General features: G+C 44.2%; 3 protein-coding genes and 1 non-coding gene across 5 annotated transcripts; 1 reads left to right on the top strand and 3 right to left on the bottom strand.

The window, feature by feature from the left end:
• Positions 1 to 5840: 5840 nt before the first annotated feature.
• Hgd (homogentisate 1,2-dioxygenase) lies at positions 5841 to 56087 on the bottom strand. Its single transcript, XM_051149892.1, has 14 exons — positions 56043 to 56087; positions 48658 to 48729; positions 47422 to 47510; positions 42803 to 42908; positions 27517 to 27576; positions 25474 to 25565; positions 23831 to 23865; positions 22906 to 22985; positions 22380 to 22479; positions 20155 to 20279; positions 16763 to 16867; positions 14117 to 14243; positions 9438 to 9619; positions 5841 to 6183 (listed from the first exon to the last, which is right to left on the bottom strand). The coding sequence occupies exons 1-14, from the start codon at positions 56055 to 56057 to the stop codon at positions 6034 to 6036; spliced, it is 1338 nt and encodes a 445-aa protein (XP_051005849.1). The 5' UTR covers positions 56058 to 56087; the 3' UTR covers positions 5841 to 6033.
• Positions 56088 to 70444: 14357 nt separating this feature from the next.
• Rabl3 (RAB, member of RAS oncogene family like 3) lies at positions 70445 to 100296 on the bottom strand. The gene is made up of 8 exons (XM_051149891.1): positions 100179 to 100296; positions 96886 to 96977; positions 84083 to 84212; positions 82100 to 82214; positions 78456 to 78606; positions 74666 to 74737; positions 73484 to 73522; positions 70445 to 70863 (listed from the first exon to the last, which is right to left on the bottom strand). The coding sequence occupies exons 1-8, from the start codon at positions 100222 to 100224 to the stop codon at positions 70798 to 70800; spliced, it is 711 nt and encodes a 236-aa protein (XP_051005848.1). The 5' UTR covers positions 100225 to 100296; the 3' UTR covers positions 70445 to 70797.
• Positions 89294 to 89421, bottom strand: LOC127193545 (small Cajal body-specific RNA 4). Its single transcript, XR_007831179.1, has one exon. It is a non-coding gene; the product is annotated as a small Cajal body-specific RNA 4 (non-coding RNA).
• Positions 100297 to 100348: 52 nt separating the features above from the next.
• Gtf2e1 (general transcription factor IIE subunit 1) lies at positions 100349 to 128529 on the top strand. Of its 2 annotated transcripts, none has more exons than XM_051149890.1 (5): positions 100349 to 100486; positions 102732 to 103198; positions 115297 to 115498; positions 123894 to 124135; positions 127643 to 128529. In XM_051149890.1, the coding sequence occupies exons 2-5, from the start codon at positions 102751 to 102753 to the stop codon at positions 128065 to 128067; spliced, it is 1317 nt and encodes a 438-aa protein (XP_051005847.1). In that variant the 5' UTR covers positions 100349 to 100486; positions 102732 to 102750; the 3' UTR covers positions 128068 to 128529. The 2 variants fall into 2 exon arrangements, with proteins under 2 accessions (XP_051005847.1, XP_051005846.1); XM_051149889.1 differs by having other exon boundaries at positions 100349 to 100490.
• The last annotated feature ends 15125 nt before the right edge of the window (positions 128530 to 143654 follow it).

Raw genomic sequence — 143654 nt, 5'->3', positions numbered from 1 at the left:
TCAACCCCTTGTGATCACAAGTGACACCATCAGGGCTAGACAACTGCCAGCCAGTTTTCTGCCCTCACGCGAAGAGAGGTTTGAGAAGCAGCCACACGGGGAGCTGTCTGCTTGCTGCTGCTGTTGTTTGTGCAAAACCAGTGTCGACGGGTTCAGTTTTTCCTGGTGCTATGAGAATGGAGGAATTCAAACCCAACTCCTGACTGCCTTGCTGCCTTGTCACCTGAGGGAACCCACGGCAGGCTCTCACTGCAGCCTGCCAGTGCCCACACCCACTTCTGTTTCCTCAGATAGAAGCCTGATTCCACAGGACACTGCTGGACTGCCCTTCATACCAGGCAAGATGAGATAACACTTGCCCTGGATCAAGATTGCCGGAAGTTGGTATGGACATGTGCCTGTCCTCCTAGGAGACCAAAGGAGACGTGTGAAGGAGGACACTTCCCTTCCTGAAAAGAAAGACACTATTTCCCCAGGTAAGAGATTTATGGCCTCATACGCCTTTGTCTTCCTCTTTTCTGTGTCCCAAATGTCGGTGTAAAGTCCAAGAATGAAGTTGTCTTAGGTTTAAGGTGTTATTGCTCGGAATAGACGCTGTGACCACAGCAACTCTTGTAAAGGAAAGTGCTTCATTGGTGCTGGCTTAGGTTTAGTCCATTGGTGTCATTGCGGGGATGCATGGTGGCACACAGGCAGGCATGATGCTGGAGACACAGCTGATCCAAGGACAGTGGCAAGAGAGAATGAGCCACTCGGCCTGGCTCCAGCACACTTCCTCCAGCAAGGTCACACGTCCTAATAGTGCCACTCCCTGTGGGCCTATGGGGGGGGGGGTGCACTTTTATCCAAGCCACCACAGAAGATAACCAGGTGACATACCAAGAACAGGGAACAGAAGATCAGAAAGAATTTGATCCAGGGCTTCTCTGTGCTCTCCATCTTCAATCAGAGAAGACAATAGTAGCTAAACTAACGTTAGAGTTTCAGATACATAGAGTTGAATGAGCTCTTCTTAATCAGATCATAATGTTTTATTAAGAGAAATAGAGCAGACTTTGGATTTTAGTTTTATTCGCAGAATCTAAAATACACGCTATTGAAAGAACAAAATGTCTCCATTGATCAAATTTCCCTTCCTGAGGTGCCAAGGCGCCGAGGCGTTACATAGAGTTCACCCTCAATAAGGCGTTGCCACTAATGGTGCTGTCGTGGCTTGTAGTGAAGCTCTGATCCAATTTGAGGTTTTAAAAATCTGGATTAGCCTAAAGTCCCAAGGGCCTTGTGATTAGTCAAGACTCCTTGCGGGGCAGGGGGAGAGCTCTCAGACACTCACATGGGAACATTCCATCAAAATCACTTTAAATTCTGCCTTACCCTCCTCTTTATTTGAACTATTATTACGCATGGCTGAGTTCTTAAGTTAAACTATAAGATTTCTTTGCTCTCAGGCCTAAAGACAACAAGGCCTCAACACCCCCGTACTAGATAGATCTTTTTCTCACGGCATCAGAAGGGCGCACACCTTCCTCTTCGGCCACGTGCTGGTTTGTTCAGTCACGAGGACCTGTGCTCAGTCACTTCGGCAGCCTCTACAGCAGAGGGCGCCATAGTCTCCCTGAGACAGGAACCGAGTACACACGCGCCACAAGGGTCGCAACAAAGAGTGTGCAACAAAGAGTGTGCCACCTTCACAGCATCATCTCAGCTAACCCTCATACAATCCTGGTGAAACAACCCACTGGTTCCCTTTAAGTAAGAATTCGGGCTGAGGGAGGCTGTCACATGCTCAAGTACATTTGGCTATAAAAAGCGCCAACTGGATTTCGGAACCTGTATTTGTTAACGGCTATTCTGTCGCCAACTGAAATTCATACATAATGGTTACTAGTAACTACCTAATACTTATATTAAAACGAATATGGACTTGATAGCCTATGACCATAAAGTGGGGGAGGAGATCCCCCTCGGTCATAGACTTAGGGGAGGGGAATAGGGTGAAAGCAGGAGGGAGGGAGGAATTGGAGGATACAAGTGATGGGAGAACAACTGAGTTGTAATCTGAATAAATTTAATTAAATAAAAATTAAAAAAATAATTTAATGCAAAAACAAACCCCGAATATATTAAGATCACGTTTCCCCAGGCCCCGTCAGAGGTAATAGCTACCTGTTACACTTGCTTGCTTGCATTGTGATAGGGTTCACTGTGCCCTTACAGGGCTTTGTGAGTTGCTCCCAGGGTTGCTGGGAACCGAACTCTGGTCCTCTGGTAGAACAGTCGGTTCTCTTACCCACTGAGTCATCTCTCTAGTCTCTAAATAACTTATTTACCTGCCTTAACTTTCCCTAAGTTGCAGATGCTATCGTTAGTGTCTCTTACTTCCTGAGTAACCCTTCACTCGGTGCTACTACCTTCTTGTCCATTATGTTTGCTGGTAATGGAGCTTTAGGTTTGTTTGGTTGGGATTTTTGTTTTGTTTTGTTTTAATCTCCCCCTCCCAAACCCCTGTAACCCTGAAAACCTGGTACCAGGATCTCAGGTTGGAAATAGGCATCTACTACATTGCTGGTTTTTTGTTTGTTTGTTTGTTTTTAACTTTCTAAATCAGCGGTCTTTAGCCTGAGGCAGAAGTTACCGTAGTCTTGTTCCATCCCTGGCGTCTCTGACTCTTTGGTCTGAGGTATATCTTGGCACTGGCAGTTAAAGATGCTGTAAGCAACCAAATGTGCAATCGACGCCAAGAACCACTGTTTATTTACATTAGCATCAAAGAATTCTCTGTTAGGTAAGACTGCTTCTTTTTGTGTGTGTGTGTGTGTTGTTGTTGTTGTTGTTATTGTTGTTGTTGTTGTTTTTTCGAGACAGGCTTCTCTTGTAGTCCTGAACTCACTTTGTAGACCAGGCTGGCCTCGAACTCACAGCGATCTGCCTGCCTCTGTCTCCCGAGTGTTGGGATTAAAGGCGTGCGCCACCACGCCCGGCTGACCACAGCGTACTTATCAGTGGACCAGGTGCCAATAGTTCCCAATCCGTGTGGCAACCAAAAACTATCTCTCAGCCTTACCGGATGTGTTGTATTTGGGGGAAAGGAACAAGATGGCCCCTCTAAAGAGTCACTGGTCTAGGAACATTTCTGGTAGCCTGGCCTGTGAGAAGTCTTTTAGAAATAAAAATGAGAAGGGTGGCTGCTATTACACTCTCTTCTAAATGGTAAACTATACAGAGATGCCAAGGAGGTCTGGCAGGAAATCTTCCTGTCACCAGAAGAAACCTAATCAGGGTGCTTTTTGTTCTTTGAAGCTTTTCATTAAAGGAAAAAGATGGCTTTGTTTTTTTTTTGTTTTTTTTTTTTTTTTTTTTTTTTTTTAGGAGCATCTTGGAGAATTAAGGAAGTGACACAAAGTTTCCTAAATCATCTGAGAGACACAGAAGGAAACTAAATTTTTTTAGTTAGTGTGAACAGTCTGTCCTGGGTGAGATCTGGTCTCAGGGGAAGTCGCTGCTGTGAAGGGAGAGTCACAGGTGCTGAGTGCATGGGCACCCAGGCCACACATGCAGCCTTCGGAAAGGTTTGACACCCGACTGATGATAGAGTGACAGAAACGGGCCAGAACTGGGGTGCTATGTGCAGAGTAGGGTTAGGATGACGTCATGGAGGAAAGGCTGGGTCTTGTGAATAAAGTACTTTAGTGGTGGTCTTAGCTTGGGATGGAAATACCATAAAAATCGGAGAGTGAAGGGGGAGGAGGGGCGGGGATAAACTAGGGAGAAATTGATTTGTATGGAGCTTAACTGGTCCGAGAGTTGCAGGGAGCCAGAGCTCAGAGGTCCAGGCCAAGAGAGCCTACATCTTTGCCCACAAACTGCCATTTGTTGTCGCCTGAGTGCTATATCCAGACTTGGTCATTTCTCAGTACTTTTGCTGTGTTCTGACTTGACATCGGGAAGAGTGATGGGGAATGGTAGTTGAGAGCAGCCGGTCGGCCTGGACGCTGATTGGCCATGGGACTTAAGCTTCAGCCACAGAGGTTATTATTATTATTTTTTTTAATATCTGAATGTAGCTTTGCTAGATACCAATGATTAATTTTTAATAAAGATTCTATAAGGAACATTGGGAAAGAATACCAATGTGTTCTCTTCAGAGATACCTGCACCTCATTTATTCATTTGTTTATTTATTTGAGACCACAAAATACAACTGCCACCAACTGAGCAGCCATCTCAGGCCTGCTCTCCACTCCTCACTCCACATGTCCACTCAAAAACAAACCTTCTTCTCTCTCTGGTGCTATCTCCTTGGTGCAGGACAATCTCAGGGTTTGGGTGGTGTTCCTCTTCTTCCTTCTGTGGACATCTCACTACAGTTCTTCTCTAGGTTCCTTGAGCCCAAAAAGTGTTTTGTTTTCATCTTTCTCCTTTTCATCCCACCCCAGTCCATCTCTACCTCATGGCTTCCTTTTTCCTCTTCTTTAGGTCTGGCTAAGTGTCACTTCTTCATCGAAGACCTCACTTCCTAAAGAAAGGCTTCCCCAGTCGTCTTATCTGTTGTTATATTTCAACCTATTTGGTTTTGGCCTGGCATGCTTGTAATGACTGCTTGAAATTGTTTTGTGTTTTATTTCGTCTGTTCCTCTCACTAGAATACAACCTTTGCACAGGCCTGGATCTATGTCTCTGTCCTTGATATCTCCAATAAGGCTGCCAGACTTAGCAAAGGGAAATATTGGTTTCCTAGTTAACTTTGAAGACAAGATGAATCACGCATAATTTTTTAATACAAGGCTCTCCAAGAGTTGGATAAGATGTAGTTACCACTAAAATTATTCATAGTTCATCAAAAATTCAAATCTAACTGTGCATCTTGTACTACATCTGGCAGTCTAGTCCCTGGGTCCTAACATATGACTCTCACCACACATTACCAGAAGATAACTTGGTAACAGCAAATTTAAGTTGTTGCCATGGCAACAAACCACTGAGGATATGCTAGTCCTATAAAATAGAAGCCAGGACAGCTAATCACTTTCCATATTTCTGTTCTGCCTTGCATATCTTTTCACCCCAGGAGAACATAGTCAACATAATTCCAAAGTCTTGGACAGCCCCATACTGGGAGGGACTTAGACCTTATACAATCATACCTTGTTTTTAGTGTGGTTTTCTCCTTGGGTACCAATCTCTATTGGCTCCTCCAAGACTGGGGGGGTCCCCTAAGGAGGAGTCTATTCTTCCATTTCAACCATTCATTCATAGCACCCTGTTCTAGGGTTGATAGTAGGGACTGCACGCAGGATTACTAAATGGATTGATAAATAGATGGATAGAAAGGTGAACAGCTGTTCCAGCTCAAGGAGGCTGATGGGTTTCCTGGGATACAGGGACTTTTCCACAGAGATCAGAGCAACTCAGGTCTGGGCATCCCCACACAGTTGTTCCCCTGTGGTACTTCTTCTCCTTCTTCTTCCCCCTCCCCCTCCCACTCCTCCTCCTCCTTCCTCTATAATGTCACTGTGAACTACTACCAGAATTAGATGCTATGTTTCCTAGATATCCACGTGGTTTAGTCTAATGGCTGGTTGTTCAGAACTCTGCTGACCTCCTCAATTTCCCCATGCCTGGACTGAGCCTAAGGCTTAGCCATAGATTCTGCTTCAGCTCATAGTTCTAATGGACCCTTCTTGTTTCAGTCTCTCACAGATACTTGGAGTTGTGCTCTTACAGTAAAGCTACCAGGCCAGCACATAGAAAGGCTCCACTCCCAAAATGCCCCCCCAGCCATGGGCTTATCTGGCCCACCAGTGCTGGACACCAAGACCTCAAAATGACCATTTACAACGTCCACAGAACACATCTTTATTGAGTAATTAGAAAGCCATAGACATTTCTGAATGCATTTCCATAAACTATGAGTTACTGGACTATGAAAAGCAAGCTCTCATTTTAATCGCCGTCCCCATACCACCAGAGGGTGTGAGGCTCCCCAAGGAAACCATGTAAATCTATTTTCAATGACAGCAGCAGGCTTCCGTCTCACTTAGGTTCTGTTGGGTTCCTGGAATTGGGGGTGAAGTGGCTCTTGAGGGGCTCCCAGCACTTGTAGTAGTTCTCATCCAAACACGTACAGGTCTTGAGGCCCCACTTGGTGACCGCCAAACTTAAGGAAGATTCAAACATAAATGCCTGCAGGAAATAAGATGGAGATGAGAAAAGGAGAGGTAAGGTGACAATAAAGTATGATTTGTTAGATGCATTGAGGAGCTATGGGTAGACAAAACATCAGACTTATTATGCTTGTACGAACTGCCAAGAAGAAGAGAGAAAACCCCAGCCCTGGGTTATGAATCTAGTCTTGTCATGTATAAGCGGATGAAGCCGTATGCAAGGCCTATCTACTTAGGGCTTGAGTTTCATTCTACGGGATGGAATTGGGCAGGTAGGACTAGTGTTGCCCACAGCTTTATGGAGGCAATAGTACTTAATCCCAAGGGCAGGTGTGGGAGGAGCCTGGGATGATCTTCTTAGGGACCAGCACTTGTGGTGATGTCTTCGCATGTGTGTGAAAGGATCAGACTCAGCACAGGACACACCAAGGAGAAGGTCTCAGCACAAAGGAGGGGCAAAGGGCAGGGGATAAGAGACAAAGGCAGGAGCAGAAGATAGGAAAGAAGTGGAAAGTGGGGCTGGAGAGATGGCTCAGTGGTTAAGAGCACTGGCTGCTCTTCCAGAGGTCCTGAGTTCAATTCCCAGCAACCACATGGTGGCTCACAACCATCTGTAATCGAATCAGATTCCCTCTTCTGGTGTCTACAAAAACAGAGCATTCATATACATAAAATAAATAAATAAATCTTAAAAAAAAAAAAAATAAGAAGAAGAAGAAGAAGTGGAAAGGAACAAGGGGGAAGGGAAGGGGAGGGGAAGGGGTATTGCCTCAGAGGGACAAAGCCTCTGAATACAGGAGATGTGGTCCGTAGGCAAATGGCCATTTATAAAAGGAAGGAGGAAAACCCTGTGTTGGGATGAGTTGGTTAATTTTAACTGGGCATGTTAATTAGGTGAGCCAAAAGGGGGCTTTTGATTACTGGGATTCAATATTTTGATAGCTAGACCTTGGTGGTCAGCCTCAGGAGGAGGAAGTGGCCAAATAAGGGGACAGACTTTGGTGGCTAGCTTTAGGAATATAGCTAGGAATTTAATTACAGCTACGGAGTTAGCTAGGAGGAGAAAGGTAAAAGGCAAAACCTCTGGGTGCCGTGTCTGCCACGCTCGAGCCTGTTAGAGCTCTTCATGTGTGGCATCCTCTCTTTTTACAAAGGAAGAAACAAAGCTCAGAGCTGGGAAATAGCTTGTCGAAGGTGGTGAGTGATGGCTGAAGTGAGGTCTTGGCTTGCTTCTTTAGAAACCTGACCAGGAGTTCAGCTCAGAAAAAGGAAAAGGAAATGGTGCATAAAGAGCCCAATGCTACACATCTCACTGTGTTCTGGATGTTTCTGGTACAGAAGAAAGAAGCCAAAAAATATTCTGTATATTTCAGCATCTCAGCTGCTTATCAGTTGTTGATTTTTCTATATATAGTGTCTTGTATAAATTCATAGCCAACAACCCAAACTTTACAATTCTTTTTCGTTAGGAAATTCAAAACACTGCAGACAGGCTGAAGGAAAATTATATAATTCTCTCATGACATCACACAGAACACCTGCATTAATGTTTGGGGTCTCACATACATTAATTTCTTTCTTTCTTTTTTTTTTTTTTTTGTCTGTGTCAGTGGAGATGTGTGTCTTCCCCTGACTTCTGTGACAGGCTTTGAGGTAAGGCTTGGGATGAGATCTGAGGTATAAAGCCCTCTTCACACACGAGGGCAAATGTTACAGCCATTATTGTTGTCTTTTGCTGGCTGCTTCTTAAGAGCTTTGCTGTCAGGCTGAGCTGCGAAGGGTCACGTGACAATAACCACTTCACACTGGAATAAGGACAGGACAGATGGATCTGTGTCTAAGTTATATAATGGGGACACAAAGTTAGGGCTGGGTAAAGTTTCTATTTACATATATGTGTGTGTGTATGTCTGTGTGCAAGTATGCATACATTCAGGAAAGTGCCTATGGATGGAGTCCCCAGATACTCTGGCCCTCCAGATACCCAGTTTCCTCTCATCCTAATCGCTTTGCCAGGACAGCTTGATCCAGGTCTTGAGCATTACTCAAATTCTTACTGCGTATACAAGCAGCCCTATGCCTCACTATTGTGAACACTGCTCTGTGATAGCACGGCTTTCAAAGCTCATTTGCGGACTCCAGGGGTATTGAGGGACAATTCTAGGGTAGATGGTGTGCACTTTTAAGGGCTGTCAGAGGCAATAGCCTGAGATTGCTAAACTATGTCTCACAGAGATGTAAGTTCCTGTAGATACACCCAGGACATCCTTGAAATGGATGACACAGCCAAGGCTAAGGAAATAGAAAGGACTCCGTGCCCCTTCCTCCATAAAAGCTTCTCTGGCTTTGGACTTGGGACCAAAAGAGCAAAACCCCACAGGACAGGTGGACAGCCAATGCTAGGGGGTTCACAAGCTGGGCTTCGAGCCAAGCAGGTCTGTGCTATGGATTTTAAACTACGTAGCAGCAAGGGCACTTGCTTTGAAATGTGAAAGCAAGTTTGCATTATGGTTTATCATAAAATGATTCCTTGTGGTCCACTGAGTCTTTTTCCAAGGATGCAAAATAAAATAAGGTCAAATCAAGTACCGCAGCCAACTGCACTTGCGTTCTGCCTCAGCGTTTGCAGCCTGACATGGGAGGAATACAAAACAGGGTCTGAATCCCATCCGCTTCATCCCATGCCAAAGGAGAACAAAGAAAATGAGAAAAGCAGCTGAGAACCGCTGCGCACAAGCCCCTACTAAGGTGAGGCAAAGGCTGCTTGACCCTCTTTGGTTTTAGAAACTGGCTGAAGGTGACATCCCCCCCCCTCCTGTGATGCTGTTGTCCTCAGGATTACGTCCCACACAGGATACACAGAGACAGAACACACAGTGGGCTGCATTTAGATACAGCAAGACCCTCCAAAGTTTATCAATAACATTTCCTTGCATTTGAAGTCATTGAATGCTCCCTACGGTGTTATAACTCATAGGTGCCCTCTGGGTTGGATAGTGTACCCATTCTACAGATGGGAAAATAAAGCATAGAGAGGCTACGTAGGGACTGAGTTAGGATTTGAACTGGTCCGTCTCCCAGTTCAAACTCTTCCTACACTGTCAGCGCAGAAGTGCAAGATATGCATAAGGATGGATGTTTATAACACACATGCAGACACAAAATTCTCCTACCTCTACCTCTGTGATACTGGAGAGATAAAACAATAGCCTCTTTTCTGTACAGAAGTCTGTGGAGCCCAGAGGCAAGCCCCTGAAGCATTCACTTGCTTACCATGGTGCCATCAGCAATCCTCTCAGGTGCCAGTTTGGCCTTGCTGGCCTTCTCAAAGCAGTCCGCATCGGGGCCGTGAGGGGTCATGGCGCTGTGCAGGCTGCCTCCCCCTGGCAGGAACCCACCTTGCTTTGCCTCATAATGACCTTTGATGAGTCCCATGAATTCACTCATGCAGTTCCCTGGGAAGGTTGAATCAGTATTATTTCTATTACCCAAGGCAAGATCTGTAACAACATCAAGACCTTCCCAGCAGGGCTGCTGTTCCGGGTTCCAGCAGCAACCTTGGTTGAATAGCGGGTTTGCTGAGGTCCTGCTGACTACCCCAGGAGAATCGTTCCTCAGAACTGATATCCTTAAGGTTTCATTATTCTGTTCTTTAATCTCCTTTTCCTATTGTTTGGGTTAGTCGGGTTGTAAGTGAGGTATGCTCTGTTAGTGAGTTCATAATAAAGTATTATTGTTAAGAAAATTGAGCCTACAGGCTTTCCGCTCTCATATTCCAGATTTATCAGATAGTTCCACAACAGCACCTGGTTCCACCATGTTCCAGTTCCCAGTCTAGAAAGTGAAGTGTGTGTGTGTGTGTGTGTGTGTGTGTGTGTGTGTGTGTGTGTGTAGGTAATGATAATGATACAGGACAAACTCCAGACTTACAGTCCATTATTGAGTGATGCTCCACGAGACTATAAAACACAGTCCATAGATATTCTCTATCATAACAGAAAACTGAACCTGAACACGATAGAATCGTCCTCTTCTGGTCTCCTGGAAGCCTGCATCTGAGCATTGGAAACGGTCCTTATTTTTACTTCACACAAAAGACCTTTCTACCTGCTCCTTATGGGTTAACCCCTGGGATTGCTTGCATGCCTTCAGTGAAGTGTTTCACAGAGCAACCGACCATGTTAGTGTGCACCTCTCAGTGGTTGATATTTTTTTAATACATAGTAAATGAACGTTTTTACACAGCCTTCAAGAGTCACACCGAGTTTGACAAAGCCCACCATGCTTCAGTTCTTTCGGTATTTTTGTTTCTGCTGAAATAAAGCTCTTTATCAACATAGAAATACCTTAAGAGCAAGAATTAAAGAAATCGGATACCTGGGTAAATCAAGTTCCTTTCCTACTGTGTCTATCCATTCTTCTGTCTGTTTTCCACGCCTCATTTTCCCATCCATACATCTATCCACCCATATTCAAAATATCTAATTAGACACTATCATAACTGCTGTGGTATTCAGAGGAAACCACCTGCTTAGGCTGCATATCATCTGTCCTGTGGGAAGATGGAGCGTGCAGAGCAGGTAGCGATGCAATTGCAGCCCTTGCAAAGTCAAACGTTGATAGGCCTGTGCCAGGCCCTTCTTCCTTCCATGTGGAATATAAGTAGGTACCCTAATACTTCTGCAATCAACTCAAGGGTCACCCCTCACTGTCCCCAACACAGCACACTGCTCCAGACCCTCCAAAGTGAACAAGCCATAACCCGGAAGAGAGAATGAGGCCCCAATCACAGCCCGCATATGTCTTATGACACAGGTGAAAGAAAAAAATCAACCGGCAACCCTAAGAGTCTGTATTTTAAGAAGAATTCTGCACATAGCTTCAATCTACAGTCAGAATTTTTCCTGCACTACGTGTCGCCAGGGTCACCTTCACAGCTTGACTTTAAGAAGAGAGTAAGACAGGATTTGTTTTTGATCTGAATGTGAATTTAGTTAGCAATGAGTCTGGTGTGGATATTACACATCACTTCCCACATATCAAAGGACAGTGGGAAGGCCTGCCTTGCCTTTCTGATTAAACCTGGATCTTGTTGACTAAGGTGCATTAAAATGACTAGAGGCAACATTTCTACAGAAATAATCCCCCAAGTCCCCTTAAAGTCACATCAAAGTAACGAAAGATTTTTGAGTATTGCTGAAGCAATATTTTTTTAAATATCCCCAATAAAACTAATTTCTAACTTGGGGTTCTGTGCTGTTTTGCAAATCAACTCAGGGCACCATCATTTGGGGACAAGGCATTTAAAAAAAATCTTGGGAGGCAATTCAAAAGGGCCACAGTTTCAGGCAGTCTGCAGTAGAAACAGAGAGTAAGGAGTGGGCTGGGGGCCGGGAGCACAGCTGTGTGGCTGTTGTCCTCCTACCTAGGAGGGGAGACAAGCCATAGAGTCTGGAGACCTTCTGGGTCAGAAACCTCTGGCTTCCTAGTTCAAAGTGCAGACTCTTGAGTTTCTACTTTAAAGCCAATGAATTAAACTCTGGGAGAGGGAAGCTTGAAAATAAACTTTAAAGAGAAAGGGAGCTCTTGATGGTGACCTCAAAGGGCAGGCTGGCTGTCACCTGACTGTGAAGCGGCCTTCTTTCATCCTGGCGGCTCTAGGCTCTACATCCCCCTGCCTCACAGATGTTCAAATTGCCCATTCAGTGCAGCTGTGCACCATTAAGCTCTAGTACCTGGGAACCGTTACAGAGAGGAATCTTCTATAATCAGAAGGTTCTGTAGTCAACCATGGAAAATAATTTGTTTTCTAATGTGTTCCAGCTGAAAATGCACGTTAGCATCCTTCCAGAATTCCACGTTGAAAAAATATAAAATTTTTCCTGGAAGCGGAATTGCATCTTGACCTTGTTTAATTTGCACAACTAAAAATGTCAACCTCATTAAATACAGCTACAATGTACTTTAGTCATTCTTGGTAATGTATTCACTGACTGAATAGATATTTCTAGATGTGTATTATGTACAGGCCATGGCGCTAGCCACATCAATTAGTGGTCACATGTGTCTGCTTTGGCATCAGACAATCTGCAATTAAATCCTGACCCTGCCACTTAACTAACTGTGAGACCTTGAGAATTGCTTATTCCCCTGTGTCAGTCTCATCTTCAGGAAAACAGAAAAGGAGATAATTGATATTAGCTAGCTCTTGCTGCTGTTTTAAGAACCAGATATGTTAATGCTTTTAAACAACATATAATGGGGCCTTAGAAACTAACAAACAAGCATCAGTTGTTAGTCATACTAATACAAATAAAATAAAACTGGATTTGTTTGAACCACCTTCTGCGCTGTGCTAGTGGCTGGGGGAGAAAAGTTATCGAATGGTCTCACCTATCAATGATTCCCATCAATTCTACCAACTCTACAACATCAGCCTGTCAGCAAGATGTGCTTACATATGCAGTAGTGGCATAACTATCATGAGCTAACCAACTGCTCTCTAGATTTGAGGACCATGCCACAGAAGGGATGTTAAGCTTAATCTGGTCAAAACCCAAGCCTTGGGAGGTCATAGGCCCTACAAGGCAAATTACTACTGATATTTAGCTACATAAACATAATGTCAAATTTCCTTCTAAATATCCATACTCATTTCTTAGAAGCTACTCTCAATCTCACTCAAAGAAGCTTCTATTTGCAGTGGACACTAGTGAACCAGTCTTATGGCTGCCCAAGATGCTGAGAATATGTGACAAATGACAGCTCATCCCTGGGAATGCTGTGGAAAGGCACAATAAAATAACATAAAAGCTGGAAAATAGAAGGGCGGCAAACATTACCCAATATTTATAGCTAATGTAATTATAAATTCATAGAAATCTTCTTGACCAGGGGCTGCACAAGACAGGCTCTCTCAATGGTCAGTCATGAGTGGGGGAGGGGCCAATGGGAACTTTCCCTTACTGTTGAACTATAGGTCACTTATAGGGGATACAAAGAAAGGGAGCCAACTTTGTGATGGGCAGCCATTGGCTTCAGTTATGTACCAACTGATGCACCTTCCAGGCTCCAGTGAATAATTTCTATTACAAGGCCATAGAGAAGCTCTTGGTCAAACTCAGGTGAATACAAACTAAACAAAAAGAATGGAATGTGGGAAAGAGATCAATAGAGATGAGGGGGAATGTCAAGAGCGTGGGTGAAGATGAGGAAGGGTAGAGCGAGAGCAATCAGAATGGTGTGTGTGTGTGTGTGTGTGTGTGTGTACGGTGTGTGTGTGTACGGTGTGTATGTGTGTACGGTGTGTGTGTACGGTGTGTGTGTATGGTGTATGTGTATGGGTGTGTGTGTGTATAAGTGTGTGTGTGTGTGTGTGTGTGATATTGTCAAAGAATACATTTAATTAATAATACCTCCATCAGACTGATCTCTGTGAGTTCGAGGCCAGCTTGGACTACAGAGTGAGTCTAAGACAGCCAAAGCTACACAGAGAAACCCTGTCTCAAAAAGACATAACAACAAAAACAAAACAAAACAAAACAAAAACAAAAGCCAACCTCCATCATCCAAAATAGTCTATTTCCCAGTTTAGATTGTTATCTGCTTTGTTTTGCCAAAATTATTAAAGAAGGAACATTTTACTTGTTCTTGAACCAGATTTAAGTCATTTCTCCAAATTAAAATCACCACAACTCCCACCGTTAAAAAAGATCTGAAATGTGCTTTCCCCCTTTACACTCTACCACTCCTGTCTTTAGCCCAGAGAAACAGGAGCCAGGGTTAGGCAGTGTGTCCCCTGCACACTCCTAAAGCCCACTACAGCCAAAGAAGCAGCACTCTACACTCAAGGCAGGGCAGGGGGTCCAAGAACAACCTGGCCATTGTCCCCAGTGCCTCACTGCTTGGCTGGTTCTCATTTTCAGGTGTGTCCCGGTAAAAGAGAGTCTTACTGTGGTAATAAGGTGGTCTGAAGGTTTTATCTGCGACTCCCCAGCGAGGTGGGAAGATGACAAAGTCAGCAATGGCCACTCCAGGTCGCATAGACTTGGCAGTCAGCACTGTGAAAATGGAAGGGTCCTGTGAATACACAAGGAGAGGCTGGGTGTAAGATGGCATGGGATGTGACTGAACAGTGACAGCGTGTCACCTGCACAGGACGGTGTTTTCAAGTGACAGTTTCTGATTAAGTGAGCCAGGTCAGGCTGAGATATTTGGGCTCTGGTTGAGGTGCAGTCACTCATGTGACTGTCCTCTTGCTGTGATGGAAGAGAAATACAGTCACACCGGATAAGAAGCCTGCCGAGTCTACATCAGGGCACCCTATTACCCTAGAGCTCTGAGAGCCAGAGTGCTTCCTTGTTCTCCCAGGCTGAATGGCAGGGAGCTTGGTGATGCTCAGAGAATGCTGGGAAACAAAGTGAACAGTATCCATATCCTCATGTAGAGGTAGGTCTGCTTCTTGGCAGGCGGAGCATCAGAGGTGTCCACAGGCAAGAAATATCTGAGAGCCAGTTAACAAGGTCTGACTGTTGATGGACTCTCAGCGTTTGAGTGCTGCCTTTACCTGGTGGGCTGTAACAGGAGTAAGGAGGGGATATGGTGAGGGAGAGGATTATGCTTCTTCAAGAGCTTTAGACTCCTAGATGAAAACAAAACAAAACAGAACAGAACAGAACCAAACAAAACAAGATAGAGGGCTGGAGAGATGGCTCAGAGGTTAAGAGCACTGTCTGTTCTTCCAGAGGTCCTGAGTTCAATTGCCAGCACCCACATGGTGGCTCACAACCATCTATGGTGTGATCTGATGCCCTCTTCTAGCATGTAGGTGCATATGCAGATAGGGCACTCATTCATAAAATAAATAAATAAAATCTTAAACACACACACACACAACAAAACAAAACAAAAACCCCAAGATTCAATTGAACTGACAGCCGTGTCCAAGTTCAGACTCGGTGTTGGCATCCAGAGATTCATCAAAGATTGGGAATCCATTCTCTCCTCCTCTAATTCTAACTGGGAAAAGGAGAAAGTAGCTTTTTTTTTTTTTTTTTTTTCAAAATAACTCGGTCGAGTTTGTTTCTTGACAGTTTGTTATGTTTATGTAGTGCACTCTGCCTGCAGCACCCTCTCTTCTGGCTGCCACCCATTTTCATATCCTCCAACAGGACCAGGGAAAGAGTCAAAGACCTATGACCCAAGACAAATCTTTAAAAGTGAACAAAAGAAAGGAAGAGGAGGAAGGGCAGAAGAGAAAAGAGGAAGAAAGGGAAGGATTTTATAGAGCAATAGAGAAAAGATATGGAGGTACATAGTGCTTTTGTAAAGCAGGGGAAGGTTAAAGCCAGCAGCGCAGTGAAGGGTGGAGGAAGGGTGAGATGTGGTCCTGGAGCAGCGAGCCCAGGGCCAGATGGTGAAGAGTACCAAACCTCAGGCTGCAGAGCTCAGGCCTAATCCTAAGCCATGGAGAGCCCACAAAGGTTTTCTAAAGCAGTGGTAGGATGACCAGGTCTGAATTTGGGGGGAAATAACTACCTCAGCAGCACAGAGAAGATTAGATCTCTGTAAATTCAAATAAAAAAAAAAAAAAGTAAAATAAGACAAAACACAAAAAAGTCAACCCAACTCTTCTTGCTGGGAGATTACCAGTTTGGTTTGGGTTTTTTTTTTGAGGGGGTTATTTTTTTGGGTTTTTCCCCCCATTTGTCTTGGGAAATGGTCTGAAGCTATTAAAAGAAAGAAAAGGTGGGAAGGCTCAAATAGAGCTTTATCAAGGTCTCAGGATGCTTCTTCGTGGATGCTCTGGGCTTGGCATCTTGATTTTCTTTTTCCCCTTTGGTTTTATTAAGATTCACTGTTGTTCAGAAAGGTAGTTTTGTCCCCCTAGAGATAAGCTGAATTGGCACAGAGTAATCCCTCTCTCTCTGATCCTCTGGCTTCTGCCCCAATTATCCCTTAGCTTGTGGGTTAAGTTAATCTATTATGAAGTATATTGCAAAATGAACTTACCCTCGGGTCTCAGAACTAGCACTTTAGTGAGCATGTGGGCTCTTGGGAGTCTGTACCAGAGACCAGGGACCTATCTGTGGCCCCCTAATTGACTGAAAAATATGACCAAGTTCAAACATTAGGCTTAAAAAAAAAAAAAGAGCCCTCAAGCATTGAATCTTTGAGTAACTTTAGAAGGGGCCTGTCTTGCTCTTCACTGCCAACTGCAGCCACAAGCCCAGGCTGGTAAGCAGGTAGGCAGCCAGAGCCTACATGCCCCAGGTTGCAAGGTGGCCAGACCCTTCTGCAGAGCTGGAAATGATCTTTCCTCCTGACTTCGTTATTGTCATTAGTGGCTTTTCCCTTCCCCATCCATGCATGAGAGTTGTAATTACTCTGAGGAAAAGTAAATTAGGTTGAGCGTTCCTTGGCTTCCTCTTTTGCCATGTAATGTTTTCCTTCACCCAAGGACAAATAGTCTTGCTGAGGCTTTGCAAGGATGACCTTGAAAACTGTAGATCTATGTATGAATGCCACAGGCATAGTGTGGGTCCCTCCCATCCGAGGGCTGTCCCATCCTCAGGGTCCCCCGCCTGGCACAGACTTACCGCATGGTCAAAGGCCACTGCATTGATGACCATGAAGTTCTCTAGGTTGTACTTGTAGGGTGTATAGTTTCCATGCCAGGCCACAACGTTGAATGGAGAGACATCCTAAACACAAAAACCAGGAAGGCGGGGTCTTAGGACGGAAAGTTTTTGTAGCCATGATCTTAACCATACTCACGGGCATAACCCTTTTTCCTTGATGTTCTACATGTGATTCTATCATCCTTTGGCAGAATCGGAGCTCACAATCATTCCGTGGCTGGCTAGCACACCCTCGCCTGGGGCCTTGCGTTGCCACTAACCCCCTTTCCCAGTTCACAAGCTGCAGCTGTCAGTCTCACCACACGGACAGAAGCCTAGCACACTCATCAGGCAGTGCTTTTTCTTCTTCTTCTTCTTCTTCTTCTTCTTCTTCTTCTTCTTCTTCTTCTTCTTCTTCTTCTTCTTCTTCTTCTTCTTCTTCTTCTTCCTCTTCTTCGAAATTTTAACATAACTGCGGGAATCTGTAGATGCCAGCAACTCTCAGACAATCTGGGCTGCCCTCTGTTTCCTGGTGCAGCAGGCACCTGCTGTGATATTTCTCCAGGGTTTTGCAGCCTAAAGGAACTTCTCATAGACACACTGTCTGCTGTTGAGTTCAGGGAAGAAGACACTTCAAAGAGATCCAGCCCAAGCGTTTGAGATCTCAGAATGACATTAGCACTCTTTTCGGTTTTGTATTGGGTAGGAGGTCATGTCTGTGCTACACAGTATCATCACCTCCCTCACTGCTGCTGTGTGTCTTGTCAAGAAAGAGGATTCAAGGCAGAACATCCTAAAGTTCAGGATGCATGGCTAGTCAAAGCGCTTAGAATAAGAGCTTTGAGTGATCAGCCATGAACGGGATATGTATGTCAACCCCCACCCAGCCAGCCTAAGGCTCAAGGACCATTCTGAAGGAAGAGGCAGAAAGAATATAAGAGCCGGAGTGCGGGAAGGAATGCAGTGGAATGTTGCCTTCTAGCATGACTTGGCTATCAACCTAATGAACGCAAAGCAGCTGAGGGTACCAGCGCATGATGTGCACAAGGCCAAGCTAGCCTAAATTCTGGCATAAGTGCTATAGATGACCTCCAAGCCTCTGGGCATTGAAGATGTACCTCTGGTAAGATTCCTATGTTTCTGTGGATGGCCCTACACCTGTGTAATTATGGGATATAAACAATGAAAAATATTACAAGGTTAAAAATAATTAAATTAAAAATTAAAAGAGGAGAGTGGGGGTGGATATGATCATATGTCATTGTACTTATAACGTTATGATCTTCTCAAGAATAAAGGGAAAATGACTTTAGGGAAAAGACTGCTGCCAAAGGCACAGTTAGGGCTAAGTGGAAGAATTGAGGTATCCGTGTCTTGCAATAGTGGGAAGGCACTAGCATTCCTGGGCATGGGAAATAAAAATGGAAAATATTTCTCTAGGACTCCAGAAAGACATAGAACCATGAAGATGGTATGCTGGTTGGTATTTATAGCTCGTTCTCTGGAGAATCAAAGCTCTGATTTATCGTGTTTGATGGTATCTGGGGTATGGATACTCTCACTCTGATATTTTATTTTTCTCCCCAGCAATAATTTTTTTTTCTGGCGAAAAGTACATTGAATGCCTTTTCTCGTGATCTGGTTTTGAGGCCCATTGAGGCTGCTCTAGAAGAGCTGGTCAGGCCCTCAGCACTGTCTTACACAGGGAGGAAGCTGTGAAGAGATGTCCCACAATCCTCCCTCACACCGCCAACTTCCTTCCATCTGAACCCAACAAAAGACAGTAGAGTAAGGAGCCCAGGCTACTTTGTGGACAAATGCCAGCACCCCAGGGCACAGACCAATGCAGAGGAGAATGAACCAGTAAGACCACCCACTGTGGGAAGTGAAAAGCTTTCTATAGTCACTGCTGGCTACTGTCAAAATGGATGTTCTCTATCAGTTGTATTTAGGATAATAATCATCTGGGGAACGTACTTAAGTTTCATGTAGATTTCTACTTCTGGTCCCCCAGAAGGTGAGAGTATTAATGTAGGTATGAGCATTTTGTTTTTTATTATTTTTATTTTATTTATTTATTATGTATACAGTGTTCTGCCTACATTTATACCTGCAGGCCAGAAGAGGGCACCAGATCTCATTATAGGTGGTCGTGAGCCACCATGTGGTTGCTGGGAATTGAACTCAGGACCTCTGGAAGAGCAGCCAGTGCTCCCAACCTCTGAGCCATCTCTCCAGCCACGGTGTGAGCATTTTAAACAAGGCTCTCTGAGGGTTTCTAATACAAACGGTCCCTAAACAACTTTTGAAAATCTTGACCCAGAGAATATGAGAATGACACGTTGCTATTTGCTCCAGGACCTAAACTGAAATTTCAAATTGATTTGCCTTTGCTAGTTGGCATGGCCTTTTGGTACTATTCAAGGGGAAAAAAATATGTGCTAGGAAAATATAGATAGTAAATCAGAGAAATTAAAAAAATAAAGCAAACAAACAATAGTAATGGAAGGGCTATTTGGGTGCCTTTTATTATATGATTAATCTCTTCTAACATTGTGCGTTCAATATGTTAATGAAACGTAGTAATAGGCTGGCTGATGGTGCTCACCTGTAACCCTCTCTCTTGGGAGGTAGAGGCAGGAGGATCAGGAATTCAAGGTTATTCTCAGCTACAAAGCAAGTTCAAAGCCAACAGGGCTACATGAGACCTTGTCTCAAAACAAAACAAAACAAAACAAAAAAAAAAAAAAAAAAAAAAAAAAAAAAACAAAAACCAAACAAAACCCCCCCAAAAAAACCATCAAAGATCCATATAGTAGTATGGCATATAGTATATTGTCTTTTCCCTAGGGACAGTCTTACATAAGGGACAGAATGTTGTCATGTCTTAAAATTAATTTTACCTGATTGCCTTTGACGTCATGCCCTGAGTTTATTAGGCCTCTGGGTATAATTGAAGCCAATTAATTGTATTTGAAATAAGGTGGTCACTGAAGAATATCAATCTAGACTGGTCCTTATGGTGACTCGTTTTCTTTCTCAGAACATATTATGTGGTCCACATGTTATGTTTCCCCGTGTATTTTTAGAGACCCGTGCGCTGCAAAACGTCCGCTACAGATGAGTATAGAGTTCGTAACGTCTCGAATCAAACACTTGGGGGTTTTAACCCCGGTTCTGCCACTTCCGGGGACACTGGTGAATTATCGTCATCTGGCCCGGTCCCGTGGCTGTATAATTTTCAGTACCTTCGTGGTGTGATAAAGACTAAAGGACTCATGCATGGCAATGTACCCCATGCTGACCTTGCCTATTGACTGGTGCTCCCTAAGTCCACGTTCGCTCCCTGGCTACTGACGGCCTTACTGTACCTGTTTGGAAGCAAACAGCTTGCCCTGGTATTTATTAATCACAGTGTAGCCACCTGGCACTTGGCGATCTTCATACCAGGCAACAGGGATCAAGAAATCTCGAGGATTGGCCAGGCCGTTTGCTCCTGGAACACAGCAATGGGAACTCTATTTAGATGCTTCCTCAGAGTCAAAGGAAAGATGCCCAGAAAGGGGAAGGACTTCTAGGTCACGAGCCACTCCACAAATTACTTTCTTCACGCAAATCCTTGCTGGATTCCTAGCCGGGGCTATGGCTGAGCGCCTGCCCAGCATCTGTGAGGCCGTAGGTTCAATCCCAGGCAGCACAGAATCTGCTGGCTCCCAGGCTGGGAGATTTGTAGGAAGATCCAAGAGATTTGGTTGAGGGGAAAAAGAAAGAGAGAAAGAAAGAAAGAAAGAAAGAAAGAAAGAAAGAAAGAAAGAAAATGTCCAAAGTCTTCATAAGCAGAGTCCTCTCCTAGCCTTGTGGAGCAATTGTGGGTCCTTTGCTTTTTCTATGCATTACCTCATCACTCGTCACGTGCTACAGGTGAGGGAGAGGGCACGATCTGAGAGAGCTGCAGGTGTCTGTCCAAGGAAGCCCAGGGGACCCTGCAACCCATCCTTAGCCCTTGATCTCATATAAAAAGGTTATAAGCCTGGTAGGCCTCTGCCTGGTAGACAGAAGTCAAAAGCGAAGACTGTAAAGCTGCTGTCCAGCCTTAAAAATAATATCTGCCTGCCGTTCAGGGAGGAAGAATTAAAGACCTGCCTGCTTAGCTTTAGTTCAGGAGTGAGTGTTCCCTTCAGAGAAAGGAAATAAATCAAAAGACAAAATATGAAAAAGCATAAGTGCAAAAACATAATTTAACTTGGAGAGGAGAGGCCTGGGGAGTGTTTTATCATTTCCAGCTCCTGGGGTTTTAAAAAAAAAAAACAGCCCCCAGCTGGTTAGTAAATTATATATATTTTCCAGAGGGTACATGCTCCGTGGAACCTGGAGGCTCTGCTGCCTGTACAGCAGCAGGAAGCTAGACCAAAGCGGGAAGAGTGGGCGACAAACAGGATGACAGACCGCCCACCAGGGCTCCTGCTGCCTCTCTGCCGCCTCCCACCTTCCTCTGAATATTTGGATCCCCAGGAGAGTGACCAGAAGGCATAGGCTGGCCTGTCCTTGTTGCTCTGAAAAGCTGTTGACAAGGAACATGGAAGAACTGGGAGGAATGGCCCAAGGTGAAACCAGGGGACCAGTTTCTCCAGCCCTCTCCAGGAGAGGCTTGACAACGGTGGCTCCTAAGGTCTTGGCTTCCCTCCTGCCGCTCCTGCCTTCAGCTGTTGGAAGAATAGGGCCCTGGGAGAGCTTGTCTGGAAGTTTAAAACTATCTCGCAGGGGTGGTGTTTCTAGCTCCTTCATAGCACGGAGCTATACGAAGTGTGTGGCTTTTGTGAAGTGTTCTCAGAAGGAATGTGATGTTCCAAGGCCATGTGTCCCAGTCCATCTTTCCCTGGGAATAGAACCCAGGCCATTTTGTTTTTTTTTTAATTTTTTATTTTTTTATGGCTGGGAAACACACAGCTCATTGACTTAAAACATTATTCACAAAGCTTATTCTCATTTGCATACATTTGCTTAAGCTGTTCCCTTTCCTCTTTACTTCTCTTTAATATAACATCAACTATTAATCGAATCTCGGGGCTGCCAGGATGTGGCACAGTTGGTAAAGGGCTTGCTTAGCACGCATGATGCCCTGGCATCAGTGCTTTGCACTGCATGGGACTGGCCCCTGGTGAACATCTATAAAGCACCAGCACCCAGGAAGTACTGGCAGTAGGCTTAGAAGTCCAGGGCCATTCTCAATATAGAGAGTTAGAGGTGAGCCTGGACTATAAGAGAGCCTGACTTAAAAACTAAAAAAAAAAAAAAAAGAATTTAATCAAATTATCAAATTTCATCTTTGGTAAGAGCTATTTTAGTGATCCTTTTCTACGTTGCTTGTAAGACATGCATCTAACCAGAAAACCATCATATGCCTTTATCACCATCGTTTTTGGCCATGTCATTTTAGAGACACTTATAATAGATTGGCTCGGGTTGCTTTCTGTTGTTCCTGTATTTTATCGGAAGACACTGGGTCCAATGAAGTTGCCTGGAGAGAAAAGCTGAAGCCGGAAGGTGAGAGTGAGGAAGAGGTGGGAGGAGCTGGAGGCTTAGAACTGAGATTTACCGATGGGTCCCAGGTCAGGTAGCTCAAAGTGGACGCCGTAGACCTCCAGGATGTAGCCCCTGGTCTCCTCGAAGACATCGACGCTGAACCGCATCCCTCTCTGGAGGACAGGAACACAATATCGAGCCCTCCATAAATCACATTCTTGCAGTTGTATGCAGAAGTAAAGTGTTTCCACGTACGGTGTGCCAGGCGAACAGATCGGGAGATGGGTTACAAAGAAGAATCTAGGCCCTAATCATACCCATAATGAATGTCTCCCTGGGTCCAGAGAAATCGGCAGGCTCGCATTAGCTGTGCACCCTCCCCTATTTCCGATACAGCCTCAAGCAGGACTCCAGCCATTTCTTGCTTTGTGTGTGCTGTATAAAACAAAGCAGGCACTAAAGACTTCTGTGTAACACTCACTCCTTCCTGTTGCCCAGACGTGACAGAGACATTTCAGTGTTAGAAATAGCAGCAGCTGAAACATCTGATTGCTCTTAAATTAGGGAGAGGCAGTGGGGAGAGGGGGCTCATTACCAACCTGAATGACGCAGATCTCATTGGGCTGCAGGGCCAGCTTGCCAAACTCTGTGTATATGAGAAGCTTCCCTTTCTGGGGAACTGGCAAAAAAACAAAAACAAACAAACAAACAACAAACAGTGCGGTGGTGAGCAGCCCTGTTCAAGAGAGAACAGGAAAGCTTGAAGGGCTGTGTTTGATTGTCATTGCAAATGAGAAGACCTTTATTGTGCCCCTTGGGAGTAAATTATATTCTGACATCGTCAATTAGCTATTTTACTGCCTAGAAGATTCTGAAAATTCTTCCAAACCTCAATCTTCTCTCCCTACTTGGAGGAACTTGTATATACACACCGTTGTGAGTTGACCCAAAAGGGTCATAGAAATAGCATGGAAAATCACCCTTTTCTGACAGTTCACTGGGGAGGCTGGCATTTACATGGCTGCTGACTACATGAAAACGTTCACATCCAAATACTGATAACCCGCAGCGCCAAAGGGCTTTGGAAGACGAGACTGATCTCTCACAGGCCTTAGATTTTTACATGGGCTCATATCTCGTGGTCATCGGTGACAAATGGGCTTTCCTTGGGTGAGTTTAAAAGCAAATAGGATTTTCCTAATAAGCTAGTCACATGTTAGTAGCTTCATTTCATTTCAGCTGCCAAGATCTCCCACACCAGAGAGGTCCAGCAGAGACAGTCACGGGCAGAAAGCCCAGGACAGACATTAGACACTTTGAGGTATGCCAGAAATCTTTTCCAGACCACCAGTGCTGTCCAGACCTCACTGCTCTAGAAGGTACTTCATTTAATAAAACAGATGGGAGATGGCAGGCAAATAAAATGAAACAAAACAAAACAAAACAAGAAGACAAAACAGAAACAAAACCCGGAATGTAGCTCGGGGCTAGGGGATCAGTTAATCTCACCAATCAGGAACTTACCAATCAGGAAATCCCCATCTGAATTGTAAAAACATCTGAAACAGACAGAGTGATTTCTGTGATTTTCAGCTTTAACACACTCTGGACAAGTTTATTCATTCTACAAATTATTGTTTAGTGCCTACCACGGGCCATAAAGTGGCTAGCAGAAGCCGCGCCGCGGGGCTTAGAGTCTGGCGGACTCCAACAGGAAACACGCAACGGCAGGACTCCATCGCCGCCGCAAGGCACAGTGGTGCTGTTAAAGTCAAGTTCTGGGGCATGAAGGAATAGGGACCTGCACTGGTTTGGGGAGACACCAAAGGCCTTCTCCTTACAGATGACACAGCGGACAAGAGATCGGACGGCATCATCTAGGCAAGAGGAGAAGAAGCTCCAGGCAAAGAGGCAGACGCAGGGTCAGGGCAAGTTGCGAAAAGTACAGGGCGGTCAGTGCGGCATACACGGAGAGAAGGGAGGTGGCCCAATACAAGTCTGGGCTCAGAGGGAGTTCTCCCGTGCTTCTCATAGGGCTGTGATCTTGGCCTTGGTTCCTGACTCAGAAAACGGAATAGCTAAGGCAGGGGAAATAGGTCCCCAGTCAAGAGCACTTGTTTCTCAACTAGAAGAGCCCAGCCGTTTTCCTAGCACCCCTGTGATTGCTCAAACTGTCTGTCTTCAGTGCCAGAGGATCCAACACCCTCCACACAGGCACCAAGCACACAGGGCGCACAGATCCACGTCCAGGCAAAACATCAATACACACAGAGTAAAACATAAATAAAAACAACGTGTAAGAGCGGAATAGCTCTCACACGAGTTCACTAAGCAGCAAGCTCACAGTACAGCTTGCGGAACAACAGTGTGGTTCTCAGCCCTCCTAACGCTGCAGCCCTTTAATACAGTTCCTCATGCTGTGGTGACACCGCCCTTCCCCCCGCCCCAACCAGAACATCATTTCCGTTGCTTCTTTCTAACTCTAATTTTGCTGTTGCTATGAACTGTAATGCAGATGTCTGAGAAGCAGTATTTCTGATAGGTGGCCCACCCAAAGGGATCTCGACCCACAGGTTGAGAAATGCTGTCCTAGAGGTTCTTTGCGAAGCTGACATGATGATCTAACTCTCCAAAGAAAAGGCATAGATACCATTTACTTAAAAAAAAAAAAAAAAAAAAAATGGAGAATATAGGGACCAGTGATATAGCCCACCGAGGCTGAGGATGTGAGTTTGATCCCTGGGACCAGTGTGGTAGAAGGAAAAACGTGGCTCCCTCAAGTCATCCTCTGATTTCTAAACACATGTGCTGTGGCAATGCACCTCCTTTAAAAAAAAAAGTATATAAACTAATTAATGTACAAAATATTAAGCTTACATGACATTCTTGTCTTTCTCACAAGAGTCAGTTAAAAATAGAAAAAAAAATTTTTTGTTTGTTTGTTTTTTGAGACAGGGTTTCTCTATGTAGCCTTGGCTGTCCTGGACTGGCATTGTAGACCAGGCTGGCCTTGAACTGACAGTGATCTGCCTGGGATTAAAGGTGTGCGCCACCACGGCCCGCCTAGAAATTTTTGCATATCAACATTTTTCTGCCAAGGGAACAAGTAGGAAAGAACAGTGTTATTAAGTCTTTTCTCTCTGGCCAACAGGCACTGAGCTTCTCACCTGTTCTCCATGGAGGAGTTACACAGGAAAATGTGGACAGCAAGTCCATTGTTTGACTTGATGTCTCCGGCTCCGCATAAGGTGTGCAGGCCCTGGGAGAGGAAGGGGAGGGGCCAATGAGTAGTACGGAAGAGACTCAGCCCTCCCCGCGCACCTCCCCGAGAGTCACCAAGCAAGGTTTTAGTATTCGTCCCAGGGGCCATTTGGAATGTAGACTGCCTGGGATGTACTGACTTACACTTGGTAGGCTGGGTCCCATCCCTGCTGATAGCCGGGACCTTGTTTGAACTCCCTCAATGGCCACAGCAGATGAACTTACAGAGCGTGCACTAATTTCTTTAAATGAATCGGAGACTGACATTTTATTATGGTTAAGATAAACTCGGAGGAAGGGGGTAATATGTGTTAGAAGGATTCTGTGAGGAGAAAGCCTGGAACATCACTTCACAGCGCCCCTCAAGTTACCAGACCCTGGGAGCAGCTCTCTGTTGTGAAGAAGGCCAGCCTCCACCCCCCAACCTCCACCCCCACCCCCGCCACCCCGAGCAGAACAGAGGAGAGCAGAAGACTGCAAATCTTTCTGGTATGGACCAGATGACCCACAGTACCAAAAGCCCTGCCATAGGGCGGGGAGTGGGGGTGGGGTGCGTTGAGGGCTAGGGGAGTGAAGCCAAGACCTCTTACAACATAACTCTGCCCCAAATCCGCAGGCAGGGAGCCCAAACAGAGAAGGTTCTGTCCCTCAGGTAGCCACAGCTCACACAGGAAGGGGATTTATTTATTTATTTTTCTATTGTCACTTAGTGGATAAGTCTGAGGTCTACTAATTCACAAGGTCTGAGGACACTTGGAAGGATAAAGGCTTCAGGATGATGTAAACAGTCTGGGCCATAGCTGTGCGTCTGAGGGTGCCCTAAGCAAGCTGTGAGCCAAGTTGGCCCGCAGAACTCTACCCTGTCCTCTTGGAGCATTACTTCCTGACAGCTCTAGTCCCTTCTCCCACACACTTCCTGCTGCGGGCGCAGGTGTCCCAGGACTGCCGGTTCTGTCCTCACCAGGCTGCCACACTTGAGTTGGTGCATTCAAGCCCAGGTTATCTATTTCAGGGCTGTCAAGTTTTTGGATGGGAACATTTTTTAAATGTGTATGTATGTATGTATGTATGTATGTATGTATGTATGTATGTATGTATTTTTACTAATATAAGTGAGATTTACCACTTCCTTTAAGTGTTATGAATGCAGACAGCAAGCCACAGGAGCATACGAAGTGCTTGTAACTTTGTCAGTGACTGGGACAGTTTTTATATCTGTATATCACAGGTGTCTCAGAATACCATCTGGGCTCATACTACAGAGACTGGGTTTTCCCGTAGGTCTTATGGTCTAGTACGTTAACCAGGGGGCATGTTTATAACTGTAAAACAAAAGCTATTTTTAAAAAAATATTTTTATCATTGTATTTCAACATAATTGTTGGGGTAGTTTGATGCAATTTATTTTATCTAGTCAAAAATTCAGGTGATGCCAGGTGTGGTGCCTCATAGCCAGTAATCCCAGCATGTGGGACTGAGGCAAAAGGATTGTGGAGAGTTCAAGGCCAGCCTGAGCTGCAGGGGGAGATCCTGCCTGAACCAAACCAAACCAACCAACCAACCAACCAACCTCCCCTCAAGTAAATAAATAAATAACTAAATATGTAAATAAAAACAATTTTCACCAGACCATCAAAGGCAACATAGATCAGAAAGGTTAAGTGTGCCCAACCTAACCCAGGAAGGGGCACTTGAGGAAGGAAAGTTTTACTCTCATCGGCTTTTCTATGAGGTAAAAAGCTCCTGGGTGCCCTTTGATGTCAGGAGACATATGGTGCCTATAAAAAAAAAAGGCATCCCTCTGCCAGCCCCCATGCTACACACAGGTGGCTTTGTCTCGGCCGCCTCCGGTTTAGGCTGCTCTGCATGACATTCAGACTGCAGATGGCTAGATCACTCACCACAGGACAGAGGTGGGCAGTGGGAAAGCGTGGGGGATATTGACTTACACTCACAAAGTCCACCTTCTTCTGAGATGCTTTCGGAATCTCAAATGGTTTCCATCTCAGCTGGAAAAAGAAATAACCCGTTCAGGAAAATGACTTCGTAGGGGGAAGCCATAAGATTATTAAATAGATTCAATTACACAGAAGAAAAAGGACAACTGTTCCTCCTGCAAGGTTCTGGCCATTTGTGATTGTGTTATGTTAGAGCTAACCTCTCTCTCTCTCTCTCTCTCTCTCTCTCTCTCTCTCTCTCTCTCTCTCTCTCTCTCTCTCTCTCTCTCTCTCTCTCTCTGTGTGTGTGTGTGTGTGTGTGTGTGTGTGTGTGTAAATTCTGTAGCAGTATATGTCTCTGTGTGTATGTGCTATAGGAGTGTGTGTCTCTGTGTTTAGGGGTGTGCATGTTTGCATGCTCACTGTAGGGGTGTGTATTGTATATGCTATGGGGGGGTCTCTTTCTTTTCCTGTGCGCTGTAGGGGTGTGTATATTTGATATGAATGTAAAGTATCTTTATTCTTAGCCCTTTCAATTATAAAAACAAAGAGAAGCCATCGCTCCCTCTCCCTGAAGGTGTTTCTTTTAACATTTCGCTCTGGCACATCTGTGACTTTTGACTGATGCAGCTTTCATGCTATTTATAATCAGCTCCCTTTCCTAGCACGCCAGCATCTCTGTGTGGGCTCCTGACACTGCAGGGGAAGGCTCTACTTCTGCTACCAGCCCTTGGAGTTTTGAATTATTTCCTTAAGAAAGAGAAAAATGCATCCACGCTGAGATTGGATTTGGTAAATGCAGTGGCCCGCTAAATTTCTTCCCCAAACCTTGCGTTTGTCCAGGCTGCCCAATGGTCCCCCCCCCCCTTTAAATCGCCGTAATCTTTAATTCAATAATGAGCTGATCTAAGGAAGCGAGGAGAAAAGTCAGCAAGCGCAGGCCCTGCTCAAAGCATCAGCGCAGTGTTTGTTAATCAATGCAGCACAGGGCCTGATGCAGCCAGGCTGGGAGCACCGTCTGCTCCGCAGCCCAGAGCACGTTGTCTGGAGTGACCTGCATCCTGGGGCTAGCTCCATGGGCTCTTACACCTGGCCGGTGAAGGCTGAATGGCTAGGGGCTCCATCAAGGACCTGGACCCTGCTCATTCTGTACTTTGAGAAGGCAGCCAGGCGGAAAAGTGAGCGAGCAGCGAATGGAGAGGGTGCTGCCTGCCGGGATTATCCTGCCTCTGGCACACAGCAGTCAGGCAGCATCCATCATTTCTCAGAAGCGGAAGGGGATGATGACATTCTGAGAGCTCTACAAAATGATGCAAAACATGGCAGAGAGAGAGAGAGAGAGAGAGAGAGAGAGAGAGAGAGAGAGAGAGAGAGAGAGAGAGAGAGAGAGAGAGAGCGCCCTGAGATTGTGCAAGAGGATGCAGGAAGATAACCTCAGGCCTGCATATGGTCATGATGATACTTCTTGGGACACAGGAGACAGGGACCTAGAGTGGGCTTCTGCTCATTGCCATGCAGGTGGGACATTCTGTGCTGGCTAACTCTTTGTGGTCAGTCTGCCCGATGCATAGAGAGATGCTTAGCTCTGCCCCCTGGCTCTTGCCCATGAGATGCCAGTTGCATTCCTTCATGTAGCATCTCAAAACTGCCCCGCCCCACCCCGCCCCCCTGCAACCCCGTTTAAGTCAGTATCCTACTGAGAATTACAGACATAGAAGAAAATCCCCTTGACTGCAGAAGGCCCATAGCTAAGCACTGAGCACGCAGGATGATGGTGTGTGTGCTGGCGATAAAACTCAGAACTCTGTGCGTGCATAACACATGCTCTGCCACGGGGCGACATCCCCACTATAGCACCTCTGCAGCTTTAGGGGTGGCCATGGTCTACCCTGAACCACTGCCTAGTGCCTCTCTCTCTCTCTCTCTCTCTCTCTCTCTCAGCAGAGAAGGAAAATCACCTGAAAAAGAGTCATCATTGTAGATTTCCCAGAGGAAGATATTTAAGTACCAAATCAATCGTTGCCCTGGCAACCATTCAGTGCTAACCAGAGATTCTCAACCCTGGGTACCCATGAGACTCAACTGGACAGCCTTTGAAACCAAGACCAAATTAAATTGGAACCTCTGGAAATGGGACCTAGGCACCAGGATTTTTATAAATGTTTCTCTATGTGTCACTAACCAGCACTCAAAGCTTTGGTGACTACTGCATTGTAGAACCAAGCCACTGTGCTTAGAGATGTCTCCTCAGTCAATCACGCAATACACCACCTAGACAAAGCAAAACCTATTGCAACATCTCAAGCCAGATACGGCGGTGGCAATGCGAGATTTCAGATAGCAGTGGTGATTAAATAATCCAAGCTTAAGAGTTAGTGGATCGAGGCTGGAGAGATAGCTAAGAGAACTGGCTGCTCTTCCAGAGGACCCAGAGCTGGGTGGTGGTGGCGGCGGCGCACGCCTTTAATCCCAGCACTCAGAAGGCAGAGGCAGGTGGATCGATGTGAGTTTGAGACCACCCTGATCTACAAAGCAAGTCCAGGACAGCCAAGGCTACACAGCAAAACCCTGTCTCGAAAACAAAGAAACAGAAAACAAAACAGAGGACCCGGGTTCAAGTCTCAGCATCTACATGTCAGCTTACAATGGTCTGTGACTCCAGTTCCATGGGATCCAACACTCTCACACAAATAAACATGCAGACAAAACACCAGTGCACATGAAATAAAAATAAAACATAAAAACAACAACAACAACAAAAGACTTAGCAAATCAAAGGGAAAAAGAGAAGGACAAGGAGAAAGGGAGGAGAGAGAGATATTAGGGAAACTGCACCGTAGCAAGTGAATTGCTGCCGGCCTCCTGGTTATTACACTAGGACCCCTGTGCAATCTGCCTCAAGGTCAGCATCTGTTGTGGGTAGCCTTCCAAAGTCTCCCATAGCACTCTGGTTTTCAAGCCACAAAGACAGAGAGGCTGAGGCGGTGGGTGAAAACGCAGCTATGTGCTGCTGTAGGAAGCCTGCCATCAACAGGGCCCACATTCCAGATGAAGCAATGGCCCCCATGAGCCTTTCCTCAGCCATGCTAAAAATGATCGCCTTCAAATGACAGATGGCCCAGGGAGAAGAAGAATGCATCTGTTGGGTCTGATGGCCGTGGGCTGTGCAGAGCCCGCGTTCAGACGGTAAGGAGCCTATCTCGAGAGGAACAATAAAAATCCAGAAGTCGTTCTGAGAAGCTCTGGACCCACAAGAGGAATTCAACCTTGGATCATCAGGCTAGAGGTTTTAGTCAGGAGCCCCGATGCGATATTCTGATAAATATGAAGAGAGACAGACAGAAATTGGCCTTGCAGTGCTGAACAAAACATTCCCTGCCAAGGCCAGAAGCTCAGCCCAGTGCGTTTGCTGCAGAGAGGGCCTGGCTAGAGGCCGATGACGTATCATTACGGGTTGGTAACCTCATCCAGGAACCCTGAAGTCACTTGTGGGTGAAACCCTGACCACAACGCTTAAGCCAGGGCCAGCAGCAGCTGTGGTTGGAGGAGGTTCAGGGTAATCAGTAGTGCTGCCTTTTAGACCAAGGAGGGAAGTGGGGGTGGGGTGGGTAAAATAATGACTCACAGAAGTCTTCAGCAAAGCTAGCAATCTCTGGAGAAAAGGAACTATAGTCTATGTGGGGAGAAATTAGGCTTTGATGGATCCACCGGAGGTCTTTGGAGCAATGGGCAAGAGCATAGGGAAAGAGGATCCAAGTGGCAATAATTTATTTGACTTTGTAAAGTCTTTCATGGGACTCCCCGCCCCCCAGCCCTTGGCGCAAAAATATGTCATTGTGGATGGAACCCAGATTCCCAATATGACTTTGCCCCTGAATGCAAAGCTGAGGCTTTTAATATTTACTGTCCAGTGTTATGGTTTAAATGTGTTAGTCAGCCTTCCATTATGATAATGAAATACCTGAGTCACTTAACTTATAAAGAGAAAAGGTTTATTTTGGCTCATAGTTTTGGAGGTTCCAGTATAAGATTGAGAAGCCCCAGGCTTTGGGCCTCTGCTGTGGGTGGATATCATTGATGGAGGTAAATCATTCACTGCATGAGCCAGGTTGCAAAAGGGAGAAAGAAGAGAGTGAACTTCTGTAATACCCTTTGAGAATAGACCATCGCCCGTCCCCATTGACCTAAAAGCCCCACTGCCCATCAGTGCCGCTTTGGGAACCTAGCCATTTCATGTGCTCCTTATCCAAACCATAGAAAGTTTCATATGTGTAGCAAACTTAATCCTAAAATTCATAAGGCAGCGGAGTAGGGTTTTGGGTTAAGATGAAATGAAGTCATTCAAGTGTGTGTGTGTGTGTGTGTGTGAGAGAGAGAGAGAGAGAGAGAGAGGGAGAGAGAGAGAGAGAGAGAGAGAGAGAGAGAGAGAGAGAGAGAGAGAGAGAGAGAGAGAGAGAGAGAGAATGCTCCATGGTGGTATTAAAAGATGAAGAAAGAACCAGACACTCACAGCCTCTCTGTCTCACCATGAAGAGCCTTCACATTATGGTTCAAGGAGAAGGTCATCACCACATGCCCTCACCATGCTCTCAGACTTCCTCAGCTTCTATACCTCATACTAAATAACCCCCCTCCGTTCCTTATGAATTACCCCGACTCTGTTATTTTGTTAGAGTAATAGAAAATGGAACCAAGTGAACTCGAGTGTAACTCAGTTAGGAGAACATTTGGATAGCCTATATGAGGTTCTGGGTTCAATTCTTAGCACTAGAGAAATGGAATAAGACCTTTAGCACCTTGAATAAACCACCAGAACTCAATAGTCTCCCAATAAATACGTGTGGGTGGCTTAATTCTCACAGCTGTCTGAAATACTTGCAATTATAGTTGTCTTTGTTTTCTTTAGGTTAACACACAAAAATGGGTTCCAGTGTGAAATTTGCGCACATATCTACCATACTTACAGCCTTGGTATCACTCTTTATCACCCCCCTCCCCACCCTCCTTGGTGCTCGTCTCTTCTTAGGCATCAGAGCATGGACGGCTCAGTCTTTGCCACTTAAAGTGGCACTAACATGTCTTACTCCCTTTGTCAACTGTCGTCACCTTTAGTACTTCATCATCAGCCCGTTTGGATTTCCTTCCCTCCGTGGTCCTAACCCCAGGCCTCTTCCACTTAATCACCTTTCAAGCTGACTCTTATTTTCTGGTCCTCCGTTGCTGGGACACCCTGTCTTAGTCTGACTCCTGGGATCCCACCTGGGCTAAAGTCCCACAGTCTCCGCATCCCTGTCCAATCTCCCTGAAGTGAACCCACTCATACAATATTTATCAAACAAGATTTTATGTTGGGTTTGGAGGCCATGCTCTCTGTGCTCAGGGAGCACATTACAGAAGACCCCAGAGGGTGAGGATTCCCCAAGTAGGAAAAAACAAAAAAACAAAAAACACAACAGATTGTGGAAATGACTTTGAGAGAGGAGTAGAAGTAGAAGCAGTCCTTCAGGGGCACGTCCTGGCACAAGGCCTGTTTGACGTCCCAATACATGGAAATAAGAGATGCAAGCAATGGAATCATTTGGTTTGCAGACAGCTCCAATATCTTTACAAGGAGTGAAATATTAGCTGATAGAGATGAACCATACAAAAGAGCTAGCAAGATGTCCAAAAAGGGCTGCACGAGGCAATGTGCACTGCAGTGCTGGCCAGCGCCAGCAGATGCATTTAGGGAAATGCAATCCTGCCTATTTATAGGATGGTGAGATCTGAGTTACCAGGGAATACATTCAACAAACATTTGCAATTTTTGGAGATAGGTATGTGCTAGGTGCTGCCAGAGAGAGACCCTGGAGACAGGAGATCCTCTCAGGGACCCTGAGAAATGCTCAAGAGTTTACTGGAGGAACACAGTATTTATATTTAAGACCAGCTTTAAATATTTGTAGGATTTTGATGGATAGATGTTTATAAGAGAAGAGAAAATTCCAGGAAGACAAAAAGCATGAAACATCAAAGCAAAAAAGCTCATCATATTTTCCTGGAATGGTGATGGTCCAAGTGTAACTGTTAAGCGGGGATAAGACAGGAAGTAGAACATTGGTTCTCAACTTGTGGGGGGAGGGGAAGAGAGAGAGAGAGAGAGAGAGAGAGAGAGAGAGAGAAGCACACACACACACACACACACACACACACACCTTTTGGCAAGCTCCTATATCCAAAAATATCTACATTATGATTTATAACAATGGCAACCTGACAGTTATGAAGTAGCAACAAAAATAATGTTATGGTCGGGGGTGGAGGATGCCACAACATGAAGAACTGTATTAAGAGGCAGCAGTGTTAGGAAGGTTGAGAGCCACTGACGTAGAGGCCTTAAAAGCTCACGGCAGTGCATCATCAGGGCTCTTCCTCTCCTGTGCAGGCACCTGCCCTTGACATCCCGGGCAGTGTGGCTACAGAACGATTGCAGGATTTTAAGACGTTTGTATAGATGAGACTAAGCTGAATCAGGCATAGGATGAGGATGCCAATGGGTGGATTATGAGGCTGTTACAATAATCCAGGTAAAGGTAAAAAAATGAGGTCTGTATTCTCCAGAGTCAAGGAAAAGAAGGAGAAAAACCAGAGGTACCTCAGAAGATATTCTACAGATTTTCCTAAAGTGTGATTTGTGCTTCGATTTATTTTTTTAAAAATGAGCTAGAAAATGCCTCAGTTGCTCAAGAAATTCTTCCTATTGGCTCATCTCACTCAGACATTCTTCGCCCCTTTGTATGGCAAATAGAATCCAGCAAAAGGGGGGATTCACTAGTTAAGATTTGGAAGAAAAGAGTGTGGAAGAATATTATGGTCTGGATCGACCCCCCCATTCATATTTCCTTATCCCCAGACTGTGCTAGAAACATATTTATTTGTTTATTTGTGTATTTATTTATTATTTGTAGAGTCTCATGAGGCTGTCTTCAAATTCATGATCCTCCTGCCTCTGTCTCCTGACTGCTGGGATTATAGGCATGTACCACCAAGTCCAACTTAGGTAGAATCTTGACAGAATACCTAAGTGATAGTGAGGTTTGGGGTGGGGTCGGGGAGTTGGTAATTGGATATAATTTGAGCCCTTACAAGAACAGGCAGCGGGAGAGAACAGAAGGGCATAAGACAGATGTGAGAAGACAGAGGCATAAGACAGGCCCTTTGAGAAAGTGATACCTGTTCTGTTTCTGTTATGGCGTCCTTAGCAAGCTAATGCAGAGAGGGAAAGGAAGGCATGGAGAGAGAAGTGCCCAAATTCTAGGAGGGAGGTGGCCACAAGGGGGAGGTCATGGTCTGGCTCAGGACCTGGAGAGCATTTACTATGTGGGTTTTGAGTCACTGCAATGTCATGGTACTCAGGGAGGGACTGAGGTTCAGAAAGGAAAAAAAAAAAAAAAAAAAAAAAGCTGGGAAGACAAAGGGCTGAAATATCCACAGATTTTTTTAAACAGTAAAAATAGAGAGTGCCTAAATCTACGACAGTTGAACTCATTTACCAAGCCAGTTATAATGGCATTAAAATGACGGTAGAATTCCTTTACTGACATGGGTCATAGTACAGCATTAAAAGTGATCAACTCTGGGCTGCTGAGATGATTCACCAGGTAAAAGCGCTTGCCACCACCCTGATTCCTAACCACATCTGTGCTGTGGTTTGTGTATGTGGACATGCACATACAAGCACTTGTGTAAACACACACACACACACACACACACACACACACACCCCAAGTAAATTTTATTAAAAAACAAAACAAAACAAAACTATCTACCAACAGGGGTATAACACAAAGAAAAAGGTGCAAAATATTTAAAAACAAAAACAAACATGAAACTATCATATCATGAGCTAATTACAGGAGGCATACGCAAATAATGTTTTAAAATCATTACGAGTCACAGTTTCTTTGCCTGCTTTTCCCAGTTTGATGGAGAGTAATTCTGACTTGCACACTCGCACTGCATCCTTGAATTGCATCTTGCCATGGGGTGGGGAAGCTACATGATGAACGCCATTTTCTGGATGCAGGAGGTGGAGTGTAGAAAAGTTGAACCAAGATCCAGTGGGGGGTAAGGCAGACATCTAGGGGCAGGTGAGAGAAGGAGAGAGAAGATCCCAGCTCAGAAAGGATTGGATTCTGGGTAAAACCAAGGAAGGGGATTTTCCAAAGTGATGCTTTACGGCGTATATTAGATATCTATTAATGTTTTCAGGAGAATTAAGTAAGGGTTGACGTGGTTTTCAATTTGGGGGGGGGCGTCTCTGGTTGCATGAAACTCTAGAAAATTACCTATTCATACATATGTGCAAGGAATAAAATGAAAAGGAATAAAACGTTAGATGTGGTTAATTCAGCATTGGTGGAGCTCCTAGGCATTGATACTTTTATGAAAGCTTTGAATAAAAGCGCGCTGTTCATGGGGATAAGGCCCGTGGCACTATGGTGCCACCTACTCAAGAAATTGAGGAAGATGGGCAAACACAGTGGTATTTATCACCAGGATAAATGGGGGAATGGGGTCTATGTTTCTTGTCTTTCTCACCCTTTTCTTTTGATTTAGGGTCTCATTATATAGCCCAAGCTGGGCTTAAACCCATATCATCCTATCTCGCCCTCCTGAGTACAGGGGTAAACTTCCAAGAGCAGTCAGGGGAGGTGACTTATACAGGCTAGAGGTAATAGGGGATATGAGAGGTTAAATTCTTTTCTTAAGATTTAATTATTTGTTATGTATACAATGTTCTGCCTGCATGTACACCTACACACCAGAAGAGGGCACCAGATCTCATTACAGATGGTTGTGAGCCACCATGTAGTGGCTGGGAATCGAACTCAGGACCTTTGAAAGGGCAGCCACTGCTCTTCACCTCTGAGCCATCTCTCCAGCCCTAAATTATTTTCTTTAAATGTCTGTCAGGACTGGGGATAGAGTGAATGAGACTCAGGTTCGTTCTACAAGGAAGAGGAGGAGGAGGGACCGTGGTGGCATCTGATTATAATCAGAGAGTTGGATAAAAGAAGCAAGAAAGCCTAAGGTCTTTTTTAAGGAAAGGGACTGTCAATATGGCAAGATCTGGAGAGCTGGACACATTTGACAGCAAATATTCTGGAAGAGTGTATTATTTGGCAGTATTTTTGATAACTTGCAGGTTCTGGGACAGAAGGAATTCTATGATATGACCTTTAATTAAAAATAATGCCCACGTGGTCCAAATCATACTAGTCAAAAACCAAGTGGCAACGTCAATAGGCTAGGCTTTAACTGTGTCAAGGGTCTCATAGTCCAACCATTGAGAATTAGGAACCGGAATAAGAAAAATAAATGTTGAAAGACAGGCTTCTTACGTTTTTGGTTGTGAGCCTAGCCTTTAGTGGCTGAGCCATCTCTCCAGCCCAAAAGACAGGCTTCTAAAGAGGACCACTGACTCAGAATTCGAGTTGGAATCTGTCAACTTGAACTAGATTTAGATTTGCTCAATGAATTCTGGGATTTCACAATTAGGGGAACAGACACGTTAAACAAAATTAACGCATATTTCTTATATGAGATATTAATGGCCTGAACTAATGTCCGAGGGTTGAATTTTAAAATGCTCAAGAGTTCCCATTGATTCTCAGACACAGGATCAAGTATAAACTAAAGGAGGCGAAGGCTGTGGGGGGACAGCTCCCAGTCTTCTGGGAAGGTGTCAAGGATGACAGTAGTAACTGCCCATCCCATGGTGCTCTCTGCAGGACTGGAGGTTAGGTTGTGGGCGGTATTAGGCAATTCTTGAATCTTCAAAGTCTCAAATATCTTTAATGTGGGTAGCTGGTGACACTCCTGAAGTATTAAATTTGGGCTTTGACAGGTAAAGACACACCTCTCAAACAGGATCCAGCCAGGAAGGGCTGTCAGATAGGGAACCTAAATATAATTTTCTCAGACTTCCTTCAAGAGAGACCAGAGTACATATTTAGAAAAGGTTATGAAGGGGGAAGTGACGAATGCAGAATGCTGTGGTTAATTAATGAAGCATAAAATTGGAAAGAGATATTAACTTGTCAGGGAGTAGATGAAGACAAAAGGATAGATTGTACAAGAATAGTCCAGGTGTAGATCAGGCAGGGGAAACGGATGGCAGGTGACCCAGATGGCAGGTGACCCAAGAAGCTATGACACTGGTGTTACAGAGATACTGCGGAGCTTTGAGGCACATCTCTCCTAGTGTGTGAGCAGAGGAGACGCTAGAAGAGAAAGCTGTTTGGTCCCTGCCAGACAGGAAGTATTCAAGGAATGCAAAGCAAGGGTCAGGTAACAAGTTCAAGAAGAAAAAACACAGTGGCAAGGCAGGTGTGGTGGCACATGCCTTTAATCCCAGCACTGGAGAGGCAGGGGCAGGCAGATCTTTGAGTTCGAGGTCAGCCTGGGTCTATTGAGCAAGTTCCAGGACAGCTACGGGTACACAGAGAAACTTGTCTTGAAAAACAAAACAAAACAAAGAAGAAAAAGAAAACACACACACACACACACACACACACACACACACACACACACACACAAAATGAGATGTTAGAATGAAAAACACAGGAAAATTAGGGGTCTAGTAGAAAGCGGCTGTTGAGTTCCAACAGGGCTGTTCTGGTTTCTTGCCATTGACTCAAGCTTTTAAACACAGTGCCAGGAGTGTCTTCGTCAAATGTGTGTTAACTAGTTATGAAATAATGATTTAGCACTTGCAGCAGAAATCCATGTGATTCTTGCTTAGGACGAGAGGTCTCCATTTTCTATTTTATTAACTCTTACATCAGTTTAGGGGTTAAGCACTTGCGCAGTAAGACAAGACCGGGTCTGGTGGCGCCTGTGTACACGCTTAGCGCTTGAGAGCCAGGGCAATAGGATCAGGAGTGTGAAGCCTGAGAAACACACACACACACACACACACACACACACACACACACACACACACACACACGCACTTTCTTGTTCAGTGTCATATTTGACCCTTACCTATCTATAGCCAGTGTAGAGCACCTCTTCTCCCATGTTTATTAAGATGTCTGGTTTGACAGACATCTGCTAACTACCACCCTGGCTGTAGGTGAGTGATTGTGGGAACTTGTCCCAGAACCCTGTCTCCTTTTATGCCTAGCACCTGTTACAGAACAGTAAGCATTTTCTCACAGAGATCTGTTAGTCTCTCCAGTTGTGGTTTCACAGACTCTATGACACGTAACCCGTGCCTCAAAATAACCTTAAGAAGGGATGTAATCACACGAAACCAAGTGCAGCACGGTAGTCATGGAAACAACAGGTAAGAAAAGTCTGTTCCCAAGTATTTTATACCTCATACTTGCCGAGGAGTTGCATTATATATTTTTCTTAAATGTCAGATTTAAAACCTACCCCTAACAAACTCATATGAAAGAGGTAACCGGCTCCACCGTTGCCCACACAACTACAGACAAGACTAAGGCGATGCAGCGAAGTTTGGATGGGGAAGCTGCTGCCGGGTATGATGTGCGCAGGCGCGGACCCTAGCTCTTCCGGACTACCCCATTTTCCACGAGTTTGCGGGAAAGTGCTTCACAGACACATTCCTCCAATCGGCCTCGAAAACTTGCCTCATCAGCCTTCATTTCGTCTAGCACAGTGGTTCTCAATTTAGTTTACAAAGGAGTTTCTTCTGGTGGGTAGTACACACAGGACCATATATCCTATACCTTATGGGCGATTAAAGAGATTTTCAGAGATAATTTAGTTTGTGCTTAATTTTCTTCGTATTTGGTCATTTCACAGCCTCTTTGTTCCTCTGCGTGATAGGCGAATTGGTTTATTAAACCTGTCGGAGACATAATTGAGGATTTCCTGTGCTACCTGAATAAAAAACTGGAAAACCCTCTGTGGTCCAAAAACCCTCCCAATCCTCCCACGCTGGCGTATAACAAGGACCACATTGGTGTTTGTGAAACCCATAGGTACCATGCTTCCTATTTTTCTGGTGAAAACAGAGTCCTGTTGCTAAGAAGATGGGCAACTTGGGGAGGGAACTTAAAGATTCTGAAATTTAATTCTAGGGGCTCAGAAAGAGAAACCCCTAAAGTGACACTTGGGCATGCTGAGGTTAAGAAGCTGTCACAGAATCAAGGTCACACTTATTCCTGCTGCTTCCTCTCACAGGGAGGGGTGGGAACGCCCTTATCTGACAGGGAAACCATCAGCTTCAAGCGATGCTTAGAGGAAAGGTTAACAGTGGAGAAAGCCAAGCAGCTTCAAGTCATCGCTGAGACAAAATCCACAAAACCCAAACAGAGCCTATTGTTCTGCGTGCAGCACCCTGAGGTTACCTGGGAGAGTTTGCCCACAGGATAGAATCTTTGTCCACAATGAAGTTCCTCACCTCAAGTTTCTGACAACTTGTGATGACCGTTTCTAAGCACTAGAACCTGTTGGTGGTTAGGTAATGGCTCTAGCGTGACTCCGCCCTTCCACACTCATGCTAACAGAGGGCCACCTTCCCTTCCTCCTGACCTCTGTCTGTTGCCAGCCCAGGCTTTCACTTTGCCCATGTCACACATTTAGAGGTGGAGCAAGATTCAGAGAACGAGCACAGGTTTTATGGCCCTTTGTGAGATGTGGGAAGATGGTAAAGCGAGGCTGCTCCACCATGTTAATTCCCAAATATTAGAGACAAGAATGAGGTAAGGAGGGCCAAGTTAATGCTCTTGCTCTTGCGCTCTCTCTCTCTCTCTCTCTCTCTCTCTCTCTCTCTCTCTCTCTCTCTCTGTGTGTGTGTGTGTGTGTGTGTATACTTCACAAGAGTCTGTTTTTTTTTAAAAAGATTTATTTACTTATTATGTATACAATATTCTGCCTCTGTGTACACTTGCACACCAGAAGAGGGTACCAGATCTCATTATAGATGGTTGTGAGCGACCAAATATGTGGTTATTGGGACTTGAACTCAGGACCTCTGGAAGAGCAGCCAGTATTCTTAACCACTGAGCCATCTCTCTAGCCCGAGTCTGTCTGTCTTTCTTTCTTTCTTTTTTTATTTTTTCTTTTTTTTTTAAAGATTTATTTATTATGTATACAGTGTTCTGCCTGCAAGCCAGAAGAGGGCACCTGATCTCATTACAGATGGTTGTGAGCCACCATGTGGTTGCTGGGAATTGAACTCATGACCTTTGGAAGAGCAGTCAGTGCTCTTAACCTCTAAGCCATCTCTCCAGCCCGAGTCTGCTTTTTTTAAAGAGAATGGGGCAGGGACTAAAAGCCAAAGGTCCTCGTTTGTGTGTGTGTGTGTGGGGGGCCTGAATCTGTGGAGTCTGGGTTAGAGCTGGAACAGGGGCTGCTGAATGAGATGCACAGTAGGGGGCCAGGGAGGGCATTTGCTAGACCACTAAACTTCACAAACAGCCAGGCTTGTGGCACAGGCCCTCAGTTCTACTCGACAGGCTGATGTGGGAAAATTCCAAGTTCAAGATATGCCCAGGCTACAGAGTGAGTTCGAGGCCACCCTAGGCAACTTAGTAAGACCGGCACAATAGAAAGAGTAAAAAGAAGGCTAAGGCAATAGCTTAGTGTCAGAGTCCTTGCCTACAACATGTGTAATCCTAGTTTCAGTCCTCAGGACCAAAAGGAAAGTCACACAAGATTAAAAGTCAATTATTTAAAGAGAGGAAAAAAAATCCCAGTTTAAAAATGACTGAAGTAGATAATATTTTAAGATACATGTTGACCACTCTGATTGCATTTCTGCCTCCATTTCTGTCCCTGGAGGAGAGGGTACGTAGCCTTCAACTGTTCTTAGTCCTCTGAGGCCCTGTAATCAGGGGAAGATGTGAGACAAGGCAGGAAACAAAATGACAGAAAATGTTTGATTTTTTTGTCTTAGGAAACCACACCCTCCCAAAAACAACCTAAGCATGTAGGGGAAATAACTTTGCAGATATTTTCAGGAATAGACTAAATATCACAAGTCAGGCTGGAGAGGTGGCTCAGAGGTTAAGAGCACTGGCTGCTCTTCCAGAGGTCCTGAGTTCAATTCCCAGCAACTGTCTACAATGAAATCTGGGGCCCTCTTCTGGTGTGCAGATATACATGCAAGCAGAACACTGTATACATAATGCTAAATAAATAAATAAATCTTAGCCGGGCGTGGTAGTGCATGCCTTTAATCCCAGCACTCGAGAGGCAGAGGCAGGCGGATCGCTGTAGGTTCAAGGCCAGCCTGGTCTACAAAGTGAGTCCAGGACAGTCAAGGCTACACAGAGAAACCCTGTCTCGAAAAACAAACAAAACAAAACAAAACAAAAAAACAAATAAATCTTTCAAAAAAAATCACAAGTCAAAAAGGAGAAACAAGAGATTCCCTTAGACTTCGGAGAGAAATGAGACAGAGGTGTAGACAGAGTCCTCAGAATAGGGAATATATATGTAAAACTAGGAGCTCAATTTACCTGACTGTAAGGTCTGAGGCTCACAGGGCCTGCCACAGCCTGTAAATGACTGCATCAGGATGGCGTAGCAGAGTCGTGGTCTGTGCAGTTACCTGTCAGGCACTGTGCAAACACATTCACACCTACTCTCTCGTGTAACCTTCCCCACAGCGCTGCAGGGCCAGTGCTGTCATCACATTTTATAAGTGAGGCATCATGGCTCAAGGGCAGCTGGTAAGTAGCAGGAGCTGGGGATTCAAACCCTGTTTTCTCTCTGCAGGATATCACACCTGGGAGCAGAGACAAAGGAAGTACCCCGGGTTCTCAGATTTCTTTTCCTTTAAAGAGAGTTCTGTCCATCATTGTATTGGGTCATTGTTACAAATCAGAGTTTGAATAATGCTGATGACCAGGGGAACTTTCTGGATTTACCTGAGACAGAAGAGAATGTAGCCTGTCACCATGAAACTTAGAGAGTCCTTTGTAGACAATTCTCTTACCCCTACACTAGTATTGAAGGTGTTTTCTCCGTTCTGTGATGAGTGTAGGTTAACAATAAATACCGAAGTGCATACAGGTGGTTTGACCAGCCTATCGCTAGGTCTGAACCGCACCCTTGCCCATCTACACGGTGGGGTTAAACCACAAAGATACGCTTTCCTTTCCCTGCCATCCACACGCACTCACAATCAATCAATGCGCTTCAAGATCCCCCTACTCAACTGTGAGTCACGAACGCACGCGCCAGCCTAAGTTTTCAAAGACTCTGGCCCCAGCTGGCGCATTTCTGTTGAAGGCTTTGAGTACACGGCGCGGTTCCGTTTAGGGGGCCAGGTTACCTGGTTAGGATCCGGGCCAACTTCGTCCCAGTTGTGCGTGACGTGGCCTTGGTCAATGGACTCAAAGGGCTTGTGAGAAACTGAAGGGAGAATCCTGTACAGCCAGCTAGGGGGAACAAGAAAACCGGAAAGACACAGCTTTAGGCAATGTTATGAGGGACACAGGCTGGCTCTGGAGGTGCCATCAGGGTGCCACAACCCATCTGTGGGCTTTGACATGAGAGGCAACGATATGTCCCTTATCAATAACCATACCCTGCCTGGAACTCTGGTCTCTTTGCTCCTTCCATGACACCCATCACTCTTAGGTTGGCTCTGAGTCCTACCTATTCACATACTGCCAAAACAAAACACATCGCCAGAGGGATGCCTTTCCCAACAACTGTTAAGGGGTAAGGAAGTGCCAGGGGGAATATGTACGCAGAAATCCATAGAAAAGCACCATAGGGTGCTAATTCTTGCTTTCCACAGCAGGACAACAAATCCTGGGTGGCCTGAGAGAATACAAGGAGTGCCTTCATTATTTTTTTAAAAACTATAAATCAACCTTGTCGTTTAAAATGACAGAATGGGGGCTGGAGAGATGGCTCAGTGGCTATGAGCACGGTTTGCTCTTCCAAAGGACCCAGGTTCAATTCCCAGCACCCACATGGTGGCTCACAGCTGTCTGTAATTCCAGTTCCAAGGGATCTGACACCTTCATAGTAATGCACATAAAAGAAAATTAAACAAGTTATTTAAAAATGACAGAATGATGAATGACAATGGTGAACTAATTCTATAAATGTAAAAATTCCTGGGGGTGGTCAGCTCTTCTACAACATTTCCATGGCCATTCCTTAGAGGTTTAGAGCTTAACACTGTTCTCGTATGTTTCCTTGGATATCTCCAATGCATATATAAGTAAAATTGGCAAATTCTAGGTCTACTGTCTTCTCACATCGATGATGAAGGAGAGAACTTGTCCACCACATCTTCCCTAATTATAAATATTTTTATAATCTCACTTTTTAGAAATATATTTACTTAATTTTGATTAGTGAGTGTGGTCTTTACGTGTGATGTGTGGCAGTGTGTGTGTGTGTGTGTGTGTGTGTGTGTGTGTGTGTGCACAGATACATATACTTGTGTGCATTCAGAGGCTAGGAAAGAAACTGGTGTCTTGTTCTATTAGCATCTGTATTATTCCCCTGAGACAGGCTCTCTCACTGAACCTGGAGCGGAGCTGGTAGCCAGCAAGCTCTGGCAATCCCCCTGTCTCTGTGCCCCACAGGTGCATATAGCCATTCTGGCTTTTTTATGTAGGTGACTGGGATTTGAACTCAGGTCCTCCTACTTACACAGCAAATGCTTCTTCCCACTGAGTCATTTCTCCAACTCCAATTACTTTATATATAATATATATGTGCGTATATATATACATACATACATATATATATATATATATATATATATATATATATATATATATATATATATATATATATTTCTTTATTTGTTTTTTCGAGACAGGGTTTCTCTGTGTAGCCTTGGCTGTCCTGGACTCACTTTGTAGACCAGGCTGGCATCAAACTCACATTGATCCACCTGCCTCTGCCTTCATGAGTGCTGGGATTACAGGATTACAGAGATTACACCATACCTGCCTTTACTTTACTTTTAAGAGTGAAAAATAGCATCTAATTCTTTATTTTAAATAAGGTTAAATAAGTTATGCTTATTTGTTAGACTTTGTAATTTTTCTATAAATTACTTGTATAGTCTCATATTGATTTCAGTTGGGTTTTATTTGATGTTCTTGGCATCAATTGTGAGAAGTTTTAGAATTCTCGCTTCTCCACTACGTTAGTTATAAGGTAAACTGTCATGCTTTAATGTCGAATATTTATGGGTTGCTCCAGCCTTTCTTTTCCTTGTTAAGCTTTGCTGTCTGTATACATCAAGGCCTGAGCCAAAGGTCTCTTTTCCAGGCGCAGCTCTGCCTCAAGGACGGGGAAAGATCCTGCTGAGGGAGTCTTGAAGCTGAGAGGGACACTGCGTCTCACTGAGTCTTTCCAGGGGTTGCCGCAGTAAGGAGGGAGAAGGCCCTTCTGTGACAGTGGCAGACCTGTTGTGCTCAGCAGCCTCCAAGGCAGTCCAAACTCAAGAGTGAAGTTTGCTTGCCTGGACGCAGAGCATCAGATCAATAAATGGGCTAGATCTGTTCCTCTCCCGTCCAGACCCTTTACCTCTTTTTCTTTTCTTTCTTTCTTTCTTTCTTTTTTATTTATGTATTTATTATTTTGTATACAGTGCTCTGCTCGCATTGTACACCTGCAGGCCAGAAGAGGGCATCAGACCGCATTATAGATCGTTGTGAGCCACCATGTGATTGCTGGGAACTGAACTCAGGACCTCTGGAGGAACAGTCAGTGACCTTAACCTCTGAGCCATCTCTCCAGTGCCCCAATCCCTTTACCTCTTAATGTGATGACTTCAGACTCTGGACTCACTAAGCCCTTCCAACCCCCAGGAGTCTGTGGGTTAAGCACATATGTACGTCTTAGCACTGGCTATATGAGTCAGCTCCCCCATCCTATTCTCTTCCTCTTTATCCCTAAGGCTGTGGTAAGGACTTCGAGTTCACTTACCTAAAACACCTGGCATGCAGTAGGCACTTGCTTACTGGACAATGATTGAATTGCTCCCCCTTAATCCTCTGGGCTTTTTTTTTTTTTTTTAAATCACAATTTAAACTTTCTACATTTGATGTCTCGAGAGAGAGCTGGGACCTCTAATGGCTTTGGTGTTCCTTGTGCTTTGAGGTTTAAGTGTGTGGTGACTAGCTGATGGAGTCAGGCTGACCCACCCATAAATGGGGTGGGGCATACTTTCCTGCTGGAGGTTTGAGCTTTTTTATAGTTTCATTTTTTGTTGTTGTTGTTGTTTTTGTTTTATAAAACTCTCGTGCATACCTCCAGGGGCTTCTGAGTAGATGAGTGAGCCATGCCTAGTGTCCCTCACTTTTCAGCTGAGTTTATAAAACTCCCCAGGCTACACTCCATTGCCCTGGACAGAGATTTAATTCTGATGCAGGGAATGCTGCCAGCGCCTTAATGAAATGCCAACAGCTCCCTTTCAGCCTCCTGGAGCAGAGCTCTCAGCTCCTGCTGGCTGAAGATATTGCTGAATAACAGGGGGCAGGCGGCAGATTCCCGAGACCAGGTGGCCTGTGTGTACACGGAGTCAAGAACACAGTCATGGCGGCCAGGCTGGCGTGAATTAGAACAGACAGGGATCGTTTGTGGGTTGCCTTATCCTGTCTGGAGGGAGGGACAGTTAAATAGCAATAGAAAAGACCTCGGATTGCTTGTCTGATTTTGTTTTGTGTCTTGTTGGCTTGGTTGGTTTGGGTGTTTTGAGACCGGGTACATAGTCTAGGTTGGTTGGTCTCAGATTCTTGATTCTCTCTCTTCAGCCTTCCAAGTACTGGGATTACAGGCATTGACCACACAGATGCCCAGCTTAGTCTTTGTTGTTGTTTTGGTTGTTGTTGTTGTTGTTTTTAACAAATATAAGAGATTCTATCTCTTCCTTTCCCTTCACCTACATTATCCCTTAGGAGCCAACTTACAAATGAAGAGGATCTGAGGGGATAGACAACTTGTTCAATACCACACAACTATCGAGGCACAAGGACTTACCCATAGGAGGCTTGCCTGCCTGCAGAGCCAACACGATCCCTCGTGAAGGGAACCAATAGTTAGCATCTATGTGGCTCTTTGTGCTGCTGGGCTCACTGGCCCATCTGCTTCTCAGGAGGACTCAGTCAGTGGAGAGTCACCCACTTCCTCCTTCGACTTAGGCAGTATAAGACCCATTCTGACCCTCCTTCAAATCTCCAAAGCCACCGGCTTATTCTTTATACGTACGTGGCCTGACATCCCTACAGTTAGTGGCCTGACATCCCTACAGTTAGTGGCCTGACATCCCTACAGTTAGTGGCCTGACATCCCTACAGTTAGATATGAGTTATCCAAGTAACAGCACTTCACTGCCCCCTGGTCTTCAGCATCTGTATCTGACCCACTTTATAGCAGTTGATTAGAGTGAGAGTTCATGAGCTAGCTTGTAGGATTAGAGTGAGCACAGAACATGCCATCCTGTGCTAATCAGTGTTCTGGTTTCCAGGAAAGGCTAAGTCCAAAGAGGAAAAACAACAACAACTTATCAGTTCAAACCACAAGGGGCCTAACTACATGACCCTTCAAGCATTTCAGCTTGGATTAGCAGCTTTCAAGCAAAGAACATAATGCTTTCTTCCCAGTCAGCGAGAAAGATGTCTGAATCTTCTCTGTCTGTAATTTGAAAGCCTACAATCCTTAGAGGAAAGTGCGAGCGCGGTGAGAAACGCGTCCGGTGGGGTTCTGGTGAGCCTCAGTCATGGAACTGGACTCGTGTGTGCTTTTTGCCTCTGTATAGCTGTTCCCTAGCTTTCCTCTGCCAATCCCTCGCTGGGAACAAGTCTGGATGTGATCCAGAAGGCAGCCCACCAGGAGGACCTTGGGGGAGACTGTGGCTGGGATGCAGTTCCCACAGACTGGAAGTCAGAACCCATATGGTCAGATACGGTCACATACCTTCTCTTATTGGTGCTCCGAGGACACGTGAAGGCGGATCCCGAGAGCTGCTCAGCGTAGAGATTGTAGGGGCAGACCTGAGGATTGTTCTAAAACAAAGGAGGCAGCACATTCCAGTACCCAAGGCATCCTACCTTCCCACCAACCAGATCAGTGTATGTGTCTGTGTGGAGAGGATAAGGATGGAAGCTAGAGGGTTGCGGGGGGGGGGGGGGGGGGGGGGGGGGGGGGGGGGGGGGGGGGGAGGCGGTAGATCCTGAACTGAATGGGGAGGTTCCGGGCCACTGTATGCTACTCTCCCCAATCCATGTTTACTTGGAATACCCTTGGGACTTCCCCCAATTAGAGGAGTGATACAGGTTTATTGTGGAAAATTCATAATTACCTCACCAACCAAAGTAACCCAATATTAATGTTTGAATATTTCTTTCCATTCTTACCACAAAATGAGGGTCCTAGAGATATATAAGCCTATAATAACCGGTCGTTTTTCTTTTGAGAAGGACAATAGGTCATGAGCGTTTCTTTTTTTTTTTTAAGATTGATTGGGTATACCCTGCTCTGCCCGTATGTGTGCCTGCACACCAGAAGAGGGCGCCAGATCTCATCATAGATGGTTGTGAACCACCATGTGGTTGCTGGGAATTGAACTCAGGACCTCTGGAAGAGCAGCCAGTCCTGTTAACCTCTGAGCCATCTCTCCAGCCACGTTTCTTTTATTTTGTTTTGAGACAGGTCTTGGTATATAGCCCAGCCCGCTCTCAGATTTTGACATCCCCCTGTCCCAGTGTATGGTCCTTTTCATGCCATGAAATAGCCAACAAAACCAGTTTTGAAAATAACCTGTTTGCTGGAGTTTTTGCTACTGTATCCGTTTGCTACTGTAACCGTGCACATATTTCTCAAGCAACTTATTTTCTCGTCATAGTCATTATCTGATGCCGCTCAAAGGAACATCCAGAAAGTTGCTCCAATCCTGGACCTTGAGGTGTATCCTAGAAGCCCTGTAGTTAATCTCCCTAATTTGGTTAGGGTCCTTGCTGTAGCGAACCACCAATTCAAGTCCAGTTTTAATGCTTTTATTGCTGTTTTGCTGTAATTGCCTTGTCCCGATGATTTTGGAAACCAGACAGTTCGCCTGCTAACTTAGAAGCTTGGAGTTGAGAGGAGCTCCTGGGCTTTCTTGTCTTCCAGGCCTAGGGTATGGAGCTGTCCCAGCGTCCCTTTCCTTCTTACCTGTCCTTCTGGCAGGGAGCCTGGACAGCGAGGGTCCTCGGAAGCACACTCGTTCCCAAATCCAGAAATGTACTACAAGGGACAAAGACACGATTGTCATGGCTGCCGGGACACATTTGTTTGTGTGTTCGTGCACATGCTTACATGTTGCCTTACAAACCGAGGCTCCGGGACCCGCCCACTCCACCTCTCACAAGCGGATGCAGTCTGAGGACTCACACTCTGGTCCCTCACCCTTGCAAGTGATGGACCCGGCTGAGCCATATACCCACTCCTTAATATGGACTTAAAGAGCATGTTTACAGCCCTGTCATTTTACAAGTGCAAGAACAGCTGTGAGGGAGGGCATGTGTTTATCTATGATGCTCTCCGTATGTAGCGTGTGCCCCATCTTGGCTGGTGAACCAATTAGGAAATAAGTATGTGTTTGTGTATGTTTTAAGTATTTACAGTTAACCAGAGGAGTGCTGGGCATTTCACAGACTTTTTTCTTCTTCTTCTGCTCTTAACCATTCCTGACTGGTTTTAGAAGCTTGCTTTTAATGATCCCATTTCAAGAGCAAGCACTTCGATTTTGGTTCTATCTGCAAGTTCCTGGGAGGGAGATAGCTCCAAATCATCAGGAACTTGCTGGCTCTACCTTGCAACTCCTTCCCCTGCACACCCTAGAACAGAGAAATAAGCAAGAAGCCAAAACTCCAAACTGGGAAGAGGTGTGTGGATTTAAAGTGACAGGAAGACGTTGGTTAGAAAACTACTTCTGGGGCGGGAGAGACGGCTCAGTGGTCAAGAGCTCTTTCAGAGGACCCTGGTTCGATTCCCAGCACCCACGTGGCAGCTCACAACTGTCTGTGACTCCAGCTCCCTGGGATCTGACACTCTTCACACCTACGCACATAAAAGAAAATTAATTATTTTTTAAAAAGCCCTGTTTTCACAAGAGCCAACATCACCTGGGTTATCTATAGTGTGTGTGTGTGTGTGTGTGTGTGTGTGTGTGTGTGTGATGTGTATTGGCATCTGTGTGGATACAAGAAAAAGAGGAGTTTAAAGACAGACGGCATGGCTTTCAGGAGCGGTTCCAGCTCAGGATATTTTCAGAACAAGTCAATGTAGCCTACCATGATCGCCATCTCTTAGATTCATAACACAGTGGGCAAAATTAAGTCTCTCAACAGGTAACTTAACAGGTAGCCCCTGAAGTTGGTATCCCCCCCCCCCATTGCATGGTAAAGACTGCTTTATTGGTGGTAATTGGTAAAGCCAGTTAAATACTAATTGTCAAAGATGTCAGTTATCAGGCTGATGGTCCTCAGACAGCTGAACTAGGAGCATATAACTTCTTATGCTGTCGCATGTTGCTGTCGCATGTTGTATGTTTCCTGTTTCTTGGAAAATGCGTGCACAGCATTTTCTCTTCAGGAGGTCAGCAGCTGCCCCATTAGCTCCCTGAAACATCTTTGTTGCTGTTGTTGTTTGCTTGCTTGCTTTTTGAGACAGGGTTTCTCTGTGTAGCCTTGACTATCCTGGACTCGCTCTGTAGACCAGGCTGGCCTCGAACTCATAGGGATCCACCTGCTTCTGCCTCCTGAGTGCTAGCATTAAAGGCATGGGCCACCACACCCAGCCCTGAAACATCTTCATTCTCTCTGGAAATGTATTTACAAAATGGTTGCATGAAATGTCACTTTTCATCCTTCCCTGGGGATTTGAGGACTGAGGCAGCAAATTCTGCAACATTGTGGCTCAGTTACTACTCACCCTCTGTGCCCCAAGGCTTGCTTACTTTTGTACCACTTAGCACACCTAACTGTTACCAGCTTCTTTGTTCTATGTTTCCTGAAGGTTGGGATTATACCAATTTTATTTACCTCTGTGTACCTTGTGTCTCTGCCCACGGGAAACTATTCAGTGAGCATCTGTTTCTCCCTCAGGGCTAGTCCTCACAGTGTGGGATTGCCACAGTGAGTGGGATTTGACCTCCCTTTGCTCTCACTTAACCGCCAGTTGATTTTAATCTAGGATAAGGAGAGCGCAGCCTTACTGGGTGAGTGAAATGCCACCATCTGAACACAGTTCTTTTAGAGATATAAGAAGGTTGGGTGTGGGCGGAGGGTAGGCCCTTCAAACTTCTCGGCAGCGCCTGGAAGAATAAGCTAAATCTAACAGGCCAGGATGTGTGAGCGACGATCAGGCCGGCAGTGTCTATATTTGGAAGGAATATGAAATGTGAAATGTTATGACCTAGAAAGCAATGGAGTGAAATTATTCATTTGCCATCAGACACAGGTTTTTTTTTTTTGTCGGATGAGGGTGTTGCCGGGAGTTGAACTTGAGGCCTCAGGTATGTGCGCTTCGACACTGAGCTAAACCTCTCAACCCCCGCATTTATTTATTTATTTATTTTAAATCGCTCTGAAAATTTATCAGAATCCACCACCACCACCACCACCTCCAACCAAGTTCTATTATAATGAGATTTGTTCCAAGCCTCATGCAGTTTGGAATTATAGCTTAAGGGTAATGACAGAAGCAATCCACTACCCTGAGCCTCGGAGGAGTACAATTTTCTCTTCTCAAAATGAGCCTGGCGCTCACCACCAACAAGACTGAATCCGAGCTGCCGAGAGAATCAGTAATGACCTCAAATTATCTTCAGTTCTGTGAAACAGAATTGTAGATCAGCCTGCGACCAAAGCCAGTGAGGATGATAGAGGCTCTCTCTTTGTCGGGCTGCGGGGAGGAAGTGGGGCTCTGAGAGGCGGTCCTGGCCAGCGGAGCTTTCTGGCAGGCAGCGATGGGTTTACTGATTAACCTTCCAGGGCTTTGTAACCCGCTGCCCTCAGAACAGAGGTTAGAAGTGTGTTCCGAGCAAGGGAGACTAGAGTTAGTGATTTTGAAGCATTTGATGCAGGCTGTGCTCTAAGGAAAAAGAGAAAAGAGACAGAAAGAAAGACCAACTGCTGGTTGGGAAGGCAGCCTCCCAGACCTCTAAGGGAAGGAGGGAGGGAGGGCAGGCGGGAAGGAGCGATTCTGTGTCTTTTTTATTCCACCTCATGGAAGTGCGCTAGCTTAAATAGCGGGTGGAAGCTGCTGAGTCACCATTAGCTGCCTGGTCGGCCTAAACCCTCCCGGAGCAAAATTATAGAGGGGGTTGTTAGAGCCTTAAGATGGGGCTTGGTTGTTTTGGTCCCCCCCCCCCCCCCGCCCGCCCGCCCAAGGCTTCGCAGTAAAGAGCGCTGCTTTGTTTTGCAGCTGCTGTCTCAAGGCTTAGAGTCCAAGGACACAAGCTGAACTCTGCTTTTATTAGCTGTGAAAAACCTAAGCGTTGCAACTCCCGCTGCTGCCCGGGATTATGTAAAGACGCACCTTCTGCAGAAAACGAAATAAAAACCTGACGTTAAGCGAACGTGTTTATGTTTCCTTCAGCTCGGATTTCTGAATAATTTGATGCTATATAAAAATGCGGTCTTCTTTCTTTCCAAGAGAATCATATGCATACTTGTTAAATGAAAGAATACATTTCTGAGGCTCACGTGACTTGGGTACAGTCCCTTTTTTTGGCTGGCCCCTAACATCCAGCTTTTCAATTCTCGCCTGGTCCCCAGGATATGATTTACTTGTCAGAGTCATTTTAAGAGGTACTTTCTTCTGAGTCAGGTTTGGGATAACACCTGAAGGGGGAGCAGATGGTGCACCTCATTCCTTTTACTGGGTGCTATGGAAATAGAGACAAGTCTGGGGAGAGAGACAGAGACCTAGCCCGCCCCCCCTCTCCCCTCTCCCAACACCCCAAAGGGTCCAAAATCTAGGTGGTTAGAGAAACTTACAGGTTGCTGTTGCAGGTTGAATAATAGTCTGAAATGGCTGCTGTGTCTTATCTTTCTTTCTTTCCTTCTTTTTCTTTTCTTTTCTTTTTTGTTTTTGTTTGTTTGTTTTTCCAGACAGGGTTTCTCTGTCCTGGCCTCACTTACGTAAACCAGGCTGGCCTTGAACTCACAGTTATGATCCACCTGCCTCCCAAGTGCTGGGAGTAAAGGCGTGCACCACCACACCCCAGCCCCGAGTCTTATTTCTTAATGCCTGAACCTAAGAGGCAGGCTTTTTAAATAGCTTAGAACCTTGAAAACCCAACCTTCTGGCAAACATTCCTCAAAGTGCTTGTTGCTGCTTGGTTTAAAATGAACCAGGAGCCACGTGTGTGGTGGCTCAGCCTGCGATCTCTGTACTGTGGGAGGTATATGAAGAAAAATTCAAGGTCACTCTGTTTAGTGAGCCTAAAGCTATCCTGGGCCACCCAAGACCTTGTCCAGAAGAAACAAAAGACAAAGATGAAATAAAACAGACAAAAGAACCAGCGAAGCAACTTGGGGCTCACAACTTGATGGAACCAATGCAGTGCTTACACTGGCCATAAAGCCAAGAGGTGAATTAGTGACGGTAAATGTAAGTACCTGCTCCCTGTCCCAAAGCAAACAAAAGCTCAAATACCTTCCCTGAGTTTGGGGCTGCACGGAACAGCCTTTGACTACAAAGTTAAAAAATAAAAGCATCCTACCATGGCTATTTCTGTCTTTCTGGGTTGGCCTGAGGAGGAAGAGTGGATGTTTTTCACTGGAAGTTCAAATCATGGGGTTGGGGGTGGGGAGCAAATTACAATTTTCATGACCATTTTCAATAAAACCCCTGCTAGAGGCAGCAAGTTCTTCACTCTGGTCTCTGTCTCCCTAACATCTGGCTGCCTCACCCAAGACCCAGGTAAATTTCCAGCTGCTCTAAAGAAACTTGGAATGAAGTTGCTGATGTGACTAGGTGAACAGCTTCGGGGATGGGAGATTGGCGATTACTTGAATTGTTCTTTAAGTGTAATCGTAGGTGTTCTGTTAGGACTGAGGCAGAGGGTTATTTGGCTGAAGATGGGCGTGGGTGGGATGGGGTTTCGAACCAAGGATTGTCAGCTCTCTAAAAACTTCAAACAGAGAAGCAGCCTCCTTCAGGACCTCCAGGCAAGCTCAACCATGCTGATACTTTGATGTTGGCCCAGTGGGACTGACTTCCGCTCTCCGGAAGTGCAGGAGAAGGCTGGTGTTGCTTTAACCTGCAAGTTAAGGTAACTTGGTATAGGCCAGCAGGAAGCTATACACCAGCGGGTCCTCTCACCGGAAGAATCATTTGGGACCTAAAGGTAGAGAGCCGAGTCAAGTGTTTGTGGGTGGGGCCCCAAGTCTGCATGTGAAACCAGCTCTCCGTGTGGCAAACGGGAGACCGTTGTTAAGTCCGGAACGTAGCGAGTCCACCTTAAACTAGACACAACCATTCCAGCTTCTGAATTTGCTTCCTGTAGTTGTCCTTGTAGGTCAGTGTGATTTCGTTGACCGTAGCCATTGGAATGGTGGAGGGAACGCAAAGTTTGTAATGTTTCTTGGTTGGGATGGGTGCGCTTTCATTTGGTTCTCCGTGTTCAGATTCCTGACCTCTGGAAACGATCTTTCCTTCTGGAGATGGTTAGACAGGAGGCTGGGCCAGCCTTTGAAGCTGAGAACTAAGGCCAGCATGCCATTTGCATGTGGTGGCCGGTTTTTTTTTCCCCCCATAATAAGTTGTTTAGACGTTTTGGCAGGACAAGATTTTAGATATGATTTATTTATAAATGGTAAGAAACGCTTTCTCCCTGGATAAGCTTCCTCGTCCGATTTCCGTCAGAGAACAAACCTCTGTTGAGTTCGCTTTCTTCCACATCTTCAACTGCACCGCTGGCATAATGGTGCCTGTTAGCCGTGCCCACTCCCGCCCCCCTTCTGCGCCCCCCCAAGATTCAGATCTACACATTGGTCCCCTCCTGGGCACCTCCTTTCATGCAGCAGCCCCAAGTTAGCTGGAATACTAGGTTCCTGGGATGCACAGATCTTTCTGTGCACTTCGCACCTTCACCCACGGCCTTCGCTCTGGCCCAATCCTCGGTCCCTTCACCTCGGAACAGCTTCCTTTGAGAAGTTTCTCCATGTCCGTGTTGCATTAAGTGCTGTGTCATGCACTGGCAAATCTGGTGTGAAGGTAAAGGAGAAAAACTCCTTCCTGCGATGCTAAGCACCTTCAAGGTGTCTAGTAATTAGGGGCCTGCTGGATTTGCCATCCCAGCTTTGATCGAAAAGCTTCTGGGTAACGTTCAAGCCCTGCATTCCAGGAACAGGTGTAGGAAGGCTGTCCTGCTCAGCTGGAGCCAATATGCCAGGATGTTGTAGGTGGCACACAGTGAGCTGAGAGCAGCAGGCAGGGCTTTAGACACTGGGAACACACTTCTTTACCCTGGCCCAAAGGCACCAGCCTACCAGGTGCCACCAAACCTCTTTTGGGGGCCTGAAATTTTCGTGCTTGACAAACCCAAGTTCTATCACGGTTTCCGTCATTTGCCAGTGGGGACCTTGGATGAGTCCCTTCATCCCTATGACACTTATTTTCTTTATTGGGTTAAAATAGAAAAAAGCCAAAAACAAAAAAAAACAACAAAACAAAACAACAACAACAAAACCAAAAAACACCCACACCCCAGGCTTACTGTGAAGAGCGCTGACGCAGAGTTAAAACACCTACCACATGTTGCACATGACCCCGTCACTCTTCTCAGTGACACGCTAAACAAAACGTGCTGTCCAAAGCAGAGTCCGAACTAGCAACCGATTAAGTAGGTTAAGCACCCCGAGCTGGCTGACCTGAAGCGGTCCAGGAAGGCTCAGCCATAAGGACGGCAGAGCCGTGGAGAAGGAGAGAAACAGCGAGGAAATAGGCGTGCTCGTTCAGAAGATCTCTTAACATGTCCACAGAGCCACAAGACAATATTAGAAGTTAACAAAGGCAGGGGTGCTGTCGCTTCTTTTTGTCACATCTTCTCTGTCAACGCAGCTCAATCATACCTACTAACTCAGTGGCACAGCGTCTGAACACAAGGGTTAGGGCCAGCCCCTTCAGGTGTGTGTGTGTGTGTGTGTGTGTGTGTGTGTGTGTGTGTACATATGCACAGGAGCTTACAGAGGCCACCAGGCTAGAAGAGGGTGTCAGAGCCCCTGGCGCTAAAGCTAAGAGCCACTGAGTCCGTTCTGGGAACTGAACCCAGGTCCTCTGGAAGACCAGGGAGTACTCTTAACTACCAAGCCATCTCTACAGCCTTGACCCACAAGTCTTTTACAACTCTGACACAGTAAACTTGTTAGCTATGTCTTCACTCTTGCTCTCCCACCCTCTCTTCTATCCTCACCATTCCCTTTCCCCATTCTTTCTTTATCTAGTTTTTGGGGGCTTGACACGTGCTAAGGGTACTCGGTCTGGTTTAAGCGGCAGCCCCAGACACTGCCTGATTGTAAGCTAAGTCCAGCTAGCTGGTTTCTTACCTTTAACTCTGTCATTTCCCGTCTACTGGAAGGAAACCCACGGCGAGGAACTTTGGCGATACCAATCCTTCTGTGTCTCTTTAAAACTAGTCTTTGGACGATCTTGGCTTCATCAGCTCCCTGTCCCCGTGGTCAGCAGGTCACTCAAGGCAGAGTTGCTTAACTGACACACTGGTCAGAAAGTCCAACATGTTTACATCTAAAATTCTTGCACAACTTTTTTTTTTCTTTTTTCTTTCTTTCTTTCTTTCTTTCTTTTTTTTTTTTTTTTGTACTGTTAACCCCAGGTCATTTCTGAGAGCACACGCAGTGAACTGGTTCCTTTCACCTGAGGTAAATATTGACCAATTATTTTTTTCCACTTTTTAAAGAAGGTCCCCCCCTCCTTCCAACCCCCAAGGCAGAGAATGAAAACTACCTAAGAAGGGAGTTAGTTAGCACCTGCCTGATGTGACAGAGAATTCTCTTTCAGTCCTGACTCAGGCCAGGGAGGAACAAAGTCAGTACCCAGTGCTCATGGAAAAAAACCACAACGTGCTTTGACCCGGGTGCAAGAGCTGTGGGAAGAACGGGACAAGGACCGGACACCCCCAGCCACTGTCCCCCTTGGATGAGCTCAGCCCCCTAGCGTGAACTGTTGAGACCCTCAAAGTGCTGTGCTTAAAGCAAATTGGGACGTTTACTGTCATTGGTCTTGATTTCTTAGAATACAGTTAGTACTCTCAAGATTTTGTTTTCTTTTAACCCTCAAGATTCTGTAGCCATTTGTTTCCTAGAACCTGTATTCCTGTGAGATCAGACTGCTTCCCAGCTGCCCTCTCCCTGCCTCTCTGGTCTCTCCTCTCAGCAATCCCCTGCAGCCACTGAAAGGTAGCAACTTCGTGACAGGGGATGTTAAGGAAGAAAATAAATACAGAGGCTGGTCTGTGCCAGATTTTCCCCATAGGCATTACTTCATTTAATTTCACAAAGACAATTTTTGCAAAGTAGGCTTTATTGTTACAAACTCAGATGCAATAGGAAGCAAATAACAGCTGATTCGATCAGGCTAGGTGATTTTCCAGAAGTTAAATGCTAATTTTTAAACGTTGGCAAAAAAAAAAAAAAAAAAAAAAAAAAAAAAAAAAAAAAAAAAGACAAGAGTGATAAATCAAACTTCTGTAACTAGAGGTTTCTGACAGGAAAGGGTTTATTGAGCTGTGTAGACACAAGCTGAAAGGTAAAGGACCCAATACATGGATGACACTACCAGACAGCAGCTAGAACATGTCCACCCAACCTAAGGAGTTGGTGTACTTTATAATTAAACTTGGGAGAAAAGAAATACAAAGCATTTATATTTTACCCATATTGGCTATAGATAAAGAAGGGCAGGACACACAAGGCCAAAGAGGCCTATGTCAGTGCACAAAGAGAAGCTGTGCTACTATACTTGTGCCTCCCCATGTCTGATTTCCCCTTAGGGTAGCCTGGCCCATCTCTGGACTGGAGGAGAGAAGCTTAGCCTGGCCCAGGTGAGGGCAATACAGAATATCAGTAGGTAATGAGTGTGCAGGCAATGGACACATCTGGGAATGGCTTCAGAGAACTGACTCCGTTTATTGGGGAGTAGCGGGGAGGGGTCTTTATGCCTCTGGGGAGGTGGCCAGGGTCTCTGGGCTGTAAGGTTTGTATGGCTGTGTACCATCCGCCAGGGTAGGGGTGTTGGAAGATGCTTCGTCTGCATATTCAGGAGCTGGGGGTGGGGTGGGGGCTCTTATAGGGGTCAAACAAGGAAGACTGATAACTCTTAGGGTAATAAGTTCTTACTAGGGTCGATGGTGGAGGTGGGGGGAGCTGGCTTTGTGACGCCAGGTTGGAAGGGGAGTAAGTGACCAACTCCTGCTGTCTTCGTGTTTGAGGTATCCGGGCTTGAAGATCCCTCAACCCTTCCTTGTAACCCTGGGCCATTACGGTCCCACATACTTGCTTGGTTGGTTCCAAAATGACAAATCAGTTTGGCATCGGAGGATGATCTTTGGCACGCAGAAGAGGAATACAAAAGTGTTTTTCTTTTCTTTTTTCTTAATGATTAACCTTGAAATGTGAGTTTAAATGGCATTCTTTTACCTCTTTATTCCTCTATTCCTTGGCATATAATATAGGACATTTCAGAATGGAGGAAAGGCAGGGAGGGAGGGAGGAAGAAAAGAAGGAAGGAGGGAGTGAAAAAAAGAAAACATTACTGTAAATTGAAAACATAGCCTAGATTCTCCTCGTTTCTGTGTGCCCTTTCAACATGACTTCATTGTTCCATCAGCCAATAGCATCTTTAGCTGGGCATAGTGGCATATGCCTGCTACCACAGCACTTGGGAGGCTAAGGCAAGAGGATTTTTGAGTTCAAGGTCAAGTTAGACAACACAGTGAGAATATATATATATATAAAATAAGCACCAGATGAAGTCTTTTTCTCTGGATCTTGGTAAATATGATGTTAGAAAACATGACACAGCGGCTTGAAAAACTCTGCCCCATCACATGTATATATATTCCCTGCTGTCTCAAACTAATGTATAAAGAGGTGGAACTCGCTCCTGGGGGCCAGGCAGCAGCTCTGTCGGCCACACTAACTGCCACAGGTGTGGATGAGGCAATCTGTGAGCCAGATGGCTGCAGGTGTGTGAATGATCCCAGGTAAGACCAAAAGACCCTTAGTAAGCCCATCCCAGGCTTGTGAGAAAACAGAATGGCGTGTTTCATACTATTAAGTTTGGGAGTGGCTGGTTAACAGTGGAGATAGAGAATTTAGCCATAGAGCTAAAAAAAATCATGTGTTTAGGTCTGAAACGGGCCCAGGTTGCCTGAGGCCCTGAGTAAGGGACTGAGCACCTTCAGAGCTCAGGACTGTGGCGTACTGTAGTTTCAGTAGAACGATCTGCCTGTGTATGCGGTGTTCCAGGTGGAGGGCCAGCCCTATGCACCACGTTACTAGAAATAAGGGATGTTGGTACAAACTCATGGACTAATTTCTGGCAGGCAGCTTACGGGGAACCTCAGCACATAGACACATGACATATCTTGTGCAAACTCTGATATTTATATACAGACTTGGAAGGAAGTATACGGAGATATAGGCTAACCATCCAGCATGCAGACTTGAAACAGTAAATTCAAGGAAGGTGTCTCTCACATGTCTTGAGTTTATGAGTACCTGGGAGCTTCATTACTGACTGCTAACTTGGCTTTGCTGGTTAAAAAAACAATACATGGGAGCCAGTAAGAGATGAAGAAAACCCTTCACTGCTTCACTTTTCTGTGGAGGCAGCTTCCAAGGCAGGTTTAAGTGTTTCACAGCTGCATATTGGAGGCACACACCTTTAATCCCAGCGCTTGGGAGGCAGAGGCAGGTGGATCTTTGTGAGTCTCAGGCCAGCCTGGTTTACATAAAGTTCCAGGACAGCCAGGAGTATAGAGAGAGACATTATAAGTGTTTTTCAGTGAGAATTTTGGTTTCTTTAAAAACACAGAAATATTATAAGAATATGTTTTTGTTTTAATTCCAGGTGTAGGATTATGGCGCTGTCTTGGCAGCAGCTGCCTATGATTTACCTCCAGCTCTGGTGGGCGTGTGATTTTGCCAGCTGCAGATAAGTTTCTGTATTTGCATGGCATTTGGAATTCTGGGAATTTTTCAGAGGGTAGATAAGTGCTAGAGCCTCACTGGGGGGTGGGGGGGGGTCTGGCTGTTGGTTGAGTATAAGTAGTTAAGTGCAAAGAAGAAACAAGAAGAAATTAGGTACCGTGACAGCAAAGAGAAAACTTGCCCCAAGGAACTTGAGGCCCGTAATTAGCAGGAACTAGTCTAATGGTAACCTTTGCCCCCTTTCCAATCCCGGACTTGATTCAGTGTGACCTCCCAGGAACTGGAGCCTTCTGGCAAACTTTGGAAGCAGAGGAAACACAAGTGACTTGGCTAGGAGAGCCACATTTAAATGCTCACCCAGCAGAAGGGTGAGACTGTCAGGGTAAGCCAAAGGCATGCTGGACAAGAGCGGGGTGACAACCCCTAAGTCACGGGCAACAAAATCAAAGTTAACAAAACCTTTGATGAGCCAGTATTGGGGATGTGTGGAACAGTGAACAGAGCCACAAGATTGGAAGCCTGCTGGTGTTGCTGCCTTCTAGAGCTGGCAGATAGGAACCTCACTCTCTGTGGAAGCTCCTCAGACAAGGTCTAAACTCTCAGCTACCAGCAGGTTGGGGGCAACGATAAAAACAAAACAAAACAAAACAAAACAAAAAAACCCAAACACAACAACAACAAAAAAATCAAGTGCTGTAAATGGTGATGAGCCTCCAGGTACTTGGGAGGTTAAAGCAGATGCTGAGGTTCACTTTAGCTTAGGCAGGGGGTGGTGTGGTGGTGGGAAGTGGCTTGGGCAATATGGTGTGACCCCCCTGATTCAGAAGAAAAACAACAAAAACCAACCCCCAAGCCCTCGGCCTTCCCTTCTACCCCCCCCCCCCACTACATTTTTAGGATCGTCACAGTATGTATTGCACTCTAAAGATCTTAAGTTGGAAGAAGATTCTCTGGGTCAGTGGATAACTTATTAAATTATGGGATACACAATTTCTGAAAATGCTCAATGTGTGTTTTGTTTTTTGTTTTTTGTTTTTTTTGGTCGGGGAGGGTTGCACATGTCTCAGCGCATCTGTGGAAATCTAATGACAACTCAAAGAAATGGTTCTCAACCTGTGGGTAGTAACCCATTGGGGGTGGCAAACAACCTTTTCACTGGGATCGAATATCAGATACTTCCCTTACAATTCACAGTAGCAAAGGTACAGTGAAATAGCAGCGAGATAATTTTATGGTTGGGGGTCACCACATGAGGTATATTAAAAGGTTGCAGCGAAGGTTAAGGACCACTGGGAGAATGGGGAAATGAAAGGACCCAGAGAGTGCTAGAAATGTACAAGAAGAACATTCGGATGGGCGGATCTGGGCCCAGGGGTCCTGCTCAACCTATGACACCAGCCAAGGACTATACGTGCAGTAAACATCAAACCCCGGCCCAGGTCTAGCCAATGGGCAGGGCATTCTCCACCGTTGAGTGGAAAGTGGGGACTGACTTTCACACGAACTCTGGTGCCCCATTTTTGACCATGTCCCCTTGATGGGGAGGCCTGGTGGCACTCAGAGGAAGGATAGCAGGCTACCAAGAAGAGACTTGATACCCTATGAGCATATACAGAGGGAGGAGGTCCCCCTCAGTCACAGCCATAGGGGAGGGTAGTAGGGGGAAAATGGGAGGGAGGGAGGAATGGGAGGATACAAGGGATGAGCTAACAATTGAGATGTAATATGAATAAATTAATAAAATATTAAAAAAAAAAAGAACCACTGACTTGAGGGATTGGGTCTCTCCTCCCACCATGTGGGTCCTGGGATCAAACTCCACTGTCAGGCTTGACAGCAAAAGCCTTTACCTGTTGAGCCATCCTACCAGTCCTAAAAATATTTCTTTCCTTTTCATCCTATGTCTATTTATGAATGAATAACCCTTACATCTGAAATGGCAAGATTGTATCCTTTAATCCTGCTTTTTTTTTTTTGTGGCTATACATGGTAGAAAATTTGTTCGCATAAAAATAGATATGAATGCATTAATTTTTGAATTAAAAAAATCACAGTCATTTACCATTAAGTATTACTTGTAATGATCTATAATTCATCACCTTACTTAGGTTTTTTTTGTGTTGAAAGGGGATAATTGGAAGCCTGACTGAAAAAGGCTTCATTTCCCAGCTACCAGAACCATGCATGTTAATTGACTATTACACTTTGTCTAACTGGCTTACTCAGAAAAGGCTGGGGAAATAAAAATGTTAATTTTTATAACCCTTTAAAATACTTTTACGCTTTGATAGACTACAGAGAAGCTTTGTCATGAAAGAATGTGACAAAGCCTTGGCTATTTTTCTTTGTATTAACATATATTAATTATACATAAAATGGGCCTCATTACATCATCATCCTAGATATCCATGGCGTATCCCAATCATATGCACCCCTTACCTTTACCCGCTTGTCCCCCTCTCCGCTTTGTCTTCCTCTCAACTGGCCCCTTTTCCGCTGTCATGGCTCTTGCTTTTTGGTGCTCCACTGAGCACGGCAGAGTTGCCTAAAGGAACATGGATGGTGAGCATCTGTGTAAGTTCAGGGGCACTTTACTAGTGGTGCTGTTACTGTCTAAGAGTCCTGGGTCAGGCTTGTTTTCTCTGCTAAGTAAAGATCTAAAAGGCAGGAAATAAGCCACACACAGCAAGCAAACACGTTTTATTAAATACAAAGAGAATGTGTCAACTAAAGAGACAGACTGCTTGCCACAGGTAGGAACAGGAACCAGAAGTTGAAACCTATATATATATATATATTTAATCTTGGAGGGCTGGGGGCTTTAAAAGTGGACTTGGAGGGTCTTGCAGCCCTTACTTTGGATTGGTCATCATAGACAGATTAGAGTGGGCTGTCTGGCACATAGCCCAGGTCTGGACCTGTCTAGGACACAGCGAGTTTGGACTGGTCAGTTGAAAAGAGTTTCCAAAGGTGAGGTGAAGCCTGTCAAATCTTTGCCCTGGGTGAAGAAGCCAGAGTAAGCCATCTTTTTCATTTATGCTCTCTCTGTCTGTCTGTCAGAGTGCTTCCTCCCCTTTCCCACCATCAACCGTTAACTGTCCTTTGTGTGGACATGGATTCTTCTTCTGTCCTCCAGTCAAGACAGGGCGCTGATGGCTCCAGTCTTTTTTTTTTTTTTTTTTTTTTTTTGGTTTTTCGAGACAGGGTTTCTGTGTGTAGCCTTGGATGTCCTGGACTTGCTTTGTAGACCAGGCTGCTCTCGAACTACCTGTGCCTCCCAAGTGCTGGGATTAAAGGCGTGCCCCACCGCCACCGCCCGGCGATGGCTTCAGTCTTGTGCAGGTCTTGTGTAGGCAATCATAGCAGTTGAGTTCAAGAGTGCAACAGCCATGTGAAGCCTAGAAGCCAGCACCCATCACCAACCCTTTCCCCTTTCTTTCTAGTCCTTCTACAATGTTCCATGAGCCTTGGAGGGGATGATATATAGACATTTCATTTATGGCTGAACATCCAATTGTCATTTATTCTCAGTACTTTGAACAGTTATGAGTCCCTGCAGTAACTGCAGACCACTATCGAAAAGTTCTCTGACCAAAGCTAAGAACAGCATTAATCTACTGGCCTAAACGCAGCTATTTAGAAGGCAGTTTGATGGGCATATCATGGCTATTCAGCAAACAACAGCAATGGCTTCCCCACTAGAGCCTGTAATCCGAGAGATAGAGATCTTAAAGTACTAAATAAGAATTCCCTCCTATGCAGTGGGCATTAATTCCAGTCAGATTAATTCCAATCAGATTGCCACTGGTTGCCCAGGAGCAGACTTGGTATTGCTGCACTGTGGGGCTCATGTTACTTATCTAGCTAGTTGACATTGTTGCATACATGGTCCAAAGCTGATAAAGACTGTTGATGGCCATCTCCCCCAGCAGTCTGCATAGCATCTTCAGGCGCTGTGAGGGCTAGCCATCACGGAACAAGGACCTAGCCCATTTCCAGCTTGATTCCTCTGTCTTATGACCAAGGCGTGCGACATTTTCAGAAATAGGTTATGGAGAGGGGTAAGCAGCAATTGGTTGTATGCTTCTTACTAAAGCTTTCTTTGCCTTTTCCCCAGGAATTAAACATGTCTCTCTCTCTCTCTCTCTCTCTCTCTCTCTCTCTCTCTCTCTCTCTCTCTCTCTCACACACACACACACACACTGTTGTTTTAACTTCATTGCTGTATTGTTTTCAAGAATTCTAAATTTAGAAAATTATTATTTTAAAGAAACTGTAGATAGTTAATTAACATTTTCAAATCTTTGGTTGTCTTTCACTTTCATTATCATGCGTCAATTGTACAATAGAATGGGTTTCAGTGTGACATTTTCACACATACAGACTAGGTGGTATGGTGGTTTAAATGAGATGGCCCCATAGGCTCTTATTTTCAATGCTTAGTCACGAGGGAGTGGAACCCTTTGATAGGGTTAAAAGGATTAGGAGGTGTGGCCTTGTGGGGGAAGAGTGTCACTGGGGATGAGTGGGCTTTGAGGTCACAAAAGCTGATGGTATGCCCAAGTTCTCCTCCTTCCTGAGGATCAGGATGTAGCTCTTGGCTACATGTCCAGCACGGTGCCTACCAGGCCTGCCACCATGTTCCCCACGTGCTAATAAGGAACTAAGCCTCTGGGACTGTAAGCAAGTCCCAGGTAAAATGCTTTCTTTTATAGGAGTTGCCTTGGTCGTGGTGTCTCTTCACGGCAATAGAACAGTGACCAAGTCACCTAACCAAGACATATTTAAAAATAATATCCCCGTATTATTGGTACAGGTAAAGTTTTTTCCCCCACAAGACAGGGTTTCTCTGTGTAGCCTTGGCTGTCCTGGACTTGCTTTGTAGACCAGGCTGGCCTTGAACTCACAGAGATCCACCTGCCTCTGCCTCCCGAGTGCTGGGATTAAAGGCGTGCGCCACCACGCTCAGCTGGTTCTATTACATCTTGGCTAGAGTCTACAGGCTACATGTTGTACCACTGTGTGGGAAAGCTTAGTGGTTAGTTAGTTGAGAAAACAAAACATTGTCAAAGGAAGTGGTGTGTTATGACAGCCCGCAGAGCACTGATTAAAAACAGCAGTACATGGACTGGAAACAGACATGTCTAAGAAATTAGCATCACCAAGAATGCTGGCAATACACCAAAGACAAATATCTCCTGGTTGCCAGCAGGTGGCATGGCTTTGAGAGGTAAAGAAATGGGCCCGATCATTAATGTGAGATTAAAGTTGAATGAATGTTGGTGTAATTTGTTATGATGGTGCTCATAAAGGACTCAGCTTACACTCTGTGTATTCTGTTGTTTTTAGTTCACTTGCCTTTCTGAAATGCTAGATCCTCACTACCTGCATTGGGATCCATTGGTCTATTAAATATATAACAGCAATTAAGAACACCCATATTGGAGCTGGAGAGATGGCTCAGTGATTAACAGCACTGTCTGCTCTTCCAGAGGTCCTGCGTTCAATTCCCAGCAACCACATGGTGGCTCACAACCATCTATAATTGATGTGATGCCCTCTTCTGGCCTGCAGGTGTACATGCAGATAGAAACTCATATACATAAACTAACTAACTAAATCTTAAAAAACAAAACAAAACAAAAAAAAACCACTCATATCAGGCAGCTTACAATTGATTGACTATAACACCAGCTCCAGTGTGTGCAATGCTTTCTCCTGGCCTCTGCAGGAATACTCTCTCTCTCTCTCTCTCTCTCTCTCTCTCTCTCTCTCTCTCTCTCTCTCTCTCTCTCTCACACACACACACACACACACAAATTAAAAACATCAAAATAAAACAGGTAACTTGTTATATACATATAGAATTAAGGGATGCGAAGGAAGACAGACAAAACTCTGGAATCTGAATTTAGATCCAGTATTGAAGGAGATTTTTTTTTATATACTTCTGAGTTTGAATACAGCTGATTGGCATCCTGCAGCAGAGGTGTTGATTAATTGTAACTGGAAACCATATAGCCTTCCTTTTAATCCCATGGAACAGCCCTGGCCAGCCCTGTCTCCACATGCTCTACACAGGCAAGCATACACTGGAATGTTGAGACTTCTTGGGACCCTCATTTCTCCTGTGAGGGGATTTAGCTGTCTTTCTCCTATGAAGACAGGCACATTTAATTCCTCGTACTCTTTTTTTCCCAGTGTCCTCTGAAGTTAAAGCTGTCGAATCAATGCAGACATCCCATTGAAACCATCAGATTTCTTCGATCCAGTGAAACCACTATCTATTAAATATCTATACAAAGTTCCACCTATGTCAGGTGCAATTATTCAAACCATTGAAATGAAGATAATGGCTCATGGCCTAGTACGTCAGTTCCAAGAAGGCCGTTTTCAAAGTGGACAGAAAACAATAGTGACTACATACATGAATGCCCCAGATAAAGGATGACAGCTTGTTTTCTCACTAATGGTAGAGGCACCAACAACAGGTAGATTAGCAAGAGAAAAGCATACTGATGGTGTGAACCTCAAACAAGCGGGCGTGTCTGTGGTAAGGCACATTTAGAGATCCTACTTGGTGTCCTCATCCTTCTGGGGTGTGGAATAAAGATTTTATATATACACACACACACACACACACACATATATATTAAAGATAATATATATGTATATATTTTATTATGTATACAGTGCTGTCTGCATGTACACCTGCAGGCCAGAAGAGGACATTAGATGACATCATAGATGGTTGTGAGCCACCATGTGGTCGCTGGGAACTGAACTCATGACCCCTGGAAGAGCAGTCAGTGCTCTTAACCTCTGAGCTCTCTCTCCAGCCTGGAATAAAGATTTTTGTGATCAAGTCCAGGGAAAAGGCAGTCAGGATCTACAACCTGCTTTGTGGGAGAAGGAATAAGGAGGGAGTGATGGTATCCTCACGTTTTCTTGCCATTTTCTAAAATGCCAAGGTACTGTACTATAGTGTGTTTGCATCCCAGTGGTATTGGGGTGGTGAGAGCATCTGAATCCTCACTTGTAGTGGATGTAAAGGTTTTTGATTTGATCCCAAGTGTGGGATTTGAAACAGACTTGTGAAGAGCACGTGGTGTTTGTCCACTAGAAGAGGAACTGTCTCTTGCTAGGGGCGTAGTCTTCGCCAACTGATAAACACCCTAGTACAGACTCTGAGAGGGGACGCACGCACGCCCCCAAACAAGTGGTTTGGGCCTTTTGGTTTTGGCGTTGCTTCCTGTCACTCGGCTGTTCATTACTCTGAGACATACCTAGAGCGAACCGCTCCAGAGAATGCTTCAAGGTCCCGGGTTCCAGCTGCTGCTCTGAGCTCTGGCTTTGCTGAATTGCTGGTTGGCTGTTTAATGGGCCTGCTGAAATCCTGACAACAAAAGTGGAATTGCTCCAAGGAATGGAGTCTTAAAAGTCTGCTTCTTCTGTTCCCATTAGTCTCTCTTCTCTCCTGTTTAGGGTAGGTGGGTTGGAGAGGTATAAGCATTAAAGAACCCCCAAAAAAGTAGGCTTGAAAAAGTACAAAGCCTACACTCAATTAGGTTCCAAGCAAGAGTCCTGTCCACCAGAGAGACAGATGACTGTTGCCATGCTCTTACATCTGGGTGCTTCTACACTGAGGGAGAATATTGGTCAAGAACTCTAAATTATACAGGGAGAAAAAAAAAAAAAAGGGTAACAGCTATTACTAGCAACTTGTGCCATCAAGAAGGTAAGATAATTAAGATTAAATACATTAAACAATTCTGGCAGTTATAATAATTTATTTTTGCATTATTTCAAATTATTATTTACAAGTAGTATATATGACTAAGTCTTTAAAAGCCACAGTTCAGGAATATTCTTCTGAGGATGTTTGGCAGATAACCCTCACTTGGTAAACAGCTTTGTCTGCTTCTATGTACACTTGCAACAAACTTACTTCAGATGATCAGATTAAAATTTATTTTTTCTTAGCAAACTATTGCTCAAAAATAAGTCCAGTGTAAAGCTCCACAGCTTCAGAACGGTAGCTCTAACGGCACAGGAGCCCGCGAAGATGGACAGACTTGGGGTTGAATTAATTTGGGTGTATGATGTTTGTTTTCTCCATGAGCTTTTAAAAAAATCCTTTGTTTATTTACTTACTTTACATCTCCATCGGGGCCCCTCCCCCCTCTCAGTCCCACCCTCCCTGCCTCCATCCCTCTCCCCCCTCAGAAAAGGGGAGCCACTCCTACCCTTCCACTGCAGCCCATCAAGTTGCATCAGAGCTGAGCTTGTCCTCTTCCATGGCCTGGTGAGGCAGCCCCATTGGTGTGGGTGGGGGTGGGGTGGGGAGGGCGGGGGGGGGGGCGGGATCAAATAGCAGGCAATAGAGTCCATGTCAGAGACAGCCCCTGCTCCTCTTACTAGAAGATCCACAGGAACCCTGAGCTGCCCACCAGCTACATCTGTGTAGGGGACCTGTGTAGGTCCAGGTCCAGTGCATGCATGGTCCTTGGTTGATACAAGCTTTTTTTTTTTTTTTTTTTAAATGAAGTTTATAATATTTTTTTCTTTCTTTCTTTTCTTTTCTTTTTCTTTTTTTTTCGAGACAGGGTTTCTCTGTGTAACAGCTCTGGCTGTCCTTGACTCACTTTGTAGACTAGGCTGGCCTCGAACTCACAGCAATCCGCCTGCCTCTGCCTCCCGAGTGCTGGGATTAAAGGCATGCACCACCACACCCAGCTTTAACATTTATATATTTTAAAGTACCCCTATAGTTCAAGGAATCGTGCTGGTAGAAAAAAATGGAATTGAGGAATATTATTACTTTATGCATGAAAAGTGCACTGTGTATATGCGTAGTGCTCACGGAGGTCCGAAGAGGGTGCTGGGATCCTCGGGAGCAGAGTTCCTGGTGGCTGTAAGCTGTCCATGTCAGTGCTGGGAACCCAACCCAGGTTCTTTGCAAGAGCATCAAGTGCTCTTAACTACTAACCTTTTGCTCCAGCCATCTTCCTACCCTCCTTCCTTCCTTTTTTCCCTTCTTTGATTCTACATTTTTTTTTTTTTTTTTGGTTTTTCAAGACAGGGTTTCTCTGTTTAGCGTTGGCTGTCCTGGACTTTGTAGACCAGGCTGGCCTTGAACTCACAGTGATCCACCTGCCTCTGCCTCCCGAGTTCATTCTACATTCTGTTTTTCAAGACAGGGTTTCTGTGTGTAGCCCTGGCTATTCTGGAACTCACTCCAGTAGACCAGGCTGGCCTAGAACTCAGAGATCTGCCTGCCTCTTCCTCCCCAGTGCTGGGGTTAAAGGTATGTGCCATCCCCCCTCCACCCTTTTATTTCTTAATAAGAAAGAAGTGATAAAAATTGGGATGGGTTTCCTAATTAAGAAGAAGAAGAAGAAGAAGAAAAAAAGAAATGGTTTTAACTATTTTATTTGTTAAATTTTTTGATGTTGGGAATCAAATCTAGTACTTTCACATGCTAGGTAGGGGTTCTACCATTGACTCCCAGTCCATGCCCTGTGATTTAAGTTTTAAAAGAGAAATATGAAGAGTTTCAGACAATACAGATAGGGCTTTGTGAGGCATCTGGTTTGTACTTTCCCAACTTCAAGGCCTCTGCCACAACACACAGATAATGATTTGCATAACACCAATTACACCAGAGAACAAACAAATCAGCAAGCGCTCAAACGCTCAAATGGCTTGGGCCTTGTCAGTAAAGGTGAGAACAGCTCAGCTCAGGGCAAGTGCTTTTCTAACCCCCAGGCTGCCTTTCTGAGTTCCTAACGTTCTCTTCTGGCATACCTTGACTTCCAGAGTCCTTGTGAAATTTAATTAAAATGAAACAGAAAGTGAGCATTGTAGTTTTTACCTGGCTTGAAAAGAAATGAAACTGTATATTTATACTATTATTTTTTAATTTGGTGCAAAACCAGGGAGCAGAGAGCTGTCGTGGAGACAGAAGCATTTGGGTAATATGGTGTTGAACACAGCAGCCACTCAGTATTTTTTTTTTTTTTTTTCAACCAATTTTATAAACTAAGGAAGAACTGGGCCGAGAGAATTAGACTGGCAAAAAAGATGGGCTAAGAATGATGAGCAGTTTTGCAAACACATACACACCACCGCCAAAAAGCTGCGGGGTGATTATGGAGCCCTGGACCCTGGTTCACCGTTGATGTGAATTGCTTCACTCAGGAGCCTAGCTGACTTCGTCATACACACATTGTTAACACAAGAAGAATATTCATAGTTTAGTGTTCATCATATTAAGGGGCATTTCAAGAGTTGAATTTCCTTACCAAGAAAACAGCATCAGCAACAACAACAACAACAACAACAAAACCTAGAACAATTAACAACCAAACAGAAAAAACAAACCAAACAAACCAACCACCAGAGAAGTGCTGTATCTCTTCCTGCCCTGGCGCGAGGCTCAGATTTCACCCAGTTTCCAAACAGAAAGCAGGAAGAGACTCAGAAGAGCGAGAGAGCTGTCCGTGCCTGCAGAACCCTCTTTCCTGTCCTATTCTCCATGTATTATTAATTTGTATTTCTATTTAACACCAGCTATTAGTTCATCTCTGCCGGACACTAAGCCTTTTCCCAGTGGGAGGAGAGGAGATGGGGTTGCTATTCGTAGGCACCCCTGTGTGTAATGAGGGTGGAGAAAATGAAATAACACCATTCGGCTTCTTTAAAAATGACAGCAATGGTTTGGGGTGGATAACTCAGGCCTGGTTAACATGACCCTCAAGAAGACAAAACCACACAGATAGGTTTCTGGAGTGCTTCATTAAGCCTTCAGCAGTGAGTGTGGGAAAATTGCACAATCAAGAGTCAGTTTTCTCTGCAGTCCTTGTCACACTCGTTTACTGCACTGGTTTGACAATATCTCATATTGTCTTGATGCTTTTACGTAAGTGATAAGCAGGACAGGAGGTGAGGAATACAGAACAGGGCACAGGAGGACCGTCCACATCGTTGCTTTCTTTTCCATTTCCTTGAGGGTGAGGTAGCATTTTGAGATGTTGTTATCAGAGCCTGAGAAGTTGATAACCCGACACAGCAAGAGGAGAGCTGTGGAGAGGGCCGCGGCCCGCTCGCTCACGTAAAGCGTGAGTGCAACTCAGTCATAATGGAAGTTCTTTAATGTTCCTCCTCCAAACCGCTTCCGATCAGAAAAGCCTGGGATCTGTAGGCAAGAAAGAATCCTGTTACGCTGGAGGCAGGAAGACACAGACGCTAAAACTAAACTGTTCCCGGCCTCAGGTTCTTGTGCTCCAGCCGGTTGCTCATTGTGGAACCAGCTCCCTGGGCTTCCACTCAGAAACCCACAGAATGACATATAATAAAAAAGAAGCTCTACAAACATGGAAAACAGGTACCAACAAACAGGTGGCAGCATCATCTGGAGTCTGAAAAAGGATTGATCTCCTAAAATCACCAACTGGACTTTTTATCAGTTGTCTGAATTATGGAAGACTGTAGACAAAAACTGTTGAAGACTGAAATAAATTTTATCCTATCTTCTGCACTTAGGTCACAGTGCCACCTCACCCCTGCATCCTTCTGCACTTAGGTTACAGTGCCACCTCACCCCTGCATCCTTCTGCACTTAGGTTACTGTGCCACCTCACCCCTGCATCCTTCTGCACTTAGGTTACAGTGCCACCTCACCCCTGCATCCTTCTGCACTTAGGTTACAGTGCCACCTCACCCCTGCATCCTTCTGCACTTAGGTTACTGTGCCACCTCACCCCTGCATCCTTCTGCACTTAGGTTACAGTGCCACCTCACCCCTGCATCCTTCTGCACTTAGGTTACAGTGCCACCTCACCCCTGCATCCTTTTGCACTTAAGTTACAGTGCCACCTCACCCCTGCATCCTTCTGCACTTAGGTTACAGTGCCACCTCACCCCTGCATCCTTCTGCACTTAGGTTACAGTGCCACTTCACCCCTGCATCCTTCTGCACTTAGGTTACTGTGCCACCTCACCCCTGCATCCTTCTGCACTTAGGTTACAGTGCCACCTCGCCCCTGCATCCTTCTGCACTTAGGTTACAGTGCCACCTCACCCCTGCATCCTTCTGCACTTAGGTTATTGTGCCACCTCATCCCTGCATCCTTCTGCACTTAGGTTACAGTGCCACCTCACCCCTGCATCCTTTTGCACTTAAGTTACAGTGCCACCTCACCCCTGCATCCTTCTGCACTTAGGTTACAGTGCCACCTCACCCCTGCATCCTTCTGCATTTAGGTTACAGTGCCACCTCACCCCTGCATCCTTCTGCACTTAGGTTACAGTGCCACCTCGCCCCTGCATCCTTCTGCACTTAGGTTACAGTGCCACCTCGCCCCTGCATCCTTCTGCACTTAGGCTATGGTGCCACCTCGCCCCTGCATCCTTCTGCACTTAGGTTACAGTGCCACCTCGCCCCTGCATCCTTCTGCACTTAGGTTACAGTGCCACCTCGCCCCTGCATCCTTCTGCACTTAGGTTACTGTGCCACCTCACCCCTGCATCCTTCTGCACTTAGGCTATGGTGCCACCTCACCCCTGCATCCTTCTGCACTTAGGTTACTGTGCCACCTCGCCCCTGCATCCTTCTGCACTTAGGTTACAGTGCCACCTCACCCCTGCATCCTTCTGCACTTAGGTTACAGTGCCACCTCACCCCTGCATCCTTCTGCACTTAGGTTACTGTGCCACCTCAGCCCTTCATCCTTCTGCACTTAGGCTATGGTGCCACTTCGCCCCTGCATCCTTCTGCACTTAGGCTATGGTGCCACCTCGCCCCTGCATCCTTCTGCATTTAGGTTACAGTGCCACCTCGCCCCTGCATCCTTCTGCACTTAGGTTACAGTGCCACCTCGCCCCTGCATCCTTCTGCACTTAGGCTATGGTGCCACCTCGCCCCTGCATCCTTCTGCACTTAGGTTACAGTGCCACCTCACCCCTGCATCCTTCTGCACTTAGGTTATTGTGCCACCTCATCCCTGCATCCTTCTGCACTTAGGTTACAGTGCCACCTCACCCCTGCATCCTTTTGCACTTAAGTTACAGTGCCACCTCACCCCTGCATCCTTCTGCACTTAGGTTACAGTGCCACCTCACCCCTGCATCCTTCTGCACTTAGGTTACAGTGCCACCTCACCCCTGCATCCTTCTGCACTTAGGTTACTGTGCCACCTCACCCCTGCATCCTTCTGCACTTAGGTTACAGTGCCACCTCGCCCCTGCATCCTTCTGCACTTAGGTTACAGTGCCACCTCGCCCCTGCATCCTTCTGCACTTAGGTTACAGTGCCACCTCGCCCCTGCATCCTTCTGCACTTAGGCTATGGTGCCACCTCACCCCTGCATCCTTCTGCACTTAGGTTACAGTGCCACCTCGCCCCTGCATCCTTCTGCACTTAGGTTACTGTGCCACCTCACCCCTGCATCCTTCTGCACTTAGGTTACAGTGCCACCTCACCCCTGCATCCTTCTGCACTTAGGTTACAGTGCCACCTCACCCCTGCATCCTTCTGCACTTAGGTTACAGTGCCACCTCACCCCTGCATCCTTCTGCACTTAGGTTACAGTGCCACCTCACCCCTGCATCCTTCTGCTACTGCAGACCCTCATTTTGCCTGTTTGGGCTTCTCCTTTTGTATTCAAGTGGACAAGAGAAAGTAAGTTGCCTGTGCCTAGAAAGAGGTTTTCCTAACTTAAAAAAACAAACAAAAAAACCTCTGGGGGGGGGCGGGGATGGGAACCTCTCTTTCAAAACTTAAGGAGTCATTTTACCAAGAAAAGATAGATACCAACCTGATTACCTTCCCTAAAAAAATATCTCTTCTCTATGACCTGCAAGAAACAAAGATTTTAGTGCTTAGCATATTTTACCTGGGATAAGTGACAGGTTACAATGTTCATTAATTCAACTATAGGAAATACTGCCAAATTAAAAGTCTATGGACAGTAAAAGCTATGGACATTTAATACACTGAATTAAAAATCTGGTGCTGAGGCTTGAGAGGTGGCTCGGCAGCTGAGCACTTGTGGCTTTTTATGGGTGCCCAGCACCCACACTGGGCAGCCTACAACCATCCGCAAGCAGCTCTAGGGATCCCAGACCATCTTCTGGCTTCTGCAGGTACCTGCACACATGGGATAATCACAAAAACACATACAGACACACACACACACACTCTCTCTCTCTCTCTCTCTCTCTCTCTCTCTCTCTCTTTTTAAAATCTGGTGCTAATGAGATTGAAACTAATGCCTACTCATTCCACAAGGAAGGAGGGCTACACTAGACATGGGCAGGACGTGGTGCTACTCTGTGACTGTGAGACTCTGTAATCAACTCCAGTCCTCAGGAAGCAGGAGGATCAGGAGTTCAAGGCAAGCCTGGGTAATTCAGTGAGTTTCAGACCAGTCTGGTTTATGTAATAAGACTTTGCCTTAAATGGAAACAAAACTCACAAATAAATAACACATGAAAACTAAATAGCACAGAATAACGTCCCAACAGGTTCCTAGAGTTTTCCAGAAATGAGACAATGCAAATCACTTATTCCCTATGGAGGGGCTGCTATCCTCAAGATGGTGTGCATGCAGCAGCGAGCAACATTTACACGGAAAATATTAATAGCTGAGTGCATAAAGGGCTTTAATCTCTGTTCAGCGCCTTTTGGGAGACAGAGTAGTGAATAATTATATAAAACGCTAAAAAATGGACAAGTATAAATTGTTTTAAGGGGTGGCTCACATATCTTCTTCACAGCCCTAACTGAATTCAATAGCCTTTACTCTTTGCTTAGAGGACGCTAGTGATGGAGTGAGTACGTCAGCAGGTCTTGAGCAATTATTTCAACAGATAAGAGAGATCAAAAGAGGTATTCAGGCTGTGGGGTTTTGGACAAAGGAACAAAAGGACACAGCATTCTACAAAGACTTTAAGCTATCATATGTTAAGTTTAAAAATAACTTAATTGAAGCCATTACCTTATCAAAAAATCTACTGAGCTTGACAGCATTGGAGGAGCCTGCGGCTGAGGACCTTGGGTTTGTGCAATCCTGGAACACAAAGATGCACACAGAAAAGTCAGGAAGGAGGTTCCAGTGCATGCTTCCCTGTGGTGCCTCTCTGTGCTAAATCACTGGAGCTCTCATAAAACACACAGCAATATTCAGATTATGATGTGTGAACAGAAGGCACGAAAGTAAAGCCATTTCATCCTTGCCATTTGGGCGATGTTGGAGGATATGGAGTCAACGCACCCACAGAATTATTAGCAGTTTGTTAGCAAAACTAAGGGACTGATTAGGAGTCACACAAACAGGACACACTTATTTAAGACCAGGAACTAAGTGTTCAAGTATTTAAGTACTATGTGGTCTGCATAATAGTTGGAAGATAAAAATAAGATTTAGGCAAAGTAAGATTTAGTTAAAGAACAAACAGCTGCTAAGGATTTCTCCATTACTTCAATACCACAGACACACTTGTTTTGATAATAATAATAATCAAGAGATATATTGTTATTATTTAGTATGATTCTTTACTTAGGAAAGCACATAGCTCAGAGGAGGTGGCACAATCTGGGACACTAAGTCACCACAACGGCTTGTGAATGTCACTGCTACATCATCTTTGCTTGTCACCAGTGCTGGCCTTCTCAGGAGATGGAGTCGGCTTTGATGTTTACCTCAAATGCCATCCAGTCCAAACTGTGCAGACACCATTCAGGCTCTTTGGGGAAGATAAATGTCTTGTATGCATCTGTGGGCTCTCTGTGCCCCTTGAGGAATTTCTGAGGTGACTCTTGCTGTATTTAATAATGCTGCTTGGCAACAGCCAGGCCCACAGATTTCCTTCTAATACATTTAGAAACAACTTCTTCTTTGGTTCAGACACAGCATTTCAAGAATCAAACATTAAACAACAGCCAGAAATGACAATAGCTCCCTATCCCCCACCCTACCCGGGGACAGGGAGGAGGGGAAGCTGACTGACTGTAATTACAATAGTTTCCAAAGATCATAAACTACTAGGGAAAGCAGGAACCCTGGAAGCTAGTAACTGTGTTCAAATGCCTGTGCCAACACTTCAGATTGCGTAACCTGCTTAAGTCATTATGGCTCTAACATTGGCCTTATGCATTTGTGAAATGGGGATGACTCCACTCAGAGGTCTGTGAAAATCAAAGAAGTACTGCCTGCCAGTCACGTAGCAGACACTGGAACATCAGCTCTCCTCTTCATTGTAAGAAAATGCTATCAGATTGAATTTTTAAGTACAAAAATATTCACTATAAACATAAAGATTAAGTACCCTGGCACATCACTGTGCACACTGCTGTATTTGCAGTAATGTTTGGATGTTTAGACACATGTCTGCACTTGTTCAGACAGACAAGAAATCAGCCTTAGACCTAAAAACTAGATGTTTTTGTAAAATGGGTATTGATCATCTCATCATCAGAATGTTAAATAATGACTGAGTTAAAATTACTAAAAAAAAAAAACAACAACAAAAAAACCCAACTAAATCAAACAGTGAACAAATAAGTTTCCATCTCCCCCATCAAAATTAACTACTGGGCTCCACGATTCAAGTTGAGCAGAAAATCTGAAACTGGATGTCATTTTAGGATGACAGTGTGGGAGCTGAAGGAGGCACCTGCCATCCATCACGGCTGAGGGAAAGCCTGAGAGTTAGCAGCTCTGGATAGCTTGTCTGGATGTGGAAAATCACTAAACAGACACGCATGGGAAAAGTACTGCACACGCTAACCGTAGGCTAGGTGCATTCAAGTAACTTGCACTTACATAGACAGAAACATGTAATATATGCATGTTAGGTTTAAGTAAATTCATACAAGCAAGAGTGAGCTAGCACTAATGTATAGCACTCGGACTAGCCTCAGTCTGAGGTTTTATATTTACTTGTTGACTATTTTAAATTCCCGTGATCACTGTAGTTCTGTGCATCCTCATTACCCACTTCTATCATTGTTTGCTGTGTTCTTGAAGGCTACACTGACAAACCAAACACATGTTGTATGTAAACTCTTGGGAGATTCTCAGTGCTTAAGTCCTACTGCTTACCTTTTTAATTTTATTTTTCTAACAACTGAAGTTGCCCTAGCCTCTGTAAGCTCAGGAGGAGGAGTATGTGTCTAGCTGGTTGTCACAGACACCAGTAGGCACTGGACAAAGATACATTTAGAAACATGCTAAAGTTACTACTGGAACTAATTATGTGTATTTAATGGCAAATTACCCTTTGAAAACAATGTGCAAATAAAGTAACATCAGCATTAATTCTACAGAGATAACATCTTTATATAAGCTATATGGTAGGAATCCTCTGGAATACTATGGTCCAATACTGACTACCCAGGGTGTTTACATTGAGCATTCCACGGTGACAGCTGCAAAAAGGAGACACATTCCACTGCACAATAAAATATAAAAAAAAAAAATGATGGCAGGCAGAGGCTGAGTCAGACATGGGGGTAGAGGCAGTGTTTATAGATGTTGATTCATCAAGCAAAAAAATAATCAGACTCACTAGAATAGTCCAAAATAAAAGTACTGGCAAAGGCTGTAAGACAGTGATGAAGTATTTTTCTCATGTATTAGGTCCAACAGCACATTAAAAAAAACAAACAAACCAAAAAACAAGTAATTAACAGAGTACTGGTGCTCCTGCCAGCATTATGAACACAAAGCTTTAACTTGAAGACTAGTCATTAAAAAAATGTTCATAGGTGATATTTGTTATATAAATATGCCGGGAGCTTTGGATAACTTGGAATAGATGATTTCAAACATTTCACACTGCCAGCATTTTACATTTTAGTTGAAGGATAATCAAGTGGGAAACAGGCTTAACTGAACAACCCAGGCTCTACAGTAGGAACACCTTATTTGGCTGTGATGACATGCCTCTCTGTCTTCATCTTTAAGATGGAGGTAAGAGTGCCTACGTTCAAAGGTTGCTGAGAGGATGGTGCGTGGGGCATGGCCATCGGTACTATTGACAGCCGGCACTGCACAGCTGGAGTGACGTGTGCTCACGGTGTGGCAATCCTGCTTGTGAATGATGATAACATGTCTATCTCTGAGGCTGGGGGCAAGGACTTCTTTTGGGTGACGTAGCCTGTTTTTATGAGCTCTGTGTCCTAGCCTCATTGTTCTAATTAAACTAGCCATCACAGAGAGGGTCTATGTGCAAAACTCACCAGTCCTTTTGATGCACTCCTCATTTACAGTTTGTAACTTGCTCATATCTGTGTGTGCCCTTCAAGATGAACTGTGTTGTAAGAAGTTAACAGGCTCTTTCTTCCTATTTATTTTATAATTAAGTAAGGGTCTCTCTGTGTAGCCCTGGCTCTCCTGTAAATCACTCTGTAGACCAGACTAGCCTCAAACTCAGAGATCTACCTACCTCTACCTCCAAAGTGCTGTGACTAAGAGGTTTTTTTCCTTTCAAAAATAACAACAATAACCAATGTATAGTATCACCTTAATTGATATGATTATTTTGAATTTGGTATCCTTTTAAAGTTTTCTCAAAAAAGAGTCTATGAATTGTTCTATTCACAGACTATAGTCTGAGGGTTCCAATAGCTCAGTGTGCAAGTTCATAGTGAAAGAGAGCCTCATGTGACAGGCCAGGTATGCTGGCTTTGATCTGTTTTGTATTTGGATTGGTGAGCCTCTGCTTTGAGTATAAAGCTTCTTTGCCTGGGATATAACCCAGACACACATCAGTGAGAATACATACCAAGTTAATCTCTTCAGCATTGAAGTCCTCAGCCAAGAAAGCAGTTCTAATTAAAACTTCATGGCGCTTGGCTTCATGGATCTGGTCCAGTTTAGTCCCTATTACCAACAGTGGGATTTGGTTATCAGCAAACTGTTCTCGGTCATAATCCCTGTGATAAATAACCGTGAAGAGGTGAATAGAATTTACCTTTCCAATGCAGATGTGTAATATGTAAATCTAAGATGCTTACACAATTTTAGTGATAATTAACTGACTGCTGCTCATCATCACCTGTAAATCTTTTTTTTTTCTCCTAATTTCTTCCACGTACCTATTCACTATCAACCCATCATCTACTGAAATCCCAACTACTCATCTTGTTATTCAAAGTCTGTTCCTGTGTGTCTTCATAACTGATAACTCGGGTCATTGAGGGCCTACCAAATACACTGTGAACATGTGACTTCACTGTCCACAATGCACTGTCTTCAACAAGTAGCAGCTTTAAAAATTTTCAGTGTAAAAGCAGAAAGTAGATTTAAAGCTCAGTGTATGGAAAGCCCAGGAGCCTAGCATGCAATGTAGGCACTTCACAAGTTCTCTAACTTGAGTATGTATGACCAAGCTATGAGCAGTTAAAAGGCAAGAAACCGAGTACCAAATCATCATCCTAACATGACAGTCATGAGAGACAGGATCGACCATCAGATGCTCTTAGGGTTAGAAAGGGGTCTGTTAATTCATTTTCTTTCCAGTTCTACCCAAAGGATTGAGTAGCAATACACATGAGAGTTCTCATTACCGAAAGGAACATAAAGTCCATTGTTGTTAATTAATTGAAATTCGATTTGCCTATCAGAAGCAAAGTAGATCTGGAATTCTGACACGTTGTAAGCTCAATTTACAGCAGTCAGCAAAATCTGCTTTGGAGCAATCAATACTGTATAATCCAGTCAATAACCCACTTGAACACAGCTACTTTTTGGTCTGAGCACTTTTCTTTCTTTCTGAGTAATCTAAACTGGGATAGGAGGAGAGCGTCACATACCCCATCTCTCCACCCTCCACGAGATCTTGCAGAGCCTCGGCACCCTTCCGTCTCAGAACACAGCTGTTTTAAACTACGTAACCCATCTCATACAAATATCACCATCTGTTTTATCTGCACTGAAGCCAATAACAGCTCAAGTTCAAGGCCCTGAACCAGCACCTTCCTACCTACACACTCCTGACTTAGGAGACATGGTTTGGACTGAAATTTAAATTACTAGAGAATGAGATTTTCAGGATTATTTCTTTTTCTTCTATTCACAAATTCTCTCGCGAAGTTTAGTGTTTTCTATCAAATAACATCTTTGACACACATACTTTCTGCTATTTAAATTCTTATATAATCTCCCATAGACTACTGTGTAAGTATATCTATGTTGCACTCTCATTTTTCTTTTTAGCTTTTCATTTTTTAAAGAATTATATTCGTTGAACCACAAATCTATACAATGACTCACCACTTAAATATTAATTTTAAAGAAAATTATACCACATTGACTTTGGTTTTCCTTATCACCCTTTTTCATAAAAGCTATACACACGTGACATTAGATCTTGAAATCATTTTAAAATCATTATGTGAAAAACCGATGAAGAATTTTATTATAGACAGATACAGCCAATAATCCCATAAAGTAAAAAAAGAATTATTTTATATGCACAATAACCCTTTGAGAAACAAAAGCAAAAACTGTTCATCTTTTCAATACTATAACTGAAAATAAGATTTAAGATTCAAGGAATAAAACTTACAAGATACAATAGCACTTTCGATTTGCTGTTTCATTCTTTAAAGTGGTGCTAAGGATTGATCCGAGGGCCTCATGCACTCTAGGGCAACGCTCTACTGAGCTACAGCTACAGCCCTTTTAACGGGTTCTGTATGCACACACGAGCACGCACCATTACCCTCTCCCTTACACAGCATAAGGCCTTGTTTTAATCCTTTGTAAATCCCTCTATTTCCTACACAGAAGCATTCCTGATTTTTTTCTCATTTAGCAAAGTCCTGATGCTTTTTCAAATAGCTGAGTAGTCCAGTATATGCTAGACCGTTATTTATTTAACGAATTTTCTTTTGGACCTCAGAGTTGCTTCCAGATCGTTTGCTGTTACAAATAACGCAGCAACGAAGCACCCATGCACTACTGTCTAACACATGTGCAGGTGCACCTCTCGGACAAACGGAAGCTGCAGTGTCAAAATGCAGCTCAGTTACACATCTGTAATTGTTACTGTCACCTTTAATTCCTTAACACCGATGCAGATACAGTCTGGTATAAACAGTCTCCTACTTGTGGCTTAAGAATAAATTTCTTAAAAAAATTTCTAAAAGAAAAAAAAAATCAATGAAACTAAAAAAAATTTTGAAAAGACTAGAAATCATCAAACTAGTAGCAGGTCTAAAGGGAAACAAAAGAAAGCACAATGAAAAAACACAGCCATTGCAGACTACAAAAAGATAATGAATAGTATTATAAACAACCCTGCTCACAGATGTTCAGTAACTTAACGGAAATGCATGAATCCTTTAAAGCTCAAATTAGCCAAGTCCACTTGAGACAAAACAAAGTACATGTACCATCCATTAACTATTAAAAAAAAAAATTGAATCTGAAGTTGAAAACCTATCCAAATGAAATAGCCAAAGTCTCATTGGTAAGAAGAAATAACATCAAATAAATACAATATTTTCCCAAAAATAGGAAAGGAAGAAGCTTTGAGTTTAACATTATTCTCAAATCAAATAGGCCAAAGACATTATAAGAACAGAAAGTGTAACCAATATTCCACATGAACACAGAACAAAAAAACTGGAAGAAAACATTAAATCAAGCTCAGCAACATATACAAGGAAAGAAGGAACACATTGTGACCATGGAATGACAGGGTGGTTCATATCTAAACTCAGACAAGTTCTACCACACTAGCAATGTGTAGAAGAAATCTGATGGTCATAAACACACACACACACACACACACACACACACACACACACACACACACACACACACACACACACACACACACCCCTTCATTACTTTTGGGTTATTGTGACCAAGTACCTGACAGGAGGAAAATCTTTTGTGTTGGCTCATGGTTTCAAAGGAAGTAGACACATAGATCAACAGGACAGAGGACAGAGGTTGACCTGTACAAATATGGTCAACTGACTTTGTCAGAGGACGAAGGCAACTCAATGGAGATAGAATAGTCTTTTCAACAAAGGATGTGGGGACAAGTAAACATTCAAATTTAAAATTAAGCCCAAATCACACTTATATAAAATTAAAGCAGACTATAAATCTAATATAAGTCCCATATTATAAAACATATAGAAGAAACACAGGAGAAAATCTGTATGATCTGAGATTAAGCAAAGAGTTCTTAGATGTGATACCAAGAGCAAAATCCAGAGTAGAAAAACTAAGTAATTAGGTTTCATCAAAATAAAAACCACCGCCATGAAAGATGCCAGTCAAATAATGGAAAGACCCTGTAGAGGCTAAAACAGAACTAATCACACTTCTTACAAAGGATAATTTGCGAAGCACATTCCCAGGATTGCAATCACACTTAAAACCAACTGTAAAGTAATTTTCCGGGCTTACCCATTCGTCACCAGGACTCCAGTTGGAACCGAATCCCTATTGAGAACTTCCAGTGACCAGCGGTATAAGTTTTGAGATGACTTCTTATTTGTTAAGTCGTGTACTAAAATAATGCCTGAAATAATCAGGTAACACGATGTCAGTACCCATCAGTCCCTCTTACTTTACAGTCAACAAAGGCAAGTAAGTACAGATCATAAGTGGCTTAGCGATCTAGAATTCAACTATGGCAACACAAGCAGACACTGATTTCAAAATGTCCTTTACAAACACAAATAACTAACTAGAAAGTGTTGCCACTAATATACTAATATACCTTAAAATGTCTTTCTTTTTCCTTCCAAAGGCTTACAGAATGTCATGAAATATTCAGATTGCATTTTTACTCTTCATCCCGCAGCCCCGGAGTGCCTACTTCAGGCTTGGAACTGCTTATACAGGCACTTTACCAATAAAGAACATTATTTATTAACAGATTACATTATTCAAAAGTCACATTGCTTCTGGACTGGTAAAATACATTAAAATGGCTCACTTTAGTTTTTTATAACTGTTATTTTTCCTTAAAAAGACAAAAACAAAAACAAGCCGGAAGCGACAGCAGACAAAGTAGGTAATTATTATAATAAAATGGAGCTAAAAGAAAAACTTCAATGCCTGTTGGAATTTAGAACATCATCTTGAAATACACGAACCATAGACTTTCAAATTCTTTTTTAAGTTAAAACAATTTTTTAAGAATTTCATGAGTATAACATTTACATAATCTCACCGTTTCTGCCCTCCCCTCCAACTTTTCCTGTGTCCTCCTATTCCCTCTCATGTGCATGCCCCTTCTTCAGCCACTGCTGCATATATAGGCGCTTGCAATACAGCATGCAATACAGTGTGCGGAGTCTCCTGGTGTTGCTTGGGTGTGTACATGCTCAGGGCTGCGCACGTGAAGCTGAACAACCTATCAGCGAACCATCCCTGGAGAAGACTGGGTCTCTTTCAGCGGCCATTAATTGCCTTGTTGCTTTTCAGCTAGGGCTGGGGCCTTGTGAGATTTATTCCATCCACAGTGGCAAGTTACCTGATGTCACTGCGCAGGTCTTGTTCAGGTGAATATATTTTTGAGGTAGCAAGAATTTGCAGTCAAGTGTTCTGACAGTAAAATGTGAGAGGAATGTAGCAGAGTAAGATCTCACAGGGCAAAAGAACGAGAGACTCTCACGCACGCTAACTAGTAGATGGGTAATAAACACCTTTAATGTTATCTCTTGAAAATCTTTAGGGAAGGCTTTTGAGCGCTTAAGGGTGTTTGAACACCCTTTTAAAACTCTTTTCTTCATTTATGCTGAAGTGATGTTTTATAGAACATGAGCTAGAAAAGTTAAGACTATACTCTAGTGAGACTATATTCTAATTTAAGGAGCCAGAGACACTTCTTGGGCTTTCTGCTGAGACCAGCAGGCTAGGTGGTCAGAGTGGGGAGTAGGAGAGGGAACTTACTTCCAGGTATGTTTCATCTGGGGTGCTTACAGAGGCCGCGGAACTACTAAGGGGTCATGAGGAGGCAGTTAAAGGGAGGTGAGAGAGAATGGGCTGGTATTAAGGGTTAAAGAGAATACGGGGACAGGAAGGGCTAAGCTTGGGTTGGAGTGGAAGAGCAGGGTTGAGGTAGGAGTACGGAGAGGGATGACTATCACTAAAGACCTTTGGAAAGGATACATGGGTACCTACTACTGTTGAGCTTCTAAGATGGATATATATTACACACATATACCTAAGGAGTAAAACGAAGGGACCTTGTAACAAGGCGACGAGGCCCTGGCTAGACACCAGAGGCTAACAAGATAGAATGTGAAATACACATTTAAACCAAGAGTTGTAAGCGCATCAGGGCTCTCACAATAAGATTAGCCCGGCATGTCATGGCACTTCATATCAAACGATCAATACTTCTAGGCCACTAAGACAGGAGAAATGAAAATCTTTTACCATTTACAGAGTTGTAGAACACTGCTCGTGTGCTTTTCACACTGCTGGCACTGCCCACAGAGCCTCCAACATCCCATAGTTCTATATAGTAGGTCTTCTCTTCAGGGGTTCCTTCTTTGTAGTCATGAACCTAATAGATTGATTAAAATAATTATTAAAGCCACCGAACATTGTGGTGAGCGCCCTCTCCCAGTGTGGAGCAATGGCCTGCCTACCAGCATCCTGCTCGGACTGTGTCACCTCTGTCTGTCTTTGCACTTTCCTCTCTTTACTATTCCAACTCCCCCCATGCTTAACAAGAACATCTTTTTACAACTCCCCCCCTACTTCCCAGCACAGCACAGGTCCCACGACCCATCCTGACACTTTCCATCATGCTCCACCTCCCTCACCATGGCATCCATCTGACAAAACTCCAGTCTTGGCAATAGCCTCTTCTTCCTCTATTCTGAACCCAAAATGCAGCTTCCTGAATGCAGAGCTCAGAAAACTACATCCTGGCAGACTGAATTCAAGTATGCCCCGGAGCATCCTTTTATCAGTTCTGCTGCCCACTTTCCTTTCTCTGATAATAATTTCATACCTTCTTATTCCTTTTGAAATTTCCAGGATCTCTTTTCTGGACCAAATAATAATAAAAATAAAAAAAGAACTTCCTCCACCCGCTCTTTCTATCTCCCTGACTGAACGTCCATAGGATTACTTTCCTCCTGCTGTTACCTTGGGCTGCCTGGGCCTCTAGGGTTAAATTTGGCTTCTCTGTGCTGTAAATCCCCTTCCATTTCATCATGCAGAGATGCAGTTATACCAGTTATCCCCAATTTCCAGCACGGCATTTCCTCCTCTGCAGGACCATTCTCGGCAACATACAAATATGTCTTGTCTTCCCACTACTACCGGGCTGTTTCTCTGTTCATTTTCACAGAAAAGACCCCTCCAAAGTGATCTATCTCCAGCTCTATTTTGTCCTCACTTTTTTCACTGTAAATGTGTTTTTGAGAATACATGAGCAGCACATTTACAACATTTCCATCCTTCCCTCTCCTCCTCTGCAGTTCCTACTGTGTCCGCCCCGAACTCCTTCTCAAATTCATGACTTCAGTTCCATGCACACACACGCATGTGTGTGTGTGTGTGTGTGTGTACATACAGCCTACTGAGTCAGTTTACTGTTCTTGTATGCAGATTTGTTTAGAGTTGCCCCCTTGGGATTGCCTAGCCTAGTGGGGGTTCTCCCTTTCTTAGCAGTCATCCAGGGCTGGGACCTTGTCAAACTTCCTCCATCGACACTGGCACACCAACTGGTAGCATAATGTAGGTCTGATTTAGGTATAAATACTGTTGAGATTTCATGGGTGTAGTTTATGATTTTTTCATACATGTGTATATAGTAACTATTATTATTTGAGAGGCACAGACCATGATGTACGTGTGGCGGCCAGGGCACAACTTGTGCACGTCAGTTCTCTGCTTCTACAGGGTGGGTGCCAGTGATCAGACTCAGGTGGTCAGGCTCAGCAGAAAGCACCTTTATATGCTGTGCAATCTTATTGGCCCTCACATTCTCTTTTTCAAATATTTGTTTATTTTTATTTTACGTGCCTAAGTGTTTTGCCTCCATGTATGTATATGTGTCACGCACATTCCGGGTACCCACAGAGGTCGGAAGAGGGCATCAGATCCCCTGGAATCACAATCTCTTTACATCTTTCTTGATGACCTTTGCACAATCTGTTAAACTATTTCTGATCAAGATCACCAATTATTTCCACATCACGAATGCCAATAGCTGAGTGAGTTTTCACTCTATTCCGTCATTTATTCACCTCTGTGCTTTGCAGTGTTTCTTCACTTAGCTTCTGTGACACCCACTTTGGGGGTTCCTTCCATTCCACTGACTAGTCTTTTTCACTGTCACTTAGGCTCTTCTTACTTCTGTCATTTTTATTGTTGGGGCGCCCTACTAGTTCTTCTCTATCAATTCCTGCTCTTTGGACATTTCATCTACTCTTCTGATTGTAAATGTCTTCTGTGTGTTGTGAATCTACAATTTATACAAATCCTGGGAATTTTAGACTACTGTATTAACCGGGCTACCACCAGGAATTTTAGACTACCGTATTAACAGGGCTACCACCAGGAATGTCTAAAAAAGATATCCTGTCTTCTTCCCAACCATTCCTCTCCCAGCTTTCCCAGTCTTAATGGAAGGCAATCCTTTTGTTGAGATATCACAGCTGGGTGTGGTGGCGCACGCCTTTAATCCCAGCACTCAGGAGGCGGAGGCAGGCCGATTGTTGTGAGTTCAAGACCAGCCTGGTCTACAAAGTGAGTCCAGGACAGCCAAGGCTACACAGAGAGACCTTGCCTCAAAACACAAACAAACAAAACAAACAAACAAACAAACAACCAGAGAGAGAGAGAGAGAGAGAGAGAGAGAGAGAGAGAGAGAGAGAGAGAGAGATCACTGATATCTTCCCAATAACTTGGGTCAAAAACTTAGGAGTGACTGACTCCTTCCCAATTCCCCACCTAGTCCATCCACAAATTCTGTTCCTTTGATCTTAAAAATGTGCCCAGGCTTTAATCTGTCACCATCTCAATTCTTACCATTTAGGTCGATGCCTCTGTTTACTCCTTTGCCTGGATTGACTAACATATGGTTTCCCTACTAGAAGCATTCCCCACATAGTAGAGGGATTATCTTAAATCCAAATGAATTCATCTTTACCTTCTGCCCAAACCATCCAATGGCTTTCTCAGTCATAACCCCTTTCACGGCCTCTGTTTACCCCTCAGGACCTAGGCTTCATTGCCTGTTTAACTACTCAAATATTTACTGTTTAGGAACACATTCTGATATACAATAACCAAATATATGATGGTTCAAGGGTTGACACCAGACTTTTCGAAGGAACTTAAAAATAAATATATAGAGCCAGGTGAGTTGTACTTACTTGTAACCTCTAAAGATATTGAGGCCCTAAAGGTTTGTTTGTTTGTTTGTTTGTTTTTTGAGACAGGGTTTCTCTGTGTAGGCTTGGCTGTCCTGGACTCCCTTTGTAGATCACGCTGGCCTTGAACTCACAGTGACCCACCTGCCTCTGCCTCCCTAGTACTGGGATTAAAGGCGTGCATCATCATGCCCGGCCCGGCACTAAACATATTGATGTAGGAGGATTATGCATTTGAAGTCGGCCTTGTCTGGACTGTGGGACCGTTAGTCACCACACCTCAGTACTCTCTCCTTCCCCCAAATGAAAAATACACATGGCAAGCCAGCAGAACTAGGTTCTTAGGAGTGAGCCCTAGGCATCTAAATCTCCAAATGATTCTGCTGTAACTGGGCTGGAGATCTGCTGGTTCTACAGAAGGGAACTCTGCTGGTGGCAGGCTTATACACAATTGCCACGAACCAGCCCTCGTGTTGCCGAGCCTCTGATGCACTATGTATCTCTAAAACATCTACTGCCTTTAAAAGAAAAATGATGAAAAAGACAACGCAACTGTTAAAAAGATGTCATAAAATCCACTAACCCTCACATATTACGCTCCAAAAAGTGCTTTGTATTTTGCTGTATTCATTTGTTTAGCTCTAAAGCCTTTTGCCAGGAAACCAGGTTTTTTTTTTTTTTTTTTTTTTTTTTTTTTTTTTTTTTTTTTTTTTAAGATGGTTTCTCTGTGTGGCCCTGGCTGTCCTGGACTCGCTTTATAGACCACACAGGCCTCAAACTCACAGAGATCCACCAGCCTCTGCCTCCCTGGGTGCTGAGATGCGCCACTGCGCCTGGCTCAGGAAAACATTTAAATACATGTGTGGCACTCTCTAGATACTCACACTGACATTAAGAAGATAAAACAAAGACAACAAGATAGAAAATGATACGAGCAAGTTACAGACCCTGAACCTTCTTTTAGAGAATGGAAGTTAACATTGTACACTGCAACAAAAAGCACTGCTATTTTGCTACATGACGTAAGTGACTGACATCACGTGACTACGCCAAATCACCAAAGTAAAACAGGCTACCCTACATGATGTCTGTTAAGAACCCGTGGAAATACATGTCCTATTTTATAAAGACTCTAAGCAAAACTATTTAAATAGAAAGAAAGTGATCTGTTATGAACAAGCTTCGCCTCTTCCACAAACCCCTCCTGATCTTGCCCTTCTCTCACACGCAAGTCAGGGCATGTTACGTCTTCTTTCTACATGTTTCTATAACTCTCTACTTTGCTGTCATCTTACTGTCTGCACCGTCTTAGCCAACACCCAGCATCTCCTTTATCACACTCTGTGCCCGAGAGAGCAGGGGTCAAGTACTCTTCTTCTCCAAATCCCTAGAAAATAGTGCGACCCTTAAAACATGTTTGTCAAATTAATATATTTATATTATGTTATCCCTCAATGTTTTATTATATTTAGTTTACTTATAATTTTCTCTTTTTCTTAGGTAGAGCTATGAAATGAAGTAAATCAGAGTAAGAACTTTGTAAAAACAAAAACAAAAACCAAAAAACAAAACAGAGACTCCTGGGCCATCCCTGAAGCTTCTCAGACAGGATCAAACACCTGTATTTTTGTAGCCCTGCGATGCCTGCTGGCCAGCACACTCATACTCACAAGCCGCTGTGATGAGTCATCTATACTTTCCTCTACCAGGGAATACCTTCTCAATCCAAAGTTTTTCAAATTTCCTTCTAGAATTAGAAGAAAAGGTATTTTTTTTCCTTCCCAACTGGCTTAATTAATACTCAAAAAATGAATCCATATGCAATGAGTCCTAAGAATGGAAAGTACAGTTTACAAGAAAATTAACACTATACTAAGCAAGGCTCTTGACACAGTCTGTGGCATCGGCTACTACATTAAGAGTCTATTATACCTAACGGAAAGAAGAAGTTATTTGATTTGCTTTTGTTGTTTGTTTTTAAACTTAGATCAAGTCACCAAGGATCTGGGAGTTAAAGACAATCAGGGCTTCATGGCAATGTAGACTGGCTTTCTCAATAGGAAGCAGGAATATATTTGTGAATCATCGAATGGAGAACAGAAATCCTCCCCAGTTGGGCGTCCCTCTTACGTTCCTACTGAGCAACACACCTCAGTGACATATGGGCTCATTTCACTTCAGTATGTCAGTGGAACTTTTTTCCCCCTCTTCTATTCTTGTTCAATTAATTTTAAATAATAGCAAAGACAGTGCTGGAAGATGTTGGGTAGTACAGTCAGCCCTATGGTTCTCTCCAATTAGGGCAGCTCTCTCCACCCCTTAGTCTAGGAGGAGTGTATCAGCAAAGTCTTGCTTCATCAGACTTAGCCTTCTTGGTCCTCCAGTGTCAGTGGAACTTTTAAAAGGAAATAAAGTCCATAAAGATAATAATACACAGCGAAAAGGAAAAGACTCTAACAAGTTCAAATCAGTAAGTGCCTGTAGAGTTCCTTCTACAAAGAAAGGGACAGTAGGGAGACTTAGGAGAGAGTTGGAAGAAAAAGAGAGGCAGGAGAAACAGTAACTAAGAGATGCGACAAGCCAGGTGTGGTGGCGCACGCCTTTAAACCCGGCACTCAGGAGGCTGAGGCAGGTTGATCTCTGAGTTCGAGGCCAGCCTGGTCTACAAAGCAAGTCCAGAACAGCCAAGGCTACACGGAGAAACCCTGTCTTGAAGAAACCAACCAACCAACCAACCAACCAAAGAGATGCGACAGGTGTCCTGGGCATTTGAATTGATGTCATTGCTTTTTTGCTAGTGACTTCTCACTTGCCTTCAGTCAAGCAAGCCCTTCCCCTATACCCTACACCCATTCTCTCCTTTTAAAAAAAAATTCTAACCTTCATAAAAGACTGATTTAAACCTGTGCTGCCCAGTCACTCCATTTGGTTTTGCCACTAATATCACTCATCCAAAGGTTAGTGCTAACCTCACTAAAACCCAATGTGTTTTTCTTTTCCACCTCATATCTCAGGCATTTTCTAGCAAAGCCCAACCCCCCACGCCCTACCCCCTACCCGCTCAGGAGCTCGCTGCGTGTGCTCTGTAGTAGCTCATCCTTTTGCCTCCACTCTTCCTTGACCAATCTTTCTCTGACTCTCTTTGGAACTGCAACTCTTTAACCCCCCCCCCCCCCCCGCCACCCCAAAGTTTCCCTTTTTGCCTTTAATTCTTTTCTAACTGACGGGCTGTGTGGTTTAGGGCGACCTCTATACACATGACTGCACTTCCCAACGATCTCAAACGTTAGCGCCTCGTTACTAAAGGCTTCTGGTCAAGTTCAGTTAGATAGCCATGTTTAGAACTGAGTTTCTTATGATTTCCTTCTCTTTTTCTCTCCGCTGGAGCACCCGGGAGGAGGGGCAGGTCTGTCTATGCGGTAACCCAGGCTACCCCGGCAGCCCCTGGGAGGAGGGGCAGGTCTGTCTATTCGTAGCCCCATTTCCACATGCAGCTCACTTTTAAACTGCTACCACCTTGCTCCCTAGAGCCGTCCTGCCCTACCTCCCCCAGGGCGTGGCCAGGACTAACTGCTAGCTGCAGATACCTACTAAAGCTCATTCAGCCGCTGAGCTAATTTTTTCTTTTAATAAACTCAAATTGGTTGCCACGTGAAACTAGTTGTTACCAGATTACGCCCCATCAGAATGCTCGTTCCCTCTCGTTGTTCTGGAATAAGAGGCAGTAGCAGCGTGACTAAGAACCACTGGCTTCTGAGTCAGGCTGTCTGGACCTCAATTCCAATTCTGCCACCTGCTAGCAACATGATCTGGACAAAATCACATAGCACCTCTGTGCCTCCGGAGCTGAAGAGGGCCACCAACACCCACCTCACAGAGGCCTTGTGGGAAATCACTGAATTACTGTGTACATGGGGTCCTAGCCAGAGCAAGCACTAAAGAAGCATTAGCTGTGCTTACTATTGTCACTTTAAAGGCCACTATATCCAGACCTTATCCTTCCAAGTAAATCCACTTCATATCCCTAGCGAGGATAAAAACGATGCCCTTTTATTTTTCCCCAGTGCCTGCGCATTGTTTCGTTACCCAAACAGAAATTCAATAAGTATTGATTGCATGCAATGTACAAGTTGGAGAGTTAGAATCCCATTAAAGTGAACTAGAAATGACAAATCAATTTCCTTATTTATAATCTGTGAAAAGATTAGGCTCTAACACTGTGTTGTCATTATTAGGAGTAGCCATGTGCTCATCAGTCCATTAGCTTTAGGGTAACAAAGTCAGAAGCCAGGAGTGAAGAATACCACAAAATAAAACTCCCTACTCAACTCAGTTATGGGCCTCTGCACAGAATAAATGGATCCAGAATGTTCTAATTACTGAGTAAAGTCATTAACTTCAGGCAGGGCTTGAAACAGTCACATTATCATCTCTGTGAGCTCTATTTTTAGTTGGTTCTTACCATGTCTAAAATGAGCTTCAACAGGGCACCTGTGTCCAAAAGTTCTGTAGAGAAGGCACTCAGGTGTCCACGTCAGCACTAGAGATCTCTCCCTCGCAGGCTCCCTCACACAGACACCGTGGCTGTGCTCCCAAAGCTGCTTCAGAGGTCAGAGCTCCCCTGAGACACGCTTTAATCATTTTGCTATAGGGAAGAACCGCTCCTTTGGTTATAATAGTAGTGATTTGTGTTTCTATGACAACTGTAGATTATACTTTCAAAATGCCCCTTGTTTATGTTACCACTTCAGAAACACAGCCTTGTCGGGGAAGGCAGACAGAGCTCACCAGTGAGCAGCAGTACTAGCTAGGCCCCTTTCGGCCCCGCTGAGCTTCAAGAACGTAATGATCAGCTGGCCACATGGTCCCAACGAGCTCAGAGATCTTAGAACTATGTAGTGGACTAAAAACAAGATGAAATGAGACAAAACAAAACAGAACCTCTATGGCCCAGCATGCCTTTAAGGGAACTCTGAACTTGGTAATGCCCCCAAGCAAAGATTTCTCAGGGAACTGCTGTTTCTTGAGTAAGTCAGAGCTCTGGGAAGGAGCTGGTATGGCTGGTGTGCTCTCCAGGACTTGCACAAAAGCCCTGGCTGCAGAGATCAACAGGCCTCCTTCACATCGCGGGCCCTGCAGAGACAGACTGTTCTGGAATCTTTACTGCCAGTTGTATTGTTTTCCTCATTGAGAACACATGTGGGGCGGGGCTTTGTTGGGACTCTTTCATTCTTGTCCTCAAACTGCTTATTAGTCAACCTCAATTTTATCTCCTTCCTCTAAGAATTTCTACTTTTCCTCCTGGAGTCTTCTTACTCGGTGATTGCAACAAGCCTGTTCCCTCTTAGCCTCAGTTTTTGTATGAACAGTAACGATCTCTATCCAGAAGAAACAGCTTTGTGTGCCCTGTTAGATGCTGTTTAGTCTTGAATGCTCTATTTTTGTGTTGAAAAAATAGGAAATGCTTTGCTTATCCCCAAAGCGCCTCTCGGCTAATTACTTTACCACTACCTGAGAAACTCGTGCTCGTTGAACTCTGGAGTGTCATTTATATTCCTAACAGTTTTCCGTGAGCATTCAGGCTCGCCACTGACCACCTCTACATTCATCTGGAAACCTTACTCAGCATCCCATTTATCTCTAGTTAAAACGCCGTAGATATTTCATAAAATGCAGATTCCTGGGTACCACGTATATCTATCTCTAAATTAGAATATCTGGAGCAAGACCCATACACCAAATAAAGGACAGAATCTATCAGACTGATAATTAAAATAAAATGTGTCTATATCCTACTTACTAAGAGACACACCAGAAGGGCAGGACACGTGAAGTGTTAGGTGGAAAATGGAATTAGAGACACATACAGAAACACTAAGAATAATTAGTTTAAACCATTTCAGGATCGGAGAAGATAAACCTCACGACACAAAACATCACCAGACAGAAAAGGGACAGTACAGCAATAAAGCTTTAAATCTAGAGGCTTGTCAGACTGCCCAGTGTGCTTGCTGAACTGGTCTGAAAGCCTGAGTTCAAGTCCCAGAAATCCTTCAGGCAATTTAAACAATATCAAACTAGTATATAATCTTAAAACAGGCAGAATTAAACATCAACAACAAAAACAAAAAAACAAATTTCCATAAATAGTTTAGGATTATACCATATATTCCTTATAAACGATGAAGTGGATGAGGAAAAGCAATCCAGCGGGGACAAAAAAAAAAAAAGTTCAGTAACCTTGACCTAGTAAACAGAGCACCACACACAGCAATGGCAGCATCTTTCTGACTTATAGATAAAATACTTAACAAGTGATTAAGAAAACTGACAATAAAACAGGACAAGGAAGTCTCCATCAGCTTAGAAGGATGAAGGATAGAGAACATGTTCTCTGAGCACAATAAAAGTAACCTAGAAGCCGGGCAGTGGTGGCGCACGCCTTTAATCCCAGCACTCTGGGAGGCAGAGGCAGGTGGATTGCTGCGAGTTCGAGGCCAGCCTGGTCTACAAAGTGAGTCCAGGACAGCCAAGGCTACACAGAGAGACCTTGTCTCAAAAAACTAAAAAAAGAAAACAAAACAACAACAAAAAAACCAAGAAAGTAACCAACAACTAAAGGTCATCCACACTGTCAAATGTTTGGAAACTAAGACACACATTTCAAATAGCAAATGAGCCAAAGGAGAAACCACAGTGGAAACTAGACAGTGTACAGACTCCATGATAACAAGGCAGCTAAAGCTGTGGTAGACAGAAAACTCGGCGTCTCTGAGCTCTGTAAGAAGCCTGAAAGCAATCAACGAAGAAGCAACTACTCATTTCAAAGAGAAGCTTGAAAGAAAAGAGCAAATTAAACCCAAAGAGGTAGGGACAGCCCAGTGAAATGCAGGGCAAACACAGGGACTGGGAGGTTGCTCGGCTGGTTAAGTCCTTGGTGGGCGGGCACGAGGGCCTGAGCTCCCTTCTGCAGCACCCATGGTTTTAAAGGCTGGGTGTGGCAGCATCTGAGCATAATCTCAAAGCTGGGAAGGCAGTGACTGACAGGTGGGTGGAACCCCAGGGCTTGCCGGCCAGCCATCCTGGCCACTTCCTGAGCTCCAGGCCATTGAAGGACCCTATCTCAAAAGACAAGGTGGATGGTTCCTGAGGAATGACACTCCAAGTTGACTTCTGGTGTCTGCATGTACCCACACCCAACTGCACATACACACATGTGCACATATGCCCCACCTCCTCTTTTTGCATCTGAGGGCACTGCAAATATGTGTACATAGCTATAACATACAGGCAAAATGCCCATACCAAAAAAAAAAAAAAAAAAAAAAAGACTATGAGAGACAGAGTCAGAGACAGAAACACACAAAGACCTGCTGGGCTCTGGGTGGGGACAGGAATGAAGGGTGGGCTACGGATAAAAGAAGAGGCAGAAAATTGTGCAAAAGTTAGGTACCAGGTAATTTTCTTTTCTCATATAAATGACATAACTAGCCCTTGGGAGGTATATTGATTAGTTTAAGGCAACTCTTTAAGTAGAAAGGCAATTGATCCAGGATCTAAGTTTCTTTTTAATGTGCTGTGATCTTTCTCAGGAAGGGAGTTAGAAAAAGTTAAAAGGAATTTTTTTTTGTCTTGAATATGTTGCTGAGTCTCCCAAACCTAAACAAAATTGCTTTTGAATTCATCACTTAAAGCTGGTTTTCTTATGTAGTTAAGATTATAAGAGCATATTAAGCTGAAATGAGGGTCTGCAAACTCAAAGAAGTGCTATAAAAATATGTTGAGAGGAAGGAAAGAGAGAGGGAAAGAGAGAGAACATAACTAGCGAGAGAGGAAGAGAAAGGACAGGGCAGCTCTAGATGCTGGGAGTGAAGACGAGCCTTAAGCTTGACCTAGTGGGAAATAGCAGAGAGCTGCGAGGGTGGCGGGTGCCTGCAGTCACTGCTGGCCCAGGAAGAGGAGACTCCGTTTGCAGCTTGTACGGGACAGTATGAGTGGGTGAGGGGTAAGGACTACACGCCATTCCCACCCTGAGATGGTCAGGGAGGAAGTGGCTATGAAAACGCTGTCCGTAGAGCAGGGTGTCCTGCCAGGGACACTGGGAGGAGGGCTGCTGTAGAAGAGGCATTTATGAAATGGAACCGTCAGGCCTGCACCACAATCAGACTGCGGGGGAATCTATGATACTTAAGTGGCACAGAAATGCTAAGTTAGAAATTCTGAGCAGTGCTGAAATTGCTAAGTCCCTGGTAACAACGGAAACAAGTCAAAAGAAAGATACTTGCACAACATGCATACAGGGCTGCCATAAAGAGGTGTGTGGGTTTTTTTTTTTTTCCTTTTTCTTTCTTTCTTTCTTTTTTTTTTTTTTTAAAGAAAAATGTGGACATAGAACTGAAAAAATGGCTACTGGTTAAAAGCACTGGCTGCTCTTTCTGAGGACCTAGGTTCTACTTAGCACCCATATGACAGCTTACAACTAACTATCTGTAACTCCAGACCCAGGAGATGCAATATTTTCTTCTGGTCTCTGTAGGCACTGCACACACGGTACATAGGCACATATTTGGGCAAATACTGATGCACGTGAAAAAGAAATTCCAAAAAGATAACATTTTCCAAGAATTACAAATCATACAAGATATATTTCTGTAAAGTAGAATCTCAAGTAAAATCTTCACCTAACCATTAAAAAAAAGATAATCGAAAAGAAACTACAATGTGACTATGTGAAAAATAAGTCAATTAAAAGTAAAATCCACTGTGAAAAGATAAGATTTTGAAAAACTTGACATTTAAAAATGATTAGATATTTTGAGAAGTTAAAAATTGTATTACTCACCAGGCGTGGTGGCACATGCCTTTAATCCCAGCACTCGGGGGGTGGGGAAGTGGGGGGGTAGGGGAGGGGGGAAGACAGGCAGATCTCTGTGAGGTCGAGGCCAGCCTGGTCTACAAAGGCAGTCCAGGACAGCCAAGGCTAACACAGAAGAGACCCTGTTTCGAAAAACCAAAAACCAAAAAAACAAAAAACAAAAAACAAACAACAACAACAAAAAAAAAACCACAAACAAAACAAAACAAAACCCCACAACAAAAACAAAAACACATTGTCTTGTGGAACAGAAGAGAATAGCTGTTGATGTATCTTTTCTTCCTTGCTTGTTTCCACTTTCTTTTATGTTTATTTATTTACTGTCTGTATGTCTGTGGGCATGTTTGTGCCAGGGCATACATGTGGAGGCCAGTGTGAGTTAGTGGGAACTGAACCTGGGTCCTTAGCCTTGATGGCAAGGGCCTTGGCCTGCTGTGCTGCTCTAACCAGGCCCTGTCTTTGTTCTTAATGCAGTGGTGAGAAGCCACGCCAGCAGATGCCAGACTTGCCAGAATTAGACTTTAACACCCAACTCAGTGGGCAGTGCGCTGAATACCTAAATGTGACACAGAGCTGCTAACCCACACGAGGCTCTGGAAGCTTTTACCTCTACACCAAAGCCCAAGTTTGTAGTCTTAGAGTTACAGACTTTGGCAGAATTATTTATGAAGGATTAGCTGAATTCTCAAAATATAGAAATTAAAATAACAGCCTGTGCAATCAGACAGATGGGTTCACCCGCTGGTTGGCTTCCTGTGAGTTGAACCAACTTGGTTGTTCTTTACTTCCCCATGACTTAGTTTCTGTGCTTGTGATTCACAGTTCAAGAAAGATTAAATAGGAGTGACAGTAAAGCATTGGAGCACAGCAGGAGCTAAATCAATCCTAGTTATCACTGTTAATTTAATTGAGGCCTGTGCTTTAATCGCGTGCTTTGGAGGACTTCTGTGGAGAACGAAAAGGAGAAAGCATACTCTGATATCCACTGAGCAGCCCACAGTCCACGATGGATTTCCCAGCACTTGATGGCGGCACAGAAGATGGACGAGTGACGACTTCCCAACACCTGTGGACGATACAAGGTCTCTAGTCAGCTGGATCCACAACCCTGAATGGGACAGCTATACCACTTCCTCCAAGCCAGGGAATATCCCACAAACTTGTCTGAATTCTGTCAGTGATAGGACTCAGGATGTCACGACTCCATACTAAAAGGACTCTAGTGCTCCCACAGAGGCTTTAAAAAAGCAGCTAACCACTGGGCCCCATACTTGTTCTCTGGATGATGATGATGATGATGGTCTACTCTCTTTTCTTCATCATGGTCTTTTATTTTGAAGCAGTACTTCCTCTCATGCTGGATCTCTTGGGCTCAGGTAATCTTGTCCCTAACAGTAATCACTTCCTGAACACCTAGGTGGAGAGGAAAGGGATGAGCCCTCTATCTGCATCCTGGTGTGGAGTCACTCATTCACTTAACTGCATGTGGACTGTTCTTAGGAAATCAACTTTGTGTGCAATATTATACATGGACCTATTACTTGTGTTTACTTTTTATTATAGAAGCTATATTTCTAACAAGTGAAAAATGTAAGAAGGAAAAATCACCTTAGATCACTACTGCCAAGCATAGGGAGTTTTCTATCAGCATGTTGTAACTGTGGTCGCACACACAGTGTACTTAAAAGCAATAAAAACTGGCTGCGGCTCAGTGCCTGTCTTACAAACACAAGAACCTGAGTGGCATCCAGAGAAATGACACAGCAACCAGGCACAGAGGAGCATGCTTGTAATGCCAGTGCTGGGGAGGCGGAGACAGGCAACCCCTCATGTTTGCTGGTCTGACAGCCTTGAACAAGAGGCTCCAGGCCAAGGGAGACCTTGTCTTAAAAAGAAGGTTGGGGGTAGAGGCAGGTGAATGTCTATGAGTTCTAGGCCTGTCTGGTTTGCATAGTGAGTTCTAGGCCACCCTGGTCTACATAGCAAGTTCTACGGTAGCCAGGGCTACAAAGTGAGGCTATGTCTCAAACACTTCCACACCCTAAACAACAAAAACAAAACAAAACAACAACGCAAGGTGAAAGAGTTGGAGAGATAGTTCAGCCATTAAAATCAAGAATTTGTTGTTCTTGCAGAAAACTAGTAATTAAAAATAAAACCCACAATGATACACATTATGATCATCTTTGCAACTCAGTTTTCTTACTGTTCTTATGAATTTTCTACTGATGTGTTCTGCCTATTTAACTAATAAAGGATTTTAGTGTTATTAACTTCTATGACGGCTTGTGTCATACTGTGGTATTGAGTAATGAATTCAAGTTCTTGCACATGCTTGGCAAGTACTCTAACATGAAGAAACATCCCAGCCCTGTATGACCTCTTTACATATTAAATGATATTAAACACCTCACGTAATTGAAGTAAGCATCCATTAGCAATGTTTCCATTATATTCTTTTAGATATAGACTTTAAAATTTCAGGGCATTCAATCAGTCTTGTCATCACACTTACTGCACAGTGTCTGTCATCCATGTCTTTAGAGTATATTGTTGATTTTTGAGTTTATATATAGGTTTATGTTGGAGATGGATCCAGGGATTTAGTTCTCAGCTTGACACATGTTTGAGCCCAAAGCAGGCTTAACTGTGTCAGGACAAACATCTCTGTTGCTAACAGTCTATAAGCATTTGTGCTTATACCCACAAATAAGTAGTCTCCACCCCTCTGTCAAGGAAACTTCACTTGGAGACAGAAACTACTCCAGAAAACCACAACCAATCAAAATGCAGAGATGTGGAGCCTCATCCCACTGGCAACATCTACAAAACATTCCTGCAACTGAGGCTCAGGGAGCACATTACAGAAGAGGACGAGGAAAGACCTGTAAGAGCCGGAGGATCCGGGAGTTCGCTGTGTCCTAGTGATTAGCTACCAAAAGCTACACCCATGAAGTCTTAACCCACATCACTGCCCAATCATGTGCTGAACAAGAATGACACCAGTGAGCAAACACACCACACTGGATAGGGAAAATCCCATGGGGCCTCAGTCCTACAGAGAACTACAGGCGACTGAGTAAAGGCAGGAGTGGGACAGGTGGTCCTCCCCAAGGAAGAACATAGCAGTTGGCTGTCCAGTGCCAAGCAGTCAGTCTTGGAAACATAGATACAAGTAGCATTATACGCACTTCATAGGCCGTACTTAAGAAGAATACATACGTATATGCAAATACACATATGCATGTAGCAACAGTTAATGAAAACAGAGGCCGTGAATTTGAAGGAAAGGGCGAGCATATTCAAAGATTTGGAGGAAAGAAAGGGTAGGGAGAAACAATCTAATTGAATTATGATGTCAAAATAAACACGATTTAAAAAAAAGAATAAAGGGTGAAATGTTAAAAAAAAAATTGGGGAAGTTAAGACTGTTTTAGAATTAAATAGTGTTCTCTCTACTTCCAAGCATCCAGAAGAATGTCTCTTTAGAGTACAAAAGGTCCTTTCCAGAAAAACCCATCTATAAAACGCATGGCTAGTGTGCCTTCACGTTCTTGAGAGCTGGAAACGGGCAAGAAAAGGATGATGAGATGGGAGAGGTAAATAAAGACTTCAATAATAGTCATAAAATGTTCAAGGCGTAAATAAGATTTTAACACTACAATTAAAACTGTGCTCGGCCCTTATCAAATTTCTTTATTCTGTACATCTCAAAACTGAACAGGTATTCAACTATTAGATGTGAACAAGGAAGTTAAAAAGGAAACAGTCACTACCATATATTGTCTCCTCGCATGACACAGCTCACAACACTGGGTTTGAACCAGTTCGCCTCAGTTTTATCATCTGTAGAATGGAGTTAAAAGCCTGATTTTAGAATTAAAGGAGTTACTACACGCCAGTGTATTCTTAGTGTACACTCGACTTAGTGAACAAAGTTTCCTGAAGGCGCGATCTTACCCACATCTCTATGTCCAACAAGAGCAATAAAGGAACTGACAATATACGCTCGTCTGGGGTCGCCTAGGAGACCGACGTAATGAAAAGCAAAGGCAGAGAAAAGACCCAGGCTCAGCGCCCCCCACCTCCCGCCACGCCACGTCGTCAAAAGGAGCAAAGTCCTCTGGGAAGTGTAGTCTTAAGGGCTTGAAAGGGACTTCACGCATGGACCCACGAGCTAGGCAGTTGCGGGTGAAACAGCGAAGAGTGGGCAGTATCGAGTAGCTCGGGTGTATCAGGAATCCCAGACGTGGGTTAAGCGGCTCACCTGAGTCTCCCAACACCAGAACCTTCACCCGATCCAAGGACGCCATCTTGCCACGGTCTCCTTAAGGTTAACGCCCTTTCCTGGATTCTCAGCCAATGAGAGCAGGGTTTGGGGGCAGGTCCTACCATCTCATTGGTCGGCAAGAGTGACTGGTTTGATTGAAAGCTTCGCTGTGTGGATTAACGGGTGGTTTCCAAACTGGTCGCAGGAATTAGGCGTTTGTCGGTGTCTGGCAAGTGGCGTGGGCTGGCTGAAGCCGGTAGTTGAGTTGCTGAGGGCGGCTGTAGTGGGAGTGTTCGAGCATCCGCGTGGGTAAACCTTATTCCTTGATCCTTGCTCCCGGTTTCTGACCCGGTGTGGTATTTCATGGTTTCTCCCGTCCGCCCCTTCCTTGTCTAGTCTCTTTTCCTCTTCTTAGTCTTCCAAAGAACCGTTGCCCCGGAGCGGCCCGTGTGCGACCTCGGGTAGGACGGGCTTGGCGGCGTCGAGTGTGGCCCGGGAGCCCCCTGGGCGCGTCTGAGGGACTGTGGGGTCTGAACACTTTGAGCCCAGCTGGTAGAGGGCACCTGGGTCCGGAGCGTCCTCCGTCGTGGGGCCCCTTGAAGAACGAAGGGATGGAGAGTTCGTAAAATACAGTAACAGGAAACTGCGGAGGTTGTGTAGAGTCCGAGTCCTAACAGAACTTGGGAAGCACTAATTTGAAATAGTCTAACTAGCTGGGCTTCCTGCCCCCACTTTGTTCCTTTATCCCTCACTCTTTATCCAATATAGTCTGGGTTTTTTTGTTTTTTTTGTTTGTTTTGTTTGTTGTTGTTTTGTTTTGTTTTTTCTTTCGAGACAGGGTTTCTCTGTGTAGCCTTGGCTGTCCTGGACTCGCTTTGTAGACCAGGCTGGCCTCGAACTCACAGCGATCCGCCTGCCTCTGCCTCCCGAGTGCTGGGATTAAAGGCGTGCGCCACCACCACGCCCGGCTTAGTCTGTTTTGTTTTGTTTTTTTGTTTTTGTTTTTGTTTTTTTAAATCCCAAGTTTAATCTAGTAACTCCTTGTTTAAAGCAATTACAAGTTAAAAAAAAAAAAAAAAGGGATGGCTTATAGCTGCCATTGGAATGCAAGTGTGAAACAAGTGAATTGTGTGACTGCTGGCGGGATGGCAGTGCTACAAGAACACGTGCCCAGAAGATGTACTGCAGGTACTTGAGTAGCTTGTGCTAGGCGCTGGCACTGGTGAGCAAGTCCCTGGTCTTAAGAGATAGAGGTAGAAACCGTACAACATATGAGGGAACGTGAAGTAGAGCATTATTAGATGCTACTGTTGGGAGTTTGGGAAGGCCAGGAAACTTTACCCAAGGCAAAGAAGAACGTTAGGAACAAGATTTGTGGGCGGAGGGGAACGAACAGTATGTGGTGAGGCTGGCTGTGCTAAGAGCAGAGTGATTTAACTTTGTTTCTCCTAACTCTACACCTGGGGCCGCAGTCATCCTTAACTGTTCGTACAATTAGAACATGGGTCTGCCTGGCTAGGCTGAAGTTGGAAGGTGCCTGATTAGTGAAGAGAGAAAGAAAATGAAGGTAGCGAGCAATCACACCAAGAAGCCTCCATAGACCAGAGACGTTCCTTTCTTTAATGTCAGCTTAGCTACAGAAACTAGCTAATGAAGGAATGCGGCCTCACTTTTTCCACTTATTTCCAATTTTCAAGAGGAGTGGGAAGTTGAGATTTTTAGGCACCTAAGCTTTTGAAATGTTGACAACTGATTTATAAAGTGTTCAGAGCACTCTGTATGGGCTGCCAATTGCAGAACTTGAGCTAAGTAGCTTTAAGAAATGCAGCGATTGACTGATCCTGATTCATCCTGATGGGGAAGTGGTGAAGGAGCGAAGGCCCTGGTGAGGAAGGACGGTTTAACATTTGAGATTTTTGGACTAGCTAGCCTACCTGGGCGCCAGTGGATTTTTGTTTTGTTTTGTTTTATTTTGTTTTTAAATACAGCTGCCTTGTGTGTCTTCAAAGGAATATGGTATTTCATCAAAGACAGGCTTCCAAAAGCCCCTGCCTTGAGTCTGTAAGACTTAGTCCTCTTCAGATGCTGCCTTTTTCTCGTGCACTTTTCCTTCTTACAATGGCTCAAAGCAGTTGCTTGTGATTTTTCCGCAAGGATATTGTTGGAACCTTTTGATTTCATTTCTGTAATATTTTTCGTTTATCTTGTCCTTGCAATTCCTCCCTTCCTAAGCTTAGGTTTTATAACTACACCTCCTGATAGAACCGCGGTGCTACCACCTTCATATCGGCTCCTTGGCATAAACATCAGTTAGATGGGGGTTTGTTCTGAAGGCCAGTACTTGAGTTGGACTCATACGCCGGCCCAAAAGCAGAATGTGTTATGTTCATTATCTGATTTAATTTATACACTAACTGTGTGAGAAAGGCACTTTAATCATTTTATATGTGGAGAAAAATAACAATAGCTCTCAGTAAGAGTGTGTTATAGATTTAACATGATTAGTGTGTCCTCATGCCTCCTAATTCCACTCCCCTTGATCCATTATAGCTGAAGTTCGCTGCTGAAGATGGCTGACCCCGATGTCCTGACTGAGGTCCCAGCAGCACTGAAGCGGTTAGCCAAGTATGTCATCCGGGGCTTTTATGGCATTGAGCACGTGTTGGCCTTGGACATCTTGATCCGGAACCCCTGTGTGAAAGAGGAGGACATGCTGGAGCTGCTTAAGTTTGACCGGAAGCAACTTCGGTCCGTTTTGAATAATTTAAAGGGAGACAAGTTCATCAAATGCAGAATGAGGGTAGAGACTGCGGCCGACGGGAAGACCACACGCCACAACTACTACTTCATCAACTACCGCACTCTTGTTAACGTCGTAAAATACAAGCTGGACCACATGAGGAGGAGGATTGAAACCGATGAGAGAAATTCCACCAACCGGGCCTCCTTCAAATGTCCCGTCTGTTGCAGTACTTTCACTGACCTGGAAGCTAATCAGCTGTTTGACCCCATGACAGGTGAGACCTACCCAGTTTATGAATCAAGTGAAATAAGATGTGGACTCTTCTCTCTCTCTCTCTCTCTCTCTCTCTCTCTCTCTCTCTCTCTCCAGTTATTCTAAATTGCAAGCCAATCACAGACTGACATACGGCTTTGAGAAGTGTTGCGTTGCGTCTTCCTTCACAGGCAAGTGTGCTTATCCACGGGACTTTCCTACGAACAGCTCTCCTAAATCCCCTCCCCAGCCTTATTTACTGCTGCAGCCTAATCCCAGGGATTGATTTCTCTACCACTTTGAGGCTACTCTGACTTTCTGGTGACCTCACTCTTCAGCAAATTATCCCAGTGTCTGTCTGTGTCAATCACGGGCAGATAAGCTTATGAGCATATACCATAATATGCTGAAGAGCTTGGCTGGTGGGCGGACGTTGTGCCAATAGGGGTGTGTAAGTAGGACATGTGATCTGCATTTGGGAAAGGTCTCTAGAAGGACAAGCTGAGACCTGAAAGATTATATGACAATTAGCCAGACCAAATAAGAGGGGAGCCCTTTAAATTTAACAAATGGATCAATAATTTAGGTGGGTTAATGGAAGAGAATTCCCCCCCCCCCCAACACACACACAGGGTTTCTCTGTGTAGCCTTGGCTGTCCTGGATTCACTTTGTAGACCAGGCTGGCCTCGAACTCACAGAGATCCACCTGCCTCTGCCTCCCGAGTGCTGGGATTAAAGGCGTGCGCCACCACGCCGGCTGGAAGAGAAATCTTAACAGCATATGATTTGCCTCATTTAATCACATACTTTAGTTTTAAGAATTTTCAATGAACTGTTTTCCTAAAATACAGTATAGCCGTCATTAACATGGGAAACATTGGTGTGTTAGGTTAAATGCTTAATTTTAAACTAAGCATGAGAGAAGTTTTGTCAAATGCTTGGTGAAACAGTTTTGTCTTGTTGCTTTGCACTAAACCTATTTTACTTAGCAGAGGCTTTTAGGTTTTGGCTGTTCCTGGTTTTCTGAGGCAAGATCTCCTTGTATAGCTCAGACTGGAACTCAGTATGTTCACCTTGACCTTGTATTGATCCTTCCGCTTCAGTCTCCAGAGTGCTCTGATCATAGACCACCTGCACCTCCCTGCCTTGTGCATTACTTTTCTTACTGTGATAAAGCAGCATGCCCCAAACTGACTACAGAGGAAAGGGGTTGTTTTGGTTTACAGTTCCGTGCTGGAGAAGGCGTGAGCAGTGAGCTAAGATGTTATGTCTTCATTAACATGCAGGAAGCAGGGGGAGCCAGCGGAATGTGGGCTGATGTTCTGAACACTGGAAGACTGGTCCCAGTGACATACTTCCCCTGGCAAGGTTCCACCTCTTAAAGGTGACTTTGACCTCCCTTTTTTTTTCTTCTTCTTTTTTTCTTTTTCTTTTGGTTTTTCGAGACTGGATTTCTCTGTGTAGCCTTGACTGTCCTGGACTCACTTTATAGACCAGGCTGGCCTCGAACTCACAGCAGTATGTGGGCTGATGTTATGAACACTGGAAGACTGGCCCCAGTGACATGCTTCCTCTGGCAAAGATCCACCTCTTAAAGGTTACTTCCCAAATAGTACCATCAGCAAGAAATCAAATATTCAAATACTTGAGCCCATCGGAGACATTTCTCATTCAAAAGCCCACATCTAACTAGGAGGAATCTTATTTGTTTATTTATCTATTGTTTTTCAGGACAGAGTCTACCCTGTAGCCAAAGGCTACCAGGAGCTGACTGTGTTACTCAGGCTGACCTTGAACTCCTTTTTCTTTCTTTTTTTTTCTTGTTTTTCAAGACTGGGTCTCTCTGTGTAGCCTTGACTGTCCTGGACTCGCTTTGTAGACCAAGACCAGGCTGGCCTTGAACTCACAGCTATCCGCCTGCCTTTGCCTCCCTAGTGCTTGGATTAAAGGCATATGCCACCACACCCGGCCTCTGACCTTGAACTCTTGATAAGCGTGCCTCAGGCTCCCAATACTGGGATTATAGGTGTCAGGTATCATGCTTGGCTGTGAAATTGTGACCATAAGAACAATCTTAGTTACCATGTTGGGTGTAAGCATTGTTTGACTATAACAGAGGGATTTCTAGAATTTATCTGGGGCTCTTTCAAAATAGACTAGCTAAGTCTTAGGGGTTTTTGTCATTTACTCTAACTGGTTTCTTAAAGAATCTTGGGTTCTGGTTTTGTGGAGGTTTTGTTCATATTACAGTGGTCTTGTCTTTGTCATACTCGATGGCAGTGAAATCTGTTATCTAGTTAGTTCCTCAGAAAGACAATCTGTAGTAGGGTGCTTCTACATTTATTCATCATTTGAGACCTATTTAATTTCATGGTTAATGTGAACAAAGCTAGTTGTCATCAACAGATAGCCTTTGGAAACAGAAGCTGCTGTGGTTCACAAGGAGAGCTAGTTATTAGGATCAATCAGTGAGATGAGAGAGGGTAAAGGCATGAAAAGATTTTTTTTTCCTAAAAGGAAACTAAAGCTGAAGCGAGTGTGTTGTAGCCGGTATGTACTTTCAGTACAAGGTTGATAATCCACACGAGTGTGGGAAGAGGGGTGTAGGAGAGAAAAAAGCCACTTAGCTGTTGCTGCCTCCCAGGACAGGGCACTCAGAAGCCTGTAGGGAAGCTCAATTGGTGGGTTTTTGCTCATAGTGCAACCTGGCTTAGCATAGCTGGAAACCTGTAATCAATTAAGCACTCTTGTTCTTGAATGTGCGTGCCATCTGGTGCTAATGTGGCGTTTATGGACAGATGTGCTGATTGGTTGGTATTAGGCCCCATTCTACATGTTAATTCACAGATAATAAAAATTCTTAAACTGCTAAGATCTTGATATTTTTCTTTATCTGTATGTCCTCTTTAGAGCTTTTTGTGGCTCCTCCCACCTTTGCTTCCATCCTGTTTTGCTTAGTTTTCTCTCCTTTTGGAGAGAAATTATAGAGAAATCATTATGGAAAAGAATAGGAAGTAGACACACATGAAGCAACTATGTATGCACTATTTGAATTTACACACAGTAGGTTCCATTCTAACCTTGGTCCTCTGCACACCTCAAATGTATCCTGTTTTCGTTTGATTCTGGAGATTAATGATGTCCCTGGTCTGATGATGGAGATAGCTGGAGGGCGACTTTTACTTGATTGCTTGGTTTTTGAGAAAGGCACTCAGGTAGCCCAGGCTGGCTTTGAACTTGCTATGTAGCTGAGGATGACCTTGGATTCCTGATCCTTCTGCCTCTGCGTTCTAGGTTAGCTGTTCTCCATCTTCCTAAGGCTGCAACCCTTTAATGCAGTTCCTCGTGCTGTGGTGACCCCCAGCCATAAAATTAATTTCATTGCTATTTTATAACTGCAATTTTGTGACTGTTATAAATCATAATATAAGTATCTGGTATTCAGGATATCTGGTTTGCTACCCCTGTAGGGGTTGTGACCCACAAGTTGAGAACCACTGTTTTAGGCATTAGGCGTATCGACCTGTGTCATTAGCTAGCTAAGTGATGGACACGGTGAGTTTCTATTTCTGTTTCTTCTTCAGCACTTCTTAGGTTGAATTGTGGTTTATTTTAGCCATCTGCGAATATTCAGGAATTGGGTTTGGAGCCTGCCATACTTTGCTACTTTTGATAAAAAGTTTTTAACTCAAATGGTATGGGCAACTCTTTGCCAGTGAACAAAAGGACGTAACTCCTAGAAGAATCCCCAGGAGCATGGGGGGTTCTGGGCTCGATGTGGGCAATGATTATTTTATTGTCATCGCATGTATAGGCCAGTGATTTCCTACTCCAGTCCAGTTTTTCTCTACCCTGCTCTTTTTCCTACAGGTTGGTAGATTTTCTCCATTATTGCCGTTTGTGTTTTGTCTTTGGTCTTCCTGGGTCCAACTGTAGATATTTGGTAAATGTAGATCCTTTTTTCTAAAATTTCATTTGGAGTAGCTTTCAGTGTGGCCAACATTTAACAAGCAACACAACTTGGTCATCTGCATGGTTCATGTTTGAGAACTGTGTAATGTAGTTGAAAAAAAAAAACCCTAAAGATGCTTTAAGTAAATCTATGATTTTGTATTGGACAGCGTTCATAGTTAGCATATGGCTAGTGGGTGCAGTCTTGGTAGTCTTTGCCCACCAGTTCTGGGTTTCAGAAGTTTAATCAGACAAAAATAGCTGTTTTGGTTCCAGAAATATGGGGAGGTTATATAATTAAAACAGACATGACATGAAAGCCCTCAGACAGTAGAATAGCATCTTTTGGTTCCTAAGTGCATGTTTCTGACTTAGCAAGCTTTCTAACAATGTAAATAGACTTAGTATTTCCATCCTAACACTCTCAGCCACATGTGAGGTAGTTAATGGCACTTCTGAGTTAAGTTTAGCAACGTGTGTTATTCTTTTTTTATGTTAGGGTTAGATGAAATGGAAATAGCTTTTTGTTTTCCATTATAGTTTAAAAATATGCATCCATAATTTCAGAAAGAAATTGAAGAAGACAAAAAGAAATCACTAAAGCCACTGGCCTTTTTATTGTTACCTATATTTATAATTGTAGCCTAGGATATTGTTGGTCTCTTGGTTCCTTAATATACCAAATTCTTCTTTTTATAGTGTTCAGGATATAGTTAATAGGTCTCATTTTCCCTGCCATAGCATGAGTTCTTTGTTTTTTTCCCCTCTGTTGTCAATAAGGTGCTTTGTATTCCTTTGTATATATTGCTTAAATTTTTCTCCATAAGGTTATTGCCAAAAAAATGTAGTTTTGTGGCTTCTATAAATGCATATGTGGCACTGTAGTTCTATTGTAAGTGGAATAAAATTCTCAAATGTTGGAATTAGAAATGTGTTGGAAGCCTTTACTACTGATTACACAGAGACCACAAAAACCCATTTTAAATATACTTTGAGTTAGAAGTAATTAGAAATTCTTAAAGGGATACATGTCTTTATTAAGATTTTAACATCAACATTTAGAGATGATGTAGTTAACTCATTATATGGTGTGTGTATGGGTGCCACACATACATGCCTATGTTGTACTGCTGGATTTGGAAGACCTGCAAAGTAATATCCTAAGTCTAGGATGTAAAGATTGTAGAATGTTCTACACAAAATATGAGGGAGGCGTGTGGTAGCCTTTATGCTTATTTTCTGTGGCACCCTGGAACAGATAAAGTCAATTTTAGGATTAACATAAAGAAATACTTACAAGCTAAATAAAATCTCTAGTTAAATAACTCAAAAATAGCCAACAGTAAGTGAGCACAGTGGTTCACACCTGTAACGCCAGCACTCAGAAGGCCAAGATAGGATGATTGCTGCAAGGTCAAGGCTAGCCTGAGCTAGTAAGTTCCAGCCATCCTAGGCTAAAGAATGAGATTCTGTCTCAAAGTCAGCAATGGTGATATGCCAGTAAACCTGACATCTAAACTATTAGGGTCTGGCATTTGTGAAACTTCTGATGTGTTAGTGTCTGCCTTGCTAGGACAGGGCACTTTTTTCTGTTTCCATCTCTTAAAGCTTGGAACAGCAGATCGATGTCTTGAGTTTGCTGTTTTGTTTGTGATGTGTTTGCTGTTCCCAACATGCTCAAAGCACAAATTCAGAAAAAATCTAGGATTGTTTGCTCAATTGCTGAGTCCTCAGTCTTAAACATGGTGCCCAAGAGGCATTAATTAGAAAGTTATGTCCAAAAGCTACAGATTGGAAGAATGAGAGGAATGGATGAGCATTTGCTGCTCAAGTATGAGGACTTGAGTTCAAATCCCAGGTACCACGTGAAAGCGCTCACAGGCCAGCTAGCCTACTCAAAACAGCAAATTTCAGTTCACTGAGAGCCAGCGCCGCAGGGGAGTAAGGCAGTGATAGAGAAGAGTATCCGGTGATTTTTCTCCCTGTGGACATGCGTGTGTGCCCTGTTCACACATGTGCCTGCACCACATACATCAGAAGCACACACACAAGTTATGGAAATACAGTAAACAGCAGTATCTCCCAAACCTTTAGATTCTTTAATTTTAAAATTCCAAAGCCATTGCCCCAGCCCCGACCTCTGTTGCTTTTGGTCTTTTGTTGTTTGCTTTGAGACAGAGTCTCACTACGTGGCCTTGGCTGGCCTGGAACTTGCTATGTAGACCAGGCTTGCCTCTGCTTCTTGAGAGCTGAGATTTGAATCATGCGAATCCACACCTGGTTTTTGACCTCGTCAGCTTGAGAGCTCTCTTAGACCTTATTTTGGAATGTTGACATAAGTACTAACGTTCATGTGAAAAGTTGCTCTTTGGTTTTGATTCTGGTGTGATATTCAGTTGATTATTGTCTTTCAAATATGTCAAAACCTCAGATGTTCTGCCTGCCTACTGCATTTTGAGATGAATTTGATTGAAACCTAATTTAACAATGTATCACAAGCTTTCATAGGCATCTAAGTACTGTGGTTCACATTGTCATTTTTTTTTTAATTCCTCCTCCAGGCATGCTACATTTCCCTTCCTCTTTATAATGAGTTCCAGAACCTAGGAATAATTGATGGTTAGATTGGCTAAGTGTCCGTCTGCGGGAGGGCAGAAGCCAGCTTCCTAGATGAATGCAGTTTAGCGGTGGGGATTGTATTTGTGTATTGTCAGTACATTTAAGATCTCGGTTTCAAAAATGCTAAACCTATCTCCTGTTGCTCTTTTATATACACATTTTTGGAGCACTGTACAATGAATCATTAGGGGTCAATTAATTTATTTTTATGATAGGTACAATGATTATGAAATATATAACTATGTTGCTTTCACATATATAAGATAATAGTAATTACTTTTCATCTGTTTTTCCCATGGCCAGTTTAACCGAAGCCATTGGTGTTAGGAAAGTAGTTTGAAAATGGACAGAATAAAAGGTGACTTTGATGTTTCAATGTTTGACTTACTATTTTGATATATGTATCCCCCTAGGTGAACTCTTAAATGGAAGGCTTGTAGTGATGGTAAGTGCGTTGAGGAAGTAGGTAGTAGCTAACGACTCTCACAGAGTGAGTACGTTAGGTCGTGGAAACTGTCTTCAGAACGCTCTCAAACGTCTGTACTCAGAAAATGCCATACTTCACAGAGTTTACAAGGTCTTTCAGTTGGGACTGTTTGTATCCCTGTCCCACAGTCACAGCAGCTAGCGTATTTGTATCTTGTGAGCAGTGAGGATGCCTTTCCTTGCCTTTTTGCAGAAGCCATCCTCGCTGCCCAGATACCTGCGGGCCTTCCTGTCCTTTTTACTTCTTGACATTTCCATCCATACCTTAGGGTATCACAGATGACTCCCTTGAATTCTTTGTATTAGAAATGAAATAATATCCCGTTTCCTTTGCTGTTTTTTTCTCGCTCTTCCTTTCTTTCCTTTTTTTCATAATACCAATCTATACTTGATGTTATTTATTTATGTGTGTATGTATGTAATCTTGACTGTCTGCCAGTAGAATATGACTGCCAGGAAAATAGCTCAGAATAGAATTGGTTGGACGTAGGAAACATGATGTAGAAACGCCATGGGGACATCAGACCTACTGTTTCTGGTTACAGCTTCTGTGTAGTAATCACGTGATTGTCCTGTCCCCTGTCCAGCTGTGAGGATGTGAGCTGCCCAGTGACTCACTGCAGCATTGCACTCTCTCAGAGCAGCTGGATCTATTTTGATTTTTAATTTGTTGTTGGTGGTGGTGTTTGTTTGTTTTTGAGACAGGGTTTCTCTGTGTATCCTTGGCTGTCCTGGACTCACTTTGTAGACCAGGCTGACTTCGAACTCACAGAGATCCACCTGCCTCTGCCTCCTGAGTGCTGGATTACAGGAAAGTGGCTAAATGCTATCCCAGTCTGTTGGACACTTCTGATAGATGTTTGATAGTGATTCTGGGGCAGATGGCATCTGTCTGTAGTTGGAGGAAGAGAAGCATGTCATCTTCAATGGTCAGCTGTCTGGAGATTTGATCCTCCCTGTCTTCTACCTGTACATCCCATCATTTGACACCTCTGTCCCCTTTCCTTAATTACAAATATCCCAGCACTTCATTGTCAAAGGGAGGCGGGTAAACAGCCTTTTCACTTTGGCTATGTTTGTGCTTAATGTTTTCTTGGCTGAATACTCACTTAATGGGTAGATAGCTTTAGTTAAAATGAATAGCGTGTGAGAGGCAGGCAAGGTGCAGGCCTTCCAGCGTGATACTCTGCACTTATATTTTCTTGATCCTTGACTTGTTGACCTTTTTGGCTGTTTTTCTTTAACCCCTTTGTCCCAAGTCCTTATCTCCCACTGTCTCCATTTTGAATTTAGTTTTGTTTTGTTTCTTATATTTGGAAAGTTAATGGTCCAGAAGTCTCTCTTTCCTTCCGCACTCCCTTTGACGTGTAGCGTGCCTTCACTACAGAGCTAGGGCACTGCTGCACTACCAAATAGATGGCTGTGAAATTGTTCTCAAGAGTCTGTTGGTAAAAGTCTCTTTTCCTCCCTACTTCAAATGCTTATTTGCAACTGGATTTACTTTGATCCTTCTAGCAAACGTAATAGGTTAATGGTCAGCTAAATAAATGCCAGCCATGTGATGGGCACCTAATGCTTGTTAAATCCTTTGATACAATTTCTTCCTTTTTCTATTCCTTCCTAAGAAGAGAAGACTTAGTATCTACATGGGAAAAGTTTGTTGGATTAGAGCTGTTAGACATAATACGTTGGAGAAGGGATGCTCAGTTCAGGATGGCAGAGTTTAGTCTTTTGAATTGAGAGATTTGTGCTTTGAATCTGGGTTTAGTGGTTTTCATCTTGGAGATGTAATCCAGTAAACTCAGCATCTCTAAACCTTTATTCCCAGACATGTCAGACTTGGGCAGTGTTATTGTGTAGACTTGCCTCTGATGAACACATGGGGTATTTATGAAGTAGCTTCTTCTTTAATAGTTTGTGAGAATAAATAGCTCCTTTCCTTGTTAATCCCATTCTTGACAAGCTGCACACAGAATCAGTGAAGTGTTCATTTCCTCCTGCTCCACACTGTGGGGTCTGGCTTTCATGTTCTCACGTGCTTTGGCTTCAGTACTCTTGGCTTGGTCTTCTGTGTGGGAAAGATGAAATGCGCACTGGGTTTAAATCCCAATTTCTTCTCCTGTCCTTGGCAGTCTGTCAGTACAGATTAGTGAAGGATGGCTCAGTCACATGAACAGTTGTCATCCGTCACCTAATAGCAGTTCTCCAGCAGTGGCAGTATACGTCAGAATTCCTTGTGGAACTTTGAAAATTCACGTTCCTGTTCCCCACTCCAGACCTTTTGGATCAGGGTTTCTGGGGATGGCTTGGGTATCACTGCTACTGGAGCAGATCAGCATTTTACAATGTTAGTTTTGGTGCCTTCCGTTCTCTCCCAGACCTGTCAGTGGCCCTCCTCTTCCTGAAGGATAGTGCCAGGGGGAAGCTTGGTGTTTAAAGCACTCTTGGGATCATCCAGTTTGTCCTGTAAATTCAGGTTTACCATTCTCTTTGATAACTGTCTTCCTCCCACACTAAAATTGCAACTTATTACCTACTTATGATATGGAACATCCTGTTTCCTTCCCCGTATTTCATCCATCTCTGGAATAAGCTTTCGTCTTCCAAGTCCTACCCCAGAAAAGTGCAGCTTTTCCACAAGCCTTCTCATGGCCTCAGCTAGAAGTCACATATTTTCTTTAGACTCTAAAACACTTATGGTTTGTTTAATTTATTCTTACGTTGCACCTTGGTTTCTAGGTAACTTGTTCTCTATTAAACTTGAAGCTTATTGATGACAGATTCTTTGTGAAGACCTCAGCACCACTCTTGGTGTGTGCTGAGTGCCCATGCTCCCCTTCTCTGATAGTTCACCATCCTTTCTGGTTTGGGGAAAGCTGATTTGCATTCTCCTAATGCATAGTAAAGGTCATAAAAATGAAGACAGTATGGTAAACTGGTCTGAGGTAGTTTTCCATAAAAGGTGACATTTCTGCATTTGGCTTTTGGCAGCTGCTCCTCATTTACATCTTGTGCTTCTGTGGTGGCCACAGGACTCAGGTGTGAGGTCAGCCCTTTCAGATGCGGACCGTTAACCCTAGGACTCTCATGGTAACCCTGTCTTGGAAGTAGAGGTATTGACAAGTCTTTTAGAAATCTTTTCCCTTATAAGAATGGTTATAGCAGCAGCTTTGGGTTAGTATAATAAAATATTATCTTCCTAGAACATGCTTATTGAATGCTCAGTAATTAGTGATTCTCTAGATCAAGGGATAGGCATGCTTATGCTTATGGGATTTCTTTTCCTGTAATAAACCAACTACATTACAATTTCACCTGGTCCTCCTATAACTGTGTAGGAACTGGGGCTCAAGGAACTGACTCAGGTAATTATAAGCTCCAGTTTCTACTCAGTGATACAAGATAGATGTAGAAAATCAGGAAGAGTGACATGTGATGGAAGCATTCACTCATTCTTGTCCATAGAAATGCATTCCACTCGGAGCATGTCGGGAGGATTTGCTGTGACATTGAAATAGAAGTGCTGGGGAAGAGACGGGAAGAGAGGATAGTCCTTGCTGTGTACCCTGCACTAGTACAAAATATCTTTCTTAATCTCTCAGGTAAAGTCTGTAGAGAAGGAAGAATTCACATCCCTGGGAGCAAGGCAAAACTGGAGACGCGTTATAGTAGTGGTGTGGGCTATAGGGTAATGATAAGGCACTAGTTTAGCATAATAGTTGAGCTGACTTGGTTCCTCCCCATCACCCAGCTAGCTGACCAGATTGTTGAAGCTGTTAGAACTTGCATATTTGACATATTTAAGTGGACATAGTAGTGCAAATGTCAGAGGTTGACATTACCCAGGACTTTGTAAACACTCGAGGTACTATAGTTAAAGTTGCTGTTCTTTTCTGTATTAGCTGTATGGCTTTGGACAAGTCATAAATGAGCCTTAGTTCTACTGGCCCTTTCCAGAATTAGTGTACAGATCAAAAAGTGAAGGAAGTGCTTTAGAAGCAGTACTATATAAATAAAGTAGTTGTTAATCACAGGTGTTTATGGTTGGATTATTATGTTTTGGGACCAAATTCTACAGTGTCTTGAATGGGAAGAAGTTTAGGTTGAGCTATCAAATAGGCTTTAGAGCAGGCTGTTAGGGAATCACAATGGTGGTATAGGGCACTGGGACTGGGGCGGGAGGACCTACAGCCAAGGAGCATGCTTAGGAAGGCTGCTGTAGGCTGCAATGGAGGCCATGCCTAACAAGATGACAGGAGTGATGAAAAATTCAGGACATTTTTTTGAAATCATTGCAGTTCTATGTTGAACATCTGGGGTAAGAAACAAAAATAAGTTTCTTGAACTTTACATTTGAGATTGTCTGAATACAAATGGTTTATAAACATAAAATGATAGTCCTTACAGAGCTGGCCCATTGGCTGAGAGCACTCCATTGCCTTGCAGAGAATCCGAAGTTTGTGTCCAGCACCTGTAGCAGGCAGCTCACAGCCTCCTCTAACTTACGCTTTGGGGACCCATAGCGTCTTCTGGCTTCGAAGGCACCTGCATGTACGTGTGTATGGGGGTACACACAAACACACAGTTAAATCATAAATTCTAAAAAGAAGAAGAACAAAAGAAGCCCTTTGACAATGCCTAGGGCCACCAAAAGCTTCCAATTTGGGGTATTTATTTGGCCTTTTCCAAAATAATAATCTAAATTTGTAATGTATGAAGAATGCTGTTGGAAAAGCATATAAATTCAGCAGTAAGGTATAAATAATTAACTGTAAGTTAAATATAAATATGTTAGAAGTATGATTTTCAAAAACTGCTATGAGGGATGAAAATTTGAATTTTTGCATAAAAATGATGGACGTATATAAAGATGGACAGATCTGTGGTAAATATGACAGAAAATTGTAGACACTTGATGGTGGGCTCATAGATAATCGCTGTATAGTTCTTCTGACTTGTTTGTGTCTTTGGAAGTTTTGTTAGCGCATGGTTGGAGGCGTGGGGCTAGCTAGGGCTTACCTGGAAGATTTCCGTCTTCTGACCCGAAACTTGGCTTCTTATAGGAACTTTCCGCTGCACCTTTTGCCATACAGAGGTAGAAGAAGATGAATCAGCAATGCCCAAAAAAGATGCTCGCACACTTCTGGCAAGATTCAATGAACAAATTGAGCCCATTTATGCATTGCTCCGGGAGACAGAGGATGTAAACTTGGCCTATGAAATACTTGAGCCCGAACCCACAGAAATCCCAGCCCTGAAACAGAGGTAAGTGAAGCCTTTACTAAGAGCCCTTTAAAACTTGCACTAGTTGTAATGTTGGAGGGTTAGAGTAGGTATTTACCAGAAGACTAAAGACTAATGTCACAGAAGTTCCAAGTTCTGCCATACTTGTCTTGTTAATTTGTTCCTGGGTCCACATTTGTCTGTACTGAACACAGTAGAATGTGGGCCTTTGGCAAAAGTACTTAAATGCTTTTCACCTCAGCCACACTTCTGCTAGCGAATTCTAAATTAGCTGTGCCTCTTGGGAATATTTGGAGTTCCCTAGACAACTCTCCCCCAACACACACACGCACACACACACCCCGCTCTGTGAGTCCTGGCTATCCTGGGACCCACTCTGTACACTAGGCTGGCCTTGAACTCAGAGATCCACCTGCTTCTGCCTCCTGAGAGCTGGGATTAAAGGCGTGCGCCACCACTGCCTGGCTCTTAGCTTTTAAAGGCCAAAATTCTTTGAGGAATACAGCATCTTCCTAAAGTTTCTTGTTTGTTTGTAGTTTAGTGTGTAGGTTTTGTCACGGGGGGGGGGGGGGGGGCTTTGCACACAGTTCGTTTGTTGACCGTCCTCCCTGCCTTCTCTCCACGTCTCTTACCTTCGCACCCATCCAGTCCCCTGAGCTCTTTCCACTCCCGTGTCCTGTGTATTTACTCACTGCTGCCATGGTCACACGCCGCCCGTTCTCTAAAACACCTCCCCTTGTGTAGTTCGCTTCTCTCTGATTCCATGATCTACACCCACACATATGCTCTCACACACATACATAAAAATTAAAAGCTAGGATTTATGTATCAGTGAGAATATACAACATATTGTTTTATTCTTCTAAACATTTTAAACACAAACTTCTTGTCTTACTCAATTTAAATGCAACTTTCTGAAGGTATAGTGTTACCTATGGGTTGATACTGCTAACAATGGTTCTCCCCACCCCCCACCCCCAGCTCCCCACCCACATGTGCTATAGTGTTACCTATGGGTTGAGACCGCTAACTGTGGTTCCTCCCTCCCCCCTCCCTCTACCATGTGCTATAGTGTTTGAATTGCTAGGCAGGCTTAGTTCTACCATGCCTTGAAAAGTCATTACATATATATTAAAAGATTTATTTACTTTTAGTCTATGTGTGTGAGTGTTTTGCTTGCAAAAATGTAAGTATACTGCATGTGTGGCTGGTGCCCACAGAGTCCCCTAGAACTGAAATGTGGATGGCTGTGGGCCACCTTGTAAATGTTGGCAAGGGAACTCAGGCGTTGTGCAAGAACAGCAAATGCCTTTAATCTCTGAGCCATCTCTCTGGCCCATGGATGTATATTACATTGTTTTTTGAAAAGCATAAGAGAACTGGTGTCCCAGAGTGTTCTCTTGTTCTGACCTGTTTTCTTTTTCTTCTATGGTGAATTTACCCATCAATCTGTTCCTGACTATTTCTATTGTATTTGTCTGGTGTTTTGGAACTTCTATTTTATTTTATCTTTTTTTTTTTTTAAATTGAAAGTAGTATATTCTGATCCTGGTTCCCCCTCCCCTAGTTCCTTTTTAAATCCTCTCTGCTTCATCTCCCCCAGCTCCTTCCTCCTCCCTTTCTTTCTCTTATTAGAAAACACAGACATCTAAATAAAAATAATAATATAATAATAAGATAAAATAAAAACAAACCAGAATAGGGCAAAACAAACAAAAAAGCCAAAGAAAAAGCACAAGAGACACATACAGATGTTGAGACACACATATTTACACACATAGAAAATTCATAAAACAAAATTTTTTGTTTAATAATAAGAAATAAAACAATAATGTAATAAGAAATAAGATTCCAGGCAGCAGATATTATATTATATGAGGTTTATTAAGTGAGCATGGGGAGAGAAGGAAGGGGGGAAAGGGAACCCCAGAGAAACAGAAAGACAGATAGGGAGAGAGAGGACAAGAGAAGAGGAGCAGCAAGGTAGGTCTGTCCTTCTATACAGCCCTGGGCAGGGCCACGCCCCCGTGGCAGGTAGGCAGTGACATCACAGGTAGGCAGACTGAAGCCTAACATTCCTCTCTTTTGCTATAATTTAAAAATGAGGAATGTTGGATTGTTGTTATGTAAGGTCAAGTTAAAATATATAAATGTAGGTTCATCAGAAGCAGCTTTTGGCTGCCATGAAAAGAGAGAGAGAGAGAGAACAAAATGTCCAAATTGTATAGTGAAGGAGAAGGAAAAGCTCTATCATGAAAGTTCAGGGTAAGAGAGCAAGGTATGTCAGCCATGTCCTGGAGATAGGGACTGAGGAGTGCCAGGAGGACCTGGAGCTGTTTTCCTGGCCTAGAGCACACAGGCTTTTGTAAAAGGATAAGGGGTGATGTAATCATGTTAACTACTTCCTGCTGACAGTAGGGTGGCGATAGGGGGTTTAAAAGGCTGAAACGTTGGCCAGGTCCTGGAAGAGCAGACTGTTGAATTTGCTGTCTGGGATCTGAGAACATCTGTGGCTAAGAGGAGCGGTGCAGGTCCAGTTGATACTACCTGTGAGGTTTGACTGGAGCACCTGTGGGTAGCTGCTCTGATGATGTCCTGGATGTTGGAAGTCTGGCAGGATACTGCAACATATATGTGGGCAGAAGACAAAATTAGTAAGTTAGGGAGAAAGTTCCCTTTAGGTGTATATTTGAAACTCTTGGGAGAGCAAATCAGAGACAAGGCTTGAAAATAAGGAGAGAATGTTTGAAAATTTGGGGAGAGCAAAGAAAAGGTTTGAACATGGGAAACTTCCTTCCATTTTACCCGATTGCTGGCAATAATTAAAATGGTTCAGTTTTGGATCTGTCCAAATTTGGTTGCAGAGACGTGAAAGCTTAGTAGCCCTTTATATGGTGTAGGGATTTGAAGTTCTCTAAAAGACATCCCAAATGTGTGCTAGGAGGAATAGGCAACTGGACGTTTCCCGTGGGGATGTGCAGCCAATAATCTGTTAGGGCATCCGCAGAACAGAGAGTGACTCAAAAAACAGGTGCACAGACTGTCCCAGTGACTCGTCAGTATTGGAAAACAACCAAAAGAGCGCAGCTCTGTGCCTGAGCTGTCCTGGGGACACAGCCACCTACTTAGTGCACTAGGAATTTTCAGTGGCCAAAGGGCGGTTGTGGGGAGGGGATGGACTGTATCAGTTCTCACCTAGTGGGAACTCTCCTGGTTGTAGATCAGCAAGAAAGGCCAGCCCCAGTCATGAAGACTGGAGTTGGGTCACCTTTGCTCCCAGTGAACCAGACAGATGTTGACGGTCTCGGACAAAAGGAAGCGTTTACGAGACTAGGAAGGGAGAATCCAGCTGGTGTTGGGTGCAGAAAGGTGGCGATCAGATGGTAGGGAGTCCCAAAACCAGGGAAAAGGGGAGAAACCCCATCCTCAGAGATAGGTGACAGGTAGGAAACTGGATTCCATTTGACCTGAGAGATGGATTTTCTGTAGCTTACAAGAATCCTTTTAAGTTCATAAAGGGAGATAAATTTCAGACATGTTAGCATCATCACTATTTATAATCTGCAGTGTACGTGCCACCAATTTAATAATTAATAATAATAAATAAGATGCCAAGATGGTAAGCGATAGATATTAGATTATATAGTTTATTAAGTGAGCATGGGGAGAGAGGAAAAGGGGGGAGGAGGTGTGCCCCAGAAAGAGGGAGAGAGAGGAAGAAAGAAAGAAGTAAGAGAGAGGAACCACCAGGAGGGTCTGTCCTTCTATACAGCCCTGGGCAGGGCCACGCCCCGTGGCAGATAGGCAATGGCATCACAGGTAGGCAGACTGAAGCAGAATCCTAACAAAATTGGAAACCATAATATATAAGCAAAAGATCTGTAAGGTAAAAGGAAAGGGAAAGCCCAGAGAAAGCATTATCGACAAAACAAACAGACACCTCCAAATGCACCATTGAGCTCATTGTGTTGGCCTCTGCTGCTGGGCATGGGGCCTGCCTTAAGGTGTGGTTTATATACCCAGTGAATCTCCATTACAGAAAACTAATTTCCCTTTGTGCATGATTAACAGTTGGAGGTAGCTTCTGGGCTATGTGTCCACTTCCTCTTTCAGCACTGGGACCCCTTGTGGCTTGGACCTGTGCAGGCCCTGTGCTTGCTGCCAGTCTCTGAGAGTTCATCCGTCTATCAGTCTTGTTGTGTCTGGAAGACACTGCTTTCTTAGTGTCTTTCATCCCCACTGGCTCTTAAATTTTTTCTGCCTTCTCTTCTACAGAATCTCCTGATGACAGAGGGGAGGGATTGAATGGGGATGTCCCATGTAGGACTGAGCGTTCCAAGATCTCTCAGTCTCTGCAGATGACGGAGCAAACACTGATGTATGAGCGTAGCAGAATGTCGCTAGGAACCATCTTACTGCTCCAGTGCTTTAGCAGAACAGTAGTAGTTGAGTTCCCGGGGGCCATGGCCTATCTAGTCTCACTCAGACTCGTGGCCACCTGGGCAATGTCAGTCATGAGGTCTGTCCCTGGAGTGGGCCTTAATCAATAGTGGTTGATGATTACTTTCAAAACTTTTGTGCCACTACTGCCCCCCTATATCTTGTAGGAAGGTCACCATTGCAAAGCGCAGTAGTTGTAGCTGGGCTGCTGTTTACCTTTCTTCTCTGGTATTCAGAGCACCTTCCAGTGCCATCAGCGCTGGTCCGTAGTGGTCAAGGTTCTAAGTAAGCACCAGCTTGACTGCTCCATGCTCAGTGAGTTATGTAAGTCATCCTTACCGTCAGTTTGTGGGGAGCCAGCAATAGCCTTGGAGATAACCTGGGTTGTCTGGGGCTTTCCATGGGATCCCTTTGGCCAACAACTCAGCCAGCAGCTCCTGTTCTCAGCACTGGAGGTTTCTTTTGGTAGCAAGAGCTGTCTAGTTGGGCTTTGTCTCCCCTGTTATTTGGTGACTCCATTTAGATTTCTTTCATATATGTATATGTTTTAAGAGGCTGCTAGGTGGTGGTGGCCCATGCTTTAATCCCAGCACTCTGAAGGCAGAGGCAGGTGAACCTCTGAGGCCAGCCTGGTCTACAGAGAATTCCAGGATAGTCAGAGAAACCCTGTCTACGAACAAACAAGCAAACAAACACTCCCCCCCTCCACCAAAAAAAAAAAAAAAAAAAAAAACCAAAGCAGAAAAGCAGCAGCAGCAGCTTCTCCATGCAGCCCCTCAAATAGCCCTTAGTTTTAGCCGGCCTTCCTGTGTTTCCTCCTTGTTTTTTCTTCACTAGCCTTCGCCATTTGATCCTCCCATTCCAGTCCACCCCCTCCCTGTCCATTCATAACTACCTATTCCAATTCCCCTTCCTAGGATGATCATACCCCACCTCCAAGTCCCTATCTATACATGACTTCTGTGATTATGTGGGCTGTACCTGCTTATCAAAGTTAACATCTACATAGAAAGGAATACATATTTGTCTTTTTGAGATTGTGCTATCTCACTCAGTGGAACTTTTTTTGGTCGAGCTTCTATTTCTTTGTTTAGTTCCTTCTGGTATTTACTGTTTAAAAATAGGAAGTCCTGAGCTAATTTCATTTCTTCCAGTTGAACAGAGATGTCTGTAACTTTACAGTTACTGTGGACTTACCTCATCCTACCAGGTGTCAGTTAGAGTGTCTTTGTGATGAGTTGTCCTCTGTGACCAGGGGCTGTGACTTAGAACAGTGCATAGCTCAGTTGCATACTATAGGGTCTAGATTCTTCCATCTCTGTTCTCTCCTGGTGAGCTGTCTTCTTAGGACTATGAGGGAGCTACCCTGGGTGGCCAGCTGTGACTTGAGTATTGCCTGCAGACCACAATATCCAAATGCAGGGAAGATGGCATCCTTCCCTGGGTCTTATTTTAAAATAGGACTAAAGAAACATTATGGAAAATACCCTTCATGCTATCTGTCCCCCACTGCTTTACTGGCTAGAATTACTTTGTCTATTTATTTTAAACCAATATCAGATAAGGGGAATGAAATTAGATCATTGGTACTCAGACCAGCTAGGTTTACTTTGCCTGGGACAGTTCCCAGAGTTCTAGCTATTGATATTTAAATAAAAATAGAGGAGCCAGGATGAGTAGGGAAGTGTTACCATTTCGTTGCAGGCAGCCTCCTGTTGAACCTGAGTTAACTCATTGCTGAGACACAAACATTTACCATCATTTAATTGATGCCCCAAATAAAATCTACCTTATATTTCTCTTAAGAATACCAAAAATAAGATTTTAAGATGGCCTTCTTTATTCATTCTGCTTGTCATTTCTATTTTTCTTGTCTTTCTTTCTTCCAAGTACCTCTTATGACTTCATGAGATCATCAAGGTTAACTCTATGAGGCTATGTGTTCAAGATTATGTGTAAAGAGAAACAGTCTTAGGGAGTCCTGATAGTGTAAAGGTACCATCATTGTCATTGTCACTGTCATCATTGTCACAAGAGTGAGGTAAAGATAGGTCCACACCAGAGCACTATGCCTTTCTCTCTCCTGACTGGCCGTAGCTAACTCAGGAGGCCACATTTGAGGCAGACAGATATAAAAAGCAGGCCAGGTACAGCAGGGGGGCAATACTGGCTGAGGATGGACAAAGCATTGAAAGGAGTAGGGGAAACAGGGAGACAGGCAAGGAGAACTCAGCATGCAGTAAAGCCTGAAAACAAAGTGGATCAGAATGAGAGAAGGAAAGGAACATGAATGTCAAGGGAGGAAAAACAATCCAAAAGCCAAGCCACACTGTGGTAGCTAGTCAGACTACAGTAAAGGTAGCTGCAGGGGTAGAAAGGGACAGGTATGGCTGAATTGAGACAAGTGGTAATTGATTCAAAAAGTAATGTCATGTGGCTGCAGAAGGGAACAGAAGGTGGAGAGAAATCAAGTGCTTGCAGTTGTAGCATGAGACATCAAAAAAAGCAAGACATAATGATGGAATGGATATATTTGGACATAGCCAGAGCAGGAGCATAGAGACAAATAGGGAGGAAGGGAAACAAATTATTAAGGCCAGATAGGACTGGTGCCAGGAGAAACGCTGTGGGTAAGAGTGATGCGGAGCACTCCTGGCAACAGGTAGGATAATTGATAGAATGCAGAGGCAGCAGCTGGAAGCCATGCGTTAAGTAGCTGGAAAGAGCTTGTTGCTTGGTTTCAAAAGTATCCTAACCAGAAGCAGGGCAGAAGGGATGAGACAAGCCCCAGACTGCCCTAGAGGATGGTCAGGAGCAGTGTTAGAAGACACACGTGACCACTCAGGCATGTTCTTGAACACAGGCACATCCCAGGAACCTCAGCGCAGCGTGGGCTGGAAACCCCAGGGGCTGGGAGGTTGTTTCAGAAAGAAAGCGTCACAGTGAGCAGAGAGCAAGGCCACTGGTTCCTAGTAGCTGCTGAGGGGAGAAGATTAACAAGACGTTGTTTAGGTTTAGGATGACACAGTTTAAAAAAAATATATCGAAATGGAGGGAAACGATTTAGAGAAATGTGAGAGAAGTCAAGGGAGATCATGAGGTATGGAGTACCTGTGGTCACTGAAACAAACATTACAGAAGGTGTGGGGTGAGCAGGTAGTTCAAGAAACATGATCGCTTAATGGAGTGAGACCTCCAAACAGGCCCATTCAAGACAAAGTGACACAGATCAAGATTGAAAACAGGAAAGCAGGGAAGGAGGCAGCAGCAAGAAGGAAAACCTGGCTTAGCTCGTAGAAATGGGGACACCTAGGGATTGGAGACCTAAGGAAGGCTGAGGCCTGTAGCCTGCTGACAAGGCGAGGAGGGCCGTAGAGGTAAAGACCAGACCACACAGGAGGCGGATGAAAATCCAGATGAGGGGAGAAATGGCTGGAGCCAGGGTGTAGAAATAGGAAGACCCAGCTGCATAGAGACTGGGCTCTGAAGATGGGTGTGCAGGAGGAGACTGTTAATCCTAAATTGATGCTGTACAGTACTTTCCTAACTTCTCCCATGGTTGCACACAAAACCACCCTAGACTGAAGTTAAACTGAGAAAATATTTTAAAAATACAATAGTCTTTGTTTTGTTTTGTTTTAAATAAAATCCTCATGGAAAATATGACTGGCAGTGGTTCTGCCAGACTAGTGTCACTAAGTAGGCTGTCACTGTGTTCTTCCTCTACCCCAAGCATGTTAATGGACACATATAAACCTCTAAAACATTGGTCATTCATACATGCGAGTGGGTCCAATGTTTGCAGAACTTGAATATGATGTAATCCATGCTTACATGCTATAAGTTGTTGAAGCATGCCTGCTGGATTGCAAGGCAGCTTTTGTTCATACCACTAAAGCATTAGCCTTTTCTTCAGCTGCCCTTCGTGCTCAGCCCCAGACCCTAAGTTTTCTTCTGTGCTCTAATCTTTGTACAGCAAGGACCGAGCAGCAGCCACTCCTGGAGCTGCTGGCCTGGCAGGTGGGCACCACCGGGAAGCATGGACCAGCAAAGGCCCCTCGTATGAGGACTTATACACTCAGAATGTTGTCATTAGCATGGATGACCAGGATGATGGTCATCGCACCTCGCTGGAAGGGAAATCTGCCAAAGAGAGGCCCATTTGGTTGAGAGAGAGCACGGTCCAAGGAGCATATAGTTCTGAAGAGATGAAGGAAGGTAAGTGAGAAGTCAGTAAGATGAATATGTCATGGATTTGGTGGAAAATCACTCAGCTTAGAAGGAGAATATCTGGGTAACTCCTGGTTTTGTTGAAAATAAATACATTGTATGACACTGAGCAATAAGCATTAAAGCCAACCACCATGTTCTATTATCTTTCAGCTAACTCAAAATAGCAAATAGGTTTTTAAATCTCTTTAAAAGATGTACTTATTTTGATGTGTATTAGTGTTTGCCTGTATGTATGTGTATGCATTGCATGCACAGCTAGTATCCAAGGAGGTCAGAGAGGATGTCGGGGTCCCTGGAACTAGTCACAGAATATACAGAGATACCACATGAAAAAGTGTTGAGTGTGCCTTTGTCTAAGAAGATTGATAGAACTTTATTCTAGACACTTTCGTAAGTCTCTGAGCCCGAAAGGGTTAGCAGTTGGGTAATAACTTTTTCAAGTGTAAGAAGTGCAAGGCTTTGTAAGTTCTAGCTTAGGTACTGGAGTCAGCCTTGCATGATGATATAGAAAACAGCCCCTGAAATTGTACTGCAAAAACTGCTGAGGAACTGGAAAGCAGAGGCCATGGGAGTGCAGTCTCTGTACCTGGGCTAGGTGGTGTTATCAGCTGTCACATGAATGGGCTCTTCAGTGCTGAGCATCGTCAGCTACTGAAAGCCACCTGTGTTTTAACCTTCTCCTACCTTCTCTCCTAAGATTTGCATTTAGTATACTATATATACCAGTGGTGATGAAGGTGAGGAGGTGTAGGTACTGAGGCTGCAGGGAGTTGATTCCATGACAAACCATACTTTTCCTTCCTCCTCACTGATTAACTGCGATATTTAGTTATTTTGATGTATATAGTAGTTTGGTTGTATTATTTAATAGATTTACTTTCCCAAAATTGTCTTCTTCCTGTTGTTGAAGCAATAGCATCTTTTTAAAAATGAACTTAAAAACAAAATTAACTAAGATAAAATTATTTTTAACCAATAAATACGCAATTAAGCTAATAAGTTTAACTTTAGGTATTTATAATGTCTAGGATAATAAAATGAGTCATGGGGCTTTAATTACCTAGTCTCCCCAAGTCTTCTGTGTGAGATGGTTAATATTTGTCTAAATCTACACACTTAGACTTGTCATTGTTTGTCACAATGTTGACATGGGCTAGTCATGTTCAATATCGTGTTTGTCCTGTACTGAATTTCCCTCAAACATCAAGTTATTTTTATACCTACCTGAATTTTTGCTGACGTCAGTCATATCTTCATTACTATGCCAAAGCTCTAATTCCTGCAGTCTTGCTTTAAACAAAACATAACAAAGAAACAAAAACCAGTGGCCCTCTTTCCGAAAGTCATTTGCAATCAGAGTTTTTATTTTGTCTTTTTTTCAGACTATCTGTAGCCCTAATAAACTTGAGACCCAGTCACCAGAACTGCACCTGTAGCTTATACATGGTCACTGAAGGTTCAGGTCCTATCTTCAGTATTGTTTTTGTTTCTTCCTGACATTTGTCACTTTGGTTCTGGAAGCATGCTAGGACTGATACCATGAGAAACATGCAGGGACCTTAGGGAGGATTCTGTCCAACCTGTTCCTTTTTGCTGTCTTGTACAAACTTTAGCTTTTCAAAATGTTTTTCTACGTCTTGGATATTCAGTCCCCAAATTGGTTAGTAGCATCAGTGAGCTGGTCTGGCAGCGTGCGTCTTCTTTGTAACTCTTAGCTGTTACATGTGACTTCTTGCAAGTATGACTTCTCCTTCTTGTCCAGAAGCATGCACACTCATCTTTTTGTTTTGTTTTAATCTGTGACAAAACAATCCCTTCCCCCAGCCTTGTGGTCATCAGAATCTAGTGGATTTGTATTCATTTATTTTATATAATGGATTTGCATTTCTTCTAATTTTGTACTTTGAACATTAAAATACTATGTTGGTAAATATATTTAGAACAAAAGCTCTCTTTCGAAACAGCTTGCCCCAAGGGCCGCGCGCCTCCCTGCCTCCCTGCCTCCCTGCTGCAGTGCTGCTGTGGCAGCGAGCACTCTGGGAGGAGCCTCTGCTCTCAGCAGTGTCTGATTTTCATTCTGAAGTCCACGGTACACTAAGTCTCTTCTCTTCCTCTGCCCAGTATCTCACATAGGAACTCTGTTCTTTTCAAATATCCAGCTTCCAGCTGAATGTTCAGTATGGTAACAAGGTGATTTCAGTTAACTCCTGGCCAGAATTGACCATTTTCTGAACCTTCTCTTAATGCTTGGTAATTTTCCTATCTATCAGACCCATTCTGAGTACCTCATATTCGCTTGGGCTCCACAGTAATTCAGTGAAACAAATACTATTATTCTTTTCATTGTTGTACTTGGGGAAATTGGAGAAGAGAAAATTAGTGCAACTTTACCCAAACCACACAGCCAATATATGTGTGTTACTATTTTAATTAAGGAGGCAGTTTCCAAGTGCCACTTTTAATCCTTTTATGTATTTGAAAGGGCAGTCTGTTTGATTCTAACAGAATGCAAAATACAAGCATTCTTCTTAAATGTGTCATCTGCAGTGTATTAGCCAAGGTGTGTGTATAAAGTGGTGATGTGTGGCGAGCGAAAACGTGTTCCTTAAATTAATAACCTTTTTATAATGAGTTCAAATCTGTGCAGTTTGCTTCAGGAAAAATGATACTGCCATTTATTATTTGCTTGTTCAGCAAATTCTTACTCACTGCCTAGCACGTGGCAGGTATTGTCCAGTGCACCGGGTTACAGTGAGTAAGGAAGATTAAAACTTTCCGTGCCAGAATCTTCATCCTTAGGAAGAGAGCAACAGAAGCAGCAGGCCTACGTCATCCTGTGGGGGAAAACAGAGAACCTTGGTAAAGTGACATTGGAGTAAAGACATAAAGGATGGAGGGAGTTAGTTGCATAGAGACTTAGAAAAATAATAATTCTGTGAGAGCAACCAGGCAGTACCACTGCCCTGAGGACTGTGCACAGTGAATAAGGGGGAGGATGGCTGGGTGCCAGGAGCAGTCCAGGATGAGGCAGCATTTTACAGGCCCTGTACGGCCTCTGGCTTCTCCTCCAAAGGTGAAGAGCCACACCCACATTCTCTGCCGTACCTGCTGCTGTGCTTGGTCCTATCTTGGCATTACTCACAGGTTCTTGTCCATAGTTGTAGGTGCATCTTTTGTCACCTTCTTAAAGTTTAGAAATTGAAATTTTTGCTGAAGATAGTGCGGCTGCGTGGGGGAGAGGGAGAACTCACACTCGTGGAAGCTTCTGTCACCTGTAAGTTCCATGTGCTTAGTCATGGCACTACTCAAGCTCTAGTTGTTCAGAAGCATTTGAGATCTTTTGTACAACAGTAGCTCAGAAAATGGAAGCAGTGAGCTCTGTTTTGTTATTTACCGATTTAAACATTACACACATGAGTCTATTTTTGCATCAATTACAAATGAATGCTCTTTGTACTGAAGGATCTTGACTTTCTGGGTTGTAACTTCCAGGTGGCATCGATATGGACGCATTTCAGGAGCGTGCGGAAGCCCGTGCGGGGCCTGATGACAATGAGGAGGTCATGCGAGCTCTACTCATTCATGAGAAAAAGACTTCTTCCGCGACAGCTGGCTCGGTGGGAGCAGCCGCTCCAGCCACGGCTGCCAATGGCAGTGACTCGGAGAGTGAGACTAGTGAGTCAGACGATGACTCTCCACCCCGGCCAGCAGCCATGGCTACTCATCATCGGGATGAAGAGGAGGAAGATGATGAGTTTGAGGAAGTGGCGGATGACCCCATTGTTATGGTGGCTGGCTGCCCGTTCTCCTACAGTGAAGTTAACCAGCGGCCAGAGCTGGTAGCCCAGATGACGCCAGAAGAGAAGGAAGCATACATAGCCATGGGGCAGCGCATGTTTGAGGATCTCTTTGAGTGAGCTTTCCCCGTTTCAGAGGGAAACTGCCCACCACCTGCCTCTTTATGCAGAGAACCTGTTAATCTAGTACTGAAACATAATAGGAGAGGAAATTTTTTTTTTACGTCAGAAACTTCCCAGAAAGGTAGGCAGGTTATAAGGTAGGCTACCCTCTTATTACTAAAGTATTAACATTTTTCTGTAATTCCATGTCTAATTTTTTCCTTTCCTTATTAAGACATATTTTCCTCACTCTGACTAAAATGTTCCTGTCTACTACAGAACCCTACTAGGAAAAACTTTTCCTAGTATTATAACTCTATCCTGGTCAAACATTTGAGATAATTCCTTATATTCCTCTCAACAAAAACAGCTTGCCAAGAAACAGATCGCTGATGAGGGGAATGCCCAGATACCTCATATTTTCTCAAAATGGAGTTTGGGGTCAACCTGTAAAAGGAGTGAGAGAGTACGGGGCGGGGTGTGGGGCGCAGGGTCTGAATCTTAAGTTGATGTGTAAACTAGAATTCATATCTGTAGAACTGATGAGGCTGGGGAAAAAATCTTTGAAGAGTGCATGCGTGCGCTAGCTCGCTCCTTTTTCCTCGTTGGCTGTCTGAAGGCAAGATGGGTCACCCGCAGCTCTACTGGAGTCACCACGGAAGTTCAGCCAGGGTTCTCGCTCCTGCCACGTTTGCTCTAACCGCCACGGTCTGCTCTGGAAATACGGGCTCAACATGTGCCGTCAGTGTTTCTCTCAGTACGTGAAGGACATAGGCTTCATTAAGTTGGACTGAGCGACCTTGAGTGGACTAGTCAAGACTGTCTACCCAGTGAAACTGATCGTGCTAGCCTTTGTACATAAAGAATAAAAAAATGAAGACCTTCAAAAAACAACTGATGAGGCTGGTAGATTGTTTTGTTTCCTTATACGGTTTGGGTTATATTTTAGGTGACAGATGACAGAGCAGGTTAGGTACACCCTCGTGGAGAAAGTAGAGGAGAGCATGCACCAAGGGCAAGGAGTCTGTCCAGGGCTGACGAACTGTGAGCGTTGGGCACTGTGCCGTACGTAGAACTGCCTCAGTTTGATTGGGAGCTCCTTGATGTAAAGCTGAGACCGGCCCCGCTTCCCCCACTGGTTCTGTAGCCCTGTTGCCGGGTCTCTTAATTAAGGAGCCCATCCTGGTAGAAATCAGTATAGAACTACTGATTCCTCCACTCTCCCCGCACTTTCTTCTAAGCATCATCAAAGCCTTTATTTGTCTCTCCTTTGAGTCTGCCGTGTTGTTGAGCATCGGAACCTCAAGGAACATAGTCACGTGGCGTGGTATTATTCCTGAAGGCACAACCTTAAAAATGAAGGATTTTGATGAAAGGTCTACAACAATTAAAATTTTATAGTGTTTTTCCTTGCATTGGGACTTTTAATTATTATTTTGAAGTATATGTGTGAAGCTAAGAGCATTTTAGAGTATCTGAGCCTTGTTTAAAGTGACAATTCATTTACCTGGTGGTTGGATGACTGAATATTGACAGTCTAGTGACTACTGGTTAAAACTGGCTCATTTCTAGCGCTAGCAACTTGGAGCATAACTAGACTGACTGCTCTTCCCGTTTAAAGACGTTGGAGGCTTCTCAGTGGCCGTCATCTAACATCAGAGGTACAATTGGATGCATTCTACACCTTTTTGGGAGCAATGAATTAATTGCTTTAAAATACCTTTTATGTATTTATCTTAAATACATTGAACTGTTCAGCTTTAAGTTTTGTTTTTTAAACCTTCCTGGTTCTAGAAAGACGTTAAGTTTTAAATTGAGTAATTTTAAATATGTTCTTTGTTGTATTTTCTGAGTGTGTGAGTGCATTTCTGTGGTGGAAAATGATTTAATAAAGGCACTTGTTAAAACAGTGTGTGAAATGCATGAGGGATGATTGTGCTCACTAAATCTGCACTAGTCAGGAACTAAGTATTTTCCAGTGCAAATAGAGCCATTCATAGGAAGGCCTGGGGAAGAAAAGGTGTCCATATTGTGACGCACGGGAAGGATTCACATTTTCTGTCAGGGGCATCGGGTGCTGTGTGCAAGACACTTTTAGCTTCTTTATTTGACTGATCATTTGGAACAAGCATGAAGCGGGGATGGTGTGTGTGAGTGAAGGTACTGGGAATGGCACTTGCACTAACCTCAGTGTGGTATATACAATAGAAAATAGAAATAGAAATAGCATGTGAATAATGGAATACATGTAGAAATAGTGGAACGACAAAAGCAAATTCTGTGTTTATGTTAGGATTTTTAGGTATATCCCTTTTTTGTATTTAAATTCTAAGTTAATCAAATTAAAATAAGACAATATAATTTAATATGTAAATTTTGGCTTCTACATTTCAATAACATGTAATAGGCCTCAGGACAGCTTACTCTTATTTTATCAGACAGGTGTGTTTTTCTCAAGCTGCTCAATAACAAAAAATGGGAATGCTGCTAACTGCTAGTCTCTGACCCTCTATAAAGGCAGAGCTCTCCCCAAAGGTGGCAATGTAAAGAGGGACCCCAGGGTGCCAGGAGTTATCACCACCCACAGTATGTCGGGAGGGGTAGGCAGGAGCGCAGTTTCTCTGAGTTGGGTTGGCCATCTTTTCATTATGCTGTGTCAGCTGTCTATGTAGCTCATCTTTCCCACTGCTCTCAAGATTTTCATGGAATTGTTAACACGGAACACTGCTCTAGTATCATTTCTTTAGGAAAGCACTGCTCCTCGGTAGGGAGGGAAGCAAGGGGCGGATCTTCTCTCTACTCTGCTACCTTGGTTTCTCTGTCTACACTACCTGCATGGATTCTATCCAGTATCATTAACCCCAGTCTGTGTACTAGCGGTGTCTTCACTGGGGGAGGGGAAGGAAGGCATCAGGAAAAGTCTTTTGTGTATGTGGGGGGGGGGGGTAGGACAGGTTACCTTTTTTGTAGGAATCAGCCATGAAATTTGAATAAGATTTCAGCTTCCCTTTTTCTTTTCCATGACATCTCCTCCCGTCCCCCAAAAGGCTTTGGAAAGTTTTCATGAGTTCTAAGTTCCTGCTCCTTTCAAATAGCTGCCCTTTAAGCTTGTAGAGCATCCAAAAGGCCTGTTGAGATGGCTCCCTTTCTAGCCAAGGAGCCAGCTCCCTGTCTGCAGGAGCCAGCGTGGGAAGTTAATCATGGCTACCCTAGCCCTCGGATATCCAGATGTGTCTGGGTGCTTCTTGTCATCTGCCCTTGAAGTTGATGCTTTTTGCGTATTTTGAAGCCTCTCCCCGGACCTTTCTACAAAACATTTTAAGGAATATTAAGTTCAAATGACTTAAAAGTCTATTCAGCAAATCCTGATGTAAGTCAGGGGACCGGGTGTTAATCCTAGCACTGGCTGGACAAACACCTCACCTCGGTGCTGTTACCCAGTGTAACATTTCCCCGCCATTTTTTCAGCGGTCAGTTATGGATTGGTTGTACTAGGGTCCCCAGGTTTATTCCAGCTCCTAGGGAGGTAAGTGGTACATATTTTTAAAATAAGGCCAAGCAACACTAACAAAAATGCCCTGTGATGTGCTAAAGGAAGTCAAAACCAGGCAAAGGGCGTTTTAATTGAGAGACTAAGGTAGAAGATAGGACTCAGAACTGGCAGTGTCACGAGTCACAGAATGAACGGCAGCCAATGGGGTTTCTGTTGCCCCATCTTGCTGTGGTATTTAACTTCTAGTCATCTGCATGACTAAGGGAGGAAGACTAATTGAGTATTTTTATAATTGTTGGCATTATAAGAGGTTGGGGCACCAGCAGGAGACAGGAACAGCCAGAGCAAGTTCACTTCATTCTGTCAGTTGGCTCCATGCCTAGATTTCCAGCCGGGACCACAGTAAAAGAGATGTAGATTTGTTGGTCCCCCCCCCCCCCCAATCTTTATTCCTGAGTTTTTTTTTTGTTTTTTTTTTTTAAGAAAGTATAAAATAACTGTTTCTTATTCTCAACTATTAAAAGTCATATGAGGATTGGTGGAGCTCTTTGTCTAACAGTATAAGGCCTCAGGCTGGATCCCCCACCACAGGGAATAAAAAGCCTTCAGATTTTTTAAATTGGCACAATTTGCTCCCTATTGTTTTTGCTTTGTCTTCATCAAAGTTATGTTACCTTTAACAGCTAGGCTGCTGTCACTTTTTTAATAGCTAAAAATTCCCTCCCAGAAAATGACTTTTAGAAAGAAACCAGTCCTATGGCAAATTGTTCCTGGGTTTTTCTTGTTTTGTTTTGTTCCTGTTTCCCCCCCACCCCCCCTGCCATACAAGAAAATAAACTGAACAGGATTAGCGCAGACACTCTTAAAACCTGAGAAACCAAAGTGGGTTTAGAATGGGGAAGGTGATGAAATCTCCCTTTGGAGAACTAAAGGGATGAACCGGTTCCCGCACGCCTTTAAGTGCAGGAGCAGATAAACTGGCCTGTCTTTGGAATGAGGCTTTACCTCCCGAGAACCAGAGGCAGCCCTTCGAATTCACTCAGAAGGCCGCTAGGCCGAGTGCATGACCCAGTTTCAACCGGCGTCGGCTCACGATTCCCATCACACAAACACGTTATCGCCTACCCAGTGTAAGTCAGTCTGTGAAATTAGCCTAGAAAGAGTGCAGGTGCCAGGCTCTTGAATCACGGCAAGACACAAGATGGTTGTATAGTCTCATCATTACGTAAATGTATCTAATGCTTTAAAGTTACCCAGTTAGGAATATATATGTGTATATATATAGTAAAAACTGAGACCTCCTCAGCCCACTCCCATCTCTCTATGCTGAGGAAACCATTATTGACAGTCTGCTTGTCATTCTGTACATCTTCTGGGCTTTTAGCCTCAATATTATGTAGAAGTGGAATTTTGTTTTGTTGGTTATTTCTGTAACAGAGTCATAAGGGAAATAGCCAAAGGGTGTGATGGTCTGCCTTATGTTACTGTAACAGATAGCTGAGGCGGGTTCCTCTCTAAGGAACAGACATTTGTGTTTAATGAGTTTTTGGAGGCCGAAAGTCCCAAGATCAGACTCCCCCATCTGTTTGGCCTCAGGTTGGGGCCCCCGCTTGGCTGCAACATGAAAGGGTGGAGAGAGAGATGGCCATTTGCAGAGGAGGCCAGGCACTGGGAAGGACTTGAATTTATTGCAGCATGCTCTCGTAAGAACCCGTTTGGAGAGTCAGCATTAGTTGGCCCCTTCTGCATTCCCAGCGATGTGACCATCATTAGGTCCCAGCTCCTAAACGTTCCTCCCATCCGAGCATGCCCGCACCTCGGACCAGCCTAGACCATTCATCCAAATCAGCAGGACCCGTCCAGATGCTGCCAAATTGTCCTTTTAAAAGGTGGCTGGCGATGATGAGCGGGAAGTCCTGGACTGGAATGGAGCTTCTGTCTGGAGACATAGTAATAGTCTTGGTGTCCCGAGTCCATGTTGGTAGGGAGATGCGGACATTTCTTTTTTTAAAGATGATGGAGAGAGAAGTAATATGATTTGATGGCTGGACAGGATGGTTTTCTTGGATGAACCTGAAGTTTCTGTGGGGACAGTGGCTCTGCTCACTGGGACTGGAAACAGAAGGGGCAGGACAGTCTCCACACTCAGCAGATAGCTCCACCATTTTTACCAAAAGGTCAACCTAAAAACTGCTAACAGCTGACCTGGTTTCTTTTTTCACTGTACATCAAATGTATCACCCAGTCCTGTCGGACTCAAAACCTAATCTAACTTATATAACCTGATTCTGAAGGTGGAGCTGACAGTACTCACCAATGAACTAGAGATGCCTTATAAGCTGGTTTTAGGGCCTTTGCCACTACTTTTTCTCTTCTCAGCCATGGCAACTCTCACCTTGCTGACTGCAGCCACCTCCAACTTTTCTCTCTGCAGCTACCACACACACACACACATACACACACACACACACACACGCGCGCGCGCGTGGATTTAAAAGAAAAAAGTCATAAATCAGTTTTTTCTTTGAATAACATCCAGCTCTCTTACCCTTTCCAGCAGTTCCTATTTGGTCTGGCCTTTAACTGCTCACTTCTTCCACTAATTTCCTTGTTGAAAACTCTTAGCTTGCAGAGACCATCTTTTTGCCTGCCTTAGGTACAGTCTTTGTATAAGACACTTAGCCATTTCTGCCTGTTACTGCGTTCATAAGCACAGATAACACCTCCGAAAGGCCACTCCTTCTTTATTTTCCTGTTTTGTTTATTAATTGCAAATTTGAATTTTGAAATAAATGTCTTATTTATGCCCATCATCCTTCTGCCCCTCCCCCCCCAAAAGTGTAAGCCACCAGAGGGCAGGCCACCAGCATGCAGAATGAACTCCACTGCAGGGTGAGCTCAGCAAGTGGGCAATGGAGGGATGGGCAGATGAGTTAGCAGTAGAGGGGTACGACCTTTTCTGTACCGAGGCTGATCATTTTGTTCCTGCCTGAATCGCAAATTAATTAATTATGCTCGTAATCAGATAATTATGCTCACTTGTGATTCATGGTGCCTAGGGCTCTGTCTGCAAGCCCATCAGTAGGGGGTGCTGGGATATAGCTTCTGAGGCACAGCTAGCTATCTTGAAGCTTCGGTTCTGGGAGCCATTAGCTTTATCGTTTGTGGCGAAGGAAATGTACTGAGTAGTGGGGCTGCATTGTCTATATATGGCAGCCACTCGTTAAGTGTGGCTGCTGAGTACTTGAGATATATCTGACCCAAGTGGAAACGTGGTAGAACTGAATAGTATACACTCAAGATTTGACTACTCAGCATGGAGATTAATAGCACAAGATAATTTTTATATTGATTATGGTTTTTTAAAGAGCAGTACTGTAGATGTGTTGGGTTAAAGAAAAATACTATTAAAATAATTTTTAACTGTTTTTCCCTCTTTTAAAGTGGCTAGTAGAACTTTGAAAACTCCTAAGAGGTCACATTTGTAGCTTGCTTTGTGTGTTTCTATGGAAGACATAGTCAAGTGTATATTTTTAGATTATTTTTAAAAAATAATTGTGTGTACACATATGTGCTTACATATATGGGTGGGCGCCCATGGAGGCCAGAGGCATTGGACCTCCGGGAACTGCAGTTATGAGCAGTTGTGAGCTACCTGCTATGGGTGCTGGGAAGCAAACTCTGGTCCTCTGCAAGGGCAGCAAGAGCTCTTAAATCCTTAGCCATCTCTCCAGCTCCTAGCGCCAACTGTTCTACTTAATGGCTGCTGGCAGCCCTACCCACACAGTTTGCCTGGATGCGGCACCACCCTTGCCCCTCCCATCACTTCCCAGGAAAGTCAGCTTTGTCTTGTGTATAGGCCCAGTATTCTTGGAGACCATAGTGAACTTTGCTGCTGGTTTACTCTTTTCCCTTTGTGGCTGTATGGGGGAGGGTGGAGTGGGGCCCTTTGTTTCTTTTCTGAGGGAAACCAGCAGCACTGTTGATAAGAATATAACAAGTTCTTAGCTGGACCAGCGGCACTATACTGGAGAAGGGGCTGTTTGCTTTGTGGTAAAGGAAGCCCCACCAGAAGAGGAGGAGCTGAGAGGCGGGAACTAAGCTAGGACAGTGGGAAACCCTGCGTGCTGATTATAGTTAAATTGCTCCTGTGTTTACTATGAACCCTTTGCTTCTTGCTCACTATAGCGCTCCGTTCAGTTCTCAGGTTCAAGGCCTGGCATGTAGGTAGTAGTCGTCGGTATGCACTGGCCAAATGAATGAACCAAAAATTACATGGCAGTTTCTCCAGACCATGAACAAGCTATGAAAGACGCCATTTTCTTTGTTCATTGTATAACTCATGTCTATGATGCTACTTTGTATTATCTGTCCACAGCTTCCTTTTTAGAAGAACATTTTTTACAAAAGACATTTTTTCCCCCCAGTAACTATTTAAACTACCACACCAGAAGTCCATCTAACAATGCATCTAACCTAAGGCTTGCGCAGGCATTTATGTCATGTTTCTTAATATTGTTCCTTAAGGAGAAAAATGTATAAAGAGCAAAGGTTGGATTATTTTTTTCCTTTGTGTTTGTGCTTTATTCAATTTATTTACTTTTCCCAGCACTGGGGAGTTGACCCCTGGGCCTGGCACATGCTGAGCAAGTTTTCCATGGCCAAGCTGCATTCTCAGCTCTTCCTTTCAATTTTCTTTTTCTTCTTCTAAAACCAACTAAGAACTTAACGTTTCTCATAATGAAATTGGTGGCTGTGCTGGTCTTCATGCTGTCGGAGGTGCAGGCTCTTCTATCTGATGCTCGCCTTGTCTCAGCAGATAGTTCCTGGATGCTAACGGCTGCTCCTCTTTTCCCATCAGTTAGAAAAGAGGGGCTTAAAGGAGAGAAAGCTCTAGTCCCGTCGATTGAGTCAGCATACCTTTTTACGTTCGTTCGTTTGTCTGTTTAGTGGTAAAATTCACATGACATAAAATTAATTGTTCAAGAGTGAAAATTCCAGTGGCTTCTAGTATATACAGAATCTTTTGTAACCATCACTATCCATTTCATTGGGCTGTTGCTGTCCTACAGGAAGCCCAGAACCTACCAGGCTGTTTCTAATTCTGGCTTCTCACTAATCCCTGCCATCCTTTTCTATCCTATGGATTCACTTTTTCTAAATAATTTATTCCTCTATTTTCTTGAAAAAATATTTTTCATACAATATATTCTGACTACGGTTTCCTCTCCTCCAGTTCCTCTGAGATCCTCCCCACCTCCCCTGCCGTCCTTTCTGTCTCTTGTTCAAAAACACACAGGCATATAAAGAATAATAATAATATAAAAACAAAAACTAACTGGAATAGGACAGGATGAAGAAAAAGAACCAAAGAAAAAGCACAAGAAACACAAATGCAGGACAAACACATTTGTACACACAGGAATCCCATAAAGATAAGACTGGAAGTCAGTCGGCCCCCTTCTCTCCATCAATACCCCCCGACACACACATACACACAGGACCTGTAAAGTTTTTTTGTTTTTTGTTTTTTAAGATTTATTTACTATTTATACAGTATTCTGCCCACATGTGTGCCTGCCCACCACAAGAAGGCACCAGATCTCACTACAGGTGGTTGTGAGCCACCATGTGGTTGCTGGGAATTAAACTCAGGGCCTTTGGAAGAACAAATGGTGCTCTTAACCTCTGAGTCATCTCTCTAGCCCAAGTTTTTTGTTTTGTTTTGTTTTGTTTGTTTGTTTGTTTGTTTGTTTTTTAATTGGGAGGAAAAAAAAATCCCTGACAAAACATGAGACAAAAAGTCTCCAAAGATGCCATTGAGTTTGTTTTGTCATTTTGTGTTGGCATCTACTGCTGGGCACAGGGCCTGCCTTTAAGATGATTTTGTATTTCCAGGGAGACTCAGTTGGAGAGAACTAATTTTTCATTTGCAAGAGAGTATCAGTTATAATGCTTCTGGGTTAGGGCATGGGGGTTTGTGTCCACTCCTTGCAGCTCTAGGCCTCCACCTGGCACAGCCCTGGGCAGGCCCTGTGCATGCTGCTGCAGTGTTTCTGGGTTCATATGTGTGTCAGTCCTCCTCTATCTAAAAGGCCTTGTTTCCTTGGTGGCCTCCAGCCCCTCTGGTTCTTATAATCTTTCTACCTCCTCTTCTGAGCCCTGAGGGGAAGGATTTGATGGAGACGTTTAGTCCATTCAGGACGGAGTATTCCAAGATCTCTTATTCTTTTCACGTTGCCCAGCTCTGGGTCTCTGTGTTTGTTCCCATCTACTGCACGAGGAAGCGTCTCTGATGTTGGCTGAGCAAGACACTGAGTAGAGCAGGATGTGGTTAGGAGTCATTTTATGGCTGTTTTCCCCTGGGTCCATGGCCTGTCTAGTCTCAGATTCTTGGCCACCATGGCAGTGTTGGTCATTTGTCCCATCCCATGAAGTGGGCCTTAATCCAGCCAGATAGTGGTTGGTTACTTTCCCAGCTTTTGTGCCACTACTGCCCCCTATATCTTGCAGGAAGGTCACCATTGCAGAGCGCAGTGGTTGTAGCTGGGCTGCTGTTTACCTTTCTTCTCTGGTATTCAGAGCGCCTTCCAGTGCATCAGCGCTGCTTTTCATTTTCAGGAGGTTGCATTTATTAATTATTGTTCCTGGTGCCTCTGCTGTCAGTGTTCTGTTCAGAAAGCCTTTTCCTGTGCCAGTGAGTTCAAGAATAGTTTATATACATGAGACTAAACCGCATATGATTTTTTATGTTTATGTTTTTTATGTTTTATGTTTTTTATGTTTCTCTCAGTATAATATTCGTACAACTTTTACACATTAAAATATGTGTCAAAATCTCTTTCTTTTTATGGCTGAATAGTATTAGTATTGTGACTGTATGTTTGTGTTTCTGTGTTCAGCTGTAGTTGGGCATCTAGGCTGTTTCCATCTGAACTCTTGTGAAGAGTGGTACCGTGTACATTTGCTTATCAATAGTAAGTACCTGTTTTCACAGATAACTGGGGCAGGTGGCCTCATATTAAAAAGGTAGCTGAGAAGAAACAAGGAGGCAAGCCAGTAGGCGTCCTTCCATGGCGTCTGCTTCCGTTTCTGCCTCTGGGTCCCTTGGCTTTCCTCAGTAATGGGCTGCAACCTGGGCGTTGTTCCCTGAAAGCAAACCCTTTCCTCCCCAAGTTGCTTTCAGTCATGATTATTAGTGGGAGCAACAGAAAGCAAACTAGAGCAGATATTAAATTCTATGCATTGCTGGTTGACACAGTAATGCTCTTTGTGTACTACTATAAAAAAAAAAAAGTCTCTCTTCCTACACTCTGGGCAACAATTTCTGTCAATCAGTGGGGAGTAAGTAGCCAGGGGATGGTGATGGTAGCCAAGATGCCTGTTTTGGCTGTGGTAGTGGTCCCAAGAGGACACTGTCACTTACTGGCAATAGCTGCAGAGGACTGGGAGACTGGTATTCCTATGAGCTTTGAATCTCCTTCCCTCGAAGGAATTCACCTCTCCGCATTGTCCACTCTTACTCCTAGGACTCAGACCATAAGTTAAAATCTAGACTTACGTGGTTCTTCCAGTGCCCTTACCTGGAGCAGTGCTGTCTGTGCTCCAGTCCTGGCCTATTCAGGCCTTTAAGTGCAGGGTCAGAGGTGGCCTAGCATCTTCCTTTGCTTAAGCACGGAGGTAAGGCCCTTCTGTCTGAACACTCCTGAAGCTGGACCCGTATCAGGGATGATAGTGATGGCACTTGCTAGCATCCAGAAGACAGATCTGGAGCTAAACTGCCTCTCCTAGCGTTGGCTCAGTGTGAAGTCAGCTTTAATCAGCCCTCTTCCTCTGGCTTCCATAGGGGGAAGCTGGCAGCTTTTCCTTTCAGGGTAGTGACCTACCTGGGAGCTCTGAAGAATGATCCTAACAGCATTCCGAGAGAATCCTTCCCTGCTGCTCCATGTAGGCATAGCGTACATGTAGGAGGGTGGGGCGGGGTGGGGAAGGCAAGACAGCCTGGGCCTCTATGTTTAGTGTGTGGGTGGAGAGGCCCAACCGTGAGGTACGCGTCAATCACACTTCATGTCCTTTTGGGAGGCCATAACTTTTAATAACTCTAGCGATCATTCGCTTTTATTCCGTGGGGACTCATTAAACTGTGACATTGCTGTAGCACTGCGGGCATCCCTGTCCACACCTGCAGCATCAGCTAGCTGCGTAGCTCCTACGGATGCAGCCTTTTAACACCCCCCCTCCACCCACCCACCCCGCTCAGAGCACCGTACCCCACCAACAGTAGAATACCCACCACGCAAAGAGTTAAATGAATGTGTGTGCCTCTCCCCTCCTACGCTGAGTTCTCAGAGTATGTGGTGAACCACCTTGAGGATGTTTAAAGTCCACTGCTCTTCTCCTCTTGCGTTCACAGGTCTGCTCATGTGTGTCGCATACACCGTGTCCTCCACCTCACAAGCTGCAGTTGCTAAGCTCCCTTTTGAACTTGCCTTTCTCCTGGTGCTTCCTCTGTCTCGAAACTTCCCTTGACATTTCTCGCCCCCCTCCTGAGTCCTCCAAACCTACCCCCCCATGGTGTGCAGTGCAATGCATCCCTTCCCCCATCTTCATCCCCGCGTGGTGCAGTTCTGCTCAATGTCTGTCACAGTGATCACTTCCGAGAGGGGTGTGTGATCCAGGCCAGAGAGCACAAGCTCCCTGGGGATACTCGTTGAAAGGAGTCCCTTTTTTTTTCTACAAGGGCCGTAGTGCTGGTGGCACATAATTGGTAGCTGCTAAGGGCAATCTCTGTCACCAATGGAGGGCAACCTGCCCAAAAATCAAACCAACAGACAGAATGGGAGGAGCTCAGTGGGGAGAAAGAACAGGTTCAACATTAATACCTAAGTCCCTTGTTACACTTGCAGGCATTTTCACCTTTGCGACAACTCGGAGAATGTGACGTTTTGTTTTATCGTTAGGCCAGTCTGAGTGGGTCTCCGTGTTACATTGATACCATCATCCCATGCATACGGTAAGCCTTTTAGTCTGCCTCTCATTTGATGGTGACATAACCACCCCCACCACCACCCCCCCACCCCCCCCCCCCCCCCCCCAGAGAAGGCAGAGGTGGAGCTGCCTTCCCTTTTCCCTAGCTGAAAGCAGTTTTTGATTACTTGCTCATGTCGGGTCACTGCTGAGACTAACACACAAGATTCCTAACTGCAGAGCGAGAGTCACTGTTTGTACACTGTGTTGCCTCCCCTGGGTAGGAACGGGGCTCCAATGTAAACTTCTCCCACTGTTTGCTCCCCCAGGGCACCTCCTTGCTCTAACTCCTGCAGAGCCACTGTGCTAGAAGCTTTGTCTTTGTTTCAGGACTGCTCTCCAAATGGCTGTCTTTCACTTTCCACCATCTGGATTCTGTCTTAGCAGTCTGTACCAACCTCCCGAGTTTTATCTTTTTATTGCTGCAGGTGACTCGTAGTGGACATACCCTCTTGTAAGAAGGTCCTTTTCTCCTCCAGGTGATGATCGCTTTGGCCTTACTGCCCATTTGACTCGGGTTCTTATTCTCTGCCATTTCCCAGCAATCTGAGATCTCTGAACATTGTAAGCCCCTGAAGCCTCCCCACCCCACCCCACTCCAGCCCCACTCCACCCCCGTACTCCTGCCATATTCTTCCTGATTGTTTATTTAAGCACCCCCTCCTGTATCAGAGAGGGCAGCAGCAGAGGTGTTAGCACACGCCATTGGCCTTGCTGGCTTCTTTTCCGTCTGGATCCTTTCAGCTGCGCTGATCTCTACATGGTCCCCACTGCAGGCAATTCTCTTTCCCTTGGCCTTTGCCAGTCTGTTCATAATCGTGATGTCTTTGCGCCTTTAATGTCTGAGTTCCGTTTGCCTTGTGAAACTTCAGTAGTAACTTTCAACTGTCCATTCATACCCTGCCCCTGTTCCCCCCCCCCATTTCCTTTCTCATTATACTAATTTTTTCTAAGGGTCCCTTTCCTGGGGAAGTGTACACACTCCCGGAGCAGCCTAGCACAATGGTTGGAGTTAGGGGTGGTCATTAACTTGTTTTAGCCAATTGTGAATAGAAATAACATGTCGTGAGCAGGCAGCAGACTTTAAATGCCAATGCATGATTTACCTCCCTCCCTGTTGCAGTGATTGCTAAACTCTATGTCAGGCCTCCATCATGCGTGAGTCCCAGGGGGACCATAATGGTTGAGCTTCCCCTGTCAGCCTACCCTGCCATGCAGTGAGAACAAGAGATATGTTTCTGCTGGGTTTAAGCCACTGGGATTTAAAGACTGAATTACCATTGCCTAAGAAGAGGCCGATCTAACATAGAGCAGGCTTTCTGAAGGTACTGGGGTCAGGACAGTACTGGTGAGCAGTCCCTGGCGTTCAGTGGCCAGTGAGTTAAGAAAAATGCTTCTGGGTCAGCTGTCACACTAAGACCATAAGGAAAGGCTTCTGGGGCTTCAGGGAAGGAAGTCTCTGCATTTTTGTAGACTCATGGGTGTTAGGTCTCAAACCCAGGACAAATGGCTGAGGTGCCCTTTAACATAGCAGATCATATGCTGACCTCCAGATTATCGCAGTCTCCGTCAGTCCCTACCTGTTACAGGGTCCTTCTGTCTGGCATGCCCCGCCCCCTGCCCTAAATGTCTTCAGCCCAGAGGCTAGTCTGCCCTTCTCCCTGCTGCCCTTCCCTATATAATTAGAGCCATTTCAGTTACCTTTTGGTCTACCCTTGAGCCTCTGGATCAGTCTCCTGGCTCAGGCCACCCCCACCCCCCTTGGTAAGCGGCTCCTCTCCCCTTCCCCTCCCCCAGCCCCTCACGTGGCCTGCTCAGGGTCATGTTCGACTCCGGCCTCTCCAGATGTCTCTGCCTCTGACTGTGTTCTTCCTTTTATTACACCAAACCTTCTCCTCCATCACATCTCGGAGCAGGCATGCACTTCCTTTTTTTATTTATTCAATCAGGAAAGACCAATTCCCCATTTCTCTGATCTTATGTGTGGATGCAGCACCCGGAGTTCCTAGGGAAGTCATCACGGTATCAACATGGTAGAAGGTCACATACAGGGAAAAGCACAGAGTAAGTGGAAGCCATGACGACTCGAGTGCATCACCACCCTACCCTGGACTTTGTCAGTGAGGAAAGCCAACGGATCCCCTTTAGTGTTTAAGCCACCTGGGTCGGGTTTGCAGTAAACGTCAAAATATGGAAGTAGCTCATTCTGCATCTGTTGCTTCTATTTCCCACTAGTCCGCACAGTCTCAGAGAAGTAATAAGTAAAAGTAGCATCCCTTTTCACAGACCTACTGTGTACATGCCACCATACTAAGTGATTTCCACACAGAAAGCGATTATGCTCCACATCCAGGTAGCAAGCCCATGTATGGGCTCCCTGAGAGAATCTTCTCTTATGTATATTTGTTTCCGTGGCAAATAATACATAAGTGGGTACAGGGCAAATATTGGACTAACTGAACAAACATACATTGAAATTTACCCTACAGTATTGTTGAAGCCCCAAGTCTCACCGAGCTCAGAAAGACACAAGATGGGATGTGCTGTTAATTTCAAGCCTGAACACACAAAGGACACTGTACGGACAGCAAAGGCCAGGAGGGAGGTGGTGCACGCTTGCCTGCGGTTGGGAACAGGGACAAAGGCTTGGAGAAAGCCAAGTGTAATCTTAAAGCAGGGGTTGGGTGTTGGGGGAGGCAGAGTGTACTCAGCATGGTAGAGTTGGGAGTGTAGATGCCACCAGAAGTGCTGCCCTCACTCCCTCCAGTTGAGGCTTAGTAAGTGTTAGATCTTATGTTTCACTGTTCTTGTCATAAAAGACAATAGAGAGTCATTGTGCCCTGACTGTCTCTTGATTATTTGGTGCAGGTACCTAATCTGACTACTGCTTACTCACTTGTTCAGATTATCTGCACATAGTAGGCCCTTAAATTAGGTTTATAAAATTGCATCCGTCTGTCCATGTGCCATTTCTCTCCAGAGAAAGCATAAATTTCCAAGGGCATGTGGCAAACATTCTGTCTCTTTTCTGGCTCTCAACTTACTGCCGAGTACGTTCGCACGCAGTAGGCCCTCAGTTAAGTGT

Source organism: Acomys russatus, chromosome 8 (genome assembly GCF_903995435.1).
Source record: "Acomys russatus chromosome 8, mAcoRus1.1, whole genome shotgun sequence".
NCBI lineage: Eukaryota > Metazoa > Chordata > Mammalia > Rodentia > Muridae > Acomys > Acomys russatus.
This window is presented reverse-complemented; position numbering and strand designations above follow the sequence as displayed.

Excerpts from the sequence above, each read along its gene's own strand:
- Rabl3 (XM_051149891.1), bottom strand. The coding sequence starts at position 100,224 with ATGGCGTCCTTGGATCGGGTGAAGGTTCTGGTGTTGGGAGACTCAG. Across the intron at positions 96,978-100,178 it reads TCTGGTGTTGGGAGACTCAG|GTGTTGGGAAGTCGTCACTC; the intron begins GTGAGCCGCTTA and ends TATCGTCCACAG. Across the intron at positions 74,738-78,455 it reads ATGCTGAAGAGATTAACTTG|GATTGCACAAACCCAAGGTC; the intron begins GTATGTATTCTC and ends TTTGTGTTCCAG.
- Gtf2e1 (XM_051149890.1), top strand. The coding sequence starts at position 102,751 with ATGGCTGACCCCGATGTCCTGACTGAGGTCCCAGCAGCACTGAAGCGG. Across the intron at positions 115,499-123,893 it reads ATCCCAGCCCTGAAACAGAG|CAAGGACCGAGCAGCAGCCA; the intron begins GTAAGTGAAGCC and ends ATCTTTGTACAG. Across the intron at positions 124,136-127,642 it reads TTCTGAAGAGATGAAGGAAG|GTGGCATCGATATGGACGCA; the intron begins GTAAGTGAGAAG and ends TGTAACTTCCAG.
- Hgd (XM_051149892.1), bottom strand. Across the intron at positions 25,566-27,516 it reads AGAAGGTGGACTTTGTGAGT|GGCCTGCACACCTTATGCGG; the intron begins GTAAGTCAATAT and ends TTCCTCTCCCAG. Across the intron at positions 20,280-22,379 it reads ACCTGACCTGGGACCCATCG|GAGCAAACGGCCTGGCCAAT; the intron begins GTAAATCTCAGT and ends GCTGTGTTCCAG.